The 144,179-nt window shown below is 36.6% G+C and overlaps 1 long non-coding RNA gene and 2 pseudogenes across 2 annotated transcripts; all 3 read left to right on the forward strand.

The window, feature by feature from the left end:
* Positions 1-14,343: 14,343 nt before the first annotated feature.
* Positions 14,344-96,654, forward strand: LOC140526419 (uncharacterized). 2 transcript variants are annotated; one of them, XR_011974364.1, is made up of 7 exons: positions 14,344-14,938; positions 79,552-79,640; positions 81,511-81,654; positions 82,608-82,749; positions 92,528-92,666; positions 92,782-92,940; positions 94,678-96,654. It is a non-coding gene; the product is annotated as an uncharacterized lncRNA (long non-coding RNA). The 2 variants fall into 2 exon arrangements; XR_011974365.1 differs by lacking the exon at positions 92,528-92,666.
* On the forward strand, positions 29,664-35,420 carry LOC140530403 (uncharacterized; annotated as a pseudogene).
* On the forward strand, positions 53,095-54,034 carry LOC140530404 (crooked neck-like protein 1; annotated as a pseudogene).
* Positions 96,655-144,179: the final 47,525 nt, after the last annotated feature.

Here is a 144,179-nt window from a genome sequence, read left to right on the forward strand (position 1 = left end):
CCACTCAACACTTATGTACCCTTGGAAGAGTAGGTGTTCCTGAGGGTAGCAATCCACTTTAATTGGTTAACAATTCATGAGAAAATTAATATTATGAGAAGTAGGTTTATTACAATAAAGGATTGGGGGACATGACTCTGATCACTGAGTCTTGGACAAAGAGATCTATCTCTTATCCAAGATTACTCCCACCTAAAACAATTTCACCTGGATTAAAATTCTTTGGAAAATTTTTCTAGTTGAGAGGGACAACAATTCTACCTTGATAAGATGGTCTAGGTGTGGCAAAATTTTGGGCAAGGTCAGAGATCTTTTTTAAAAAAAAAAACAACCCTGGATCTCCCCAATAATTGGTTATTTAATAATCATTTCTCTCAGGAAGTAAGACTGTGATGCTCCAATTTTGCTTAATTTCAGATTCCTGGGGAACAATTCCATTTTTTGTTCCAGTCTAAGTGGTATTCTCAATAAGGGGAAGGAAACAAAAAGAATGGTGTACAAATATGAGTCAGGTTATGAACAGGCACTTGTATTCCCAAACAGGAAAGAGAATGCTAAGCAACAAAGATTCATGGAATTATCACATTTAAGCTAATATTTAAGCCTCCTTGGGATCTCTGCAACAGATCTGCTCATTAGCTCTTTAACGTTTCACTTCTACTGAGTACAGCTCCATCAGTGCCAAGTTGGCTCTTTCTGGTGATTTCTCTCCTTGTGACTGTCTTTTTCCCTCTTAACCACTGCCTTTGCTGTGGTCATTGCTACTGCAACTGCTTTGGTAGCAGACATTTTATTGTTCCAATGCCAGGAAAGGAGAAGATGACAGCTACTTTTTTAGATTTCATAAAGACCCTGTGCCAAAAGAAAGCAAACACAAGCAGGATGTGGACTCATCTCCCATACAGGTTTACTTGGGAGTCCTTGAACTCCCAGCTTGTGATGGATCAGGGTGGGGGGAAGAGTACTAACCCCTGACCTTTCAAGCTCAAAGAAGTATCCTTAATCTTGGAGAACAGCAAAAAGAAGAGATGTGAATGTATATTTGTCTAAAAGACTATTTTATGGAGAATACACACAAGGCAAGCACTTACATGGAGGGCAAAAGAAGCCATACAAGATACTCCCAAGGTCTCTCTGAAGGACTTTGGAATTGATTGTAAAACATGAGAGACATTGGCACAAGACTGTCCAGCATGGAATTCCCATATCAAAGGAAGTGCCATGTTCTATGAACAGTACAAAATTTCAGTAGCTCTAAAGAAACATGAAGTGCACAAATTCAGAGACATCTCCATTCCAAAGATTCTTATGGAATATTTGCACCCAACTTGTGGTAGAGCCTTTCAAGCTCATGTTGGCATGATCAACCACAGCTGGACACATTGTACCTTGACCCCAAGAGAGGGATATCATTTTGATCCTCTGAATATGAAGGTCAATAACTGTAATCCCCAGATTTTTGACTTAGCCACCAATTAAGTGCAGTGACAGAGAGGAAGCAGTCAAGGCAATACTGCATCTACCGTAAAGTGGTAGGGATGAGGTAAAAGCCCCTTCATAATTATTCCCAAGGGAGTTCTACATTCAAAGATGATTAAATAACAACTCTACAGCAATACAAAAGTCAGGGCCACAGTGATTAGCATGTAAGATCAATACTAGATTTCAGAGAAGAGGAAGATAAATGTTGACTGATGTTACTTGAAGAAGCTTCATAGGGAAGACTTCAGTGTATCTTAGAAGACTGATAAGGTTCAGAGAGGCAAGGGAAAGGAATAAGCACCTGCTAAGCACCTACTGTTTGCCATTCACTCTACTAAGCCCTTTACAATTATTATCCTGTTTGATTCTCACAACAACCCTGGAAGATGGGTGATGTTATTAAACCCATTTTACAGTTGGGGAAACTGAGATCTAGAGGGATTAAGTGACTTGCCCAGAGTCACAAAGTTTATAAGGTCTGAAGTTAGATTTTTGACTCAGGCCCAGCACTCTATCTACTATGTAACCTACCCTGCTCTAGAGAGCCTTAAGGGGTAAAATAATCAAGAAATTCTAGGAGCTTGGAATGAATGAGTGTATTCAAGATATCCTGAAAATACCAGCCTAACTAGAATCAGTGGCTTCTGTTGCAGAATGCTAGTAATGATAGCAATAATAATAGCTCATCTTACATAGTACATTAAGGATTATGAAAAATAGAAATTAGTGTTGGTTGGTTGGGTGCATAGGAGTTATTTTATAAAAGAGGCATTAGTATCATGATGTATTATTGTGTTGAACACTGGATTTAAAGGCAGGAAGATTTGGTTTTGAAACTCATCTCAAATTAGTTTTGTGCACTGGACCACTCATTTAACTTTTCTGGGCCTCAGTTTTTTCATTTGTAAAACAAGGGGTCTGGACTTAATGACCTCTGAGGTCCATTCCAGTTTAAATCTATTATCCCTGATCTGAGATTCTATGATAATATCTGGGTTAAATCCCAGTTGTCTTGGCCAGAATTTAACAAATGGCAGATCAGAGCAATTCTCCAAGCTCACTATCCTTTATTATGAGGGTTGTGCAACCTCATGCATTTTAATGAGGAGGTGGGTTAATAGTTAGCAGCACTTCCCTATTCATCTTTGAGGTGAGGGAGAGGTTAGGAAAAGCCAGGACATCTGTGGTGGAGGGCCTTAGCTCAAACTGGCTTCTGTTTATACTATAAACAGAAGTAAGGGGCCCAGCCCAGCCTAGTTAATGAGTAGATGCTTTGGGGACTGGGAGTAGTTACCTTATTTTATTATACCCTTCAGAAAAACTGCCTTCAGAAATTGGGATCTGAAGTAATGGATGGTAACATAGAAATATTGGTAATAAATAAGACAATCTAACATCAATTTTCCTCAATTTTTCTACTGACTACTTCCCTAGGCCTCAGTTTCCTCATTTAAAATGAGAATAACAATTCTGGGAAGCCTTAATTTATATGATTGTTGTGAAGATGAAATAAAAGTATATGTCAAGAAATTTGTAAGTGTAGGTTGCTGTTATAACCTTGAAACTTACATTTGGATTTCATGTGATAGAGAAAAGGGAGCCAATGGAAATGTCCACTTGGGAATGATGGATGACAGGGTGAAGTTACTATTCTAAGGCCAATTTGATGATGTGTAAAATAGATTAGTGGTAGAAAGGTTGAAAAGAAATAGACTACAAATAAGACTTGAGAAGGATGGTATACAACAAGGAAGGCCTGCAGTGGACTGACGGCAATGAGAATGGATAGGAAGTGATAGATGTAAGATAAATTTTTGAGAAAGAATCACCAAGACCCAGAGATTGAATATTGAAGATGAATAAGATAAAAAAATTAAAAAAAAGTAACCATGAGGTAGAGCATGCACTAGAGCCAAGAATTCTAGGGTTAAAAAATATCAAGGGTAGGGAAGTAAAAGAGGAAGACTTTTATTTTTTGTTTGGGTCCATGATTTCATTCGTAGAGGGAGTTTTCTCAGTGGAAATTCGCTCAACTAATGAACATCAGAAATTGTTTTTCAATTTGTATTCTTTGAAAGTTTTGTGAAACAGAAAGAAAAGGATCTACTTGTCTAAAATTATACTGTCAATATATGCCGTGGATAGGACTTGAAACCAGGGCTTTTCTGACTCTGGGGCTGGATGTCTGCTTTTAAAAAATGTTTTATTTTTATAATTCATTTTTAAAATCACCATAATTTCCTGTAGTGTCCTTCTGTTTCCCCTTTCCATTCCAGAGAGCCATCCAATGTAATAAAGTAATATTTTTAAAGACAAAATTTAAAAAAAAAAAGCAAAAAAGAATAGAAAAAAATCAGCAATCAGTATAACTAATTGATATATCAAATAGAATTAAAATATGTACAATGTAACAAAATTGTAGGCCTCTTCCCCTCTGCAGAAGGGTGGAGGGGAATGTCTTCTTATCTCTTCTTTTCATGCTTGTTTTTTGTAACTGTGCAATATTAGCTTCTGCTGTGTGTGTGTGTGTTCATTTTATTGTTGCATTCCTTGTGTATATTGTTTTCTTGACTCTATTTACTTCACTCTGTATCAGATAATGTAGATCTTTCCATGTTTCTCTGTATTCACCTTGTTTATAACTCTTTATAGCATGGTTATATTCTATTACCACCATGTATCACAATTTGTTCTTTATTCCTCAATTGATGTATTTTAATCTTTTAAATATTGCCTTTTGTAAGAGCATGCACTTTTATCATGAGAAAATTATGCTTTCTGTGGGTCATTTGGAATAAGTTAAGTCTCCTGTGGTATAGTGAAGGCTCAAAGTACCTATGGATGTTGACACACAGGGTGTGCAAGTTTCACTTCTTGCACTGAATTCCTAATGCCTTATCCTGACTTTGTCCTGAAATGTGTTACCCAGGTAACTATAAAATGGTGATGCTATTGAATGAAAGAGGAATTCGAAAAAGGGAATTGTTTCGAAGGGAATGATCATGAGTTTGATTTTGAGTGGATTGAGTTTGAGGTGGTGACAGGGCATCACAGTGAAGATGACCTTTTTCTAGTTAGTAGAAAATCTTAGGTGAAAAAAATAGAGATTTTAAAAAACTACAATATAATTCATAATGGAAGCCACATAAGGCTGGATGAATTCACCAACAGAAAGGGTTGAGCCTTGGAAGATGTCCATGGTTAGGGGCAAAAAGAGGGAAAAGAAAGAGTAAAAGAGATAGAGGAGGGAAATCAAGAGATGAGAGAACCAGGAAAATACAATATATTTCAAGAAGGAAATGTCCAAAAGTATCATATGCTACAAAGAGTTAAAGGAGAAAAGGGATGGAGAAAAAACCTTTTAGAATTGGCAAGAATATCACTGGAAAGTATCAAGGATACATTTTTAGTAGCATAATAACGATGAAATGAGTGGTGAGGAAATGAAGGCAATCACCATTATTTTGACAATTTTGGCAGCTAAAAGAACAGAAACGACCTAAAGGGGCTACGCAGTTCTAACTTTATGTTTCTCTTTAATGTGAGGAGGCTAAGGGGCAATGTTGTTTAGTTAGAAGCAGAAGAATACAGTCAAAAAAAGACACCGAATTATGCTTCAGAAGATATAGGTTCCAGTCTAGATCATGTTACTAGCAATGTGACCATGGGCACCTCAGTTTCCTGTGTTTTTTCGTTGCTACCATTATACATCTCCAACTTCTCATCTATATAATGGGAGAATTTCTCTTGATGAATTCTAAAGTTCATTCCAGCTCTAACAACTTATGTTCCTTCACCAGAATTTCTGTAACATGCTTAGATAAAATTGCAGGTATAGTCTGGTTTAGCAAACTTTATTTTCATCTAGTACAGCAGTGCAAGTTATGCTCCTATATAGGTAATGACCAACATATTTGTAAAGGATTTAACTTGATGCTGTCAAGAAAGAGATTTATTTTTTTATTGGAAAATCCATCAAACAATCAAGTTACTATTATGTGCTTACTGTGTGCCAGGATAATCCACTGAGCCTACAATCTATCTTTTCTATGGTCATATGGGTTCCAAACCTTCCCCCTCCTCCTCATTTTTTATCTTCGGTAGCTAATGAAACTTATCAGCCACATCAGCTTCTACTTACTCACCAAAGAAATGTAGTATTCTAGAGATTTTGAAGCCCTGGACAGGAAAATGAAAAAGCATGGGATACAGGTGGCATTTCCATGTTGTCTTTCAGTTAAAATTTGTGATTTTGGAAGGGAAAAGAGGATATGGGAAGTAAACAATTCATTGCAAAGATAACGTTGAAGGACAGAATTGAGTTTTTGGACCACAGCTTACTTAACTGAATGAAGGACTCTTGGCAAGGCATATTGTACATCTCATTAGGAGTGCGAAGAATGTATTTGGCAGAAGCCTCACTGACCTTATCACGAAGGTTTTAAAGTGGGATTTAGAGAAGGAAAAAAAAGTCCAGATGAAACTGTGAAATGGAATGTTATGAAAGATTACTGACATGACATAGAAAGAGAAACAGCAGTGGAGAGAATGCTCCCCAAAGCAGGTCGGTGTCAAAGTGGAGAGTGTTGGAACTGAATTCAGGAAGACCACCTTCCAATCTAGTTGTGTAACCCTGGGCAAGTCACTTAGCCTCTCTCTGTGCTTCAGTATTTTCATCTGTAAAATGGGAATGATAATAATATCTACTTCCTAGGGTTGTAAGGATAAAATGAGATGATGTTTCTAAAGTGCTTTTTAGAGCATAAAGTGTTATATAAATACTAGCAGCTGCTGCTACTCCTACTCCTACTTATTGCTGCTGCTGCTAATATTGCTGCTGTTACTACTTCTTGTTGCAGTTGCTACTATTGCTACAGCCACTACTGCTACCTACTGCTACTGCTCCTTCTGCTACTAATGCAGCTGCTGCTGCTACTGCTACTACTACTACTTGTTGCTACTGCTGCTATTACTATTATGGCTAGTGCTAATAATATGGCTGCTGGTACTACTTATTGTTGCAATAAGTAGTGATGTAGTGAGTTCCCAATATCTATTTATAATAATCCCAATATTAATTTATATAGTGCCTACCATTGGTGGACATTTTATAAATATCTTATTTGATCAGCAGCACAAGAGGTTGTTTACAATTGAGGAAGCTAAGCTGAATAATCTTTCCCAAGGTTATATAGCTAGTAAATATCTGAGGTGGATTTGAATTTAGATCTTCCTGACATCAAGCCCATTCAGTCCATCTACTCAAGTAAACATTAAAAAGAAATTGGTAGTTACATGGATTATAACATATAAAAGACTGCATAAGAGTGAAAGAAATTTTAGACATCAGTGAAATAAGGTCTCAACTCAAATCAAGAAAGAAGACCTGATCTCATCTAAACAGAAATTCTCTCTCTGAAGTCTCTAGGAAAGAAAACTGAAAATATATATTGAGGAACCAGCTTCACTTATGTGTCTGCAGTTTCTAAGGTCTTTTCCTGTCTATTTCTTGGAGTATTTATCCACATGTCTCTCTCCCAAAGTGTCTCTGGAGCCACTCATATCTGTCTTACAAGAAGCTCTGGCCCCAACTTTGTCTCTTATATAAAAAGCATGCTTCAGTATTCTTTCCAACAATCCAGAGTCACATCTAATTCCACAAAGGCAGCTATATACAAAATATCCCAGGCTCAGTTGGAACTCTAGTTACACATGTAAATCTCTCAAAAGAGATAAAGAGGTAAATTGGGAGTGTAATTTTTAAAAATAACCTAAAAACTATAAGGCTACAAGTATTTGTGCACATAGATGAAATTAGACTACAAATCAGAGCTCCTTGAGAGTCCTATAGTACTATCTGTATTTCTAGGAGGTCTTGTGACTGAGTTGGGCGGGGGGAGAAGAGAGAAGGGAGAGGAAGAAAAGGAGAAGGAGAAAAATAAGGAGAAGAAGAGGAAGGAGGAGGAGGAGGAGGAGGAGGAGGATGAGGAGGAGGAGAAGAAGAAGAAGGAGAAGAAGAAGAAGAAGAAGAAGAAGAAGAATTAGGAAAAGGAGAAGAAAGAAAAGGAGAAGAGAAGAAAAAGGAGAAGAGGAGAAGTAGAAGAAGGAAAAGGAGAAAAAGGAGAAGATGGAGAAGGAGAGGAAGAAGGAGAAAAAGAAGGAGAACAAGGAGAAGAAGAAGGAGGAGGAGGAAAAGAAGAAGGAGAAGAGGGAGAAGAAGGAGGAGAAGAAGAAGGAGGAGGAAAACAAGAAGGAAAAGAGAAGAAGTAGAAGGAGTAGGAGAAGGAAGAAGAGAAGAAGGAGAAGAAGAGGAGAAGGAGAACAGGAGGAGGGGGAAGAGAAGAGAAAAGAAGAAGGGGAAAAAGAAGAGAAGGGGAAGGGGAGTAAGGAAAAATAGAAGGGCAGGAGAAAAGAAAGAGGAAGGGAAAAAGGAAAGAGGAAATAGAAGAAAAGAGAAAGAATGAGGGAAAGAGAAAAGGGTAGGGAGAAGAACTTCAATAAACTTCACTGGCAGCAAGAGCCTGAGAACATGTTATAGCCTTTGAACTGAGACACCAGAAAAAAGAAAGAACTCCAGTCTAGCTGCCCTTCCGCTCACCAATAAAGATGAGAACTCTATTCTTACAGCCTTCAGCAGACAGCAAGAGAAAAATGGAGCAATGTTGTCTTTGATCTACAAAAAAGAAGAGAAATTCTACTGTGCACCTTTTCTATATTTTCTTGGTACTGTTTTAGTCTGATAGTTCTTTGACCATACACTGCTTCTCAGCCTGATTAGATGCTTAGAAGCAACATTTTACTTTGTGTCTTTCAAATGATGCACACTTTCATGATCCTTGAGGGTTTAGGTCCATATGAATTGAGAAGGATTAATAGAAGATAACTTCTTCCTCTATTCAGTTAATTGGCCTACTGCTGTCCTGTTTTCAGAAAGCTATTGTTTTAAGTCAAACTATAAGTCAAAGATATATTATTATTTTACACTTCCAAATAACTGGAAGTTATAGCATAGTATTAATTGATAATTAAAATATAAACAGTCTCAGCACAAGAGGACCTATAAACACTATGTATAGTGAAAACTACATCCTAACCTCAACCCTAATGTAAGTTAGATTGTTTTTGTCTGTAAAAAATATTGAAATCATCCTCATAATATGACTGGTTTAGAGGATTAAAGGTTCAGTCAGTTGATAACAGCTCCTGGTTGCTTGAGTATAAAACAGCCATGAAAAGCTCTAGGCATTCTCTGATGCTTAGCTGACAGACCATAATACGCAACTCAGGCTAGAGAGCTTTGTTCCAAATCAGCATAGTAGTTTACTCAAGAGACATCAATGTTGAATATCTTTCTCCTGCTCTGGTTATCTCCATCAATTGTTAACTGACCCATGAGTATCTTTCACTGTAGTATAAAATGTAAAGTACTAGGTGACTGGTTTGAGTCAGGTTCATCTCAAAATACTGGGTGGGGGGGCATTCTACCTACCTAAGTAGAGCTCTAGAAATTACTGTGATAGACGAGGTTAGTGAAATAGTTTATAGAACACATTGCATTTGCAGCTGAACCTTGAAAAAGTTGTGATATGTGGGGCTGAGGCTTGAGGAGAACAGTGCATTCTGGGGCGGGGGGGGGAAATAGTGTGGGTAGAGGAAGTGGAAATAAATACAGAATGCTTGGGTTCTGTGAATACCTTTGTTTGACAGGAATAGAGGGTTCCTGTAGAGAAGCACTAGGAACTAAGGCAGGAAAACTAGGTTATACTCCTCTTGGAAATGGCCCAAACTCAAAGTTTAGGAATTTGAATTTTCTTCTGTAGATCTCAGAGAGACATTACACAGTTTGTGTCTCCTTAGAGAAGCACTAAGAGAAAAAGATAAAGTGGAACACTTAAAAATGATGAAAAGACCTACTCAAAGAAAGCCTTTAAGACTTTGCAGGATTAGGAAAGGATTTGTACTCCTTCAGACAAAGAAGAGAAGAAAGACATCCGTCTGAAAGGAAGCCAACAGATTAAAGAAAATTAATGGAACTGCAAAAATGATCAGTTTCATAAGAGGGAAGTTGAAGACAGAATTGTTTTGCCAGAATGCAGTAGAAACATATAGATGATGGGAAAAATTAATGCTAGCTATAAAATGGACTAGTGATGGTGAAGAAAATCACCTTCATTGCTTCCATAGATGCTGGCTGCTGATCCAAATGCTGCATCTGGTCAGATCCTTTTTGCGGCTGGCCGTTATTAATCATCAGCTCCTGGCTTGGTCCAACTTCCCCTATGGTAAGGCTCACTTTACTTAAGTTCTGGATCACTGGATGTACTGGCTGGAGGGCATGCTTGATGAATACTTGTTGCTTGTAAACTGGTGTTCCCTCCAAGGGCCTTTACCAAAGAAGTGTTGATTTTCCAAAGGTTTTTTGACCCATTTTTATGCCAGGACATTCTAAACAGGCTCCATAGAATGTCTCTGTGCTAATAAAACAGTCAGTTTTGTGTACATGTCCTCTTTTTTCAGTACTTCAAGGATTCGTGATTTCCATTTGTGAGAATACTTCCAAATAACTACCAGATAAAAGAGGTATCAGTCCCTAATTATAATAGGAGGAGTCTCATAACACTTAGGCATTATAATGCATAAGGGTAGAATTTTCATTAAATCCAGGCCTGCACTGACTCCTATTAAAATTTCTCTGTGCCTGTGTATCTACTCTTCCCGAATTGTGGTTGAAAAAAACTGATTTACTTTCCATTCAATCTTCTGTAGATGAGCTTCTCTGAATTTAGCTAGGCCAGTGCTCAGACCACAGGCTTACCGTTAATTGCCAGGCTCATCCTTAAAGTTTTCCTAGCTTTTTGGGAATGCCAAAGCTTAGTTTCTTTTAGCATAGCATCTTTTACCATAGCATAGCAAAGATACCAAGGCATCTTTATCTCCTTGCCACAAGAAGGCATCAGATTAGAATTTCAGCAGTTATTTCATTATATAGCCAGCAACCAGCAACCCAAACATCCTGTTGGTTGTTTGGCTGCATTTTTCACTTTCAATCAGCTGTATAGACACAAATTCAGGTGTGCATTCACTCTTTTGATAGCTCTCTCTCTAGGCTTTGCTGATCCTGTCAGCATCACACAGATTGGTGAAGATACCAGATAAGTCTGATCTGCAGAAGGTCAGTTCTCTGAGGTGATCTTAAATATATAATCCATAATTAAAATTTTTCACTCAAATGTTCATGTGCTCGTTTAATCTGACTGGTCCTCAAATGCACTTGAATTAACTATTCAAAATTTAATGACAAAAGACCCAACATATTAATAAGAACTAAATTCAGTTGAGCTTTTAAACATATTGGTGACAGAGAAAAATCTTAGATAATATCCTATCCAATCACATTATTTTACAGGGGAGAAATTGGAGATAGTGGTGATATGACAGCAAAAATCATGCAAGCCATAAAATGATAGATATCAAGTTTTCTGGAAGGAGTCTGAAAAACTATCTAAGACTAATCCCCTCCTTTTACAAAATGAGGAAACTGAGGCTCCAGATGGTTAAATGCCTTACATAAGGTCATACTGCCAGAAGATATCAAAATAAAAGGCGTTCAATCCTATTTCCTCTGGTACAAGAGAGAGTATTCTTTTCTTGGTATTTGGAGGCAGAACAAGTTTCAAACTGGTCTTTTCACTCCAGATCCCATATATTTTACATTATCATGCTGTCTCCTATATAACCTTGCTGTTGGTAGTCACATAGGAAATCAAGTGATTTTTTTCATGTTTCTTGTGACATTGGTTTGTAATATCACGTGGACATCCAGTGTCCAACAATGTTAGTATAAACATGTCTGGTAGTCTTGCATGTTTCCTGAAGTAGAGGATTCTTACCTGTAGTCTCAATTTTCACTTTGTACAATGTAGATTTTTAATATTAGGACTCATCTTTAACTTCCTTAGGGCAGCCAGGTGCTATAGTGGATAGAGTGTTGGGGTCTTGAGTTAAGAAGACTCATCTTCTTGAGTTCAAATCTAGCCTTCGACACTCACTAACTGTGTGACCCTGGGCAAGTCATTTAATCCTATTTGCCTCAGTTCCTCGTCTATAAAAAGAGCTGGAGAAAGAAATGGCAAATTACTACTCTAGTATTCTTGCCAAGAAAGCACAAAGGGGGTCACAGAGATGCAGCCATGACTGAAAACAACTGAACAACAACAAATTAACTCTTGCAAGAAACTAGGTAAAAGGAGACCTAGATTTTTGGAGTTAGAGGAAGTGGTTTAAATCCTGGCTCTCTGATACTTACTACCTACACGACTTTGGGCAGGTCACTTGATTTATCCGAGTGTCAGTTTCCTCATCTGAAAAATGAGAACGATGATCTAGATAACCTCTGAGGTTTCTACCAATTATAAATGTAGGATCTTCTGCAAGAGGTTTTTCTGTTCAGAACTCCAAAAAGGAGGATAAAATACTAACAATGTTGGTAGTAATCCTGAGGCCTATCTTTAGAGTTCTCTTCTGTTAGTATTTCCTGACTTCTTCCACCTGTTGCTCAGACATAGTATTCCCCCAGAAAGCACATTCCTAATTTCCTTTAATCTCAGTGGAAGTTATATTTGTATCATGGAGGGGAGAAAAAGACTGAAATTTGAAAGACCCAAAAGTACTGATTGTAAGTGAATGAAAATGTAAATTCTTAACTGTGGAAGTGGCTATGTGCCACTTTTTAGTGAGAGGTAAAATAAATTCAAGTTTAGCTGATCTTTAAAAATGGAATTGCTTCAATCCCTTTTCTAAAAAGGACTCCTATTTGATTGGTTTCTCAGTTATTTATAAACAACATTGTATTCTTTGATTATAAACAAGTAAAATAGTTCCTTTTTTTGTTTCTATCACCAGAGTTTAGCAGTGTGCCTAGAGCAAAATGGTGGTGATTTGGTTGTTCTATCGCATCAGACTCTTCATGACCCCATTTGGGGTTTTGTTGACAAGGATCCAGGAGTGGTATGTCATTACCTTCTCCAGCTCATTTTACAGATGAGGAAACTGAGGTTAGCAAGGTTTAGTGACTTGCCCAGGGTCACACAGCTATTAAGTGTCTGAGGCCAGATTTGAACTCGGGAGAATGAGTCTTCCTGACTCCAGGTCCAGCAGTCTATCCATTGGGGCACCTAGCTGCCCATAGAACAGAGGAGGTATTTAATAAATATGCATTGAATAAATGTTCAATGAATTATTAAGTATTATCTATTAGTGAATGAATTTAATCCAGAAAAAAAGTTCTATTGACATTCAGAGAAGACTGAAAAACCTAATGTGATTTCCATATCTGCAAAAGGACAGGATTTGTCTTAGATGACTTTTCAGGTCTCTTCCAGAAAAATTGGTATCTATCATTTTCCATCCTCAATGCTACTTTTGCATCATATCACCTGTGTCTCTGATTCTTCAATGCAATTGGAGTGGACGTTATCTAAGCTTCTCTGTCACCAATATGTTTAAAAACTCAACTGAGTTTGGTTCTCAATAAAGACTTAAACCAAAATGAAGGCTTCTGTTCCTGTCATGTAGTGATGCGATGGATTTCGCTGCAAACAGAGCCTTCTACAATTTTAGAACAGACAAGACTTTTGGCCAACATTTGGCAAGGTTACACTTGCCTATAAAAATAACTGATCTTCCTCTTGGTGTTGGCAATTGAAAGAGATAACGTATATATAATTTGATGGCAGTCTTCACTATGTTGCTTAATGCTTCCATTTCCCTCATTCAATAGGATTACAAACACATATGTTAAAACAGGATTGAGGGAACACTTTTACTAGCTGGTGAAAGTTGTATAAAAGATCGAAAACAACATGAATTAATGAATACAGACAAGTGGGTGGCTTTGGGACATGCTTAGACTTAGAATTAAAAAAAATAATTCTTGCAACATCTGAGTCAATTACTATTAGAATAGGAAAATGAAAAATGACTTTCCCTGAGGCTAGCCAGGTGGCCAATAAATATGGGAGTGCTACTCGAATGAGACTCATAGTAAGATCTGTTTTCATAATCAATTTGAAAATATCCATCTTGTTTTCCTTTTTAGCTCTTTGTAAGTATCTTGACATTTCGTTAATATTAAAACTTTATATTCTAAAAAAAATTATTCTTTTTCTCTTGAATACATCATTTTAAAACAATCAATTGTTATCCCTGAATGCATATTTAAAGCAATATTACTCAAGTTTTTGTATATAGTAGCTAAGGAGGAGTGAGTGAACATGTCCTTATGCAGAGAATTTATTAATGAGGAAACTTTCAAGTACATTTTTTTCTAAACACCTTGCAGATATTTTTCTACATTTTACTTGCTGTTTGAATGTTAGGATGCCCTGACACTGAAACTTTTTATGTTGTTGATGTTTTACTCTATCATATGGCTTGTTCCTTTCCTTGTATTTTTCATGGATGGATATAAAAATGTGTTCTACTCATTTCTTAAAAGTTTGCTTCACTTAGGACAGGAATTCTCAACCATTTTTGTGTAATGGACACCATTGATAATCCTTTGAAGCCTATGGATCTCTTCTCAGTACAACTTTTAAAAAAATTCATAATTAAAAAAATGTTACATTTTACTTAGACATTAGTCAAAAATAAAGATGTATTTTTTTCTTCCTTATCCAAGTTCATGTGTTCTCTAATATCTCTAGGTTAAGGACCCATAATATAGAGGATATTTTTATAATTAGAATCAATCATAACTGTATATCAATTTGGACTTGGAAAGTTAATTATCCATACAAGAATTTCTCCCCATCTCTCTGTCCCACCTTCTCAATCTGTTGACTTTCCTTAGTAAAGCTTTTCACTATAGGTACTATCAATTTTCACTTCTCCTTCATTCCTTGTCTTGCAAAAACAAAAAGGAGAAAGCAAAACAGTTAGGTTAAATGAGTTTTCCACGACCTTACACACAAAAGTGAAACAAGGAGAACTTTGGCCAGTATAATAATGTTCTGGAAAAGAATCCAACAGAAGTAGAACAGAATACAGCTACATACAGAACAGAGACCTAATTTCCTATCTTATTGTGCTGGAACAATCCCAATTACTTAGGAGAGTTAGGACAAATGAGTCTGTCTGAAGGATTAGCGCCCCGTGGGCAGTATCATGTATGACCTTCCCGTCAGCTGCTGCTGAGTTGCAATTTATTATTATTTATCCACCTTATCCTTTTGAAAATAGGAATTCCTCAAGCAGCCCTTTCATTTTGCTTGGCTCCTTTAACTGCACTTTCAGTTCCTTTAGGTGGTGGGTCCCATGAAGGCTTGAAGCAAGTCTCCTGTAGTGAAAATGAAGCTTTCAGACATTGCCTTCAGCCGTCTCATGATTGGCAGGTCAGTGTGCTGTACTAGTGGGTCTTTGTGGAAGAATTCCATCCCTTGAGCAACCGGTTGCAAAGGTAACATCTGACTTTTTAATTCTTCATTCACTCTTCATAGTGAACTAGAGTTGGAATACTAATTTAAAAGCTCATGTCAAAGCTTTCAGAAAGATCAAATGGTATCATCACAGGTTTCAGGAGTAAAATTGTCCTTCTTCAAAACAGTTGTAATATGCCCAGAGAAAAAATTTGCAAAGGGTACATATAGAGCGGATTAAGACAACATGCTGTGCATCTAGGCATCTTGTCAAACTCAAATATCTACCTTTCACCTTGCTTCATGCCAACATTTCAGATAGCTCTCTTTATATACTATAAACCTAGTAAAAGATAGTTAAAGGGAAATCATGAGTTAAAAAGGATACCTTTTCCCCCAAGATCTATGTAATAAGAAAAACTCCAGTAATCAAAAACTGGTTGATCCTTAAGAATAATGATATTTCTGCTTTTACATGTAAAATTATTATAAAACATAGTCATGCTTTTAAGAGAGCAAAATATTGAAAATAACATTTTAGGAACTCTCTTGTAACTGTGATAGAGTCTATAACTCTCTGGAAAGATATTCTAGAGAATTATTTATGATAGGAATAATGGCATATTTTTAAAATCTAAATAATTTAAATTATATTTAAATGATATACATACATATATATATATCTGGCTAAAAAATATTTGCTAATTTGAATTGTTTTTTTTCAGCAAGCATACATAACTCTGTTTTCTAATGAATTTTACACAAAAAATGGAGCTTCATATTTCCTAAATAGCACATTGTCTCATTTCTTAGGAAAGGATTTTGTAATTTGTAATTAATTTCTGGAATCATCTGTGTAACTAGTTATGTAAATCTTTTAAAAATATATATCTTTGCCACAGAATTCCATATAACCCACAGTTTGGTAGAAAACAATATTATTTCCACATCTAGCAAACTTCTTGACTCTTGGTGGGGTTTTGGATGTGTATAATTATGAAAATGAAAATGAAATTCTGCAATTATCATAAAATAGGTTCAGCAGAGGGCAGTGTAGATGACAGAACTCTCTTAACTGTTTCTTTTTCCTCATTTAATTGACCAGAATAGCTTATACAGCACAGCAGGCAATCAGCTATTTCTATATAACTCCAGCAAGGAAAAGAAATATTGTACTTCAATATGAACAGCTGAAAGATACGTGTCTAACCATAGGAAGACCACATGGTTTCATTTTGAGAACAACTAAAACATGTACTAGACAGTAGAATGTTAGCAATGTCTGGTATGACCTTGTACAGAAATAGAGATAACTACTCACAATTATAAAAATCTTTGAAAGGATTTATGGAGTTAGTTATATAATCTTTCTGTTCTCATGTGTTTAATAAGCAAGTCCATACTAGAAAAATAGAATGGTCAAAAATTGACACAGGCAGATACTTAAAATGAAAAAATCAAATTTAATGAATCATTTTTTTGCTGATATGAATATTTTAGGCACTATTTTAGATTTTTATATCAATTATCTGAACAAATATGGATCAATATTTCACTAGTTTAAATCTAGCTTGGATCATTCTTTTTTTTAAACTCATGACACACTTTCAAGTTTAATATACCTTATTAAAATTTTCTCCATCACTTTCTTAAGTCTAGAAAATCAACAAAACAATAAATCAAGTGCTTATTTGTAGCATTTGCTGATTTCTAAGGAATAAATGCTCACTCTGAAAACAGAATAGTAGCTTTTCATCTTATGTCATTCTTTTTGACAATAGTAAAATGGTACAAATCAATAATTACCATGTTTTAATATAAAACAAAAAATCAATAAGCATTGATAAAGGATTGAAGATACAAAAATAAAAATGTGTCTGCCTTCAAGGGGTTTACATTCTATTGGAAGAGATAAAAGATGCATTTATCAATGTATAAAAAATATGAAAAAATAAATGCAAAGTAACTGGGTAGATGGGATGATCAGGGAAGGTCTCATGTAGGAGGTGGCATTTTCCCTCAGATTTCAAGGATGCTAAGAGATTCTAAGAGCCAGAGGTAAGGAAGCAGCGAATCCAGGCCTGGAATATGCTTGTGGACCTGCAAAAGTAGAGAGGTGGGATTTACAATTGTAATGTTAAGAACGCAACAAAGTTCATTCTGGTGAACTTAAAAGTGTGTGCCAAAGCAAACTCAGGAACTATATGAAGGAAATTATATATACAAATATATATATATATACATATACATATACTTTTTGTACAAATAAAATAATATTTAAATAATTAGAGAAATGTTAATAGTTCATGGGGAAGCAGGACAACATAATAGAAATGAAAAGTTTACTCAAACTAATTTATATATTCAATACCATCCCAATTAAATTACCAAAATAATTACTTTACTGAATTAGAAAAAATAATAATAAAATTCATTTAGAAGTACAAAAAGCCAAAATTATCAAAGTACCTAATGAAAAAATGTAAAGTAAGGAGGGTTAGCAGTACTAGATGTGAAACTATGTTGTAAATCTAGAATTATCAAAATCATTTAGTACTGGCTAAGAAATAGAAAGGTAGATCAATGGAACAAAATAGACATACAAGTTACAGCAGCAAATATATATAACCTTGTATTTGACCTGTGTAAAGACTTAAGATTTTGGGATAAGAATTAATTATTTGGTAAAAATTTTGGGGAAAACTGGAAAGTGGCATAGTAGAAATGGCAAAGAAAAAATCTTATACCATTTAGCAAGATAAGGTTAAAATGGATACATGATCTAGATATAAAGAAAGATATTACAAGAAAATTAGAACATGGGACATATTACTTATCAGACATGGCTAGGTGAACAATTTACAAATAAACAAGAGATAGAGAACAAAGTTAGATATAAAATGGATAATTTGGATTACAATGAATTAAAAAGTTTTTATACAAATAAAACATGTAGCCAAGATTAGAAGGAAAGTAGAAAATTAGGGAAAACAATTTTTAGTTTCTCTGGTAAAGGTCTCATACCTCAAATATATAAAGAAGCATGTCAAATCTATAAGAATGCAAGTAATTCCCTATTTGATAAAAAAGTCAAAAGATATAAATAGGCAGTTTTCCAATGAAGAAATCAATGCAATTTATAGTTATATGAAAAAATGCCCTATATCATTATTGATTGAGAAATGCAAATTAAACACCTTGAGATAATATTTTACACCCAGAAGATTGGTTAAAATGATAGAAGGGGAAAGTGACAAATATTGGAGGAGATGTAGATGTAGACTAATTCATTGTTGGTGGAATTGTGAACTAATTCAACCATTTTGGAAAGCAATCTGGAATTATTCTCAAAGAAAAAAGTCTATATAAGGGAATAACATAAATAAGTTTACAAATGTATGGTCTTCTCAAACAAAGGATCTAGAATCATATTTGATTCTAGAAATAATAGGGAGTCCCTGAAGTTTTATGGAACAAGGGAGTAGCATGGCCAGACTCTTTTTTTTTTTTTTTTTTTTTTTTTAGAGCTTTCTTTCTGGCGGTTGTTTGGAGAATGACTTGAGGGGAGAGATGTGGGCCAGTGCTCTCCAATGGTTCAGGTGACAGACGATGAGAGCATGAATTAGGAATAGAGTTCATGTGAATGAAGAAAAGGGGCCAGATTTAAGGGATAAGAGAGAGGTGAAACTGATAAAGCTTGTCAGTTGGTTAGATATGGAGGCTATTGACAAGTAAGTAAGTAATAATGACTAGAGATGAGATTAGGAACCTGGATGGTTGGCAGAATGGAAGGAAACACGCATTTTATTAAGTGTCTGCTAAGTTCTAAGTACTGTGCTAAGCAAATTGGAAACATTACCTTATTTGATCCTCATGACAATCCTGAGACGGTAGATGCTATTATTATTTCTATTTTAAAGTTGAGGGAACTGAGACATATAGAGGTAAAGTGACAACCCACAATCACATAGTTAGTAAGTATCTGAGGGAGAATTTGAACTCAGGTCTTCCTGACTTCAGATTATTCACTGTGCTACCTACCTGCATCTAGTAGTGTTTCTGACAGAAATAGGAAAGTATACACATGGTATTAATTGAAATATGATTATATTACAAACTGTAACATTTCAAGTGAAGAGTTATATAGTGGAGATCCAATCCTTGAGCTACTCTACAAAAAGATCTCCCTTTAAGTTGACATCAGACCATTAATAACTGCTCTATATGTTCGGTCAGTTCTTGAATATACTTAGCTGTATTATCATCTCTCCATCTCACCCAGGAACGATAGAGTTTTTTTTTTCTCCACTGTTTTGCTGAAATCTATGTACACAATGTGTACATCCAAGAACCTTACTGAAAAGGAAAACGAAATGAAGTTGCAACAAGTTGTTCTTGATGACTCTATACTTTCATTGGATGATGGCTACTTCCCTTTTAAAGTTTCTTCATAATGTTTGTTGGGTTAAATTGAATTATTCTCATTCATTCAGTCCATTAGTCAAATTACGTACACACTCTTCCTAATTACATACAGTTTTTGGTTTTTTGCCATTGTGATTATTTCATGCTCTCTGTATATATGTGTGCAGGGCCTTGGAAACATACTGTCTGCATGCTCAAGGCAAATCATTTATTCTTTCAGTGCCCTAGGCAACTCTAAAAACTACAGAGCAGAGAAAGTGCTGCTCTAAGGAAGGGAGTGAGGATAGGGAGAGTTCATCTCAAGATTAAATCGAAGGTTTTGCCTTCACTTTCCTCAAAAAGCATAGTCAGAGATGAATTAATTTTTTTTTAAAGTACTCCTAGAAGATTTATTTACAAAATCAAAGTCCTATTGTCAGAAAACAGCAGTAGAGGAAATTATAATTCACTATATTGGTCTATGTTACTGAGACTCCCTCCACTAACTTATTTATTGGTAATCAGGAACATGGTGGAAATCTCCTTTATGAAGAACATAGAATGATTTTAACTATATTTTGGAATATATGAAACATTGAATTTCAGGCTGTAAGAGTTAGGTGGTGCAGTGAGTACTGAATTTGGAATTTGGAATTTGGAATCTGGAAAACCTGAGTTCAAATCTAACCTCAGATATTTACCAGCTCCATGACAAGACATAATCTCTGCCTACTTCAATTTTCTCAATAGTACCTATCTTCTAGGGTTGTTGTAAGGATCAAATGAGATGGTATTTGTAAAGTGTTTAGCACAGGGCCTGGTACATGCTGTTCACTTGTGTCTGACTTTTTGTGACCCCATTTGGGGTTTCCTTGACAATAATACTGGAGTAGTTTACCATTTCCTTCTCCAGCTCATTTTACAAATGAGTTAAGTGAGGAAAACAGGGCTAAGTGACTTTCCTATAGTTAGACAACTAACTACTAAGGCTAGATTTGTATGAATCTTCCTGATTCCAACCCCAGTGCTGTATCCACTGTATCACCTAGTGCCCCTACCATATAGCAAGCAATTAATAAATGCTTATTATTTTTCCCCAGGACCAGAAACTCTACATACAGTGAAGACATGATTTATTAAACATAAGAAGGAAAAAAAATGCCCTTACACTGAACCATGTGCCTCCAGGAATCTTCCAAATTCCTTCCCACTTGTCCTCCCAAATACTCAGGGAGTGGTAGGGGGAAATTCCTGAAAGCACCTATACCCACAGTTCTAGGAAAAATGAATAGGGACCCAAGCTCTAAATCACAAGAGAAAGAAAAGTAGGAGGAGTGAGAGAAATCCACCTACATCTCCCTGCTCAACTGCCCAAGGGGATTCTCACTAGCTGTTAGTCTTGTGATTCAGTTCTCATTCAGCTACAAACTGTGGCTCCCTCCTCAGAACTGGTCTTTGACTATCTCAGTCATGAGTCCCACATGGCAGCAACAGCTGTTTCTCTGATCTACCTTACCACAACAACACCAATCTATTAGTAGCTATCTATCTGCCTGTAGATGCTTATATGTCAATACAGAGTCTGACTGTAACGCTCAAGGAAGAGAGAGAAGCCAAAGGTATACATCAATACATAGCTTTCATATTCGCTTCTATGTTATATTCCCTGTAGCCTCAGTCAGTCATTCAGTCAATGAATAAGGATTTGTTGAGCACCTGGCTTGTACCAGGCTCTGTGCTAAACACTGGGGTCAACACCTTGGAAAGACCAAACACAGTTCCAGTCCTCAAGGCTCACAATCTAATGGAGAGAGATCACTATTATAATTCTAATGCAAATAGTTATGTACAAAACAAGCTATGTATAGGATACACTACAAGTAGTAAACCAAGAAAGGCATTAGATTTAAATGGAAATAGGAAAACAATGCTTCCTTTAGAAGGTAGAACTGTAGCTGAGACCTGAAAAAAGCTGGGAGTCAAAGAATGAGGAAGAGAGTTCGAGGTTTGGGACCAGCCAGTGAAAATGCCCAGGACTTGCTTGTTTGTGGAAAAGCAAGGAAACCAGTGTCATTGACTCACTGAGTTGTGGTTGGGTATGGATGGGGAGAGGGTGGTTGGTGTTGTTGGTTCCTCATTCTCAAAGAGGACTATGACATCAGGGAGAAGATGACATGACCTGCAAATGGATTGGATTTAAGTGAAGCAGGGCTGGGCAAAGTCACCAGCCTCACTTTCTCCTCCAGTCATCTGGGTCCAGTGGTGAGAAATAGATCAGGATGACTGGAGATGGCCCTGGATTCAGTGGGAGACTTGGACCTTTATACACTTAAGACTTTCCCAGGTCTCAGTTTGACAGAGGCAATGCCCATTCAGTGATTAAGCTTAGGTAAAAAAAAAAAATGGGCCAAGAAATGACCCTTTTCACCTACTAAAAAAAATCAGTCTGGCAGGGGAAGACCTCAGGGTTTCTGACCAAGACTGAAACAATTACTAATTACATTCCCTCTGAGCCAATCAGAATCCAAACAATTACCTATGGGGGCTTAGCCTGGGACCTATTGTTGGGCAATCAATGAGAGGGAGAGCAGTTTGGCTTTAAGGTTTGATCCTTACGGAAAACAAAAGGTTCAGGGATCAAAATGTTCATTCCTTTGGGCAGAGCCCAGGCAAGGGAAGGCATGATACCCAAAAGCTTAAGAAGACTGTGTGGGTGGGGTAACGGGAGGAAGCAGAAGATTATTCTGGTTGCTGAATGCTAAACAGAAGATTTTGTATAAGATCCTGAAGGTGATAGGGATCCACTAGAGTTTATTGAGAATGCTTGCATATTTTATAGGGAACTTCTTGTTTTTAAATCCATCGGTAGAATCATAGGAATGCTGAAATCTCAAGTGGAAGCCTTAGGGTAGAATCAGGAACACAGAAACTTAGAACACCTAATGAGAAGGAATAATAAACTAGACATCTCATATCTCAATGGAGCAAAGGGAATCTACTTTTCCAATTATACCAAACAATAATTTGGCACTGAGTTTTCCTAGTGAATGTGATGGAGGTTTTAAGATTACACTAGAGACAGACTTCACCCCATTCTTCCAGTTAGTCTTTGTTAAAGAAAATACTGCTTCTTCCTTCAGTTGCTTAACTATGGGTTTCATAACTACCAGCTCTTCAGAGACCTCTTAACTTACTGAAATTTCTTGCTCAAACACTTCTTAGCCAGCTGAAACAGTTCAATTAAGAAAATTTGCCTTAGCCTCAGGCCAGGAATTTGAACAAACAATAGAGGTATTATCTACAGCTCCATTTTGCCTTCCTTCATTTATTTATCAGTGGCTGATTTTGACTGTTCTTCCTAAGAACAAAAATTTATTTTCTCTTAACAAAGTGTTTTGTCTTTTCCTCCTAGGCATGCATTCTCTTATGCAACTTTCTTACCCAGCAGCTGTGAATCTTCTGATTCTCTGATTAGGAAACGAGAATAAGTTTTCTTCTGAAAGACTTTCATTTCATCCTATGTTTTTGATTTAGGATATAGAAGAGATAACCTACTTTTCATGTGTTCAATAAGAAACCTGTAAAGGAAGTCATTATCTATCTTTTGATAAAGAAAGTAGAATGTCTTCAAAAACAAGACTAACACTGAGTCTGATCCACAGTCCACTCAAACTACTTTTGACAATGGTACTTTTTTCTAATAATCATTTGTTGAATATATTTATTTTTTTAAATGAAAATGAGTTAAAGTGAATTTAATTTAGGGAATTTATGACACTCCTCAAGAGCTATCCTGAATTAGCAATTCCATGACTCCATGTTTTCTCCCCTTTGGTTCACCCATCTACACATTTTTAGTTCAATGAAAAGTGAGAAGTGTGAATAGGGATAGGCTCATATTCTTATTCTAGCCTAGGACATAGCTACCTCTCTATTCCTGAAATAAAAACTTATCAATTAGTTCAGAGAATTAGGTGGTCACAGGATCATCAAGTTCTAGTCTTGGAAAAGATCTTAAAGTTCATCTGGTCTAATCCGTGGCAGTTAGGTGGTACAGTTGTGTTAGAGACAAACTTGACTCACAAAAAGTATCAAGGAAAATTTACTAAAATAGAGTTCAAAAGAGGGAGGGTTTTCTATATTTATTCACTTGAATAAATTGGTAGCTTCCAGTAAGGCTATAGGAAGACTACAACATGTTCAGAATAATGGAAGCTTCTTATACTATTTCAAATTTTGGACTTAGTTCCCCACTGTCACCTGGACATGTGACTTCATGTTCTCCTCTCTGATAGACTTTCCCTCAAACTGCTCATCAAGCCTGCACACAAGTTTCTGACCGCCCCCTGTGCTAGGTTACAACCCTGATCACCCAAAATTGTGGAAATAGAACTTCCTTGTTTCCCACAGTTGACAAAGCATTTGACCTGGAGTAAGGAAGACCTGAGTTCAAATCTTAGCTTGGATACTCACTAGCTGTGTCATCCTAAGCAAGTCACTAAACTTTCTCTGCCTCAGTTTCCTCAACTGTAAAATAGGGATAATAATAACACCTACCTCATAGTGTTATGAGGATCAAATAAGATAATATCTGTAAGATCCTCAGCACAGCACCTGGCACATAGTAGGTATTTAGTAAATACTTGTTCCCTTCTCCCCTTTCTTCCCTAGTATTGGACAAGTTCTCAAAGGCCATCTATCCGAATCCCTGATGAAAGAATTGATAATATAAGATAACTGAAAAGTAATTGTCCAACCTTTGTGTAAACACAGCCAGGAGGAGAAACTCTGTTTCGGATGGCAATCTATAACAGAGACCACTAATCTTAAGGAACTCCTTTATACTGACAACCTTAGACTATTTCAGAATATCTATTTTTCCCCCAGGGGCAATGTGGTATAATAGATGGCAAAATGGCATTGGAGCAAGGTAAACCTGTTTTCACATTTCGATCATGGCAAATGCTGGCTATGGGACCTGGGCTACTCATGCAACCTCTCAGTGCTCTGGGTAACTCCCTAAGACTATAAGTTGTAGAAAAGGTGCTCACCTATTTTAGTAGGAAGAGTTTTGTTCTGAGTTTCTTTGCAACAATGAAATCACTGATCTAGTTCCCCAACTTTTTGTCTATCCTAAGTCTCTTCTTCTCATTCCACATTACTCATCCCAGACATGACATAGTTTCAAGGTTTCCTCATAATTCTATTTATATTCCCTGGATGTGGTCCAGCTAGTTTATATCATTCTAAAATAAGGTGCCCAACACCAAATGCAGCTCAGTTCTTGAGCTGGTGGAGTGGAGTACTCCCCATTATGGTAGTGCTGTTTCAATAACATATATACTCAACTTGGTATAGAAATCTATCTTACCCTACAGGAAAGTAGGAAAGGAGGGGATAAGAAAAAGGAGGAGGTGATAGAAGGGAAGGCAGATTAGGGGAGGGGGTGGTCAGAAGCAAAACACTTTTGAGGAGAGAGAGGGTGAAAGGAGAGAGAGAGAACAGAATAAATAGGAAGGGGGGGCAGGGAATAGGATGGAGGGAAATACAGTTAGCAATAGTAACTGTGAAAAAGAATTTTGAAGTAAGCTTTCCTGATAATGGCCTAATTTCTCAAACATAAAACAATCTCCACATGCAATAACCTTGCATTCTTATGGGGGAGACAAGCACATATGGAAAATTACAACTTTCATGGGGGTACTGTTTGTATATGCTTTAGAGAGATGAACAGAATTCAGCTGCATATACTTAGTTAAGAGGAAGGATTGGGAAACTATCAATGAGGAGGATCACTCTAGAAGGTTTTTAGTTGCTGGGCCTTTGATGTGTTGACCAATAAGATTCTGTGAACTGAGGCTAATCATCCTGAGTGGTTTTACTCTAAAGGGGGAAAACATTCCCCAAAGGATATAAGCCAGCAGTAATGGTCATAGGAAGTGGAGGCAGTAGAGGGTGGAGCTTTATCAATTTCCATATTTATCTTATTTTATCTCTTATTTTGTGAAGCTTGAGAAACCACTGCAACAGAAATACTGTCAGATAAAACAGCCTTTTAATCTGGATGCTGTTACGTATGATAATGTAAATGATGTGATAAAATAATGTGATAAAAAGTAGATATTTGGAAACTTAAATATTTAATAAGGTATATTTTGTCATAAAGCAGATGATAATAATAGTAATAATAACATTTACTATAGTAGTGAATTTATTTTTATTTGAAAATATTGACTATTATGAAAGTGTATCTGGTAGTTTAAGGATGTAGCTTCAACATATTAATGATTAGTCAACTTTTAGGTATATTCCATATATCTGAAGCCCTAGAAAATGGGCAGTTTTAATTTATAAGTAAAGGATAAATGAAAAGTGAATTGCTGGGAAATATCAGGGAAGATATTCAAGCCCTATTTTGCTATTTAAGGTAAAAATACTTTTGTTTGAGCTTTGATTACAAACATAGTTGTCTGAATTTTCATGAAGTCAATAGTAGAAAATGATATGTGCTGCAGTCTGGGAATTGCTAAATGTGGACATCTGTGCCTGGGAAAAGTTTTGGGGATGACTTTGTCATGGCATAAGGTAGGATCCTACTGACTTTATTTTTCCATTGTGCTATCTTCTTTCTTTAAAATATATATATATATATATGTAATTTGTTTGTTTTCTGTTCTTAACGTTCATTTCCACAAGAATTTGAACTCAAAATCTTCTCCCCATTTCCCCCCCACCTTAGGACAGCATGCACCTCATCCACCCCTTCCTCCAGTCTGTCCTCCCTTCTATTACCTATCCTTCTTCTACCCCCTTCCCCTCAATTTTTCTGTAGGGTAGAATAGATTTCTGTACTCCATTGCCTGTATAGCTAAATTTCCAGTTGCATGTAAAAACAATTTTTAATATTCATTCTTAAAGCTTTGAGTTCCATATTCTCTCCCTCCCTCCCTCCTCAACCCACTCACATTGAGAAAACCAGCAATTCAATATAGGTCATACATGTGTAACACTGTAAAGCACTTCCATATTAGTTATGTTGTAAAAGACTAACCACATTTCCCTCTGTCCTGTCCTGCCCTTCATTTATTCCATTCTGCCCCTTGACCTGTCCTCCCACAATAGCATTTGCTTCTTATTATCCCTTTCCTCAAATTGCTGTCCCTTCTATTGTCTTCTCTCTCTTATCCCCTTCCCCCTTGCCTTCCTGCGGGGTAAAATAGATTTCCATATCCAATTGAGTGTGTGTTACTCCTTCCTTATGCCAAATCCCATGAAAGTAAGGTTCAATTATTTCCTTTCATCTCCCCTCTCTTCCCCTTCATTGGAAAAGTTCCTCCCTCTTTTATGTGAGATGATTTGCTACATTCTACCTTGCCCTTTCTCTTACTCTTAGTACATTCCATTCAACAGTAAATTTTAATTTTTTTAGGTATTCTTCCTTCACATTCAGCTCACCCTCTGCCCTCTGTATATGTACATATAAATAAGTATATGCATATGTATATATGTGTATATCTATGTATTTTTATATGTGCATATATATATACATAATATATAATCCCTCCAACTACCCTAATACTGAAAAAGGTCTCATGAGTTACAAATAACATCTTTCCATGTAGGATTGTAAACAGTTCAACTTTAATGAGTTCCTTAAGGCTTCTCTTTCCTGTTTACCTTTTCATGTTTCTCTTGATTCTTGTATTTGAAAGTCAAATTTTCTTTTTAGCTCTTTCAACAAGAATGCTTGGAAGTCCTCTACTTCATTGAAATTCCATTTTTTTCTAAAGTATACTCAGTTTTGCTGGGTAACTGATTCTTGGTTTTAATCCTTTCTCCTTTGACCTCTGGAATATTATATTTCAAGCCCTTTGATCCCCTGGGGTAGAAGCTGCTAAATCCTGTGTTATCCTGATTGTATTTCCACAACACTTGAATTGCTTCTTTCTGGCTGCTTGCAATATTTTCTCCTTTACCTGGGAACTATGGAATTTGACTACAGTATTCTTAGGAGTTTTCCTGTTGGGATTTCTTTCAGGAGGTGATCAGTGAATTCTTTCCATTTTTATTTTACCCTCTGGTTCTAGAATATCAGGGCAGTTTTCCTTGATGATTTCCTGGAAGATGATGTCTAGGCTCTTTTTTTGATCATGGTTTTCAGGTAGACCAACAATTTCAAAATTATCTCTCCTGGATCTATTTTCCAGGTCAGTTGTTTTTCCAATGAGATATTTGACATTGTCTTCTATTTTTCATTCTTTTGATTTTGTTTTGTGATTTCTTGGTTTCTCATAAAGTCATTAGCCTCCATCTGTTACATTCTAATTTTTAAAGAATTATTTTCTTCAGTGACTTTTGATCCTCCTTTTCCATTTGGCACATTTTGTCTTTTAAACCATTCTCCTCATTGACTTTTTGATCTCCTTTGCCATTTGAGTTAGTCTATTTTTAAACGTTATTTTCTTCAGCATGTTTTTGGGTCTCCTCTCCTGTTGGCCTTCCAGGCTGTCTTGGGTTGGAAATCTCTCTCGCTGTCATTTTGTGGCTTCTGCTGCTCTAGAATTTGTTTAGAGTCATTTTTTCCAAGTATTTTTGGGCTATGGGGGTAGAGCTAGAGCAGGTCCATCCTTCTACTTTGCCATCTTGGCTCCACCCTCCATTTTCTTTCTGAAAAAGAAATTCCCTCACCCATTTAATCCTGAGCCTTGTTTTTGCCACTATGTGATGAAAGGCTTGACTTTCAAGTGTGACTCATGCCTGGAGTCAAGCAGAGCTAAGGAAGTATTTCCTTCCCTTTTGATATATGACATTGTAATAACGTTGTTCCTCCTTTTGCCTTGTGTAGCAAATTTCTATAATCAATAAGTTTTGTAAGTAAAATACTAAATCTATTGAATAATAGATACTGGAACATCTTTGAGTTACTATAGTAGAATGCAAGCATGAACATCTTATAATTTTAGGCTGTATTTGTGGTCAAATTATTTTCCTTCTCCAGTTCACTTTACAAATGAGGAAACTGAGGCAGTTAGGGTTAAGTGACTTGCATAGGGTCAAATTATAATATAGGGATGATATCCTCCTAAGGAGGAAAAGATTAGACAAAGTAATAAGACAAAGATGTGATATAAAAGTTTTCTAAATAAATTGAAAAGCAGATTTTGAGAAAGCAATATGATTGTATGAATGATTTCCAAATTTATCTATCATGGAAATTCAGGCTTTGAGTATGTTTTTAGGAATAAATTCTCAAAATTAGATGGAGATTTTACATATAAATTGTATAGATAATGTTAAAAAGAGTGAAATTATTTTCCCATTTTTAAAGTATCATCTGATCATTTTAAAAGGCAGAAGGACTCATTTTATCGTTGGACCCTCATAAATTTTTAAAAGATTCTTGTATCAGGTACAGTATTTAGGTAAGGATAGAAACAGCAAATGTTATACAAACTAAAATTCTCTGAAGTTGCAAGATTGAAGAACCAAACTTAAATGATTGCACTAAATTATATTAAGTCAGAATTGTCTAGGAACCTCTTGATTTGGAGCCAGAGAAGCAGAGCTCCCTTTAGAGATGTCCTGAGAATAAATCCCATTGTCCAAGAAAAGATATCTAGGGACCAGATAACTACATGAGACATCTGGGACTCAAAATGTACAGGTTAAATGGACATTGAGAATGAGTTGCTAGGATACAGGGAAACTTGATGTTGGTTAATATTGGTGTTAATTATTGTATTACTTTGGTCTTTTGTTTCAAGATATTTATATTTAAGTTTTCCTGGTTGCCTTGATGGCCTGTAAATCTCCCTTTCAAAACTAGTCCATTGTGTGCCTTCTAAGTAGTTTGATCTATAATGTGACATTAATGTGGCCTGACTTAATGTAATTATGATTATTAATTTATGAAAAAATGTATTGCATTTTTGGAACCTGTTTGACTAGGAAACTAAACCATCTCTATGTGCTGTTTAGAGATGCTGACCAGAAACTCAGATCCAAAGACTGATACAAGGAGTTTTCTCTAAGGCCCTCACCAGGTCCTTCTGAGTACTCCTACAGCTGCCAAACTTGTGGGTGTGTACTCTTGGATCATCCAAAGAAAGCCCCTACTTCTGAGAGGATGCCAAAACCCTCTGGGAACCTTGAGGTTTGTCTAGTACAGATCCAGAAGCAGCTGACATCCACATGAAATAGCTCTCCCAATTTCCGATGAGGGCTGAGTATATTATTCTGGCTTATTTTTTTCTTTTCTTTTTTGTTGCGTACCCAACCTCCAAGGCCCTGATTCAATCATGTATTGACATTTTCTCCCTCCACATTCCTGGCCTCCCTCTCATTTCAGTTTGCAAGCAAACAATGGCTAGCAATGATACCTGTAGACACACTTCCCCAATAGGTTCCCTCAAGGAACCTACTCCTGGGCGACATCTCATCCTGGCCCAACTGGCCGCTCTTGGCAACCTGGTTTATACTTGCCTCTGCTTTACTGACCAGAAGGGTAAGGGCTCTTTCAGACCCTCTCTCCCTTTGGTCAAAAAGGGGGAAATGTCAAGCCATTAGGAGACACCCTGTTTTCCATAGCTAAGGCCCAGCAAGCAAGTTGTGCCCTGAACTTGGCATAGCAATAATCCTTTGTGCTCTTCCTCAGGATGATCTCACCTTCAAGCAAAAAATCACATAATTAATGTATTGCTTTGAGCAGCACCAGGTGTTCTCTTAGCTCATACAAGCCCTGGACAAGCTTGGACAAGTATCCATATTCAGGTCATGAAGCCCTGCTAGGAATTCAGCTTGGCACATTAGTGCTTTAACCTTTCATTGTCAGGACTACAGCTCAGTGTGTAGCCATAGGTAGAAGTATTGAGATCTGCCTACACTGAAGTGGGTCCCCTACTAGGGGCAAGGCCTTGGCACATGTATCCTTGCTTGCAAGCTCTTTCCCCTAGCTTGAAATTAAACTTTTGTTTGATTCCTGATTCTCCTGTCTCTAGCCTTCTCTGTTCTGCTCCAGATGTCCACTGGTTAGAGGCTAGTTCAGTCCAGTTGACACTATCTACCTACCTACCCACATGTCCATCTACTTATCTATCTATCTATCTATCTATCTATCTATCTATCTATCTATCTGTCTGTCTGTCTGTCTGTCTGTCTGTCTGTCTGTCTGTCTGTCTACCTACCTATCCATCTACTTATCTATCTATCTATCTGTCTGTCTGTCTGTCTGTCTGTCTATCTATCTGTCTGTCTATCTGTCTATCTGTCTGTCTGTCTACCTACCTACCTACCTACCTACCTACCTACCTACCTACCTACCTATCTATCTATCTATCTATCTATCTATCTATCTATCTATCTATCTATCTATCTGTCTATCTATCTGCCTATCTAGCTACCTACCTACCTATCTACCTACCTATCTCTCTCTCTCTCTAAACATGTCTATAGAAGTCGACACATCACTAACATGTAATCATAGATTGATCACTTTCTGGTTTTAAGATGTAAATTTCCTATACTCATTTCCTTTATTTGTCTTGAAGTGGAAATTTTGGGGAATGAAAACTATAAGGATTTGTGGAAAGTGAATGTTTGTACTCTATGCTTAGTGCCAGAAGCCTTTCATAGAGTAGGATTGGAAGAATGATTTGAATGAGGGTGGGACAGAGCAGTTGGTAAAAAAGGGAGGACATTCTAGGTACATGGAATGTAAAATAATTTCCAAGGTCAGAGAGAAGATTCATTTGTTTGATAATAATCTCTTTCAAATTAGCCTCTCTTCAACAATGACTCCAATTACTTGGAAATCAGGAATGTCGTGTAATGATTTATAATATGGTCTGAAATAATGGCAATTCTTCTCAATGAGTAGAAATATTTCCTATTATTTTGATGTTAGAGTGCCAGAAATTGCCAAAAAATGAATACGATTGTGTAATAACTAATAAATACCATGCTACACCATAAACACTGATTCATGATATCTTCCATCCAAAACTGGGATTAATTTGATCCAAAGCAGATGAATGAGGAAAACAGCTACTGTTTTAAATAGTTCACTTGTAATTTTTCCAGAAAAAAAAAAGGCAAAATAGCTACAAATCATTATTGGGAGATTTAGCATGTTTTTGCAGTCTTGTCAGGATCAAATTAATCTTTGGAATCTTTAGAACATAACATTTTCCATGGAGTTAGTACTAAATGAACAAATAGGAAGACTGATACTGTTTTTTAAAGCAATATGATAATAGATTTATGAACTGTATTGTGAAAATGTTAGACTGTGCTAAGTGGCCCTTTGTAAAATGCCTTCCACTTCAAGAGAACTACAAGAAGACATTCTCTGTGTACCACAGTATGCCTTGAATACATAAGAAAAGCCTATTGTGTTTCTCTCAAACCATCTTCTTGCTATATATTCATTATCTATTTTAGGGGAATTTTGAGGAAGAAACCCATTATGTAGCTATCAGCTAATATGTTACTAGGGCAGCTCGTTCCAGTTTCATCTATGAGCAGATGCTTTAGATGAAAAGATTTAAATCCCTGCATTGAATTTTCTGGATTGAGAAAGAGGGAAGATGAATGAAGAGGAAGAAGTGGGGGGAGAAGAAATACACAAAAACTGCTTTGGCAAAGAGAATGAACCTGACTCTAACTGAGAACCAAGAAAGTGTCTAATTCTTCTTGGTGATGCTTATCCCAAGGATTCCTGCCTCCTTTCTTTCTCCCTCCCAGATCTAATATGAATCCAGCTCCTTTTTAGCTCCATGTACGACATCCTTTAATTTCCTTCATCCTGTCCTCCCTTTCTCTCTTAACTCTTAAAGAATATTGAAGCTCTTACAAGTGGAAACAATCAGAATTTATTTTGATCCAGCAAATGTTTATTGAGGGTCTATTCTAAGCAAGGTATAGATATAAGGATGAATGAGAGAGCTGGGGTAAAGGGGAGTAATAATGGAAGTTTATCAAATAAAAGTAGAATTTGAACATGTAGGAAGTAAAACCAAATCCTCGGAGAGATCAAAGGAGTGAGAAAAGACTGTCTTTTTAAACTGAGTAATATTCTCAGCCTGGATCATGGAAGAGGACAGTATTCAATACTTCTAAGTAGTGGAGCAGGAATTGCTGCTATAGGACCTTCAGCAGGTCACTTAATTTCTCCTTGACTCTATTTCCCTCCTTGTGTGAAAAATTAGTTTAGTACTCACAGTGCTGCTTCACTGGTTGTTCTGAAAGCATTCTGAAGTCATGTCCTACGCTTCATGACCCCATTCAGGATTTTCTTGGCAAAGATATGGGATTGGTTTGCAATTTTCCTTCTCTAGTTCACTTTACAGATGAGGAAATTGAGGCAGACAGGGTTAAGTGATTTGCATAGGGTCACACAGCTAGTAATTCTCTGAGGCCTGATTTTGAACTCATGAAGATGAGTCTTCCTGATTTCAAGTCCAGTATTCTATCCACTGTACCACTTAGCTACTATATTTCTGAAAGCATAAAACACTATAAAGACATAAGTGATTATTACTGCTACTTTAGAATTACTTTTCAAACTAGGGCTGGCAAGAGAGACTAAAGAGTTCTGGAAGGGGGCATTCATCACAAAAGAGTTGCTATAAAAGAGCAATTATCTTTGTGGTGGCAAAACACAGACACACACAAACTGGAAAACTAAGACATCCAAAAATTGGAGAATGACAGGGTAAGTTATGGCATGTGAATGTGATAGAAATCTGTTGTGCTGTAAGAAATAAAGAAAAAGATGAGTGCAAAAAGACACGAAAAAACATATTAAGAGATGCAAAGCAAAGTGGGCAGAAACAAAAGAATAATTTACAATAAAGGTTAATATCATAAAATGAACAATCTCAAAGACTTCTAACTTGATGTAGAGTGGAATAACCAAAACAAGGAGAACAATTTATAAGATAATAACACTGTTAAAAACAAGCAGCTCTTTAAAAAGTTGTAAGAATTGTAGTGCGTGATCATTCATGATTCCGGAGGATGAATGATGAAATGTGATATACATTACAAAGAGGTAGTGGATTTAGGGTATGGAGTGAGACAGGAATATTTTTGTGTATAGCAATTGGGAGGATTTTTTTTTTTGCTAGACTGCATATAATTATAAGAAATTTAATTGTTTTCTTGGTTTTTTTCCAATGGAATGGAAAGAGTAAGAGGAAATAGATTTTTTGTTATTTTTATTTTTAATAGAGAGTTGGGGGTTGCTATAGATATGAAATGTAGCATTAACTTTCAGTTGAGGTCACTGTATTTGCCTGTTTTACTTTGTTACAAGAGAACTCTCCCAAGTGAGAGTGATTTGCAAATGTTTGTTATGTAAAGACAAAACACATCAATAATACTAAAAATGTAAAAAATATTAATTTAAAAAGTACTACAAAAATGGGGGAAAAGGAGAGCCTTCAGCTGAAGAGGGTCTTTTCACTTTTCAGAACAAAGTGAGAATCTGTAGTTTTGTAGAGGATTTAAGGAGGTAATTGACCTGTCAAATTACAGACTTTTTATGGAATGATTTAAAGCATAGTTGTGGGGAAGTCTTGGCTCTGACTCTCTCCTTCTCTGATTCCTCTCCCCATTTCCCCACCCATTGTCCCAGAGGACCAGAATACAACAGAAATAGCTTCTGCTGGTTTCCTGTAATAGCCCCTAGGGTCTTACATCAATGCCTGGAGGTAATGAGTTTCAGTTTAGCCATCAAGGGCTCCAAAAAGGAGCAGCCCCCAGGGTACCGAGGGTATGGGGTGATGTGAGGGGGAAGGGGAGATGCTGTGGTGCCAGGTTCCAGGGTTGGGCAGTAGATAGTTTAGGCCAACTCAGCCTTTCAAGTGCTTCAGCACCACAAGCATAAAAAGCACAAGCACCACAGTTAGGGCTGTAGTAGCTGTGGGGCCAGGGTCAGCGAATGCAAGCACAACCCTGACTCTGGACCAAATGGGTGGGGGCAGCTGCAACAGGGCTAGCCTGAGATCCTCAACTGGATCTTTTTGAGCTTGCCAGAGACCAATCAGAGTAGTTGTGGGGGGCTCAGAGGGTATAATCTGTGAATTTGAGGCAGTTCTCAAGGGGTGACTTCCACTATAGTCAAAAAGAAGTGGATCCTCAAAATGCCTAAGGTGAAAAACTAAGCCCCTGCTGAAGCACAGATAACAGCAGTTAAAGAAAGATTGGTTGAGATTCTTCTACCATCTCAATAGAAGATCACAAATGAAGAAGAATTAAATGATTATAAACTAAGGAAAAGAAAGACTTTCGAGGATAATCTAAGGAAGAAAAGAACTGTGATTATTAACTGGAAAAAATATGCATAATGGGAAGAGAATCTAAAACAAATTTAAAGTACTTGTTCCACATATCAGTGTGTCTTAGATGTCATCTATCAAAATATCACTCTCTGGCTAAAATATGAAGAAATGGAAATGATGAACTGCCAAGTAAATAATGGCTGGAATACCTGGGATGGGACCCTCATATGTCTTCCTTAGTTCAACCAGTTCTGGTACAAATATAGTTATATGGAGATGTTGGGAAATATTGTTAGAGACTGGCAAGTATTTGAATGATGAGTAGAATAGCAACCTAAGGAGCAAGCCTGGCATTTCTCCATCAACTTTGAACTGAGATAAGGTGGATTGAGCATATTGTATTTGCAAATGGTTTGTCTTCTTGTACCCTGATGTTAAGAACTAGATCCAGGAACCAAGATGGCATAGTAAGCAGGAAACTCTCCAAACTCTACCATACTCACCTCCAAACAACCATAAAATAGCGCTCCCAAACAAATCCTGGATCAGTAGAACCAGCAAAAACGATGGGATGAAACAATTTTTTAGCCCAAAAAACTTGGAAAGTTGGCAGGAAAGGTCTGTTTCACTCAGGTAAAAGGAGAATGCATTTAAAAACAGAAAGCATCCGAAGTAGGCCGACAGGAGATCCTAAGCCACAGTGCAGTGCATCAGGCAAAAACCAACAACAGCTTCCTTCTTTAACCCCATATGTCTTAGCAAAGCCAAGGAAATGGGCAGATGCCAGTTCTGAGTAACGCTATGTGCTACAGTATAGCCTGGAGAAAAAGGCAGGGTGGGACCCATGACATGTGGTTGGTTTTTTTTTTTAATTTCATTTTAAACAAATACAAAATGAGAAAAGAAAAATAAATGCCATGTGTACAGTAGACCGTAAGAAAGGATTTAATATAAAACAATAAATTTCCATTCCATGAACACCTATATAACAAATGCTACACGTTGGTTTCAAGGTTGCTTAGCTTTTCTTTGCCTTCTTGTTGGTTTTATTTTGTTCTGTGTTGTGCATGTTTTACTTTTATTTTTTTCCCTTCCCAACCCCCCCCAAAGAAGGCTACAATTAAGCATGGATATATATGCATGCATATATATATATATATATAAGATAGGGATATATATATATATATATATGTAAAAGATAGGGAGATATATATATATATATATATGTATATATATATATATATATATATATATATATATATATATATATGCATATATAAGCCTGTATATATATGCGTATATATGGAGAGAGAGAGAGAAAGAAGAGATAGGTATAGATAGATATAGACATAGATCTATAGGTAGATACATACACACCTATACATATATATATGTATGTGTATAAATACACACACACATATATACATGGATATCTATATACATACTTATACTTACACATATATAGTTATAGACATATGTGTAAGACATCACTATATTTATTTCTTCCTATCATCTGTTTCTCTGAAGGTGGACAGCATCTTCCTTCATAAATCCAAGTCTTTTCATGTTTTTTTTAAATCAACCAACTCATCATTTCCTGCACCACAGCAATATTCCAACCCAACAGCATCCTATCTAAGAGATAATCTATGAAAGTTCTACCCCCAGCCAATTTTCTGCATTCCTTCTATTCTTGGCTACACAGGTTTCATTTATACAAGAAAATGTTATTTCAAAATAATTAAAATTATCCTTTTAACACTTCAACAATGCTCTCAGTTTATAATATAGTTTAATTTCTGATACTGCTGAATATACCTCCTTTACATCTTTAAGTAAATATTGTAAATAAGTAAATAAGAAAGTAAATAAGTATTGACTTTACCTACCCATGAGCAAAAAGTATTACTTCAATTATTTAGATCTGAGTTTATTTGTATATCACATACATTTTCAGCATAGCCCCCAGAAAACAGGTAGATGCAAATGATGGGACATCACACATAACTCAGCATAGCCAGGTGAACAGGCAGCCATGAGCTTGGGACCCTGCGTGCGCATCAGTGTAGCCCTGGATCAGCAGACAGACCCCAACACAGAAACACCCACTGGTCTCAGCATACACCAGGCACCAACACTATGCCCCTGGCTCAGCACCAAGTAAACTTCCAGAACTCTGTGGCTTCCAGCAGCACCAACCAAATATTACCCCCACCTCAAGACAGCAGCAGGCATGAGGGTGCCCCATGAAGGCCCAAGGGCTACATCAGTATAGCATCAAATAAACAGCTAGGACATGTGACCCCTTACATAAGAAACCTGAAGCAGTGCCCCTACCACCCTAGGAGTAGAGTTCAAATTTAAAAGTGAGGGAAAAGACCAAAAAAGATGAAGAAAAACAACTACTACAAAAAGAATCTGACCATAGAAAGTTATTATGGTGACATGGAAGATCAAAACACAAACTCAGAAGAGGACAACAATGTCAAAACATCTATGGGCAAAGTCCCAAAGAAAAATGAGAAGTGGTCCCAAACCAAGAAAGAACTCATCAAAGAACTCAAAAAGAAACTTAGAAATCACTAAGAGAGATAGAAGAAAAACTGGGAGAAAATGAGAATGGTGCAAGAAGATTAAGAAAAAAAATCAACAGCTTGGAAAAAGAAAACAACTACTTAAGAAGTGGAATTGTCCAACTGGAAAATGAAATACAAAAATCCACTGAAGAAAACAACTCCTTAAAAAGTACAATTGGCCAATGGAAAAGGTGGTACAAAAGCTAAATGAGGCAGACAGCTCCTTAGAAGTTAGAATTGGGCAAGTGAAAGCTAATGACTCCATGAGACATCACAAATCAATCAACTAAAATCAAAAGAATGAAAAATAGAAGAAAATATAAAATACCTCATGAAAACAATGACTAACCTGGAAAATTGATTCAGAAGAGAGAAACTGAGAATAACTGGATGATCTGAAAACCATAATCAAAAGGAGGACCTGGACAGCATCTTTCAAGAAATTATCGAAGAAATTTACCCTGACATCCTGGAACCAGGGGACAAAATAGGCATTGAAAAAAATCCACTGCTCACCTCAGGAAAGAGAATTCAAAAGAAAACCTCCAAGGAACATTATAGCCAAATTTTAAAACTATCGCATCAAGGAAAAAAATCAACTATCAGGGAGCCACAATCAGGATTACACAAGACTTAGCAGTTGCAACATTAAAGGATTAGAGTTCACAAAACAGGATGTTCTAGAAGGCAAAAGTGGTAGGACTACTGCCAAGAATCCCCTATTTAGTGAAATTAAACATAATACTACAAGGGAAAAAATAGTCATTTAAAACAGAAAGATTTCTAACTTTCATAAGAAGAAGAGAAGAATTTAACAAAACATAGATCTCTAATGTTAAGATCCAAGAGAAGCTGAAAAAGGAATAAGAAAACATAAGGGATTCAAGAGAGCTAAACTCTTTATATCCCTACAAGGAAAGATGATATTTGTAATTCCTAAAAAAATTGTACCACTAATAATATAGCTGGAAGAAATGTATGTAAACAGAGGGTATGGGTATAAGGTGAATTTGAACAAATGCAAAAAAAAAATATATTAAGGGACAAGAAAGAGGAGTACACTGGGCATAGAAGGAGGGGAGAAGTAGAATTATTTCATATGAAAAGATGTGAAAGATCAATTGTAGTGAAATATCTATTATAGTGGAGGGGAAGATGTGGGAGGGTTGGCAATGGGCATCAGTTGAACCTTACTGTCATCAGAATTGGTTCAGAGAGAATAATATACACAAACACTTGAATATAAAAATCTATCTTATCTGACAGGGAGGTAAAAGGGGAGGTAAAGGGCATGAGGAGTAGAGACTAACAGAAGAGAGAGCAGATATAGGGAGGCTGTAGACACAAGTAAAACAATGGTGAAGATGGAAAGGGTAAAAGGAGAGAGAGGACAAATAGAAGAAAAAATAAAATGGATTGAAATAGACAGGAGTTATAACTGTGAATATGAATTGGATGAGCTCTCTCATAAAATGGAAGCAAATAGCAGGGTGGATCAAAACCCTGAATTCTACAATATGTTGTTCATAAGAAACATAGTTGAAACACAGAGACACACACAGAGTAAAAGTGCTGGGGCAGTGTGGTGCCAACACAATATTCACAGCACTTACCACAGCCATGAATATCCTGGTACAATTCTGAATTGTGAAATACAACAGAGTCTCCACATGGAAGATAGAATCAAAACATTTATTCAAACACCAGAAAGTCAAATCCCAACATCAGAAAGCCAAAACTATCATAGTACAAAAGAAATCCATCATAGTCACCAAGAAATCTACACACATTATCAGGTCTTCCTACAAACAAACAAACACTAAGGAACCTAGCTGTCTGCCTTTCTCTCTTCCTCAGTTCTGACTGCTCTGACCAATTTCCTCTCAGCTGTTCTAGCTCTGCCTTTTTCCTTTTCCACCCTCTTACTTCACCTCGCCTGCTCCACCCCTTCCTGTTCCATGTGACTTAGACTCATTTGACTCAGGCTTCCATGTGATTTAAACAGGTCACATGGGCCTGTTAATAGATGGGAAAGATCTTCCCATTAAGAAGTAAAATGACATTAACAATAAACTAAATACATTATCAATACATTTTGCCCCAAGATCTTTCTTATCCATTACATAGGTCAATGGAGCGACTGGTGTCAACAGAACTTTAACAGGGACAACAGAAAATAAGCGTATAAAACAATATATTAAGCAACTGGTATCAACAGAACTTTACAACAACTTTAGATCGCACAAAATGATCACATAAAACAATATCCTAGGGTGTGACTTGAGCATAAGCACCCCATCCTTCCCTCCTCCAATAAATGGGGCCCAAAATCTTAGGGTAAGGAATGAAGGTCTTTTCTTCCATATTTACTTCCTGCTAAAATTAAATGTAAAGCTGTCCCTGTCCCAAGAGGTCCCATTCCCCAGTTCTGTAGCTGGCATCAGGATCTTGGTTGATACCAGGTTCAGGACATTACAGTTGTGGACAGAGGTGGCATCTGGCTTAAGTGATCAGGCATCTGCAGATGGAGGGTACTAAGCCTGCAGAAAACAAATTTAGCAAACAAGTTTAACAAACAGAAAGTCAAAAAGAAACAAGTAGCCAATAGCCAAAAGTAGGTAGGTACAGGGTCAGCCATGCTTCTGGAATCTATGAACCCATTATCATAGCCTTATTCACTGTTGTTTACTGTTTTCTAATTTGCAGTTTGGGGGTCATCATTCTGGCTAAAGGTATACTTTCTTTAACTTGAACTGGGGGCTGGCCAATTTCCTTTTCTCCCTGCAGGTGAGATAAACTTGGATACAATGTTTCAGGAGGTTCTGTAGGGCCAGTTCTTATTTCCCTGCTCAGTCTAATATCAAGCCACCTTTCTCAGTACATTTTGTATGGTTCATTAGTTGGAATGACATCTATTCTTCCAAAATCTACCCCTGCTCTCAATAGAGCAGTAAACAATTCTTTTCTTGTCAGTCTATTCTGACTTTAAATCCACTGGCTATTTACTCTTCTCTCTCAAGGAAATTTATCTTTTTCTCTGGTTCTCATCATCCAAGATACCAACAATTCTCCCATCCTTTGGGTGAACCGATTCAAAATATCTGTAATCTCCTGCTGAGTAAAATCTTCAATCACCTCTCCAAACTCTATGTGGCCCCTTTAACTCTCCTGTTGTGCTTCTGCCTGAGAAGTCTCCCTTGCATCCTTTCTCTTGTTACATTTTTGCTTCTTTTTGTGAGCTAAGCTAACAACATCTTTTTCTTCTACCACCTGAAACTTTCTAGCTTGATCTTCTACAGGAAATTTTGAATGCTACAGGATAAAAAGTTTCTCATGTAAACTAGCCAATTCCCTTTCCATCTGAACTTTCTCTTCCAGCAGCTTGTACCTGCTTTTTACATATAAGACGATAACTTGTTAGCAAGGCCCAGCCTCTCCTACATATGCCTGCCAATTCTTTCCCGTTCTATTGGTATTCCTGGACAGCATGTTTCTAAATCTCTAGGTCCTCCCTTCTGTAGCCTCAGTTCCCAGATTTCAGAGTCCTGTACTTTTAGCTCATTCTCTTGTTAGGGAGGAATAAGGCAAATCCTTCTGTTCTGAGATATTCATTTTTTTCCCTCTGTCTCCTCTGCCTTTCTGTCTCCAAACAGAGATCTGATACTTCATAATCCCATCCTTCTCACCACTTGTAGTGCCAATATGATATTCACAGTGCCTATGGCGGCCATGAATATCCCATCACAATTTTGAATTGTGAAATACATCAGTCTCTCCGCATGGAAGACAGAACCAAAACATTTATTTAGACACCAGAAAACCAAATCCCAGCATGAGAAAGTGAAATTCATCATAGGAACAAAAGTCTATACACCATAACAATGCAGAGGAAAACACCATTCCCAAGCCTTCTCCTTTCTAGACTTCCCACAAACCATCTCCCTTAAACAAATCACAAACAAGCTCTTACTCACACTAGCCAGCCACCTGCTTGCCTGCATCCTTCCTACCTCTGACTGCTCTTTTACTAATTTCCTCTCAGCTCTGCTCTTGCTCTGTCTCTTCCTGTTCCACCCTACCTGTTCCACCCCTTCCTTTTCCATGTGACTTGACACATGCGGCTCAGGTTTCCATGTGATCCAGGCAAGTCACATGGACCTATTAATGAATAGGAAAGCTCTTCCCATTTAAATTACTATTATATGGAGTAACTGAAGGATTGGGTTCTACTGACAGAATAAGATTGGAAGCTAGAGTATGGGTAAAATGGAAGGCCAGATGATGTTCCGAAGGCTGTGGAAATTATAGCACATGGGAAGGATAATACTGTAACTGTTGTTTATTCAGGAGAAGATGATTAGCAAATTGTAACCTTAATTCATATATTCTACCATGAATGAGGCTGTAATAGTGGGTTCATGGACTCCAGAAGCACAACTGACCCTGTATCTACCCTGCTTCTGGTTTTTGTCTCTTTGTTTCTTTTTGTCTGTTCACTTTGTTTGTCACACTTGTTTTCTGCAGGCTTAATACCCTTCACCTGCAGATGCTAGGTCACTAAAGCTGGATTTCACCCCTTACCCATAACTGTGATGTGTCACCCCTGAACCTGGTGTTGACCAAGCTCCAAATGCCAGCTAAAGAACTGACCTCTCAAATGGGACCTCTTGGAGCAGGGACAGTTCTATGCCCAATTTCAGCAGGAAGTAACTATGGAAGAAGTGACCTTCATTCCTTACCCCAAGATTCTGGGCCCCATTCATTTGATGGGAGAATGATGGGGTGCTTGTCCTCGAGCCCCACCCTGAGATATTTTTACGTGCTTTTTTTGTGTGATCCCTGTTATATTGTTGCAAAGTTCTGTTGACACTAGTTGCCTAAGATATTGTTTTATTTGCTTATTTTCTGTTATCCCCATTACAATTCTGTTGATACCAGTTGCCTCAGCAACTGGTAATGAATGTGAAAATCTTGGGGCCATGTGTTATGGTCATTTAAATGGGAAGATCTTTCCCATTCATTAATAGGCCCATGTGACCTGCCTGAGTCACATGGAAGCCTGAGTCACATAAGTCAAGTCACATGGAACAGGAAGGGGTGGAACAGGAAGGGACAGAGCTAGAACAGAGATGAGAAGAATTTAGTCAGAGAGCAGTCAGACATAGGAAGGATGCAGGCAAGCAGGCAGCTGGCTAGTGTGAGTGAGAGCTTGTTTGTGATTTGTTTAAGGGAGCCTGCTTGTGATTTGTTTAAGGTAACTGATTTGTGGGAAGCCTAGCAGGGAGAAGAACTGGGGATGGTGTTGGCCTCTGCACTGTTATTGTGTATAGATTTTTGTTATTATGATGGATTTGGCTTTGTAGTGTGGGTTTTGGCTTTTTGATGTCTGAATAAATGTTTTGGTTCTGTCTCCCATGTGGAGAATCTGTTGGATTTCATGATTCAGAATTACCCTGGGATATTCATGGCTTCTGTAGGTGCTGTGAATATTGCATTGATGCTACAGGCAGAATCTAATATGCTTCAACTGAAGTTAAAAAAGCAGAAGTTAAAAGTAGCAATCCTGATCTCAGACAAAGGAAAAGTAAAAATAGGCCTAATTAAAAGAACTAAGGAAGGAAACTATATTTTGCTGAAATTTATCAGACAATGAAGTAATATCAATAATTGAATGGAATGAAGTTAGTGAAAACTTCTCAGTGCTTAACAAAAGACTTTTAGTAGATGGTTAGGCCTAAGTTTCAGTTTCCCAGAAATCATGTGATTTTTGAGAATATGAAACTTAAACTACCCCCTGTGGGTTGCCAAATCAGCATAACTATGCCCCTTGGGTTGCCACATCAACACCCACATCAACATAATATCTCTTGGTTATTTCACTGCTGCCTTGTCCCCTATTCACAGGGTAGGCTGTCACATTTAGATTGTGAACCTGCCTCCCAGCCAATGGGAGTAAAAGACCAGCAGGGAGGTGAGATCTGCATTAGGGCTATATAATCTCTATTTTTGCCTTTTGTAATTACCTCACTCTCCTGATTACTTATCAGAGAGGACATGCCATTTCTCACAAGATTGTAATAAAATCTTGCTGCTTTGCTTCTACCTTGAGAAATCTCTGATTTTTGTTTGAGTTGGTGGTCTCTGACCCACACGATAACTAAACATATATGTACCAAGTGGTATAGCATCCATATTGTGAAAGAAGAAGTTAGGTGAGTTATAGGAAGAAATATACAGCAAAACTATATTAGTGGGGGACCTCAACAGTCCCTATCCAAATCTGATAAACTCAACCAAAAAATAAACAAGAAAGAAACTAAGGATGTAAATGGAATATTAGAAAAGCTAGATGTGACAGACCTTTGCAGAAAACTGAATAGGAACAAAAAAGAATATATCTTTTTCTCAGTGCACTTACACAAAAATTTATCATGTGTTGGGGCATAACACCCTCAAAATCAATATAGAAAGGTAGAAATATTAGATGTATTCCTTCTATGTTGTAATGTAATAGCAATTAAACTCAGCAAAGGGCAATGGAAAGATAGATTAAAATCAATTGGAAACTAAATAATCTAATCCTAAAGAATACATGGGTCAAAGAACAGATCATAGAAATGATCAACAATTTCATTAATGAGAATGACAACAATAAGATAACATGCCAAAATTTATGGGATGCATCTAAAGCAGTATTTAGGGGAAAATTTATTTCTCTAAATTCTTACATCAACAAAAGAAAGAGAGCGAAAGTAGGTCAATGAATTGGGCATGCAACTGAAAAACTAGAAAAAGAACAAATCAAAAACCCCCTATTGAGCAACAAATTAGAAATCCTGAAAACCAGAAATGAGATTAATAAATATGAAAGTTAAAAAAAACTGTTGAGCTAATAAAACATACTAGGAGCTGTTAATATGGAAATAAATAAGATGGATGTCATTGATTTATTTGATTAAGAAAAGGAAGAAGAAAACCAAATGTTCGGTATCAAAAATGAAAAGGGTGAAATCACTGCCAATGAAGCAGAAATTAATGCAATCATTAGAAAATATTTTCTCCAATTATAAGCCAATAAATTAGGCAATCTTAGTTAAATAGATACTTACAAAAATATAAATTGCCCCTATTAAGAGGAAATAAGATTCCTAGATAATCCCATCTTAGAAAAAGAAATTGAAGAAGCCATTAATGAGCTCGCTAGATAAAAGTGCCCAACACCAAGTGAGTTCACAAGTGAATTCTACCAAACATTTAAAAAACAATTAATTTTAATAGTATTTAAAGTATTTGGAAAAATAAGTGGAGTGTTACCAAATTTCTTTTATGACACAATTATGATGCTGATGCCTAAGCCAGGAAGAGCTAAAACAGAAGAAGAAAATTATAGACCAGTTTTCCTAATGAATATCAATGCAAAAAAATTAAATAAAATACTAGCAAGGTTATTACAGCAATTTTATGATAAAAAAAAATGCAAGGATTATACACTATGACCAGGTGGGATTTATATCAAGAATGCAAAGTTGGCTCAATAGTAGGAAAAATATAAATATGATTGACCATATCAATAACAAAACCAGTAGAAACTGCATGATTATCTCAATAGATACTGAGAAAGCCTTTGATAAAATATAGAAACCATTCCTATTAAAGACAGTAGAGAGCACAGGAATAAAGGGAGCATTCCTTAAAATAATAGAGAGTAGCTATCTATAACCATTGACAAGCATTATGTGTTATTGAGATAAGCTAGAAGCTTTATCAATAAGATCAGGGGTAAAAAAAGGTTGCCCCTTATCACCACTGTTATGTAGTATAGTACTGGAAATGTTGGCTATAGCAATAAGAGAAGAAAAATAAAACTAAAACAATTAGAATAGGCAATGAGGAAATAAAACTATCACTCTTTGCAGATGACATGATGGTATACTTAGAGATCCCTAGAGAATCAACTGAAAAAACTCTTTGAGATAGTTAACTTCAGCAACCTTTTAAGATATATGATAAACTCACACAAATAATCAGCATTTCTTGCCTAGCAGCAAGAGATAGAAAGAGAAATCTCATTTTAAAAACTGTAAACAATATAAAATACTTAGAAGTCTACTTATGAAGACAAACCTAGAAACTATATTAGCACAATTATATTACACTTTGTCAGATCTAAACAATTAGAAAAAATATCAATTGCTCATGAGTAGGATGAACCAATATAATCCAAATGACAACTGCTTAAGTTAATTTACTTATTTAGTACCATATTAATCAAATGGCCAAAAAATTATTTGATAGAGCCAGAAAATATAACAACAAAAATCATATGGAAGAACAAAACGTCAATAATACCAAGGAAATTAATGAAAAAAAATACAAAGGAAAGTGGTCTAGCAAACCCAAATCTCAAACTATATTATAAAGAAGTAAATAATAGGGCACAAACTAGATACAGGCCAACATCTCACACCATATACCAAGATAGGGTCAAAAGTTATATGATTTAGACACAAAGAGTGACACCATAAGCAAATTAGAAAAGCAAGGAATAGTCTATCTGTTAAATCTATGGAGAAGGGACAGAGAGCATTACAAAAATGTAAAATAGATAATTTTGATTATATTAAATTGGAAAGCTTTTGCACCAACAAAACCAATATAACCAATATTATAAGGAAAACAAAAAGCTTTCCTCAACAATCTTCACAAAAAGTATTTCTGATAAAGTCTCATTTCTCAAATACATAGAGAATTGAGTCAAATTTATAGTCAAATTTATTTTAGCCATTCCTCAATTGACAAATGGTCAAAGGATAAGAACAAGCATTTTTCAGATGAAGAAATTAAAAGTGATCTATGAAGAAGTGCTCTAAATCACTTTTGATTAGAAAAATACAAATTAAAACAACTCTGAAGTACTACCGCACACCTATCAGATTGGCTTGTATTCTTATGACTTTACAACATTTAGGATTATCTGTTCCTCTCTCCATCATATCTTCCTCTACAATTCCTCTCATGGCATCTTGGTCGATACTTGCCTCAATTTGTCTTCTTTCATAGAGATGGTGCTATTGGGTTCCTTGCCCATGTAAATCTTCAAATTTTGCAGAGGAAGACCTGATGGAGAGGGAAATAGACAGTGCTACGTGTTGTGAATTTAAAGGCCACTGCTAGGAAAGCAGAGAAGTGGCAGTTGGAAAAGAAGAATTAGAGCAGGCCCTTCTAGGGATGGGATATTAGCAGGTGGCTTTTATGAGGAAGATTGTAGCAATAGCCACAGCTGCAAAGAAAGTTTCAATGGTCGCATTATTTCTAGGAAGTTTGAAGCCCTGAGCTGCTTGCATTGAAAGGAAGAGTGTCAGCAGAAGACTTGTTCCCAAAGGCAAGGATACTAAGCATGGATTTGGCAAAAGCTGTGTGGGGAGAGGTGGGTCCAGGATGAACTGAGAGACAAGGAAGGTTCTGGAAATTGCCATGGGATTCAGTAGAAATACAGTCCAGTCATAGAAACTGGGAAGAGACTATCCAGCTGGACCAGAATGAGATGTTGAGTTGAGAGACAGTTGTGGGCTTAGGTTATTGAGCTTGGGGCTTAAGGAAGCAAATCTAACAATTTGTTAGGCCCTCTCCTTAGGGATGAGGGAGGATAGATAAAGAATGGCATTTTGATCCCAGCAACTTAATTTCTTGAGGGAACCTATTGGGGAACTGTGTATCAGGTATCATGAAATTCTCAATGTTGTCAAGAATGTAAGCAGATTGAAAAATAGGTTTTGCTTAGCTATTGTCTGTACAAACAGAAAACGAAGTGGAAGCTAAGAATACAGAGAGAAAGAATGCCAACACGTTTGAATCAAGGCTTTGGTGATTGGAGGCATAACAAAAGGGACAAGAAAGAAAAGTAGAACAATATCCTCAGCTCTCTTCACAAAAATCTTGCGTCAGCTGTCTCATCTAGATGTTGGCTGCTTCTGGGTCTGTATGAGATGAACCTTGAGCTCTCCAGAGGGTTCTTCCATTCACTCAGTAACTGGGCCTTTCTTCTGATGGGAAAAATGGATCCAGGCTTCCACATCTTGGAGCTTGGCTGCTGTACTTGTTAACGGTAGGACTTGATAGGTATTCAAAGGAATGTTTCTGAAGATGGTGTTTCCAGTACACCCAGTCTCCAGGTTTCAGTTCCAGTTCAGTGGAAGAGGACTCTGGGGAGAAAGACGGAGATACAAGCTGCTGGTTTGTTTGTTTGTTTGTTTTTCATATAACTCCAGACAGGCCTTTACAATACTGTAAAAGGGGGTCTTTAGTCTGGATCTCATAAGAGAAACAGAGAATTTTACAAATGGATGAGAGATAAGGGCTAATAGGGCAAGAGGAAGAACCCAAGAGAGGTGAAAGTCCTCCACCAATTTCACCAGCTGTATTTTTAGTAATCCATTTACCCTTTCTATAAGATTGATTTGGGGTGGTTGGGGCCATGACTTTAACAGTTAAAAGAGGACAGACCCAATAAAGTGAATGCCACAGTCACTATAGTGATCCTAAGGGACTCCCATAGTTGGGATAATTTTTTTAAGAAGTGTCTTGGCAACAGAAGCTTCCATGGCTCATCTAACAGGGAAAGTTCCACCCACTGGGAGAACATACAAACATATACTTCTAATCATTAACAGAAGGGAGTTGGGCAAAATCCATCTGTCATGCTTTGAAAGGTACCCTAGAGGGAGGAAAATGGCCAACTGGAGGCTTCAAAAGTTGGGAGGGGGTTATACGCTAGGCAGATGATACAAGTGGTTCAGGCAATCTTAGGGGCTCTTGTAAACTGCTCCCACCAGTACTTTCTTGCAAGCTATATTAATTTTTCTGGAGGAAATGGGTGAGCTTGTGCAGATGTTCCATCATAGGAAAGTCTAGAGCATCAGGGAGAATCAAATACCTATTTGGCTCATGCCAAAGTCCAGTGCAGAGTTCCTTAGTGTACTCCTCAGTTTCCAGATTGGTGACAGCAGGGTTCAGTAAGGTTTCTTGTGCTAAGGTGATCTTTTGTGGTGTAAGATCTGGTAAGGAAGGCTGTCGTATCATGGGGTTAAGAGCAAAGTTGATGGGAATTAAGGACTGTAAGGATGCCTTCTTTACATGAAAATCAGCAAAGTCATCTTCCTTCTCACATGGGCCATCTTGTCTATGCCTAGAAATCTTGACAATAACCACAGCTTTGGGAAGGGCCAAACAGTCAACAAGTCTAACAACAAATATTTGGTTTCTATTGATCATCCCAGAAGAGGTAAAAAAGGAAAAAAACCAATACTTCCACAGTATCCCAAATTCATGAATGAGCCCCGAAGCGCATCTGCTGTCAGTGAAAATATTCATTCTTTTGTCTTTAGTTAAGTCATATGCCCTAGTGACTGCTTCTACCTTGGCTTGATGGGCGGAGTAGCCTACAGTAAAGAAGAAGTTTCAATCAGCTCGAAGGCAGTTGTAGCAGCACAATCTGACATCAGCTCCCCTCTCTGATTCCTAGGGCATGACTCATTGGTGTACAGAGAAAGTTCTGCATCAGGGAGTGGGGCCTCGGTCAGCTTAGGGTGGGGGTAGTAAAGACAGCATCAGTCAAGGCAGCATAATCATGAAGGTCTACTATCTCTTCAAGGGGTTCTGGTAAAAAGGTTGCAGAATTCAGAGTATTATGTCTGTCACATTAGACATTTTTTGTCTGCTTAGTCTGTTGACTGAAAAATGCTGCATGTGGTAGGAGTTGAGGAAAGCTTCTAAGGCACAGGGAGCATGGACAATTACCCTTCTTCCCAAAACTATGTCAGCTATGGCTTTGATCAGGTCTGCTGAGGTTACAACAGCCCTGAGGCAACCTGGCAGACCCCTCACAATAGCATCCAAATTGTGATTATAGTACCTTAATGAATAGAAATTGTCTCCATGTTTTTGTCCTGTTACTCGTGTAGCATTTTCCCCTGGAAGGGGAAATCATAGCTAGGATGGCTTAGCCTGGGAAGGAGAAGCAGAGGAGGCTTCAATTCCTCATTAGTTACCAAAGCTTTGAGATCAGAGAAAGGTGATCAAGCACAGGATTCTTGAGATCATAGAGGGGGTGAGTTATGAGGGAGAAGGAGGGATCCAAAGATGGCAGTAGCCAGCCAATCCAAGAAGGTGGGGAGCTGGCACTTAATACTGGGAGTGGGGAACTTTAGTATGGTAGCAGTGCGAGAGGAATCTTAAAGGATGCCCTGGGGAGCAAGTACAAGTCCCCAAAATTCTTAGCAAATGTAATACAGAATTGTAAATTTTTCTTGGAGGCCTTATGGCCCTTAGGGGTTCAATGAGTAAGGGAATACACAGTGTCAGCCAAACAGAAATTGGTGTATGGGGAGCAAGGAGAATTGAGGAGCATGGGAACTCAAGGGTAGAGAGGTCACATTGCAAAAATCTGAGAGAAATATGTGGGACTCTTGATATAAGTAAATAAAAACTGTGAGGAAGAGTCCTCTGGGACAGAGAAAAAGGCATTACTCAGGTCAAAGCCAGAAACTGGCATAGTGATTGGGAGAGTATGGGGTTGGGGACAATGTGGGCATAGGGCATTACCCAGTTATGGGTAGTGGGGAGTAAATAAGGCAAAAGGAAAGGGAATGTGGGGAAGGGTTCAATGACAGATGCCCAAAGCACAGAATGTGACAAAAGACTCATAGCCAAGGAGGTGGGCAGGCCTGTTAGTGCAAAGGAGGAAAGGGTGATTACTGAGGAAAAAAGGAAAGGGTTCAGAAAGGACAGCATGAGGAGCACTGAAAAGTCCCAAAACAGTAATAACGTTTTCATTCCAAGGGTTGCTCTAGTACCTATTACAGCCTCAATCTTGATGCCTGCCCCAGTAAGGAAAGCACACCTGATGGGATAAAGTGACAGAAAGGATTTCTATGATAGGAGAAGACTCTTTCCTCAAGGCCTCATCATCACCCATTCTAGTTTGGGTTCTTTGGTAGTGTGGGGTGACTAAGGGAGGTGTAGGAGCATGATTGAACTTTCTTTGGAAGGCAGGTCAGTTGCTTTTCAAGTGCCCAGATTTGGGTGCCCTTTGTTCATTCCCTCTTCTAGGCATGAATGGTGAATGCCAGTCTCCTGCCTCTGCAGCTAATTAATCTGAAGGCTCAGAATTTTATCAGCCCATTCATTCATCTCAGAAGATAGGGTAGATTGGTAGTTAGCCTGACTGACTATAATGACATTAGTCTCTTTGGTCTGCCAGTTTGTTATATTCTTTTTAACTAAATTAAGTTCTTTTTGGAAGCCATCAAATAAGAGGGAGTTAAATGTGAGGTGACTATGGGGATCATGGTGTCACAGCCCCAGATGTGCATCAAAAGAGTAGAGGAAGTGATCATAAAATTTATCAATGCTTTCCCCCAGCTCTTGGATGCATATCTTGACCTTTCCCCAGTCTTCAGGGTTGGGGAAGACTTCAAGAATGGCATTAGGGAGGTTCTACACAGCCTCCTCAGCATATTTGAAAGCCTGATGATTGACAGACCCCTGAATGGTAGTCCTGACCCAGTGACCTGTGTCTAGACCCCACAAGAAATTGGACCAATTGGTACAGGTCAGAGAATCCAGGGTTGTTGGTAGAGACAATGTCCCGACTCCCACTTGTAAGACAAGGGGTCCTCTCTAGCTTGTGAAAATTCCTTAGCCTTAGCTCTGAGCTCAGCCTCACTCCAAGGATATAAAAGCGTGTGGATTCAGCAAAAAGAAAGTCCTTACCATAATTACCTGACCCGATAACCTCATCCCTTTTCACTTTAAAGGGGAACTCAGGGGCTGGTGCAGTTGGAAGGGAGGGATAGATAGGAAAAGGGGATGGACAAGTCATCTGTCTGGCTTTCAGGTCTTAGATCTCTTGCTTGAGGGCTTCTCTTAGTTGCTGGGGTTTCTTTTAATTGCTGATTGTCTATAAGCATTGATTGGACATTTGACTTCAATGAGTGGAGCTTGTCTTCAGCCTTCCATTTCTCTAACTTCATTTTGCTCAAACACTTTAATCAAAGTCAGGTTACTCTCAGCTTCCTTTTTAGTTTTTGCAAGCTGCCACTTTCTAAAGGTGTCCCACTCAGGAAACTCAGTTTTCTTTATTGCCTGATCCAATGATTTTCTTAAAAAGTTGATTTTGTCATAGTGAAATGTATCCCATCTTGGCCAACAATATTGAGGATTTTCTTTAGTCAAATTATTCCAATTGTTAAGGAATTTACAAGTTATCTGGTCCATGGACTAAATGTGCATACCCTGCAACTGTGTTCTTTGGAAGCTCATTCTTAAATTCCCAAATTTCAACTGAAGGAAACAAATACAGGGGTCCCTTTTCCAAAGAAGTAAAGACCTCACCAAGAAGAGGAGCAATTCTCTCTTTGTTGTGACACCAAGATTTCAGTCATGATGTCAAGATTTCAAACCTCCAAGAGAGCAGAGCTCAATCTCAGGAATTGGAGAAGGGAAAAATCGCTCATTAACACTTGCAAAGTCATGAATTGAGTGAGGTACAATGAGCCCCTGTAGGAACTGTACATTGGGTTGCACTGTGGAGTGTAGGAGGATCTCCTCTTTCTGATTTCAATTCTGACACCACTACTGTTGAGTTCAGAAACTGGGAAGAGGAAAAATAGTTTACCTCCACTTGTGAAGTTGTGAACTGAGTGGGGCATAACAGGCCCCTGTAAATACTATATCTTGAATTGTACTGGAGAGAGTGGGAGGATCTCCTGTTTCAGATTCCACTTCTGATACCAATACAGTTAACACAAAGAATCAAGGAAATACGGCGTAATGAGCAACATAGTAAGTTCTAGTGACAAGAAGTATATTCATAGCAGGTCCTCATGACCAGGATGTGGTTCCTTCTGGTGCTCGCCCTACACTAAGGACTGCCTGACTCAGATTTGAGCCAGTTCTCTGGTTTAACAGCAACAAAGTTCATCTGTAGGGTGTGTGCAAAGGACTACTGGATGCAGTTTGCTTGCTGGGCCTTAGCCCTGAGGAAAACAAGGCATCTCCGAATAGTAAGAAAAGAGGAGTGGTCTTGGTGTGTGGCGTCCTTCCAATGGCTACTTTGCTCATGTAAAGAAAGTATATGAAATAGCTGCGGAATTCTTTGAAGATGAGCATATGAGCAAGCATTTCTATGTGGCCTTTGAAAAGGTTTAAGAAAATGAAAAATAGTTTGAAAAAGTATGAATGATCTACAAATATAACCTGGAAAGGATTTGGAAGCAGAAAGCCCAAGAACTCTTTAAAGATTAGACATCTTTGAATTAGGTAGATGTGGCATTGAAGACGTTGTTATGAGCAGATGGAAATTCCAGCATGAAGAGGGATGGAGGCTAATCCACAGAATTATGATGCCTGTTTTGATTATTTGCAATTGACTGAAAGTAACGTGGAACCATGTAAGACGTGTATGAAAGAGGCATTGTCAAAGTGCCATCAGTCCAAGAGAAGAGACACTGGAATATCTATCTATCTATCTGTCTATCTATCTATCTATCTATCTATCTATCTATCTATCTATCTATCTGTCTGTCTGTCTGTCTGTCTGTCTGTCTGTCTGTCTGTCTGTCTGTCTGTCTATCTATCTATCTATCTATCTATCTATGTCTTTCTACCTATCTTTCTGTCTGTATGTCTGTTGTCTGTCTATCTATCTATCTATCTATCTATCTATCTATCTATCTATCTATCTATCTATCTATCTATCTATCTATCTGTCTGTCTGTCTGTCTGTCTGTCTGTCTATCTATCTATCTATCTATCTATCTATCTATCTATCTATCTATCTATCTATCTATCTATCTATCTGTCTATCTACCTGTCTATCTATCTATCTATCTATCTATCTATCTATCTATCTATCTATCTATCTATCTATAACTATCTATGTCTTTCTACCTATCTTTCTGTCTGTCTGTCTGTTGTCTGTCTGTCTGTCTGTCTATCTTATGGATTAACCATGTAGTCTATGAAGAGTTGAAGGCAAAAGAGAGGACCAGGCAGATATATCAAGCTTGTTTGGAATTAATTCTTCAAAAAAATTACATTTTTCAAAATGTAGATACTCTATGCCCACTCCGAAATAAGACATTTACTAGAAGAGATTTGGGAATTTCTATTGGCAAGTGTCCCAAAAACAAATTATTGAAAGTCTACATTGAATTGGAGCTGAGTTATAACAAATCTTTGGAGATATTTTCAGAACCTGGGTAATGTATGAATTGGCTATTAGCCAGTCATATTTGCACGTGCCAGAAGTGATTTGAAAACCCTTCACTGATTCTGAAATTGAGCAAGAAGAATCTGAAAACAAAACAAAACAGAACCAACAAAACAGTTTGCTGGAGGTTGCTGTAAGAAACACAGCATGTCAAGAAATGGATCAGTTTTGCCCAAATGGAGCTGTCTGAAGGAAATGAAGAATGTTTTTCTAAGTAGAGAGAAATTCATGAAGAAGCAAACAAAACTATGAGAAACTGAAGTGCATGAAGAAAGACTCGTGTCACTAGAACACTGGTGAAACTTTGAAGAAGAATTTGGAACAGAATCATCTCATAAAAAGAAAGTGGACAAACTGATGCCAGGGAAAGTTGAGAAGAGAAGAAAAGTGCAGGCAGAAGATGGGTCTGATGCTGGTTGGGAAGAATATGATAATTACACTGTTCCAGAAGATGCTGGAAGTCAACCCAACCTCAAAATGCTGGTGATGGTCAAACTTTGGAAGAAACAGAAACAAGAAAAGGATGTTCCAGAGCAAGACCTGGACAAAGACATGGATGAATTCAAATATTTATTTATTGTGACTCAGAGAAACTTTTTTATGTAGTATTTTTTTTAATCAATGGTGAGCCTTCTACCTTTGCTACACTGTGCCTTTAAAATAATGCTGAGTTGGCATTGAAAGGATTGTAAATAAAGAACATAAAATTTCTTTTTTTTTAAAGCCCAATTGTTTAGGAGATACTATACTTGTTCTTCCTTAATTCTTCTAGGCTTTATTTTTTTTCTTTAATTTGGAACTTAAATACAAAAAACCCAAAATTTTTCCATGTACATAGCACAACATAAAAAGAGAATTCAATATGAAGCTATGAATTCTTATTCCACAGTTTACTTAAAAAAAAATTGTTCTCAAAGTTAAGCTGCTTTTCTGTGCTTTGTTCTGAGTTTTCTTTTGTTCTCTGCTATGCACTTTTTATTTTTCTCCCTTCCTCCCTACTCTGCACTAGGGAAGGCCACCATTAGACACAGATGTGTATGGGTTTTTATACACAAATATCTACACTACATGTGTATGTATGTATATATGTGTATGTGTGTGTATGTATGTATGTGTAAAGCCATACTATACATACATCTATTTATAATTTCTTTCATTGGAGGTTGGTTGCATCTTCTCTCATGTGCCTTTTGTAGTTGATTTCAGTATTTATAATACACAAAATGATTAGTTGTTCAAAGTTGTTCTTAGAACAATGTTGCTGCTACTGTGTACAATGTTCCTGGTTCTGCTCATTTAGTTCTTCATTATTTCATGCAGGACTTTCTGTGTTTTTCTAAAATCAACCAGCTCATCATTTCTTGTGGCACAGTAACGTTCCATCATAAACATATGGCACAACTTGTTCAGCTACTCCCCAGTTAACGGACATCCGCTCAGTTTCCATTCTTTTTTGCCACAACAAAGAGAGTTGCTACCAATATTTTAGAATGTTAAAGTTATTTTCCTTTTTTCCTGATCACCTTGGGAAAGTGATAGAACTGGGTGAAAGAGTATACACAGTTTTATAACTCCTTGGGCATAATTCCAGATTGCTTTCTAAAATGGTTGGATCAGTTAAGAGTTCCACCAGCAGTGTACTAGTGTCTTACTTTTCCATACCACTTTCAAATTTTGTTATTTTCCCCTTTTATCATTTTAGCTATTCTGATAAGTTTGAGATTATATCTCAAAGTTGTTTTAATTTGTGTTTCTCTAAACAGTGATGATTTGGAGCATTTTTATATGACTCTATGTATACATAGACAGACATACATACATATATGTTACATATGTGTATGTCATTTATTATCTGTTCAATTTCTTTTTCTAAAATACATTTGGCTAGTCTATTTCCTCTTCTGTTAATATAGTCAGTTTACATTTTGATAAGTATTCTTCCATTTAGTTTAAATTGTTAAATTTATTGGCAGATAGCTGAAAATAACTCCTTATAATTATTTTAATTTCATCTTCTCTAGTGTTATATTCACACTTTTCATTTTTGATTTAAGTGATTGGTTTTCTTCTTTTTCAGATCATTTTAATCAATGGTTTATTTATTTTATTGGCTTTTCAATACAATCAGCTCATTTGATGAATTTATTTATTGATTCATTGTTTATTGATTCATTTGTTTTCATACCTTCAGTTTTATTAATTTTAAATTTTTAGAATTTCCAATTTGGTGTTTAGTTAGTGATTTTAATTTGTTTTTTTTCCTAGTTTTTTAAAATTGCATATCCAGTTCATTGGTCTGTTCTTTCTTTATTTTATTGATATAAGCATTGAGAAATACACATTTTCCTCTGATTGCTGCTTTCGCTACATCCCTCAGGTTTTGGTATGTTGTCTCATTATTGTCATACTCTTTGAAATTATTGATTATTTCTTTGACCTGTTTTTTTAACTCAGTCATTTTTAAGCATAGGTTGTTTATTTTAGGTTGTTTAATCTCCAATTAATCTTTAATTTGTATTTCCATGGTCCCTTATTAAATATAATTTTATTGAATTGCGATATGTAAAGGATGCATTGAATATTTCTGCTTTTTCTGCCCTTAACTATAAAGGCTCCTCTCCCTCCCAACATATGGTCAATGTTTGAAAATGTAACATGTACCACTGAGAAAAAAAAAACACATTTTTTTCTAACCCCATTTAATTCCCTCCAGGTATCCATCATATCTAGTTTGTCTAGTCTATTCATCTCCTTGAATTCTTTCTTACTAATTTTTGGTTTTAGATTTATCTGTTTCTGAAAGGAGGAGATTGAAGTCTTCTGCCATTGTAGTTCTGTTGTTTCTACCTGTAATGCATTTAGCTTTTCTTTGAAAAAGCTGGATGCTATAGCATTTGGTGCATATAACTTTAGTATTGATATTGTCTCATTATCTAGGGTACCTAAATAGAGTATCTAGGCTAATATTTAGGTTACTTTACATCTGGGCTTGATTCACCTTATACATATAGCCTTATTTTATATTATTACCTTCTCCATACTCTACATTACAGTCAAATTGTAGTACTAGCTATTTTCCGAAATCAACATGACATCCTCTATCTTGATGTATTTGTTTAGGTCTCCCTTTTTATCTATGGATTTTAGAATCTTTTTTCTCAATGACGACTTCTTCCATACCTTCACTGATGTCCTATCTGACAATATTTTCTCCAGATTTTCTTAGAGCATTCTGCAACCCCACCCCCATCTCCCCAGATATTTCCTTTGCTCCAGTATACTTTATTTTGTTATATCTATATTTATGCCTAATTTAACTTTTTTGAGAAATTGGACTTTGTGGTTCTTCATCTTTGTACTCTTAACCTACATTTTTGTGCCTTGCATACAAGTAGGTGCTTGATAAATGTTTGACAAACTAAATATAGTTTAATGCTCTCACTTAACTGATGATGAAAATGAAGTCCAGGATATTGAAATAATTTGTTCAATTTGCTTAGTGATTTGACTAACAGGACTTAGATTAGAACTAAGATTTTTTTATTCTTATTTATTCCCTCCAGGAGATTACACATTAAAAAGATACCAATCGTCTCTTAACATTGTCAGTTTAAAAGAGAAGTTAGATTATTTTCTAATAAAACATAACTAGTAATCAAAAATTAACTGGGTTCATGATATCTGCTGCTCTGAACTTTGGTTTCACTTTCTTGACTATTTTCTGTAAATAGGCAAGTTTCTGAGACATCTTTGTAATAAGTTTATTTTCACCTGCTTATTTAAGACTGTCTTAGAATTCACTTTTGAAACCCAAATAATACATATAATTTAATGATATGTTAGTAGCAGTTGAGTTGATATATACATACAACTTTCTAAATTTCAGCTAGATCCTTGGCCTCAGTACTTACAGAATTGTAAAATAATTGTGATATAAATTACCAGTTGTCTACTTTTTTGCCTACTCAAATATTATTTTTGGAAGAATCTTAATCTACTCTGGCAAAAATACTCTATGGCGGATATACCATGTCAAAGAAATACCTTGTGTTCTTGGGACCTCTTGTTGCTGCTGCTACCATACTGCATTAAATCCACTGACACCATTCCTTTTTCATAGATTTTGTTTTTTAGATATTTGGAATTGCTTTGATTCCTGAATGGTGCTATGGAAGCAAAACTATATTGGGAGAGAAAACATCTGATTTTTCATCCCAGTTCTGCTACTTGTTGGCTGTGTGTTTGGGGAAGTCATTTTGTCTTTGGCCCTTTATTATCTCATCCAGAGATCATGTATATAAGGGAGAGGGAGGATATCAGAGAGATGTTGGAGTGTTGATCAAAGGTACCTTATAACTTTAATAGTTTCTCTGGATATGGACAGGATGTTCCATCATGAGTCTTTTAGAATTGTTGTAGATCCTTGCATTGCTGAGAAGAGCCAAGTCTAGAAAGTTAGTCATTACACAATATGGCTGTTACTATGTACAATGTTCTTCTGGTTCTGCTCACTTCATTCAGCATCATTCAACTCTTTCCAGGTGTTTCTAAAGTCCACTTACTAAAGCACAATAGTATTCCATTACATTCATATACCACAACTTGTTCAACTATTCCCCAATTTATGGGCATTCCCTCAACTTCCAATTCTTGGCCACCACAAATGGAGCTGCTATAAATATTTTTGTACATGTGCATCCTTTTACAATTTTTATGATCTCTTTGGGAAATAGACCTAGAAAATGGATCAAAGTGTATGTACATTTTTGTAGCCCTTTAAACATAGTTCAAATTGCTCTGCAGAATGATTGGATCAGTTTTTAATGCCACCAACAATGTATAAGTGTACCAATTTCCTCACATCTTCTCCTAAATTTATCATTTTCCTGATATGTTATGTTAGCTAATCTGATAGATGTGATGTTGCTCCTCAGAATTGTTTTGATTTGCATTTCTCTAGTCAATAATGATTTAGAGCATTTTTTCATATGATTATAGATTTAATGTCTTCATCTGAAAACTGCCTGTTCATATCATTTGACCAGTTTTCAGTTGGGGAATGACTTGTATTCTTATAAATTTGACTCAGTTTTCTATATATTTTAGAAATGAAGCCTTTATCAGAGACACTAGTGATACAAATTGTTTCCTAGCTTTCTGCTTCCCTTCTAATCTTGGTTGCATTGGCTTTGTTCAAAAACTTTTCAGTTTCCTGTAATCAAAATCATCTATTTTGAATTTCTTAATGTTCCCTATCCTCGTTTGGTCATAAATTCTTCCCTTCTCTATAAATCTGACAGATAAACTATTCCTTGTTCTACTAGCTTGCTTATAGTATCAATATTTATGTCTAAATCATGTACCCATTTTGACTTTAACTTGATATATGGTGTAAGATCTATGCCTAGTTGCTGTCATACTCTTTCCCAGCTTTCCCAGAAAATTTTGTTAAATAGTGAGTTCTTATCCCAGAAATTGGGTCTTTCACTTTATCAAACAGTAGATTACTATAGCCATTGACTACTGTGTCTTGTATACTTAAACTATTTCACTGATCCACCACTCTTATTTCTTAGCCAGTACCAAGTAGTTTTGTTGTTTGTTGCTTTGTAATACAATTTAAGATCTGGTATGGCTAGACCACCTTCTCTTGTATTTCTTTTCATTAATTCCCTTGATATTCTGGACCTTTTGGTCTTCCAGATGAATTTTATTATTTTTTTCTAGCTCTACAAAATAAGTTTTTTTAGTTTGATTGATATGGGACTGAATAAGTAAATTAATTTGAGTAGAATTGTCATTTTTATTATTTTAGCTTGGCCTACCCATGAGCAACTGATATTTTCCCAAGTATTTAGATCTGATTTTGTGTGAAAAGTGTTTTGTAATTGTATTCATATGGTTTCTGGGTTTGTTTTTGGCAGGTAGACTCTCAAATATTTTATAATGTATGCATGAACTTTAAATGGAATTTCTTTTTCTATTTCTTGCTGTTGGACTTTGTTAGTAATATATAGAAATGCTGATGATTTATGTGGGTTTATTTTATATCCTGCAACTTTGCTAAATCGGTTTAATATTTCAAATAGTTTTTTACTTGATTCTCTAGGATTCTCTAAGTATGCCAACTTATCATCTACAAAGGGTGATAATTCTGATTCTTCTTTGCCTATTCTAATTCCTTCAATTCATTTTTCCTCTCTTATCACTAAAGCTAACATTTCTAATACAATATTGAATAACAGTAGTGAAAATGGACATTCTTGTTTCCCTTGATCTTATTAGAAGTGCTTCTACCTTAGCTTCATTAAATATAATGCTTGTTGATGGTTTTAGACAGATGCTATGTATCATTTTAAAGAAGGCTCCATTTATTTCTATGCTACCTAGTATTTTTAACATTTTCTCAATAATTGTGTCAAAAGTTTTTCTACATTTATTGAGATAATCATATGATTTCTGTTAGTTTTGTTGTTGATATGACCAATTATGCTGACAGTTTTCCTAATAGTGAAACAGCCCTGCATTTTTGGTATAAATCCTACCTTGTCATAGTGTGTTATCCTGGAGATAAGTTGCTGTAATCTCTTTGCTAATATTTTATTTAAATTTTTTTTATCTACATTCATTAGAGAAATTGGTCTATATTTTTTTCTCTTTTTTGACTCTTCCTCATTCAGATGTCAGAACCATATTTGTATCATAAAAACAATTTGGTAGGACTTCTTTTCCTATTTTTCTATTTACCCAATAGTGGAATTAATTGTTCTTTAAATTTTTGATAGAATTCACTTGTAAATCCATCTGACTCTGGAGGTTTTTTCTTAGGGAGTTCATTGATGGCTTGCTTGCTTTCTTTTTTCTGAAATGGGCTTATTTAAGTTTTTTATTTCCTCTTCCATTAATCTGGGCAATTTACATTTTTTATAAATATTTATCTATTTTACTAAGGCATACAGTTGGGCAAAATAGTGTCTAATGATTGTTTTAATTTCCTCTTTATTGGTGGCTAATTCACCCTTTACATTTTTGATACTGGTAATTTGGTTTTCTTCTTTCCTTTTTTTAAAAAAAAATTGAATTAACTAAAGCTTTATTTATTTTATGGATTTTTCATAAAACCAGCTCTTAAGTTTTATTTATTAGTTCAATAGTTTTCTTAATTTCAATTTGCTTAATCTCTTCTTTAATATTCAGAATTTCTAATTTGGTATTTAATTGGGGATTTTTAATTTGTTCTTTTCCTAATTTTTTAAATGGCATGCCAAATTCATTGATCTCTTTCTCTATTTTATTCATGTAAGCATTTAGAGATATAAAACTTCCTATAAGAATCACTATCACTGCATCCCATAAGTTTTGGTACATTATCTAATTGTCATTCCTTTGGATGAAGTTATTGATTGTTTCTATGATTTGTTGTTTCATTCACTCATTCTCTAGGATTAGATTTTAGTTTCCAATTAATTGTTAGTCTATCTTTCCATGCTCCTTTATTTCATTAGTTTTTTTTTTTATTACATCATGCTCTGAAAAGTTTGCATTTAATATTTCTACTTTTCTACTTTGGATTTTGAGGTTTTTTGTGCCCTAATATGGGCAGTTTTTTGTAGGTGCCACATACTTATGAGAATATGCATATTCCTTTCTATCCCCATTTAATTTTCTCCAGAGGTCTAAGATATCTAACATTTCCAAAATTCTATTCATCTTAACTACTTTCTTGTCTATTTTGTGGTTAGATTTATCTAGTTCTGAGAGGAGGAAGTTGAAGTCCCTTATTAGTATAGTTTTAGTGTCTATTTCTTCCTGTAACTCCCTTAACTTCTTCTTTAAGAATTTGGATGCTATATCAGTTGATACATACATGTTTAGTAATGATATTCCTTCATTGTCTATGATATTTTTTTATCAAGCTGTAGTTTCCTCCCTTATCTTTTTTAATTAGATCTATTTTTGCTTTTGTTTTGTCTGAGACCAGAATTGCTTCTTTTAACTTCTGCTTTTTTAGCTTCAGCTGAAGCATAATAGCTTCTGCTCCAGTCCCTTACCTTTACTCTGTGTGTGCCTCTCTGTTTCATGTGTGTTACTTATAAAAAATATATTGTAGGATTCTGGTTTTTAATTCATTTGACTATCTGCTTCAGTTTTATGGTAGAGTTCATGACATTCACAGTTATGATTACTATCTATGTCTTTCTCTTCACCCTACTTCCCTCCTTTTATGCTTTTCTGTCTCTTTTCTCCCTTTGCCTCCTCACTAGAGTTTTGCTTTTGACCTCAGTCTTCCCTCCCTTCTATTAGCCCCCTCCCTTTTCTTCCCCTTTACCCTTACTACTTTTTCCTTCTCTTCCTTTTCTTTTGACTTTCCCCTTTTACTTTCTATAGGGTAAGTTAGATTTCTTTACCTCACTGATTATAGTCTTGCTTCTTTGAGCCAAATATGATGAGAGTAGAGTCCAAACAAAACTCATGTCTCTCCCTTCTTTCCCTCTACATAACAGGTCTTTGTGCCTCTTCAAATGATGTAATTCACACTTTTCTGCCTCCTCTATTCCTCTTTTCCCAGGACAATCCCCTTTCACCACTTAATTACATTTTTTGTCATCACATCAATGTCAAGTTATACTCATGTCCTCTGTCTATGTGTACTCCTTCTAACTGTCATAATAATGATACAGTTTTCAAGAATTATCAGTATTATCTTCCCTTCTAGGGATGTAAATAGTTAGCCCTTATTGAATAATATGGTTTTTCCCCCCTTTCATATTTGCTTTTTTAATGCCTCTCTTGAGTCTTCTGTTTAAAGATCAAATTTTCTGTTGAGCCCTGGTCTTTTCAGCAGGAAAGTTTGGAAGTCCCTTATTTCATTGAATGTCCATCTCCTCCCCTGAAAGATCATGTTCAGTTTCACTGGGTAGTTGATCCTTAGTTGTATTCCAACCTCCTTTGCCTTATGGAATATCATATTCCAAGCTTTGCAGTCTTTTAATGTAGAAGCTGCAAGGTCTTGAATAATTCTGATAGTGGTTCCATGATATTCAATTTTTTTTTTCTTTTCAGCTGCTTGCAGTATTTCCTCTTTGATCTGATAATTTGTGAATTTGGCTACAATATTCCTTGGTGTTTTCAACTTGGGATCTCTTTCAGGAGGTGATCAGTTGATTCTTTCAATGACTATTTCAACTTCTGTTTCTAAAGGACCTTGGGCCATTTTCCTTGATGGTTCCTTGAAAGATGCTGTCCAGGTTCTTTTTATCATCATGGCTTTTAAGTAGACCAATAATTTTAAAATTATCTCTCCTGTATCTATTTTCCAGGTCTTTTGTTTCATCAGTGAAGTGTTTTACATTTTCTTCTATTTTTTCATTCTTTTGATTTTGTTTGATTGATTCTTGATATCTCATAGAGTCATTAGCTTCCAATTTCCCAGTTCCAACTTTTAACAAATTGTTTTCTTCAATTAGATTTTGTACCTCATTTTCCATTCAGCTCATTTTACTTTTTAAGGAGTTCTTTTCAGTGAGTTTTTGTGCCTCCTTTTCCATTTGGTCAATTGTACTTTTTAAGGAATTGCTTTCTTCAGTGTACTCATTCCCTCCTCCCCCCCCCCAATTTGGTCAATTGTATTTTTTAAGGACTTCTTTTCTACAGTCAATTTTTGCCTTTCTTTTTTTCTAAACTATTAACTCTCTTTGGCATACCTCTCATTCTTTTCCCCAATTTTTCTTCTGCCTCTTTTATTTGCAATTTTTTATTTAAAATCTTTCTTGAGCTCTTCCAAGAAGGTTTTTTTGGGCTTGAGACCAGTTCACATTTCCCTTTAAGGTTTCAGATGTAGGTATATTGACAGTGCTGTCCTCTTCTGAATTGGTGTTTTGATCTTCTCTATCACCATAGAAAGAATGTATGGTGATTGTCCATTTCTGCTTTTTCTCATGATGTTTACCTATTTCTTGACTTTTAAAGTTGAGCTCTCCTGTTGGAGTACAGTGGGCATTGACACAGCTTCTTGTGCTGGAGGCCAGGGACCTGGTCCCTGCCTTTGTGTGCTGGGGTCTCAGGTACTGGCAGTTGGAGGCTATAGGGATCTGGTACCTTACCTGGTACTAAGCTGGAGTCAGCAACACTGAAGCTCTCCACATGGGTAGGGGATCTGGCCTCTGGAGGACACCTGATCACCTGGGGTGCTTTGAAGCATTGGAAGTTTTAGCTTCTGGAGGATGCACATGGGATAGTTTTCTGAGCTGGAGTCTACTGGTCCCCCTGTCTGTGCCAAAGCACTTGGAGGGATCCTGGTGCTAGCAATCGCCTGCTCCACCACCTTGATGCTCAAGATGTTCTGCTGGTTTTCTGATGTTGAGCTTGCCACTGGTTTGCTGGGATGTGTCTCACCTATACTGCTCCCCCTCCACTAGAGTGAGAGTGGCTTTTTCTCTTAATCCCTCAAGCTTCCTGGGCTATAAATTTCCTGTACTCTACCTTTCTGCTGGCTCTACTATTCCAGGGGTTTTCCTTGGGGTGATATATTTTGGGTTTTTAGAGGCTAACAGGGAGAGTGAGAGTGATTTATGTCTTACTCCTCCATCTTGGCTTCTGGAAATGATATTTGCAGACTCACTAATTTAAAGAGAAGAGATTGGCATTTTCTTAAAGATCAGAAGGTTGAATTAAAAACTTCTTCCCATTTTTACCCTTAATCCGTTCTTCCTTTTCTCCACCAGTTGTGGAATTGTAAGATATTTGTGTCACGTACAATAATATGAATAGTTTCTGAAAATGTTTCCAACTGATTCCACACATTTCATCCTTTAGGATGCACCTTGTTATAGTATTTGAGAGGAAATAAAATATTTTAACAAACATCATGAAAATAGTTTATTTTTTTTGCTACTCACATTTTCATATGACCTAAGTTCATTGAGTTTGGATTTTTACCTAACCATTCCAACTTGCTTTGAGTTGAAAATACTTATCTTAATTGTTGAACAAATGTAGAAGATCAGAGTGGAAGTGTATAAAAAAAGTAGATCTAAATGTCAACTAAATGGTATCCTAATTTAATTTGTAAGACATCAACTTGTCAGTCAAAAACACTATACTTGTCTCCATCATCATGAATTGGTAACATTAAGGTTCTACGTTAATAAATATTGGGAGGGACAACTTTCCTGGCTACACAGTACTTCAATAGATACACAACTCTCTTTGAATATGAGACTAGAGGTACCAGCATTTAATTCTTTCTCTTCTTTCCTTGTTTATTCTTTCCTTCTCTCTCTTCTTCCCTGGTTTGACACCAGGATTTTCACCTCTTCCTGACTTCCACATGGCAACTTGTTATTACTTAATATTTTTAAAAATTATTTTATTTGTATGTAAATTATTATTAAATTTTCTAATCTGAAATAATTTTGATTCCTTATTGTTTATTATACTTGTGCCTATTACTGATATGTTTATGCTGACATATTATTGATATATTTATTACTATGCTGCCCCTTTGAAAGCCATGCAATTCTTTTTTTACGAAATCATAGGGCTCCCAAAATAACCTTTTTACTTCAGTGTGCTTTCATCACCTTTACTTCTATTACCACAGTATTTTTTTGTGGGGTAGGGCTGGGAAAGAGGCAACTGGGGTTGTGACTTGTTTAGGGTCACATAGAATTTAACTGTCTATGGCCATATTTGAACTCAGGGCTTCCTCACTCCAGACATGGTGTTTTTTACACTGTGCCACCTAGATGCCCCTACTGTAGCATTTTAAAAAAATTTTAATTGATTAATTTATTTTTAGCTTTCAACATTCACTCCCATGAGTTTTAAATTTTCTCTGCCTTCCTCCTGTCCTTCCTCTTCAATATGACATGCAATCTGATATAGGCTCTGCATATGCATTCTTACTGAACATATTTTCACATTAGTCATGTCATATAGAAGAATTAGAACAAATGGGAGGAATCAAGATAAAGACAAAAAACAAAGGAAACAAAACCAAAAAAGAGAGCAAATAGTATACTTTGATCTAGCTGCATTCAGATTCCATATTTCTTTCTCTGGATATGGATGGCATTTTTCATCATGAGTCTTTTGGAGTTATTTTAGGTCCTTGCATTGCTGAGAAGAGCTAAGTATATCAAAATTAGTCATGGCACAATGTGACTGTTACTGTGTACAATGTTCTCCTGCTTCTGCTCACTTCACGCAGCATCAGTTCATATAAGTCTTTCCAGGTTTTTCAGAAGTCTGCCTGTTCTTCATTTCTTATAGCACAATAATATTACATTGCATTCATATGCTATACGTTGTTCAGCCATTCCCCAACTGATGGGCATCCCTTCAATTTTCAGTTCTTGGCCACCACAAAAAGAGCTGCTACAAATATTTTTGTATGTGTGGGTCCTTATTCTATTTTTATGTTCTATTTGGGATACAGTCCTAGAAGTGGTACTGCTGGGTCAAAGGGTATGCCCACTTTAGTAACCCATTGGGCATAGTTCCAAATTGCTGTCTAGAATGGTTGGATCAGTTCACAACTCCACCAGCAGTGAATTAGTGTTCCAATTTTCTCACATCTCCAGCATTTATAATTTTCCTCTTTTGCCATATTAGCCAATCTGATAGGTGTTGTGTGGTACAAAAGAGTTGTTTTGATTTACATTTCTTTGATCAATAGTGATTTATAGCATCTTTTCCATGTGACTTGCTATAGTATTTTTCACACTGATAACTACCATGAAGTTACCAAGACAATAAAGATCGGAAGAAAATCAAACAATTTCACAAAGATCAGAGTTTGACTATCTGGGGATTAATGCTACTTCATGAGAATCTAGTAATATCACTCTTTGCTTTCCTTGGAGGGTCATTTTGAAATCAAGGACGAGAAATTTGTCCATACCCAAACAAACTTTGAAAGCTTCTCCCTCTTTGTCTTACTGTTCACTTGGAGTTTGTATCCTTCATTGTAGCATGTATGATTTACTTTATCCCCAACTATGTATTTATATGTCAGAGAAAGAAAAGTTTTGGAGTATCCACATATAAAAATAAATATTTAAAAAGCCATCTTTTTTGGTTCTTTCAAGGAATCTTATACAAATTTGGCAAATATATAGGAGACACCATGAAGGAGGACAGACTTGAAGACACTCTTTTGCTATGCAGAATTAAAGTCTATTCTTTTAATGAACCACAAACAGAAAACACAGTGTGATCTTGTATTCTATATACCTTCTAGTTAATTTTGTGATTCATAAATAGACATAGATGACAGAGAGAGAGAGATGATAGACAGGTAGATAGCTAGATATATAAAACATCTATTGAATACTTACAATATTCCAGGCACTCTGATAATAGCTAAGGATGCATACAGAAGCAATCAAGACAATTCCTGCCTTTGAGAAACCTATATTCTTATGGTTAGGGAATACAATACTTAAAAAGGAAAAGGAAGGGTATAATTTGGAGCTGGCCACCAGGGAGGTGGATAGAGTGGTTCTGGGCAAAATAATGGAAAAGTTCACCTATCAGAGCCCAAGACACCTTAGGGTGTGGTCCATTAAGAAAATAAATAAGGTGGCCTGAGCAGAGTCTAACTGGTTTGGAATCTGAGGTGGGTAAGTGGAAGCTTGGTTCCAGCCATAAAGATGCACACACTCTACTAGTGTATAGCTCTAATTATTGAAAAGCTTTTGCTTATCAAGCCCTACTTTGCCTTTTTGCAACCCATGACTTCTTGTTTCTGATTCCGGAGCCAAATATAACAAGGTTAATTCCTCTTCTGAATGACAGCTTTTCAAGTACTTGAATACACCTGTTGTTATGCCTGATCCCATCTGGGGCCTCTAAGATTTCGCTTCCCTATATTAAAGCATCTTTAGTTCTTTTAACTATTTTTTCATAAGCCATATACTCAAAACCATCCACTATTCTAGCTTTTCTTCTCTGGGATGCTCTCTAGCTTACTAAGTTTGTTCTAAAATGTGGTACTCAGAATTGAATACAATGCTCCAGATGTGATCTTACTCGGGCATAGTACAATGGAACGGTCAACGCTTTATTCCTGGAAGCTCTGCTCCTTTTAATTCAGGTCAACACTGCTTTTTATTTTTATTTTTATTTTTTGGCTGCTATACCACACTGTTTAATCATTCAGAGTTTGCATTCCATTCAGTGTTTGAGAATTATAATTAAGGTCACTTGGCAGCACGAAATAGGATAAAGAATGAAAGATTTCAGTAAAGAAGAACTTTTAAAGATGTCCTTTGTCCAGTATTTACTAGTTGTTTCATGAACCTTAAAGTATTAAATCAATATCAACCATTATTAGTAAGATGTACAGTTTCTGAATATGGGAGACAGGAAAGTCATGTCCATGTTAGACATCAACTTCTTAAGGAGTACAGATAGTGATCAAAGGGTGAGATTGATTTCATCCATGATGATCATTAAGAAAAGGACTTGGTGTATATCATGACCACATGTAATGTGCTTTGCATATCACAATCCTCTGCTTCTTGCTTTCTCCTCAAATAACCAGGCAAGGTAGTATTTTTTAAGTGCTAAAATGAAAGATAAGACTATAGGAAAGGAACTCAGGAAGAGAAGGACTGCAAAGTTAGGGTAAGACTCATGGAAAAGGTCTGTTTTGTATACACCTTAAAGAAAGGGTAAGATTTTGGTATGTAAAGTAGAGTTGGAAGGGTATTTCAGGAGGGGTAATAGCAAAGGCTTTGATGTGGAAATAAGCATTTGGAGTAGATGAGAAAAATTGTCTAAATTGAAGACCAAACCATATGTTAGAAAGTATGGGAGAAAAAATTGAATTAAACAGTATAGAAGCAGATTTTGGAGGATTTTAAAAGTCAGGCTAAGAAATTTGCAAACAACTGGAAGCCATTAGAAATTTTTGAGTCTGACGTGACATGAAATATGTCTCAAAGTGTGAGATGTATTAGATTAGAATGTGAAGTGACTGAATGCAGGAACAATAGGAAACCTACTATAAGGGGGCTTCTAGTCAAGATAGTTCTTGAAGGGGAAGAAGACCAGCATTTCCAGCATAATCACTCCAGTCCACCAGTCCAATCCTGAAGTGTACCCGGGACTGAATAATGACCAAGAAATATAGTGACAAATTCTAGTAAATGACTTTTTTTACTTTTGAACTACACAAAAAGTCAGAAGCTTACAGAAACAGGAAATGGTGCCCACTAACAAAGCCAATGTCTACCAATGTCTACAGAGATGTGTTCCAGGGCTGCTTAGATGAACCAAAGACACAAGTAGACTGTATCTAGAGACAGCAAGAGTGGAGAGCTCCCCTGAAGAAAGAGGAAGGATGATCAGAAAGCCCTAGGGTGGTGATCTTAAAAACCTTGGCTAGATAGCTAGGTGTCACAGTGGATAGACTGTTGGGCCTAGATCCGTCAAAATCTAGCCTCAGATACTTATTAGTTGCATAGCCTGGACAAGTTACTTAACCTCTATCTGTCTCAGTCTCCTCGACTATAAAATGGGGGTGATAATAATAGCTCCTCCCTTGTCAGGATCAAACAAGATAATATTTTCAAAGTGATTGGCACTGGCTTGGCGCATAGTGGGTACTTAATAAGTGTTTATTTCCTTCCCCTGGGGAAGAACACCATGCTGTACAGCACTCAGACTAGGACAGTCCTGGTCAAAGAACTTTAAAGACCCAAATACTATGTTGTAAGACTCCAGTCAGGGCTTTGATGACCCGACATTCTAAACCTCAAATGTTCCGGGGATCAAATCCCAGGAGTTGGAAATCAATGCAGAAACCAAGGGAATGCTAGAGTAGGCAAAGCACAGTTGACCACTCCATCCAAAAGTCCAGCAAGGTGAACGCCTGGACCTGGAACCCAGCTTTGATGTAGGAACTAAAACTGGAGAGATGAGTAAATCAAAGGAAACATCTACTGGTATATAAAAAAAAATTTTTGCATATCTACAGATCCTCCAAAAAAAGGAGTGCATAAAAAAAACGAAAACAAACTAAGTGAAGGTTTAAATGAGAACAACAGATTTTCTACAAGGACTATATGAATAAGTAGAAGAAATGAAGCAAGAGATTAAAAAATGGAATAAAATCTTTAGAAGAAAGAAATGGAAGGAATATAAATAGCTTAGAAAAGAAAGTGGTAAACCTTACCCAAGAAAGGGAGTCTCTGAAAACTAGAACAGACCAAACTGAAATGAATGAACTCATGAGACAGAAAAAAATGTTAGAATAAAATAAAAAGATTGAATAAAATAGAAAATGTAAACCATTTCAGCACTTAGCATAGTACCTAGTACATAGTAGGTGCTTAATATGTATTTATTGACTCATATGAAAAACAACTGACATAGAGATCTCTTCAAGGAAATAGAATGTAATGGTAATTGAAATGGGAAGATCTTTCCCACTCATTGATAGGCCCATGTGACCTGTCCAGGTCACATGAAAGCCTGAGTCACATGAGTCTGTACAGGGAGGGGTTCACTGAAAGAGTGAAGCAGGAAGGTTGGAAGAGGAAGAGGTGGAGCTAGAGCAGAGCTGAGAGGAAATTGGTCAAAACAGTCAGAACTGAGGGAGAGAGAGGGGGCAGACAGCTAGTCTCATGAGTGTTTGTTTGTTTGTGGGAAGGCCCTAGCAGGGGCAAGGCTTGGTGATGGTGCTGTCCTCTGCATTGTTAGTGTATATAGATTTTTGTAAGTGAAGATAGAGAGAACTCAATTGCCTCCCCCAAAAACTCCTCAAAAGAAACATCTTGGGATCGCCATTACTAATATCTAGAGTTTTCATGTCAAAGAAAAATTCTACAAGGATTACGAACGAAACAATTCAATTACTCAGATGGGAATGCATGAGATTTGGTAACTTCTACTCTAAATGAAAGGAAATTTTTTAATTTCATATATATATGTATACACATATATATTTACATATATATACATATACACACACATGTGTGTGTGTAGACATATGTACATTTGAATTCAGGTCCTGACTCCAAGGCCAGTGCTCTATCCACTGTGATATCTAGCTGCCCCTGGAATACAACATTCTAAAAAGCAAAAGAGAAAGTCTTACAAACTAAATCTAAGTTGCTCTACAAAGTTTCTAATCCTACAAGGGAAAAAAGAAATTAGATATTTGATGAAAAGTCCAGAACTGAATAGAAACTTTGCTATAGAAACATGAGTCCAGAAAAACCCAAATAGTAAATGTATTTGAGCACTGGAAGAAGTTATGTAAGGATATATAGCATAGTGCTAGCATCTAGTTGGGGAGGACAGTTGTGTCCCTTCAGAAACTTAATGTCTTCAAAGGGCATTGACAGAGTTAAATAAGAATTAAAAAGGTTGCTGGGGATAGATTGGCTCTACTCTGAGCATTTTAAGATGGGAAAGAGAAGAAAAAGTAAAAGAAATTTATTAGCTGTAGGTAGGAGGAAGAAAGGGGAGCTTCCTATTTCTCATACTGGGATCCATTAGAAGAAAAGAATACAAATTTGGAGAAAGGGGTAAGAGAATAGGCTTCAGTTTTATCTAAAAACAGACAAGGAAAAATAAACACACATGTTAACCAGTAGCTTGGTGTAGAAATATAGCAAACAAAACAGGGAAACAAGTGGCAAAGAGAGATGAGGGTTAAGCGAAGATAATGCTGGGGAGGGAGGGAAGTGCCACAAGTAAAACAAACTTCTTGATCCTCAATGGAGAATTAAAAGTGGTGGAGAAAAACAAACAAAACAAGAATCTAAAGTGGCGTTTCAGATTGACTCTAACACAACTGGGGAATTATTGAGCAAATTGTAGTCTGTGAGAATAATGAAATATTGCTACACCACAACAAATTACATTAGGGATGATTTTAGAGACTTCTGTGTGGTACGAACTTACATATAATAAAACTAGCAGAAGAACCAAGAGAACAATTTACACAATAACAACATTGTAAAGAAAAACAGATTTGAAAGATTTAGGTACTCAGATCAATGCAATGAATAACCACATCTCCAAAAACCCTAATATGAAACATGTAACTCATTTCCTGAAGGGTATGTAATGAACACAAGGTGCAGAGCAAGACATACATTTTTGTATGTGGCTTCTATGAAGATTCATTCTATGTGATTTTCCTTACTGTTTTTAATGAGAATTTTTCTTCCTTTCTTCCTCTCAGCTTTTAACAGCATCAGGAAGAAGGGGAAGAAAGGTTAAGAAGAAGAAAATTTAGAAATAGCGAAGACAAAAAAAAATCATAGTAACTTTAAAAAATAAGAGAACTGAAATAAGTTCAGAAGAAATCATAGATAAGTAGGACAGTTTTGAAAATCTCATGAATAATTTATTATAAATAAGCAGTTATGAAATGGAGAGATGATTTCATATGAAAAATTCTTTTTCGTGTTCTACTGTGTGTATAAAAAAAGCTCTTTGTTTTTGCTATTGTTATTAACAAAATTGACATTAGTTGAATATGGTACATATCAATAGATTCTTGGAATTTCTAAATTAGAATGTCTTTTGCAGAGATCATTTAGTCTAGCCTCCTCATTTTATAAATGAAGAAACTCAGGACCACAGAATTCAAATGATTTGTTCAAGGCCACACACCTATTAGGTGAAATTTGAAATGAGATCCTCTGAATATGAATCCAGCATTCTTTTAACTGTGCCATGTTGACTCTGAGTCTAAATTTCTTTCTTTCTTTCTTTCTTTCTTTCTTTCTTTCTTTCTTTCTTTCTTTCTTTCTTTCTTTTTTTTTTTTTTTACTATATCTCTAGTGTAAATCTGAGTGAAACTAACTGAAGGATTTATTGGTAAAATTGATAAAAAATACGTAATATGCAAAGCATCTTTTTTTTGTTAGATAGCTATGATTCTTGCAACAAGCTAGTCAGTGCATTTTCTTGTGGCACCTTTGCTTTTCTAATGATGTGACTAAAGGAAATCCAGCCTGTACATTCTGTTCTCAGACTAGCATCATCACTCTGTTACAAGGAAGAAAAAGTACACATAGCTTTCTTATTGAGAAATAAAAATGATTTTTTAAAAAAAGATTCTGTAAGACTTCATGACTATAAATAAATGAAAACCAGATATCATAGTCTCCCTTGCCTACATTATTGAAAACAGTTAAGAATGACATTTTTAAGTGTTAAAGGAAACCCTAGCCACAGTCAGCTATAGAACAGTTTCTTATTGCCCTCAGGAATGCAAAACCTATTTAGACGATGCAAGTGGAAAATAAGATCACTTTTAACACATGTATTTTGAGGCAAAGCAAATATATCTAGTTAGTTTAAACAAAATTATGGTTAGGTCTTTGCTGCTTTCAAGAAAGTAGGGTAAATAAAATAAATAAAAAATGCATACATAAAAATGGTATCCTGTTTTCAAGGAGGTGGAATCTTTAATTAGAAAGGAACTAGACTAAAGAACACATTGATTTATAGCTAAGATCTAAGTCACTTTCTTTGTTTCTCTCTACGCCCCTGAATCGTTTCAGCTTACTGAAAGAAAAGAGAGTAGGAATAATGGTATATTCAGGTATTTAATGGTCCAGATTAGATTCCCTGATAGTGTGGCACCTATAGCTTATCTTTTGTTTAGTTCTTTTGCTTTTAATTATTGTCTGCAATCCAATCAATGAAAATGAAAATAAAAAAAAACAAACAATAAAATAAAGCAGCAAAAGAAAGAAAATGGGAAGAAACCTCCAGTGAAGGGAAAGAGTGAATGAGGATATGAAATAGCGGATGGAGGAGAGATAAAATTAAGGAAGAAAGGAGAACAAGAGGGTCAGCTACTGCATTTCAGGCCATCACCAATTGTCTGGACTTTTGCCCTACCACTGGACTTTGATGACTTAGGAAGACAGAGTGAGGCGGACAGTTTTTTGCAGTTCTGTGTCACTTAGATCTAATTTCATGCAAAAGTCTAGACATACCCATTATGTTATAGGTCCTTTTCAAAAACAAAACCAAACTATAGTAGTCTAACATCCTAATTTAGAAGATGAACAAATTGAAGCTCATAGAAGTAAAAATATAAGCGAGCATTTATTAAGTAATTACCATATGCCCAGTACTGTATTGATCATTAGAGAAAGAATGAAAGGAAAGAAAAGTTTTCTCAAGGAGTTCAGTCTGATACAGCAAGGCAAATATATACATATATAATATATACACATATATATTATATATGTGTATATACATATAATACATATACAATAATACATAATACATATATATATATATATATACAGACAAATATATGCATATATATACATACATATATATATGATTAATTAGAGATAATCACAGCAGGAAGGTATTGTGGGGGTATCATGAAAGACTTTTTACAAAAGGTGAGATATTAGCTTAGACTTAAAGAAAGATGACTTCAGGAAGCAGAGATGGGGTGGGGGACATGGGGAATAGGCAGTGGAAATCCATAGTCAAGAGATAGTGTCTTATTGAAGAACTAGCAAGGAAGCTAGTGTCACTGCATTGTAGAGGGCACCAAGCTGCAAGAAGATTGGAAAGACAGGAATGGGCCAGGTTATGAAGTACTTTTTTTTTTTAAATAGAAGATTTCATATTTTATCTCAGAAGTAATAGGGAACCAGTGGAATTTTAAAAAAAAAATGTAGGTATGAAATGGTCATATCTGCACTTGAAGAAGATCTATTTAATGTCTGATTAGAGGCTAGATTGGATGCGAGAGATTTGAGACAAGAAAATCAATCAGCAGGTAACTATAAAAGTCCAAGTGTAAGGTGACAAGATCCTGATCCAGGATAGTGACAATATCAAAGGAGAGAAGGTATATAAGAGAGATAAAGTGAGAGTACAATTGATAGAACTTGGCAAGTGATTGGATAGGGATGATAAGAGAGAGTGAGACATTAAAGAGGACACCTCAAGTTGTGATAGTGATACTCTTAACAACAATGGGAAAGTTAGGGAGAGGAGGGGTCTTGGGTGGCAGAGATTTGTTGAGGAGAATTCTTAGATCTTAGCATATTGTGGAAAGAAAGACTCAGGTGATGGAAGTACCAAGAAAAGGTCACTTCACCCTCTAATTTGTCTGTGTAATGCTTATTTTTCCCACAGACACTATAATATAACTCGATATTTCATTTCCCAAATGTTTTCAATAAACTGAATTTTGCCACATCCACAAAAAGCCTATGGTGTTGATTCAGTTTCTCTCTCTCTCTCTCTCTCTCTCTCTCTCTCTCTCTCTCTCTCTCTCACGCACACACATCCATCCACACACATGCACACATATGCACACACACAGAGAAGAGAATCTTTGCCTAGGAGTTAAGAATTTTTTCTAACTGGGGACTCAGAGTGATTGTAACTGAGCTCAGAACTTCAAAGCAAAAGAGAAGAAAATTATTGGACCTTGGGAGCCATTATATTGTGTCTAAGCTTAAAATGAGTAAATTATTATAACAGAGTGTTGTTGTTGTTTGTCCTTTGTTCTTGAAGAGAACCATGACATTGGGAAGGTTTCATGACTTGGAAGTGAGCTGGATTTAAGTGAGGCAGGGCTGTACAAATCACCAGCCTTTCTCTCTCCTCCTGAACCATTTGGGTCCAGGGACAAGATATAGAACAGGATGACTGGCAATGGCCCCAGATGCAGTGGAGGACCTTGGTCTTTTTAAGCTAAACTCTTTCCCAGGTCTTGTTCTGAGGCAATACCCATTCAGTGACATGGTCCTTCAAAAAGAAATCTAGCCCATAAACCTCAAGATGTCTTGTGAGGTTTCAGTGATCAAAATTTATATTCCTTTGGTCACAGCAACCAAATGTAAGGGTATGATTCCCTATGTGGAAGGGGGTAGGATAGGAAGAGGAGGTAGGAGAAGGAGAAAAGGAAGGAAAGAAGGAGGGAAGGAGGAAAGAGGGAATTACTTCATCTAGTGTATTGACTTATCAATGCACAACTTGCAGCCTTCCCCTCCCCCCCAAAAATATAAACAACTTCAAGATGTTATGAACATTTTTGTTATTTCTTCTGTCCTTAGCCCTACTGAATACCTTGTACATAATAGATTTTCAATAGATTTCTGTTGAATTTAGTTGAATTCCTAGTTTTAGTGATCTTTCTATTAAACCAACCTGCACTCTCTCTAGTTCTCTAAAATGGATGTGATGTCTGTATTCTTTATAACCCTTTGATAGCTGTTGTCGTATTCTGTCCTACAATAAGGTTACTTTTATACTTGTCTTATCCCTCCCACCAGACTGAAAGCAGTTAGAAATAAGTGCCTATATCTTTCAATTTTCCTAAATGCTCTACAGTATGGAGTAACTCGATAACTTTTGCGTATTAGGGATTCAGCAAATGTCTCTTGAATGATGTAAAAAGCTAGTTGCAAAGGTTATTTCAAAAGCAATTTTTTTTTTATTAGAGGAAGCTTGACTTCTCTGTGTGATTGTATTAGGAGCTGACATTTATAGAGTTGGCCTGGAGATAATACATCTGGTATAAAGACCTTCCTTCCTCCCCCTACCACTCCCCACCATAACATATTGATGTGCAATCTCATCCTGGAACATTGTTGCTTTCTCCTTTTTTCAAGGACATTCTAAGGCTGAAAGTCTTTAGCTCATCTTTCCGTGATGTAAGCCAGGTAACTTTGGGAAGGGCACATCATGGATTTTTAGGAGGTTTGTGTGATAAACCAGAATCTTTAGTTATCATGTTCTGTCATGTTCTAACTATTTCCTGTGAGGACAATTTAAGGAAAGAATCCACTCTAACAATTCCAGAGACTAGGAACATTTGTGGAAAACACTTTGTGGACTGTGGTTGGAGTTATTTATGTAGCCTTGATTTACATTTCTGCAACCATAGATTTTTAGATTTTGACAGGTAACTAGCAAGCATTTGTTAACAGAAGCTGTTATTTGAAAATTATTGTTGGATGACTTAACAAAAATTCCAGCAAACTCAGGGACTTACAGGCAGCACATGTTAATTTATGGGAAAAGGTTACATCTTTTGGGAAAATTCTAGGAACCCAGATCTGATTCTGCACCATTGAACTGACCTTGAACTCTGCCTCTCCTCAGATCCATACTCTGGTGTTTTCAGTTGCCTCTGGAATGAGCACTGGTTGATGAGTGTGTGTGTGTGTGTGTGTGTGTGTGTGTGTGTGTGTGTGTGTGTGTTGACACACTTCCCCTTTTCTTTAATAATATATAAAACTTCCATTTCAACACCCTCATTTTGTCTTGATAGACTTTATCCTTGTGGTCATTGCAGCATTAATCCTTCAGCTAGTTCCTCCCTGAACTAAATATGAAGCAGGGAATTTTTAAAATCAAGATTGATTAAAATTAGTGATTTCCTTGGTTTCTCTTATGAGATGAGATTTTGTATATAACTTTGCACAGCAACTAGTATTACCTTTCATCATCCTCTACTGATCAGATAAATAACTATAGATAATTTAATATACCAAGCTTTCTTGGTAAATTTCACTTTTATTTTAAAAATAAATTAAAATTTTAATTATTTTAATTTCCCACATTTTACTTTCCGATTAGATAAATGGGAAGCCTTAGTTCAAATGTTAAAATGCTAGATGGAGGCAAGTTGTGGTAGATCTACTCTTTTACAAATGAAGAAGCTAAGGTCCAGGGACATGAAGTGACAGCAAGTTTGTTATAGATGTAGGAGCAGAACCCAGACTCACATCCCTTCAATTTACTTTTGTTTTAACTAAGTATGAGCCAGGCATTAGGCAACTAGGTGGTCCAAGTGGTCCCCTTAGATCAGGACCTGGAGTCAGGAAGACCTAAATTAAAATCTAGCTTTAGTTACTTACTAGCTATGTATGTCACTTAATATCAATCTATCTGAGTTTCCTTATCTGTAAAATGATCATCATCATAATAAATACCTCCCATGGTTGTTAAGAGGATAAAATGAGAATGTATCTATCTATCTATCCATCCATCCATCCATCCATCTATTCATCTCTTCTCTGTCTCTCTCTACCTACCTATCTCTCTATCATCTGTATGTATATATATACACAAATAAAAAACTTTGTAAACCTTAAATGTTAATACTAGCTATTATAATTATATCCAAAATTCATAGGACTAGGGCTAAAGGTATGCTAGAAATCATCTCATTCAAACCTCTCATTTTACTAATGATGAAACTTAACTCAAATTCAGACTGTCTAGTCAATCATTTTTATATGGATTCTGATTTTGTTATTCATAATTTGACAATCTTCTTGATGATAATGGCAGTGGCAGGATCCCTACAAATGGTGACATGGGCAACAGAGTGTGACCCTCACCAACACAGATGTGACAGATTTCTTAGACATAGAAGCAGATCACAGTTTACTATTCCCAAAGTCATCTAGGTCCTAACAGTTCTGCAGTCTGGAAAACTCAGCATTGTTTTCTTCTGGCCATGGCCATTCTTTAGTACCAATGTAAAATGAGGACTTCAGAAGATAAGAAATAGTTTGCCCTATGTTCTTTATCTTACTTCAATAACATGGAGATGTTGGAGTTGGGGAGTATGGGAAAGCAGTAGTAGATACTGTGTGAAGCTTAGGGGAGATTTTTGTTAAACTAGTAGTTAACAGCAGAGCCAATTTTGTTCATTGAATTCATTTAAAAATGTATCCTGTGGGGAAAATAAAAAAGAAATAATACTGTTTTTTAAAGTTTCATTTACAAAGATGTCAATAATTTTAATAAAGAGGTCCTTAGATACATTTAAACTGGCATGAATCTATATTAGGAAGCTACTCATCCATTTTGCATATCTATAATCTTCAAGGATGACCTATATTTTTGTTTTCTGAAAATTGGAGATATTGAGAATCTTGATAAGATTGCAGAGGAAGAAGTTTTAAGACTGTCAAGTTCTATAATCTCTCACAGAAAAGAACAGAGGAAAACTACCACTAAAGAAAAAGATGGGAAGAGAATAGAGGTAACTGAAGAAAAAATGAGAATAGCTCGTAGAAACGACACATACATAAATGGTCAAGAAAAAGCTGAAAATATAATGAATCAATTACATAATTGACATTTCATATGAATTAGGAGAATTCAAAGAAAAGAAACTGGGTGGAAAACAATAATAATGAATTGATAACAACAGTGCCCTCAGAAACTAGATTAGTACTATAGTAAGTAATGTTGTCCAGATGTTTTCAGTTATGTCTGACACTTCATGACATTGTTTGGGATTTTCTTGGCAAAAGTAATGGAGTAGTTTGCCATTGACTTCTCTAGCTTATTTTACAGGTGGAACACTGAGGCAAACAAGGTTAAATGACTTGCTCAGGGTCACACCTCTACTAAGAGTCTGAGGCCAGATTTGATCTCTGAAAAAGGTGTCATTCTAACTTCAGGCCAGATACTTTATCCTCTGTGCCACCTAATTATCCCATCATAAGTGATAAGAGACATCAAACTGAATAATAAGCAGTTTAAAGAAAATTTTAAAAAAGACATAATTTGTAATGAAATATTTGGCAACAACGTTTGTCATTGAGAGAGAGAGACAGACAGACAGGCAGGCAGGCAGGCAGGCAGACAGAGACAGAAAGAGGAGAAAGAAAAAATAGAAAAAGAAAAAAGTCAAGGAAATTCAATAGCATGTAGAAATGTGTAGAAAATTTGAATACGAATATTGTTTCAATGATAAATAGAACTCTTTTGCTGGAAAAACAAAACAGCAGATACAGCCCAACAAGCAATGAAAGCCAAATCAAAGAACCTCAGCTAGAAGAAGGCTTGAAAATTTTAAAAGCAAAGATGACTGACTGAACTGGACAGACGTCAGATAAATAGTTTTAGTGAATAGACTCCCTCTAAAATATGAGTAAGAGTCTGATTATCATATTTCCAGAAATAGCACAAGCAAATTTTCTAGAATTATTGAGATCAGAGAACAAACCTAATTCCAAGAGGAATAAAAGATAGATTCAATTCACTCAGATATATTATCATCAGACTAGAGCAACACCAACAAAGAGATGATTTTATGAGAGAAGAAAAGCATCATTAATCACGGAACACCAATTTGAATCATACAGGATCACTTACTCCAGATGAGAAAAGACAGGAAAGTCTGGAAAAAATTACAAGGAATATTGAGATTTTTTTCTCAACGTCTACTTCCCAGGTAAGCTTAGTATGGTATTCAATTCTATTTTTAAAAAAATGTGTTTGATATTCTACAATGCATAATATGAGTTTTGTGAAACAAACAATTCTTTATAGAAATATGTACTTATTCAATTTAAATTAAGGTAAATTGATGCAACAAAGTTCTGAGCATTTTCAATATTTGGTAAGGCTAACAGTTACCAATAAAAGGGGTCTTTAGCTCCTCAGCAAACCACAAGACTCTAAATGAGAGCTGACAGATTATTTTATGGGCAAATGGAGGAACATCCAAAAGCTTGATTTATGAAATTGGAAGCATCATAAATGTGGGAGACAATATGATTGATTGGAAATTTGGAATGCAGGACTGAAATAATTCTTCCTTCTATCTTGGCACTAAGAAAAACTCATTGGTGGTGTCTACTTGCATGGTTAATACTTCACAGTGATAACAGACCAGACTTTCTAGAAGGACAGTCAATGTTGCAGAGATAATAGACTAGACTTTCTGCCCTTCACCTGCATCTAGCAGATCTTGATACAAGAATAGAACAATGATTAATAGGAAAACTAAACTTCTAAACTTAACTCAGAGACAAAAAGTGATTTACAGGAAAGTTGAACTTCCAAACTTAACTCAGAAACTTAGGTAGTTTCACAATATGCTGGTCATGATACAAAATGAAATAGACTACAAAATAGAATCGATTTGATTTTCTCAGTTTTCAGTAAAGACCATAGAAGAAATTTCGAAGGATTGTTCATAGTTGTAGATGTAGTTCTTTTTATGTTTAAAGAAGAGTTTTTGGTTATAGAGTTTTAATTATAATTTAAAAAGAGTTTTAATTATAATGAATTAAGGTAGATTGTATTTGTTTTGGTGATCGGTCACTTCACTCATGTCCAACTCTTTGTGAACCTTATTTGGGGTTTCTTTGGCAAAGATTTTGGAGTGGTTTCCATTTCCTTCTCCAGCCCATTTTCCAAATGAGAAAACTGAGACAAACAGGGTTAATTGACTTGTTCAAGGTCATACAGCTAGTAAATGTCTGAAGCTAGATTTGAACTCAAAATGCTAAGTGTTCCGAACTAGAGAAAGATTGACTTCAGACCTGGCACTCTATTCTCTGTGCCATCTAGCTGCCCCAGGTAGATTATGTATCCTATTCCAAAGATTCTTATTGTAATATTTCATTTTGGAATCCAATGATATTGGACCAAGGTATGGGATCTGCCATTCATGCTAGAAAGATTTTGATTACAATTCTTAACACAGATTGTATCTGCTTTCTGAAGACCAGATTAACTAAGTGCAGAGATATCCATTACCAGTGGTCTGACCATTTGGTGAATAACTATGGTGACCCATGGAACAAGTAAAGATTAAATATTGTCTCCCCATGTTAGTGCTCTATGAAAGAAAGGCAGAAAGAGATCAGAAGATACCAGGAATCTTTATATCATCTCTTAATATTCACTTAGTTCTTGGTACTTAATTTTTTTCCCCAATGATCATTAAGTGGGAAACTAAATCATATCTATCTTGATATTCCTGCTGTAAATGAAACCAAAAGATGATGGGATATTGCAGATACATTATAAGATAACTCACAGCTTCTCTTTGGAGAAGCAATTCTAGAATTTGGAGGAAATAGTTTTATCATCCTTGTAAAGGAAACAAAAAACATCATTTCATGAACCAATTGGTCGTCTCATATTATAGGGCTTGTAATAAATAGTTTTGAAAAAGACTATCATAAAAATAATTATAGCTTATGTGCAAAAAGCAAAAGGGTAAGCAAATTCAGCAAATAATTTGATAAAATCCTCCAACAGATATTGCTGAACTTTGATATTCATTAATTTTAATTCAAAAATGGGAATAGGAGTGGATCATGAAGATATGTTGGAAAATCTGAATGAGGAATAGGAAAAGAGAGAGGCCAAAAATTTGTAGACCATTTAGAAGTCTCACATCTACACAGCATGAACACTTTCTTTGAAGAAAGCATCAGAGAATTCTGGATTTGGTGAGTACTGAATAATATCACAAAAAGTGAACTTGATCATTATTTTGATGTCAACTCAGTTGAGAATATCAGTCTCATTCAGGGAAGGAGGCAGTTTTTCTTATATGTTATTTATGTTGCCAGCAGGAAAAGATTGCGGGGTATGTGGCTTGGAGAAGGGCTCCAAATCCCAGCCCTACTACTGGGGAAGAAAAGGAGACCTTATCTTTAGAATGCATGACTCTCAGTTTAGACTTTGCTTTGGGTATTCCTTAAGTCAAAAATCAATTCCCACATTCTTCAGAGAGACCTTGAGAGTGTCCTTGCAACACTTCTTCTGACCACCATGAGTTCTCTGTAAAATAGTCTTTTAGGCAAATAGATAAAAGATGGAAATGATCTGCAAATAATTTTATAACAACCATTTTTCATCAATATCTGCAGAGAGACCACATTTAGACTCAAGTATTAAAATGTCAGATGTGTTTAGAAATGGAATAGAAGATTAAAAAACTGAGAAAGTAGCTGCACGGGACCAAACATATATAATAAAAGATCAAGAGAACATATGCAAGTACTGACTAATACACTCGCTTTTCCATCTTATAGGTATATTTTTGGAGAACAATCAAATGCATCAAATTCATCCTTGATGCTGATATCAACAGAGAACAAGTAGGCTTTCACTAGTGATGTTTCAAAATAAACAACACGCTTACACCATTGACTAAAAGATGTAGACCTTCAGTTTGGTAGTCAGTCTAATATCCAAATTTACTTTCCTTTGGAGAGGAGAAGGAAGGGGTGGGGGAGACAGATAGGAGAGGAGGAGCTGAGTTTACTCACAGGGTTGTGTTCATCCTTCATTGCTGAAGAAGACCATGTCATCAGAGAAATGATGACATGACTTGCACTTGACTTTGTATTGAGTGAGGGAGGGCTGTGCAAGGTCACCAGTCTCACTTCTCCTCCAGAGCCATCTGAACGCAGTGACCTGATATTCCTCAGGATGACTACTCTGTAGCCTCCCAAACACTGAGCTAGTTCTGGCAATGTATACCTCAACCCATCAACCTCACCATCTATGTGGACATCCTTGGGAAGTATACTGCCAAGGTAAGTGAACTTAACCATAGTATTCAAAATCTCTTCAATTTTTGTAACCGATGGTTCCAGGTATGAATAGTACATTGATGGTTGGTGAAAAACTTCTGTTTTCTTGGTGTTGTTAGGCCAAAATTAGCAAAAGCAGCAGAGAATCAATCCATACTTTGTTGTATCTCAACATCAGGATTGTGTTTGTCCTTTGTTGCCGATAGAAGACCATTCCATGAGAGAAATGATAACATGACTTGCACTTGCCTTTGTTTTGAGTGAGGGAGGGCTGTGCAGGTCACCAGCCTCACTTCTCCTCCAGAGCCATCTGAATCCAGTGACCAGATATTCATCAGGATGACTGGAGATGACCCCATCTCAACATCAGAGGCTGCATTGAACACACAATCATATGCAAACAAAAAAAAATCATGTACAAACTCTCCTTCCACTTGAGTTTTAGTCTTTTCAAGTTGAAGAATTCATCATCAGTGTGATCGTTGACCTTGATGTCATTTTCGTCCTCATCAAAGGTATCTGACAACATTGCTGAAAACATCATGCTAAAAAGCATAGGAGCAAGCAGCCTTGTTTCACTCCAGCACGCGAGCATTATCCATTTTGCAGAACCTGGACAAGCATATTCTCATGAAATTGACCTACAATACTGATTAACTTCTGGGCAACCAAATTTTGACATAATTTTCCATTAGCCCTCATGACTGACAGTATTAAAGGCCTTGGTCATATGGGAGCATGTTTTGTACAGTCCTATGTTCTGCTCCTGACATTTCTCCTGGAGTTATAGTGCAGCAAACATTATATTGACCACTCTGTGGCCCCTTCTGAAGTCATACTGGCTCTCAGGTAGATGACCAATGTTCCAGGTGAAGGATCTGCCTACTAAGGAGGACTCTGGCAAGATTCTTGCCGACAATGACAAGGAGAGATTCTCCCTGACCTTGCTTTCCCCAAGACAATCTTTTCATTTAAAGAGATTATCTTTTTTTTTTATAGAAATGAACAATAGAGGCATTTTTCAACTCCTTGGGAATAACCTCCTCTTGTCATATAACCCGGAAAATTTCAGTTAGTTTTTGTATGAACAGTGGGCCTCCTGCCTTGTAAATATCAGCTGAAATAGAATCAGCAGCCCTCATTTTGCCACGTAAGAGGAACCAAATGATATTCAAAACCTCTTCCTCATTTGGAAATTTGACTAGAGAGGGATTGACTTCAATTTGGTAAGCAGGGCAGGGTTGGAAGAAGTGAATAAAAATTTGGGAACACCTTTTCTAGCTCCCTCCTCACACCAGGAGGTAAACAATGTAATTCTTTAAAAAGGCTGATCAAACATTCATGTGGCTGCCAAATCCCACTGCTGCTTCCAGTAAAAAGATGACATTATGGTCTTGGCTGCCTGTGTGCAACGCTGTGACTACAGCTTCCAGTGTATCCATTATGCAGAACCTGGACGTGTAGCTGCTTTATCACTTACCTGCTGCCGCAGGACTTTGAGATAGTTAAAAATGGTAAAATGGTATGGATGATGTCTTTTGATTCACACATAAATTGTACTTAAGTGAGGCAGAGTTGTGAGAAGTCATCCGCCACACTGTCTTTTCCAGAGTCATTGAAATCCAGTGGCAAGACCAAGTCAAGACAACTGGTGATGACTCACGATACAGTGGACAATCTTCATGTCTTTGGTGTCTAACTTAGCTCTGAGTACTCCATAATACCTTCTTCAGTCATCTTCATGGCCATTGGAACAAATTGTTCTCATCCACACATTTCACAAGGGGAAGTCTTCACACGCTTGGGGTAGACACCCTGTTAATTCGTCAATAGGTCTGAAAGCTCTGAGTTATCCTCAACCTGATTTAGCCTATATGCCAAAATGGTTTACCAGAGTATGGCTGCTAGGAGTGCAACAGCTTCTTGGAGTCAAAGGTGAGAATTGGGTGAGTCAGTAGATACCAAAGGTGGGAAGCAGCCCTGAATAGGACTAGGCAGCCTTCACATACCATAGGTATTAGTCTTCCCTGAACATACCTTACACCCCTATGAGTTGTGAAATAACATCATTCCTGAATCTGTACTCCTTGGATTTGACTACACAATCATCATTTTATCCAGAAAAACCTCTTCTCTCCTCCCTCTAAACTGCTTAACATGGGGATTTCATCATTTCAAATGGATATAATTACCATTTCTAGGTTGCCTGTTCTCAAATCTACTTATCCTACCTCAACCTCTCTGCTGACCTCCAATCTCATATCTCCAGTATTAACACATAACATTGAAAAATGTATTGTAAAAGATGTGTAAAGGATGATTAGAAAAGAAACAAGACCTATCACCTGAAAGTAGTTATAGGAAGATCAACACATTCATGAAAGAAGAGTAAAAGGGTTGAGCGATATTCTTGGAGCATAAGACAACTATGATGAAAGCCTACAAAAGAGTTTTGAAATAAACAAAGACAATTTAACTAATAAATAGCAAAAGATAATAATAGATAAATACATTTGGATTTGTTAAATGTAATTCAAACTGGTATTACCAGATGGAACCTGTAAAGTAACTAAAATCCAAGAAGACAATCCAAAGGCCCACCATGAGCAACATCTGCCTGAACTCAGGCATCAATGTTTCAACAGAGAAACCGGGAACAAGTGGCTGAGTCACAAAGATTTGTTTGTGGAGACAGAGGGCCATTCAGAACCAGGTCACTGACACAAGAAAGAACAGAAGACTGATCCTTAAAGAGCCCAATTTTAATGATCAAGTGCATTATTCAAAGAAATGGTGAAGACTACCTAAAAATCACTGCTGACTGTAAAAATCTAGCACCCAGTAAATACCTAGGAAGATCTGACATTCTGGGTAACATTATACATCAGATACTCCCTCTCTTTTATGGACTAACGTCAAATTCCCAGGCTACAAATACAAACTCAAAATATGCTGGAAAACTCAACTAATAAAATATAGTAGAATAAGACTTATCACAGGCTAAAATCTTGTCTGCAATTTCCAGGACACAACATTAATTCATAAAAAATTAAGAACCACATTTTAGATTGATAGTGCCATCCCAAATATGCATCATCTCAAAGTTACATGGAACAGAGAAACTCTCAGACTATAGAGATTTGACTCCAGACACCAAAACCATGTGTGGAATGAATGAGGGGCACAATCTGTGGTCTTATCTGCTCTTGGAGTTGTGCAGAAGACGATCTTTTATCCTAATACTTTTATTCAACTGCAAAAAAAAAAATCCAGTGCAATAACCCACAGACTATAAATAGCTAATAGCTAGTACTTACACAGTGCTTTAAGGCTTTGCACATTGCTTTTTATATGTTATATCAATTGATTTTCACAATAACCCCATGTCTATAGGTCTACAGGTGTCTATATTATTATGCAGAATTAAAAAGAATACAAATTAGCAACTTATCCCTGCATCCCATTGAAAAAGATAAGAATGAAATCATCACAAGAGCAATGTCCAACAATTCAATTATATCATGAGGGTTAGGGGGACAAAGAAAGTAAGGAAGTTATAATTAGGGTGATCCATGAGAAAAAGCTTCATGAACACTGAATCTGTTATAGTATCTGCAAATTTCCTAGGAGAATCCCTGAAACACCAGTCAGTGTAACTCTGATGATAGTACAAATTAGGTGAACAATCCACCAAAGATATATGCTAGATAAATTCACTCTCCTATGAATTTAAGAAATAGGCAGGGCAGCAGAGGGTTACAGGCTGGCTCTTAGGTCAAAGCATCATGTAGATCAGCTTTACACTTAGAATAGCAGAGCAAATTGCATTCCTTCACCTTTTGGTACCTGTAGAATGCAAGATACATTGGGCCAAATCAACAATACAATAATAGCCTCACCAGCTAGAAATGCTTTGGTGCATATGGTGCTGTCCACTGAGCCATGAAATGGATTGAAGATCTGAATGCTTTCATTATATGCCAAGCTACATCATAATAAAATTGGAAGCAGATCTCACCAGTTATAGGTAAAGACTTTCCAGTGCTTTTTATCAACTATATACTCAATTCTGAATTATACAATGGATCAATGCAGGACAATCATCAGAAATAATCTCATTCCTAAGCGAAGATTAAAGGAAGTAGAAATAATCGAGGAGTTGCTTGAGTCTGAAATAGTAAGAGGCAAAATGAAGAACTTGAAAGCATTAAAAATAGAAAGAATTCAGGGAAGATGGCAGAGTAGGCGAGAAAACTTTCAGGTCTTCAAATTTCCTCCATAGAAAAAGACAGAACGTTGCCACAGGGGCAATGTTGAGCAGCAGAAATAAAAAAAGTTAGGGTAAAGCAGTTGTTCTCCTAAGACAACCTAAGAAGACTTCAGGAAAGACCTGACCTCCAAGAGCAGAGGTTTGCCCCAAGTGAAGTGTAAACACCTCCAGGCCAAGTCTGTGGAATCAACAAACAAGCCCTGGGGGCAGCTGGGGAGGGGAGGCAACCTTAGCCTTAAAAACTTTCACCTCCTTGACAGTGTAGTGATCTGAGAGTTGAGGAGCAGCTGTGCTGATCAAACATTCAAGCTGTGGTGGTGGAGAGAAGGAGTTAGCACATACTTGGTGAGTGCAGTAGCAAAGGGGTGGGGACTCTGCTGGCTGTGGGCAATTGCAGGAGAGTGAAATCCTTGGTTTGAGTTCCAGGGAAGAGAGGACAACTGTAGTTTGCAGCCGCAAGAGGGACCACAGGGAGTAGGATTGTTTGCTGAACCTAAGGCCTCTAGGAATGGAGAGGAGAGCCCAAGATTGAGCCCTGGAACAGACCTCAGAAAATGAGGCTTGGACCTGTACTCCCCATATCTCAGGACTATAACTTGATTACACTTATAGCTGCTAAAAACAAAAGAAATAAAAGTAAACAAGCAAAGGAGAAAGAACCCAAAAATAGATAGTTACTATGGGTGTAGAGAAGATCTGAATTCATATTCGGAGGAAGATAATGGAACTAAATCACTTCTTTTCAATTAGAAATATCAAATGGTCCCAAGCACAAAAATATTTCTTAGAAGAACTTAAAAAAGGAATTTAAAAATAAAATGAGAGATCAAGGAAATATTAGAAAAAAATAAAAGCAATTGATGAAAATCAAGAAGATTATGAAAAGTCAACCAACTGAAGTAAAGAACCAAAAACTAAAGGAAGAAAATAATTCTTCAAAGCTAGAATTGCTAAAAGAGAAGCTAATGACATCCTAAAACACAAAGAAATAATAAAGCTATCAAAAGAATGAAAAATAGAAGAGAATATGAAACACTTCCTCAGAAAAACAACTGATTTGGAGAACAAGTTGGGGAGAAATCATTTAAGAATAGTCAGATTGCCTGAAAATTATGATAAAAAAAGAATCGATATAATATTACAAGAAATTATCAAGGAAAATTGCTGTGAAGTTCTAGAACAAGAAGGCAAATCATAAGTAAAAAAAATCTACTGATCACCATGTGAAAGAGATCCCAGGAGGAAAACCTAAAGTAATATCATAGCCAAGTTTCAAAGTTCCCAGGTTAAGGAGAAAACATTGGAAGCAATAAGAAAAAAAAATTAAATATCATGCAGCTACAAAAAAGATTGCACAAGACCTACTAGTTACTGTTTTAAAGGACTGTAGATCTTGGAATATTGTATTTTGTACAACAGAAATATTGGGGTTACAAGCAAGGGTATCTTACCGAGCAAAGTTAAGTATTAACCTGAATGGAAAAAAATAATATTTAATGAATTGAAAGACTTAAGGGAAAATGGTTTTAGACCATTTAAAACTATTGGACAGTATAAAATGTCTGAGAGTATACCTCTCAAAACAGATGTAGGAACTACAGGAATATAAACATAAAATGCTTTTATGTAAATAAAGACAAAGATGAATAACTGAAGTAATATTTATTGTTCATGGGTAGGTAAAGCCAATACAATAAAAAAATGACAATTAACTAATCTACTTATATAATGCCAACCTAATTAAATTGCTAAAAATTATCTTACTGAGTTAGAAAAAATAACAAAATTCCTTTAGAAGAGCAAAAAGTCAGAAACTTCAAAGAAACCAGGGGAAGAAAAAGATGAAAAGGAAGCAGATTCAGTAGTATCAGACCTTAAACCATATTATAAAGTAAGAGCATTGTTGTAAAATGGATAATTTTGATTATTTTGGATTAAAATTTCCTTGTACAAATAAAAACTATGAACCTAAGAATAGAAGGAATGCCAAAAATTGGGGAAAAAACTTCCATAGACCATCTCTCAGATAGAATGGGATTGGGTTGGAGTATTGTTGTGGTATAGGAAGTGATGAGCTGGCTGATTTATAAAAACATGAAAAGACTTGGACTAATGAAAATGACACTATGCACCTTCAGAGAAAATGATGGCAAGCAGAAATAAGCATAGTAGTCATATATGTATAAATGTATATATGTGTATGCTTATATTTATGTATATGTATAATGTATATATATATCCATATATATGTATAATATATGTGTGTATACACACACAAACACAGTGACACACACACACGTGTCTATATACTTCCATGCTTAATTGTAGCCTTTGGGGAGGTGGGGAAGGAGGGGAAAAGTAAAGGAAAAAGTATACACCAAATAACAAAAGAAAACCTACAAGGAAGAAAAGAAAAGCTGTACAGCTTTGAAAACAATGTGTAGCATTTATTATATAGATTTTCTTGAAATGGAAATTTATTACTTTAAATTGAATCTTCTCTTATGTTCTGCTATGCACATGGTAACATTTTCTTCTTTTTCTTATTTTTTACTTAAATTTAAAATAAATGTAAAAACAAAAAAAAAAAGAAAGCATTCAAAAATTAAACCTAACACAAACTCCAGAAGTGCTACCTAATAGTGCATTCAATGGCAAAAATAATGCTGATGTTGGGAATAATTTTGATGGGGAGATGGGTGTTCTTAGAATGGTATTTCAAAAAGCACATTTTGTATTATCATACATTCAAGCAATAGATCAATTATACATTATACCAAGCACAGTAATTAAAAAAAACCAACATAGTTCATTCCATTGGTTCTAAATCTTCTCTGCAACATGACTAATGTGAAAATACATCTAATGTGAATGTATATGTAGAGACTATATTGTACTGCATACCCTCTTGGAGAGGGAAAGGGAGAAGAGAAGGGAAGAGGAGACAAGTTGGAACTCAAAAGCTTGTAAAACTTAATCTTGTAAACTAAAAATAAGTGAATAAATAACCAGTATATTCTTTCACTATTCTGATAAATACATTTTTCCAAAATATTTGAAACATAATGAAAGCATTTCAAGACTTGCACACAGTGTGTGTGCTATGGTCAGTGCCACAGTATGAACCAGAGGAGAAAAGGTGAAGCTAGAAGGGAATATCCTTTAGGACAGACTTCAAATACCACTACTGCAGAAGTGGCTTGATAAAACTAATGAAGACTTATGGAAATCATGGGATGATTACATCAGCATCTAGCCATTTTGTGGATTACAATGTCCCATTGCCTGATTAAAGAAAATCATAAAGAAGTATGAAAATGGAATCCAGAAAATAAAAGTATATCAGAAATTCTTTATTCAATTATTCAAAATTTGAAAAGTGAAAAACCAATGGGCTGACATGATACAAGTATAACACTGACATCATCTGAAAGCCACGTGTGTTACATTCTAATCCCCCATTCCGATGCTGCAAGCTTCTACAATACCCTTAAGAGTGTTGGTACTGCTTAGAATGGCTTCAATTGGTGTTCCCTCAATTTTAAGGGTCATCCCCGGCACCCCAGTTCCATTTAGCCACTAAAAGATTAGCTTTTACATAACAGTACTTACATCAAAAGGTATAATAACAAATACACAAACTTATTCATCTAACATGTTGGGTCTTTACCTTTTGGATTTAGCAGAAAGAAAGAAACCATCTACATTTCACTAGTTTTAAAGATAAAGCCTGCTTTAGTTGTGTAGCTAATCAAAGGAGGCTATACTTACTCACATGGCAGGGGACAGAGAAATCATCCATCTTAGGAGATATGGCCATGCCTAGGCAAAGCTCTCAGGGCACCTCTGTATTAGTTGATCTGTGACCTGATCATACATCAAAGGCCCTATTTCTCGAAGAATCAAGAGCTATACAAAGAACCACGTCAACAATTTAATATCAATCAAGGGCTGTATTATAAAGATTTGAGAATCAAAGAAATTAAAGGAGAGAGAGAAGAAAGACAACCACTGAAAAATGTTGTCAATATATTTGAAAGGACTCTAATGCAAATAGGATCAGATATGAAAAAGAAACTTGTGTACCATCAACATAATGAAATTGTTGTGTCCAGCTTTCATGACCCCATCTGGCGTTTTCTTGACAAAGATACTAGGGTAGTTTGTCATTTCTTTCTCCAGCTCTTTTTTATAGATGAGAAATTGAGATAAACAATGTTAAGTGACTTTCCCAGGGTCACACATCTAGTAAGTGTCTGAGGCCAGATTTGAACTCAGAAAGACAGGTCTTCCTGACTTCAGGTCCATCACTCTATCTACTGCACCACCTCACTACCCCAGTGGAGTTGCACCAAAGATATTTTGGTGGATCTAAAGATGAACTTAGTGTTTCAATATTTTTATTTAGTTACAAAATTGTTTTATTTACCTCAACAGAAGTGTAAAGAATGTTAAATATAGTAGAATGATAGCAGAATAGTAACTTTTCTCAGGTTATTTTTTATCTGAGCATCATCAAAAAGATAAGAATGATTATAGTACTAATAGTAAAAATATCAACAGTTGACATTTATACAGTGTTCTAAATTTTGCTGAGCACTTTATATATGTCATCTCATTTACAAAGGGATCTCATTTGATCCTTGGACTTCCTTGTGAGGTAGATCATTAGTCTCATTTTTATTATCCCTTATTATTCTTCCCATTTTACAATGAGGAAAACAAAACTTATGGAACTGAAATGACAACTAGGGTCACACATCTAGTAAATTTGTGTGACAAGATTTTATTCTGACTTCAAGTCTAACACTATCCACTATGTCTCCATATACAGTGACTATTTAAGATTTTTTAATTGCATTGAAATAATGCAAGTTACAGTTGAGTTGAATATTCCAATCCAAATGTTTTGTAAAATAATGAAATCATAGCCAGACTTTAAAAAGGCTAACAAAAAGTCCTCAGTGTAATCTTTTCTCTCTCTATTCCCCAAATTCCAATACTTTATTTTTATTTTTTAAGAAATGATTTTTCTATATTGAAAATTAATACTTTTATTTTAAAGATATATTTTCAGAAGGAAGAACATTAAAAAATATCTCTCTTTGGGTGTATAATTTTATATCTACCCAACATTTTGAGTCCATATTTTTGGTGGGCTATTCTGGTTTTTGCATTCATTTAGAGCAAAGAAAACAAGATCAAATTCAACATTGGTTGAAGAAGAAGAGAAAGGACAGAGAAATATATCTATGCCATGAAAATGTGACAGGACCATTTCTGAGACCTTGATATTCAGTTTAGCATGATTAGACTTAATAAATTAGGAAAAGTATGCCCATAATTCAACTCACTGATCTCCACAGGCCCATCTTTTATTTTGGAAATAGTTAGAGATATCTAATCATTTTATAGGAGAGAAGGGACATGGTACTGGGGAGACCATGTTTATATGTAAGTCAATTATCTTCAATCTTTTTCGCTACAACTCAATCATTTGTGTGTTTCAAGAACACGTTATTGCTTCCAAGGGGAATGAAGAAGGGAAGAAAGGATTTTGACTGGAGCACTGTAAACCCATAATTATTGAGAAAAGAAACAAGTCACAATACTGATGGGAGATCAGTATTACAATAGTTCATAAATGAAGGTAAGGTGGCTTAATAATGAGACATTACAACAATGGCATGGGGTTGTTTTTTAAATGATGACAAAACATACATACATTTCAATTTAAGCATATTTCTATTTATTTCTTTCATCAGACTTACATCTTCATGAGAATTGAGTACCAATCAACAATTACTTGGTTAAAACCGAAAGGAAGAAACAAAGGAAATAATAATTCTCAGAATTTATATCCTAGATTTGGAGCTGGAAGGGACTTCAGAAGCCATCTAGAACAGCCTCCTAATTATAAAAAGGTAACTGAAATCCACTGAAGTTAAGTAACTTGGCAAGGCATTAAGCCTCAGAGGTGAGTTTGACCGACTTATTATTATTTTTCTAAATATAATTAAAGAGATTAAAGAACTATGTTTTAAAAATTCCTTTACTTAATAGGCACATAACAATGTTCCATATTTTTGACATAAGGAGAACTTCTACAAATTGTGCTCTCTTTACATTGAAATAACAAAATCAGAACTAAATTACCTTGGGGAGATAAGGGAAGGGAACCTACTAATGGCTAAAAAATTTTGAAAGAAAAAGGCTTTACATAGAGTACATGTAATTTATTTTAAAATTGGACAACTTTATAGTTTTTACCTCATACTTTCACATTGTTTAAAGTAAACAAAAAGTATAATAATCTTGATGTTCATCTTTTAAATGAAAAGTCTTATATTTGTAGGTTTTCAGAATTAAAAGTACTATTTCTCTAATATGCTCCACAATATTTTTACAAAATACAAGAATACAAGCAATATTCTTTCTGCTCATTAGACAGCTGTTAGTCATTAAGATAATGCATTTTGAGCTTCTTCAACCTTGAAACATGTGCAAGTGTTTATACATTTCAGCTTGAGGAAAGATGTTTTTCTAACCTTCTGACCAAAAAACACTTTAATCTTGATTTTGTTTTTTTGCATTATTACAACATTTCAGGTTCTTCTCAAGAGATTATTGAAGTTGCCAGCTAGCAAAAATGCTAATTGTAGCCAGTTACATTCTGAAAGTTCTTATGAGTTTAGTAGCTTACTGCTTCTGAAGCATTTGGGTCTAAAGTGACCTTAGAAGAGCTCAGAATTTAGAGTCAAAAGGCCTAGGTTGGAATCCTAGCTCTAATATCGCAGAGCTATGTGACCCTGGTCAGAAAAGAACAAATGATCAAGATGCCCCCCTCTAGACTATACCAATAAATCCAATAAATGATCTTGCAGCTTATACCAATTTAATTTTTAGATAGCAATGATCAACTGACCACAGTACTGTGAATGCATTATATTCAGTGTAGAATATGGTAGGACTATTTTTCTTATTCGGGTTCTTAGGCTTCTGTTCATGCTGCCCAAGATTGAATTAATTCAATTTGCATCATATTCTTCTCAAGAGAATGGAATTCCCTGATAGTAGGAACATGTGTTTTCTTTGTACCTCTAACTCTTAGCCCAGTGCTTTGCACACACTAGGTATTTATAATTATTTCTTAGATTGGTTACAGTAACTTTTTTGGGTGCCATGTCATGCTGTTTACTCATTGATCCATCCAACAAATATTTCTAAAGTGCTTACTGTGTGAATAACACTGAGGACTCATGCTGAACCTAAAGTTCCCTAAAACTTTGACTCCTTCCCCACCCCTGCCCCAAGCTTCCTCTGTTCCATAGAGGAATAACACAAACATTCCACAAGAATTCTACCATCATCTGGTAGAGTTGCTTTTTCAGCCCAGCTTAGAACTTTGCATTTGTCCCCACTGTGCTAGTTTAGTAAGATTTTTTATGAGCCTAATTCTGTTGTTCAGTATGTTACCTATTCCTCTCAGCTTTGTGCCGTCTACAAATTTTATAAGCTTATCATCTATATGGTATATGTTGTTTGTCCTTTGTTTTTGAAGAGGACTGATGAAATCACAGGGTGATGTCTTGACTTGTGGGTAAACTGAATTTAAGTGAGGCAAAGTCACACAAAGCCATTAATCTCACTCTCTCTTCCAGAAGCATCAAAATCCAATGACAAGACAAAAGTCAGAATAACTGGTGATGGCCTGGGATGCAGTGGATGACCTTGGTGTCCTCCATGTCAGACCAAGCTCTAAGTACTCCATAGCAACTGCTTCAGTCATCTTCATGGCCACTGGAACAAATTGTTTTTGTTGACCTGTTTTGCTGGGGGAATTCTTCACATGCTTGGGGTAGATCTCCCTCACCCCTCACCTAAATCACCAATGAGTTTGAAGCCTGTGGGTTACCCTCAACCTGTTTTAGTTTGTCTGCTAAAATGGCTTACCAGGGTATGGCCACCATGTGTGCTACAACTTCTTGGAACCAACTTGGTGAGTGTTGGGTTGATCAAGTGGACACCAAAGGTGGAAAGCAGTCCTGAAAATATGGCTACGGGGCATGCTACAACTTCTTGGAGCCACAAATGATAGATGAATGCCAGGTAGACACCACACAACGATGAGCAGCCCTGAAAAGGACTCAGTCTACCCTTACACCAGAGGTGCTAGTCCTCCTTGAACATCTCACACACCCCAATATGGTAGATAATATAGGGTCAAAGACATAATTCTAGGTTCAAAAGAGACATATAAGTGACTTTCCTTTAGGTCTGATCATGAAGCTAGTCTTTAAAAAACAAAACAAAACATTACATTTTTGTGGAATTTTTCTCAGCATTTGTGTATGGGATCCTGGATCCCTCCTCTGAACTCCCATAACATTATCATGCTACTTGCATTGTATTTTTATATTCTAGTTATACCTACATGCATTTTATCTCTTATACTAGACAGGACTTACTCTATTTTATAAGATTTTTTACGATCTGAGGACAAATATCACGTCTTACGAATCTTTGGGTAGCTGGCATGTAATATTTATTGAATGAAAGAAAGAATGACAAAACACTGAACTGAACATGGATAATAGAATTATGCTTTTGTTTAGATATTAATATTCCATCTCTAGTCACTACCCACTCTTACTTATCCTACACAGTACTGTTGAATCTTTTTGAAATCAACAAAGACAAGAAAAACAACAATAACAACTTTGCTTTAAACTTGTCACTCAAGTTGGATGATACTACATGAAAAATAAGATCACTCTTCTTGGAATTTAAGGTCCTCTACTCTCTAACCCCATATTACCCAAGCAACCTGATTTCTTATTATTTCCTTATGTGGAAGGGAACTACTTGACTCCCCTCTTTCCCTTCTCTTCCCCTCTTTTCACTTCTCTTCCCTATCCCTTTACCAGATTATGGTAACAACCCACCTAAAAGAAAGAAGTCTCTGATGTATTCAGTTAATGGAAATATGTTTTACTTTACCTTTGAGCAGTTCTAAAGGAGGATGCTAGAGGGAATGGTTAAGGAGGGATTGAACAGTTTTAGGAAAATGATTCTCGAAGAGTATGTATGTGCCAAAAGTTAAGAGACTACTATTCTGCTTGATGAAGCTGACTGTTACCTGAAACTTCCTCTGAATTGTGTAACTATGTATTAACATGCTGTAAAATTTTCCTTGTACAAGAATCCTATAAAATGGGACTTCAAAATGTCTTGTGGAAAGAGATGTTCAAGGACATGAAGGAAATTCAAGCCAATTTGGACATTTTTCTCCTAAGCAGAACAAAGCTGGGATCTAGATGAATCATACATTGAGAAAATTGTTTCTGGCAGACTTGTACCTTACAACATAGAGTACAGAATTTTCTTCTGCACTAGGATGTAAACTCCACTCCAATCAGGCAATTTCTGTTTATGTGTATTGGCTTGTAGCGACCCCACCTAAAATCCTACCCCATCACTACCAGCACAAATCGTAGCTGTATTCAAAGTCCACACCTTCCATCACAGCCTTTCCCAACTACTCCAGCCTACACATCTTGACCTTCTCAGAATACTTACTGGTCCTTACTTTCTGTACCACAAATTTTGGCACTGAATTAAATTGTATTTTCTTTTAATCTCTCACTTTTTATATGTAAATCTCTCTAAGAAGATACATCTCCTCAAAGGTGTCTTCCATAATGCCTAGAATCATGGCTAGCACACATCAACTACTCTAATTCCAGTTGGTTGGATTGAATTGAACAATTCTCAGGGCTGTGGAATGATGCTACAGGTGGAGCAGCTTGTAATTATAGACAAATATTTCTTGTTGAACACTAAATTGGAAGGGCTTTTTATGAATAATCTTTGAAGTATTTCTCTGCACCCAAAGGTCACCATTAACATATTTAAAAGCAAAATATGCCTGGTTCTAAAACATAATGTTCTGAAGAGTCCAATCCCCCAGCTTTCCTTTTTATTATGTCATATTTTACTGGAGAAATATCTAATTATTAAATGTTAACTAAACCATTACTAACATACTCTAGAGGTATGACTAAGTTTGTTTTCTCTTGGATAAAAGATGTGAACTTGAAGAACAGAGTAGAAAATGTTCAAAATATTTCAACTTAAAAAAAACTGATTCATAAGTGATCGCTCTCTTGGGGACTGTAGATTATTAAAAACAATACAGCTCTTCCATTAAAGGACATTTAGCCACAAATATCATTTGAGTAAGCCCTTGAGTTAAACTGTAGTTTGCAACACACATACACACATATACGTACACATACGCATGCACACACAAACACATGCACACACACACATACACACACACATGCACACATAGTGTCCTTTAAACCGCTATTATGATAGGGAGAGGAACTGAACTTGTAGTAACTGAGATAAGGAACACCTGGGTGAAGAAACTCCCTCTACCAATGCAACTCAGATCTTCCACCACTTAAAGTCGTAGAGAGTTGTGTAAAGCATAGAAAGGCTAAATGATTTGCCCAGGGTCACATAAGATGTGCCAGAGATGGAATCTGAACCCAGATCTTCCTGGATTTACACTACTTCTCGATTCATTATGTCACCACTACTTTCAATGGTAATTAACATTTATATAATATAATTACGATTTGCCAAGTGTTTTGAATGCACTAATATAATTTTATCTTCATGTAACTGTATACAGATATAAAATGATGCACATTGTTTTGCAACTCATATATATTACTTATATATATGTATATATATACATATGTATATATATACATATATATATACATATGTGAATACATATTATCTCATCATCCTAAAACCCTGTGAGGTGTTGTTCAGTCATTTTCAGTCACATCTGACTCTTCATCATCCCATTTGGGGTTTTCTTGGCAGAAATACTAGAGTAATTTGTCATTTTCTTCTCCAGATCATTTTAAAGATGAGGAACTAAGACCAAACAAGTTAAGTGACTTGCCCAGGGTCACACAGCTAGGAGGTATCAGAGACCAGATTTAAATTCAGGAAGATGAGTCTCCCTGATTTTAGGCCTTGTACTCTATCCACTTTGCTACCTAGCTGCTCTCCCTGTGACATAGGTGCCATGAATATTATTATCTGTAGAGAGGAGGAAATGACTTGGAGAATTTATGTAGCTTGCCCAAGGTCACACAATTAGTGTCTGAACCCAGGTTTTCTAGATGTCAAGTCCACTCTCCTAGCTACTACACTGTGTTGCCTCTTTCTATTTTGAAGCTATGGATTCAATTGTGCTATGAGACTAACCATGGTCCCTTTGGATGTCCACCATGCTACATAGCATATCTCTTTCATTATAATGTGTAAAGCTTTGAAAATGTGCTTAATGCTTATCCACAGACACAAGATTTCAACCAAAAAGAGGACCTTTTAACAATATCTTGTTTGGAATAGTTGTTTCTTCTCATGAGTTTTTGTTGCTATTTTGTTTTTAATTTGAACATAGGTTGTAAAATTTTTGCATGTTCTTGCTTAAAAGACAGTGTTACCATAGGCTGCCTCATGTAACAGAAAGAACAGAAAGATATAGGTCTGAATCCTTCCTCTGACCCTTGTTAGAAGCATGATAGTCATCAAGTCATATAATTAATATATCTGATTCGATCCTCAATTTTCTCATCAGCAAAATGTTGATTAAAAAAAAAATAGGACCTATCTAATGGGATTATTTTGAGGATCAAATGAGATAATGGATATAAAGTGCTTTGTCACCCTTATGGTTGCTGCTGCAGCAGTTGCTGTTTTGTCCTTCATTCTCAAAGAGGACCATGATATCAGGGAAGTGATGCCATGTCATGCAAGTGAATTGGATTTAAGTGAAGCAGGGATATGCAAAGTCTCCAGCCTCACTTTGCACTCCAGAGTCATCTGGGTCCATCGTCTAGATATAGATCAGGACAACTGGAGATGGCCAGAATGCACACCATATAGTACTTATGTAAATGTCAGCCATTATTATTTTCTGGAAACCTTGTGGCAACTCACCAGGAGTGTAAAGAGTGATAAATTAGGGTTGACCAAGTCACAGGGGAAACAGTTCAGACTTTAGCATGCAAAGGCAACCGCAAGCTCCCATGACAAATTAAACTTTATTTTAATATTTTAAGTATTTACTTATCTGTGCTCAGGTTGTATCCCTACAGCAAGCTCCTTGAACATAGGTCCAATATACTTTTTCTCTGGATCCTCAGGGGTTATAACAGTACTTGGCGCATAATCAGTGCTTAATGAATACTGACTGATTGATCGATTTTTATTAGGCACTTAATACAGGTTAATAGTTGAACTGAGTAGAGGTCATTTTAATACATTAGTATTCACATTCACATTAAGACTCAACCTCAGTATTAAAATCTGTTGGGAGGCAGGGTGGCTTTATGCATACCGATGAGAACCAACTTGAACAAAGGAAGGTGCAAATTGAATAGGATAGTAATCCTAGTTTCCTAGATTCCCTAACTCCTTGAGTATGCTATTCAGTAAACCTCGCTAATTCTGTTGAAACTTTGTGGTTGTTGAGCTGTTTCAGTCACGTCTGACTCTTTGTGACCCCGTTTGGGGTTTTCTTGGCAAAGATAATGGAACGGTTTGCTATTTCCTTCTCCAGCTCATTTTACAGATGAGGAAGCTAAAACAAATATGAATAAGTGACTTGTCCAGGGTCATACAGCTAGCAACTGTCTGAGGCCAGATTGAAACTCAGAAAGAGGAGACTCCCTGACTCCAGGCCCAGCATTTTATCCATAGTGTCACCTACCTGCCTCTCTATTGAAGCAGCATAATGCAATGGAAAGAGGGTCAGAAGACCAGGATTTAGATCTTTGATGGCAAACTTTGATAATCACTTAACTACATGTGGGGACTTAGACAAGAAGGCCATTTCTGGCCTTCAGAATCCTCAACTAGAAAGTGGACTAGATGATTTTCAAGTTCTCTTCCAATTTTGACATCCTATGATAGTGTTACATCACTGTGCTTTGACTTGTTAGATAAGGTTATCCAACCTCATTTTTTTTTTTTTAGTTTTACATAAAATATTGATTTTGGTGGATTTATTTTGTATTTTACTACTTTTCTAATATTATTTGTCATCTCAGTTTCTTTTGGGTGTAACTTTTTAAATAGCTCACATTTAGAGAGTATCATAATATCTGCAAAAGTGATTAAATTAATTGAATTATATCATGATTATTATGTTGTGTGTAGACAGAGATGCTTCGTGCACTCATAGCCAATATTTGTATTATCATTGCCCCTCTTCTGACCTGCCATAACTAGCAACTTTAGAACTATGTCACAAGTAGAGGGGGAAGAAAAGAAGGTTTGCTTTGCCCTTTCTCCATTTTAGGAAAGGGTTCCATTTCTTTTTATAGGATTAAGTTATTTAATATTTCTATTTTTTGTTTTGTTATTTGGGGTACTTTATAGATTTGCACATATGTATCTATTCTCTTTGCTGACATATAATTATATTTAGTGGTTTCTGATAATTAACAGACCATCTATACTCATTGTGAATAACTCTTACTCAGGTTTTATTTGTTAATGCTATTTTCCTCTCACTTTATTTTGATCAGTCTAATGTTATATTGATTTTATCATTCCTTTCAAAAAGTCAGTTCTTTTTTGCCCATCAGTTTTATAATCATTTACTCAAATCTGTTTATTCCCTAATTTTCAATATTTCTTAGTGCTTGATTTAGGATTGTTTATTTTCTAGTTTTTTATTAAAGTCTCAGTTCTACTTTGTTAATGTGCATTTCCCTTTAAACTATTCTGTCATGCTGTCTAGTTAGTATTCTTTTTGTTTTATCTTATGATTGCTCTTTTCTTCATTTATTATTCAGGATTTCTTCAGTCTCCATTTAAAAGGTTTGTATCTTTTTATCACATTTACTGTATCAATTGTTATTTCATTGCATTATAGACTGTTACAGACGAGTTAGTCATTTTGGTGTTCTTTCCCCTTCACGTTTGTTGTAAATTACTTTATGCCGTACCACATGGTCAGTTTTTGTAAAGCTATGGTGGGATTCTGAGGGAAAAAATACGGTGGGATACTGAGGGAAAAAAATTATAAATATTTCTACTCAGAAATTGGCAGAGGTCATTCAACTTTATTTTTTTTTCTAACAGGGTTTTACTCTTTTTGTTTATCCTTCTGTAAGATTTGTATAGCTGTGAGAAAGAAATATTAAAGTTATTTAATTATCTACTATTTTGTCTTACTGAAATCTTCTGACTTTTAAGAACTTAGACACTAGGTCATTTAGTGCATATATATTTAATAATTTATTTTAATTCTCTGTGGTGGCTTTAAGATTACTTTGGTTTCTGTTTTTCTCTTGACATGCTCATTTTTAATATTGCTGTATGTGAGTTTGCTATGGACGACCTTGGTTTTTTGTTTTGGTTGCTATCTGATGTGTAATAAATGTTATTTCTTGTATTTTCACTAAATATGTGTCTATATGTTTTGAAACTGCTATTTTTTTAGCCCACCTTTTTTTACCTCTCTTTGCCTCTCTCATCAGCAGTGGTGCCTTAAAGCAGAATAGCATGACCAGTAGGAGATCTTGCATCTAGCAAGGAATGTCCTGGTTGATGTGAGATGAGGAGATGAGGAAATTGAGACATAGAGGTCATGTTTTACCTGGACACCTTTTTGATATATCTCCAAGTTAGCTTTGCATTGTGGGGATGGGTTTAGGATGCCTGCAGTGAAATGGATGCTGACCTGTCAGTTATTGCCAGTTTCATTCAACAAACATTTATTAAGAATCTACTAGATATGGAATTTGTGCTCAGAACAATGGAGGCTATAGTAATGAATAAGACATCTTCCCTGGTCTTGAGGAACTTACACTCTGGTAGAGAAGATATGAGATAGATAAATGCAATTCACATTAGAACATATTTCCACATGAGGAGTAAAACATGTTAAGAGACAAGATTATGTGTCCTTAAGCTGTGGATATGACCCTGGACCATTTGTAGTCTTATTCCCTAAACTTCTTTCTTCTCCCCAATATATTACCTTATTCTACTCCCCCCCGATATATAATATAGTAGCTACTTAATTTGTAATTGATTTTAAAAATTTGGGGATGGGGAAGGATACTGTGAAGCTACTGTGAAGATGGTTGTACATGATGAAGACATAACCCTGTTAATATCTAATAACTTGAGCTTGTCATGAGATGAAGCAATCAAAAAAAGTAAATGCCATTTGGGCTACATTAAGGGAAACATGCTGTAACTTCCAGGAATAAGGGGATGACAGTCATTTTAGCCTCTTCCCTGGTCAGACAATAATTGCATGATTGTGTTCAGATCTAGGCACCACAGTTTAAGACAGACGCTGATAAGCTGGCAAATATTTTGAGAAGGGAGAGATAGAGTAATACGGTGGAAAGATCACCAGATTTAAAATCTGAGGACCTTAACTTGAATCTCAGCTCCGACCCTTGCAATCTGTGTGATCTTTTTTTATTTTAAATTTTATTTTGTCAAATATTTCTCATGTTAAATGTTAAAAATTTTAACATTCATTCAAAAAATGAGCTCCAATTTCTTCCCCTCCCATCATTTCTCTACCCTTGAAAAAGTAAGAAATATATTGATTATGCATGTGAAATCATGCAAAACAATTCCATATTAGCCATGTTGTAAAAGAAAGTGCACACACACATAGATACAATAAGAAAAATAAAGTTAAAAAAACATAATTCAATCTGCACTCAGACTTCATCAGTTCTTTCTCTGGAGGTGGATAGCATTTTTCATTATGGGTTCTTTGGAATTGTCTTGGATCATTTTTGTTTTTATCAGAGTAGCTAAATCTTTCACAGTTGCTCATTGTACAATATTCCTGTCACTGTGTTGCAATGTTCTCCTGATTCTGCTTACTTCACTTTGCATCAGTTCAAATTCATCTTCCCAAATTTTTCTGAAACCATCCTGCTCATCATTTCTTATAAGACAGTGGTATTCCATCACAATATATACAATATAGTACACAACAATTCCATCACAATATACTAAAATTTGTTGATATAGGATGTGTTCAGAGAAGACTAGTATCTCTGATGTGAGGGCCGCAGATACCCTTTTCAGCACAACTTTCTATCTTTGGTGTCCACTTGATCCATCTAATTCTTACCTGTAGCTCCAAGAAGCTGTATCATGTGCAGTGTCCATACCCCAATAAAGCATTTTGACAGACAGGCTAAAGCAGGTTAAGGGCAACCAAGGGCTCTCCAATCTATGGTGATCTAGGGGAGTGTCTACCCTAAGCACGTGAAGATTGCCCCTAGTAAAATGTGTGGATGAGAACAAATTGTTCCACCGGCCATGAAGGCAGCTGAAGCAGGTGCTGTCGAACACTTAGAGCTTGGTAAGATATTGAAAACACCAAGGTCATTGATTCCATCTCAAGCCATGACCAATTGTCTTGGCTCCGTCCTGCCACTGGACTATGATGACTCTGGAAGAGAGAGTGAGGCTGACGAATTCACAAAACTCTGTCTCACTTAAATCCAGTTTAAATGTGAACCAAAAGACATCACCCATTTTACCATTTTTACCTATCTCAAAGTTCCATGGCAACAGGAAAGTGATGACAGCAGAAGTGGATAGACTGGGACTATAGTTGCAAATCTGTACATAGGTGTCTCAGATCAGAGGGTTGTCTTCTCACTGGAAGAAGCAGTGGGATTTAGTAATCCCCTGGGCTGGCTGAGCAGCCCTTTAAAGATCATGTTGCTCACCTCCTGGTGTGAGGAAGGGGCTAGAAAGAGTGCCCTAAAAAATGTCTGCCTACCAACTCTGTCTTGATTACCCCTGCAGGTGGGGAATCCACCCTGTGGTTGAAACACAAAATATGTACAATAACTTCTGCAAAGATGATTCCATTCACCACTGTTACATGCAACATGCGCATATTTGTAGACTGCAAAATCCAGAAGACCTGAAAGACAGACAACTTTTGTCATGAGAGCACACAGTAAATATTGCATCCAAATAGCAACCCTGAGTGAAACAAGGCTGGCAAATGAAGGAGTCAGAGCCAGATACACATTCTTTCTGGAGAGGCTGCACGGTGAAAAGGAGTTCTGTGAAGCTGGTATAAGCTTTGCAATGAAATCTTATTTAGTCAAAAGCTTGTATGCCTACCAAAAGGAGTGAATGACAAGAGTGAATCATCAGTGCCCATGCTCCCACTGTGACGAACACTGATAAAGTCAAAGAAAAGTTTATAAAGACCTGGAGACTTTTATCATCAATGTGACAGAAGGGGATAGCTTATAATTCTGGGTGACTTTAATGCTAGAGTAGGCTCAGACTACCAGACATGGCAGGGTGTCCTTGCGAGGAATGGAGCTGGAAACAGTAACACCAATGGGCATTTACTACTGAAGACTTGTGAATCTCATGGCCTTCTCATCACCAACACTGTCTTCTGTTTACTTAAATGCAATAAAATTTTGTGAATGTACCCTTGCAGCAAATATTAGTATTTAATAGACTACATCATGGCAAGGAGAAGAGACAGACAGATGCGAGAGTGATGAAGGCAACATGCAGCATCGGGTACTGGACTCATCAAAGGCTTATCCTTTCCAAGTTAAATATTTTCATTCAACATAACGCCAGTCTTACAGCAAAATGACTACCAGAAGATTCAATGTCAAGAGATTAGAATGCTTCTCTGAGTTGGAACAGTTTTTTGATAACTTGAAGGGAAAGGTGAGACAACATATAGTTGGTAATAGTGGAACAGAAAAGGAGTTGGTAGTTTTCACAGATCTGGTGTATAGCACTGCATTTGCTCATCATGGTCAGAAAACTTGTAAATCAGAAGCTGCTACATGAAAAATAAGAACTCCTCAGGGTTTACCAGCAAGATAGTTCACCATCTCTAAGAAGGCAGCATTTAATTCCATCAAAAGTAAAGTACAAGGGAAACTCAGAGAAATGCAGGACTCTTGGCTCGGTAAGAAGGCAGATGAAATTTTTTTATGAAGATAGTGACAATCCAAAGTGCTTTTATGATGCCCTGAAGGCTATTTATGGGGATCTCAACAACTCAGTGCTCATGGAGTCACTTTGATTAGTGACAAGGACATGATCCTAGAGAGATGGGCTGAACACTTCCACAGTATTCTTTTTTTTTTTTTAATTTTTTTTTATTAATTTGTTTAACTTTTAACATTCATTTTCACAAAATTTTTGGGTTCCAAATTTTCTCCGCATTTGTGCCCTCCCCCCACCCCAAAACACTGAGCATTCTAATTGCCCCTATCACCAATCTGCCCTCTATTTAGTCATCCCTCCCTTCCCTTGTCCCCATCTTCTCTTTTGTCCTGTAGGGCCAGAAAATTTTCTACACCCCTTTACCTCTATTTCTTATTTCCTACTAGCAAGAACAGTACTCGACAGTTGTTCCTAATACTTTGAGTTCCAACTTCTCTTCATCCCTCCCTCCCCACCCATTCCCTTTGGAAGACAAGCAATGCAATATAGGCCATATCTGTGTAGTTTTGCAAATGACTTCCATAATAGTTGTGTTGTGTAAGACTAACTATATTTCCCTCCATCCTATCCTGCCCCCCATTGCTTCTATTCTCTCTTTTGATCCTGTCCCTCCCCAAGAGTGTTGACTTCAAGTTGCTCCCTCCTCCCATTGCCTTCCCTTCCATCATCCCCCTCACCCTGCTTATCCCCTTATCCCCCACTTTCCTGTATTGTAAGATAGGTTTTCATACCAAAATGAGTGTGCACTTTATTCCTTCCTTTAGTGGAATGTGATGAGAGTAAACTTCATGTTTTTCTCTCACTTCCCTTCTTTTTCCCTCCACTAAAAAGTCTTTTGCTTGCCTCTTTTATGAGAGATAATTTGCCCCATTCCATTTCTCCCTTTCTCCTCCCAATATATTTCTCTCTCACTGCTTGATTTCATTTTTTTAAGATATGATCCCATCCTCTTCAATTCACTCTGTGCACTCTGTCTCTATGTGTGTGTGCATGTGTGTGTGCATGTATGTGTGTGTAATCCCACCCAGTACCCAGATAATGAAAAGTTTCAAGAGTTACAAATATTGTCTTTCCATGTAGGAATGTAAACAGTTCAACTTTAGTAACTCCCTTATGACTTCTCTTTGCTATTTACTTTTTCATGCTTCTCTTCATTCTTGTGTTTGAAAGTCAAATTTTCTTTTCAGTTCTGGTCTTTTCATCAAGTAAGCTTGAAAGTCCTCTATTTCATTGAACGACCATTTTTTCCCCTCAAGTATTATATTCACTTTTGCTGCATAGGTGATTCTTGGTTTTAGTCCTAGTTCCTTTGACTTCTGGAATATCCTATTCCATGCCCTTCGATCCCTTAAAGTAGAAGCTTCTAGATCTTGTGTTATCCTGATTGTATTTCCACAATACTTGAATTGTTTCTTTCTAGCTGCTTGCAATATTTTCACCTTGACCAGGGAACTCTGGAATTTGGCCACAATGTTCCTAGGAGTTTCTCTTTTTGGATCTCTTTCAGGCGGTGATCAGTGGATTCCTTGAATACTTATTTTGCCCTCTGGTTCTAGAATCTCAGGGCAGTTTTCCTTGATCATTTCATGAAAGATGATGTCTAGGCTCTTTTTTTGATCATGGCTTTCAGGTAGTTCCATAATTTTTAAATTGTCTCTCCTGGATCTATTTTCCAGGTCAGTTGTTTTTCCAATGAGATATTTCACATTCTCTTCCATTTTTTCATTCTTTTGGTTTTGTTTTGTGATTTCTTGGTTTCTCATAAAATCATTAGCCTCCATCTGTTCCATTCTGATTTTGAAAGAACTATTTTCTTCAGTGAGCTTTTGAACCTCCTTTTCCATTTGGTTAATTCTGCTTTTTAAAGCATTCTTCTCCTCATTGGCTTTTTGAACCTCTTTTGCCAGTTGAGTTAGCCTATTTTTCAAGGTGTTATTTTCTTCAGCATTTTTTTGGGTCTCCTTTAGCAAGGTGTGGACCTGCTTTTCATGCTTTTCTTTCATCTCTCTCATTTCTCTTCCCAGTTTTTCCTCCCCATCTCTAACTTGATTTTCGAAATCCTTTTTGAGCTCTTCCATGGCCTGAGCCCATGGTATATTTATTTTGGATGTGTGGGATACAGAAGTCTTAACTTCTGTGTCTTTCCCTGATGGTAAGCATTGTTTTTCCTCATCAGAAAGGAAGGGAGGTAATATCTGTTCACCAAGAAAGTAACCTTCTATAGTCTTATTTTTTTCCCTTTTCTGGGCATTTTCCCAGCCAGTGACTTGACTTCTGAGTTTTCTTTCCACCCCCACCATGCCTCCAGATCTTCCCAGCCAGCAATTGGGGTCTGAGATTCAAATACTGCTTCCCAGCCTCAGGGCTTTGGGCGGGGGTGGGGCTGCTATTCAGTATGAGATTAAGTTCAGGTGCTCAGGTGGGGGCAGGGCTGCCACACGGGACTCAGTTCCCTCAGGGGGTTTATGCAGAGACCTTCAACAATGGATCCAAGCTCCTGCCTGCTTGGGGAGCCCCTCTCTGCCTCTGCCCCCTCTTCTGCCTCCCGAGGGGGCCCGAGCCACGGGGACACCCCACTCTCCTGTCGGCCACCCAAAAAGACTCTCTCACCAACCCCTGCCACCTGTGGGTGGAGGGACCCATGCAACCGCCAGAGATCCCGTCCCTGAAGCCTGCTCGGATCTGCTCCCCTCAGCGCTGGGCAACCAAGGCAGGGCTGGGTTCTGCTCCAGGTCCAGTGTGCTATGGACCTTTCGTGTCAGTTTTTCAGGTCTCTCTGGAACAGAAATCTCATCCACTCCGTTGTTCTGTGGCTTCTGCTGCTCCAGAATTTGTTGGGAGTTCTTCTTTCCAGATATTTTATGGGCTGTGGGTTTGGAGCTAGCATATGTATATCTTTCTACTCCACCATCTTGGCTCCTCCTTCCACAGTATTCTTAACAGACCATCGTTAAACACTGCTGAAACCTCTGACTGTTTTCTTCAGGTTAAAGTCAATCCATCTCTAGCTGGTTCAGTTCCAACTGAAGAAGGGGTTTTTCAATGGCAGTAGGCTCCTTTTGTGTGGCAGAGCACCATGTGCTGATACTATTCCAGGTGAGATTTACCAAGTGGGGAGGGTCCATTGCTCATATAAAAGGTGGCTGATATATTATGGGTTATATGGTATGAGATGATTATCCCCTAGGAGTTGAAGGAGGCTTCTATTGTCCATTTTTTCAAAGTAAAGGAAATAGATTATCCTGTGACAGTCGTAGGGATAGGCAGAATGTCCTTCCTCTTAGTAATTGGTGGCAAGATTCTAGCCAGAGTCTTCCTTAAAAAGCTGATCCTTCACCTGGAATAGGGTCATCTATCTGAGAGCAAGTGTGGCTTCAAAAGAGGCCAAGGAATAGTCAATATGGTGTTTGATGCCTGACAACTCAAGGAGAAATGCCAGGAGCAGAACAGAGGTCTATATACAATGTTTGTAGATCTGACCAAGGCCTCTGATACTATCAGTCATGAAGGCTTATGGAAAATTATGTCCAAACTTGGTTGCCAGACGTGGGAGAGTTGGAACACTAATTCATTGTTGAGGGAGCTGTGAGCTGATCTAACCATTCTGGAGAGCAATTTAGAACTATGCCCAAAGGGCTATAAAAATGTGCATACCCTTTGACCCAGCAATACAGCTTCTAGGGTTGTATCCCAAAGAGATCATAAAAATGGGGAAAGGACCTACATGTACAAAAATATTTATAGCAACTCTTTTTGTGGTGGCCAAGAACTGGGAATTGAGAGAATGCCCATCAGTTGGGGAATGGCTGAGCAAGTTGTGGTGTGTGAATGTAATGGAATACTACTGTGCTATAAGAAATAACAAACAGTAGGAATTCAGAAATACCTGGATTTACTTATGTGAACTGATGCTGAGTTACGTGAGCAGAACCAGGAGAACATTATACACAGTAACAGCCACAGTGTGAGAGGACTGTTTTTGATAGACTTAGTCCTCCACTGTAAAGCAAAGACCTAAAACATTTCCAAAGGATTCTTGATGCAAAATTCCATCCATATTCAGAGAAAGAACTATGGAGTTGGAACACAGAATGAAGCAGACTATTTTCTCTTTTGTTATGTTTGATTTTGTTTATTTTTACTCATGCTTTCTCCCATTCATTTCAATTCTTCTATGCAACATGACTAATGTGAAAATGTGTCTAATAAAAATGTATGTGTAGAGCCCATATAAAATTGCATGCTGTTTTGGAGATAGAGAGGGGAGAAAATTTAAAACTTATGGAAGTGATTGTTGAAAATTGAAAACAAATAAATAAATTTCAAAAACAAAACCCAACAACTTGGTTGCCTGGAGAAGTTCGTTAGTATTGTATGTCAGTTTCATGACAGCATGCTTGCCTACGTTCTGGATAATAGACATTGCCCTCGTGCTTTTCCAGTCACCGCTGGAGTGAAACAAGGCTGTGTGCTTGCTCCCATGCTTTATAGCCATGTTGTCAAACATCTTCCAAAAGGAAGAACATGGCATCAAGGTCAGCTATTGCGTGGATGGCAAATTCTTCAACTTGAAAAGGCTACAAGCCAAGTCTAAAGTGGAGGGAGTATTAGTGCAAGTATTTTTGTTTGCAGATGATCGTGCACTCAATGCAGTCTCTGAAACTGAGAGGCAATAAAGTATGGATTGATTCTCTGCTGCTTGTGCTAATTTTGGCTTAACTATTAACACCAAGAAAACACAGGTGTTCCATCAGCCAGCACCACACCACTCGTATATGGAACCATCAATTACAGAAAATGGAGAAATTTTTAACATAATGGATAAGTTTACTTCCCTTGGCAATATATTTTCCAGGGATGTACGTATTGATAATGAGATTGATACGTGCATTGCCAATGCTAACTCAGTGTCTGGGAGATTCTGAAGGAAAGTGTGAGAGATAAGAGGTATTTGGCTGACTGAATGGTCTGAAGAGCCATTATGCTGACCTCGTTGCTGTCTGCCCATGAAACCTGGACAATATACCAGTACCAAGCCAGGAAACTGATTAGCTTCCATTTGAACTTTCTTAGGAAGATTCTGAAGATCACCTGGCAGGATAGGATGATAGATCAATGGTAGGGAACCTGTGACATTGAGGCCACATATGGGCCTCTAGATACTCAAGTGTGGCCCTTCAACTTAATCTAAACTTCATAGAACAAATCCCCTTAATAAAGGATTTGTGCTGTAAAACTTGGACTCAGTCAAAAGGCTGTACACAAGGTCCAGAAGGCCACATGTGACCTTGAGATTGCAAGCTCCCCACCCCCGTACAAGACACTGAAGTCCTTTTTGAACTAAACTGCCAAGCATTCAAACTCTGCTGCAGAGATCACAACTCTGATGGTCTGGCCATGTTGTTTGAATGCCAAATGTACGCTTGCCAAAAAGATGATTTTATGGAGAACTCACACAGGGCAAATGCTCACGTGTTGGTCAGAAGAAGTGCTACATGGACACTTTCAAGGTCTCTCTGAAGAATTTTGGAATTGATTGCGTGATGGGAAACACTGGCACAGGATTTCCCAGCATGGCATGCCCTCATCAGAAAAAGTGCTGTGCTCTATGAGCAAAGCAGAATTGTAGTAGCTCAAAAAGAAACGAGTGGTGCATAGATTTAGAGAATCCACCCCAAATATTCACCCCAAATATTTGGTAGAGCGTTTGAAACTCATATGGATCTGATTAGCTATAGTCAGAGACTCTGTACCTTGCCTCTAACAAAGTGATGTCATTTTAATTTTCCTTGAGAACAAAGGACAACAACCCACCAACCAACCACACTACACCATATTCAGCCATTCCCCAATTGATGGTCATCCCCTTAATTTCCAATTCTTTGCCACCACAAAAAAAGATGCTCTAATATTTTTGTAGAAATAGGTCCTTTTCTCTTTTCTTTATCTGTTTGGGATGAGGACCCAGAAGTAATCTGCTTGATGTTGGACAAAGTTATGTAACTTTTCTAGGCCTCAGTTTCCTCACCTGTAAACTGAGGAAGCTGGATTAAGTGGATTGCAAAGTTCCATCTAGAGTTATATATGGGATCCTTTGAAAAAAGGTGGTAAAAAAAATCAAACAAACCCAAAACCAAAAAAATGAGTCCATGTTGTATGAGGATTGATTGCAGGAATTTGGGATGTTTGTGAAAAGAATCCTATTGTTCTATTGAGCATTAGAGAACTGAATGTGGAGGATGGCAACTGAAGGCCCTTTCAACTCTGAAATTCTGTGCTTCAGTCACAATAAGACTTTTTTTCTTCAATCTGTTCTTTCTCAATTTGAGAAGTCTATTTTGTCCAGAATAGGTGGCTTTAAAATATAAATAATTTTGGCCCAAAGTCAGTGGCCCTGAGTTCAAATGTCTCCTCTATCAATACCTGTGACCTTAAATAAGTCACATCACCTTCTCTCTTTACTCATCTGTAAAATTTGGGGGTTGGCCTTGATTGGCCTCTGTGGTCCCTTCCAGATCTAAATCCATGATTTCTGATTTATTACTTCTTTGTTCTGACCTCTTACTATGAAGTTGTACAAATAACATCAACAGGCATTTATTTGCATGAGTTTTGCCACCTAGTCAACCAACTAGGAAAATATGCTAGGCCAGATGGGTTATTCTTACGACAGATTTGTCCTGGCTTTTGACTGCCAATTTTATAACAAGTTCAGTCTCTTCCCAACATTTTAATTTCCAACAGAAATTTAGAAATTTTGGACGTAAAACTTTTACAAGTGAGGTTAAAGACATTTGGTTTTCAGAAAACCTAGTCTACCAACATTCAGCTGCAGTTGGATGGACACACTTGGACATATTAGAAGACATTAGTTAAGGACTATTGTGACCCAGCATAGAAATGACTTTGCTTTGAGAATCATGCTTGAGTAATTCTCGAGTTATTTAAAGGCTTATTAAAAGTGAGATTCATCTTTGGGATTTCTCTTTTAGTGCCAAAGAATGCACATGAGAAACAATCATAAAATTGATTTGAAAGATTTCACTCGATGCTTCATACAAGTGAAATGTGAACCATTCTGCCGTGCATAGCTGGATTGACATATTCTAGCTTGCTGTAATATGTGTACATGTACATACATATAACATAATAAGCTAAAAGGTAGAGACATTGGTGTTAGTGGATGAAACAGTACACTTATATTAAGTATAGTATAATATAATGCTTTCTGCTTCTTCTAACAATTAAGTTTTTTTTTTTTTCTAGGTAGCTAAGTTATTCAATGGATAGATGGCTGGAATTTATCAGCTGTGTGACCTTGGGTAAGTCACTTGGTCTTACACCCTGTATATTGAGGATAATAATATCATTTACCTCCCATGGTGGTAGTGAGTATAAAATGAGATAATATATGAAGGGCTTTGAAAACCTTAAAGTTTATAAAAATAATAGCTTTTATTAGTATTTATTTTTTTCTTAAATATACATAGCTACTAGTATACACTTAATTTTTCTGTTAAAAGTATAACGCATTTTTTTCTCCCTTTGTAACATTTGTAAGCTTCTACACTGGGAAGCCTTTGCTTCTTATTCTAAGATAATAGCACTCAGTTAATCAACAAGTCTGTAGAAAGCATTTATTACTTTCCAGGGACAGTGCCAAGCGCTGAGGGTACAAATAAAGGCAAAAACAGGAACTCACACTGTGACGGGGGAGACAGCATGAAAACAACAATGGGCATACGAGACAACACCAATTTATTAATCTCTGAGGGATTAAGGTTTAGTGGGAACTAGCTGAGGGTGAAAAGTGAGTTCAAATACTGTCAGGCATTTACATGGTTGTGTGTCTACGTACATTACACAATCTCTCCCAACCTCTCTGTTTCTTCTTCTTTAAAAGTGAGGATAAAAATAACAATTACTTCACAGAATCATTGTGAGGATCAAATAAGAAACACACACACACACACACACACACACACACACACACACACACAGAAAACCTCTTTTTAAACCTTAAAGTGCTATATAAACTCTACCCATTATTTTGGTCAGTAACTAAGCTTAAAAAAATCCTGGACTCCAATATGTCACAGACAGTAAACTGATTTTACCTATATAGCTTTTATTTTTTAAAATGTTAAAGTATCTAGCACTTATCTATGTTTTTATTGAATTTTATTCTGATGGCAAGTCTGAAAATGAATCAATATAAAATTCAAACCACGAATGAAGTTCAAAACAGGATTCTTACATTCCTAATTAATTTTGTTCTTTTTTGTTAGAACAAAAAATTGAGTATGAAGACTTGCTATTCCCAATATGTGCAATAACCCTATATTTAAAGCCAAACATTTATTCAACCTATTGTTAAATTTAAAATACACAACTGTAGAAACTAACGGTTCCATTAAACAATGGCTCCTTGACTTGACATTTCTCTTTTTAGCTATTTGACCAAGTTCTTTCAAATGAGAATGTTTTCTCCTTTCTTCAGTGACTGGAATCGACAATCTACTGAGAAGTCTGTCATTAGAAAGATATCAGAATTCTCCTAGCTTCCTAACCCACATTTCCCCTCCAAGGACCATCTTGTTACTTTCCAAACATTTTGGTATGATGTCTCATTATTTTTATTTCCATAGTTTTTGTTGTTTCTCCAATTTGTTTTCTGCTGCATTCATTATTTAGTCACCGTTTAGGTCTCTATCTATTGTTTGTATTCCTGGATTCATTACTGCGTTTGCTGCATTTTGGTCTCTAAATAATAAACTTAATAATTCTGCTTTTTTCTAGATTTACTTATGATTTGTTCTTTGATTTTTTTCTGCCAGTGTCTTTGTAAATGTAGCACAGGATGTTGAGCCATATGTGTATTCTTCAATGTTCTTCTTCAGAAGATGTTGTTTTTCAAATCTAATTTTTATATTTGTAATTTCAGCTCTATGTTTTCCTTTTTGTTTCTGAGAAATAGGAATATTAAAGTCTCCTACAATCATTACGTTACTGTGTATGTCTTTCAATTTTGTTTACTTCTTCAGTGAATTTTGATGATTCACCATTGGTGCATATATATAACAATGCTATTTTGTTATCCATAGTGTCTTTAAGCATAATGTAAATTTCCTCTTTGTTTAGGTTTCTTGGCATTGTGAATTCCCATTTCCCTTTCTTGAGGTGAATTTTTATTGCCTCTTTTTTATTGTCTGAAATCACAACTGGAGTTCCTGCTTTTCTTTTTTATTTTAAAGAATTTCCAACACAGTAATTCTCATTTTAGCCTTTCTCCTTATGTATGTCTCTTCCTTTTTTTCTTATATATTAAAAAGAAAATGTGTGGTTACATTCTGACAATATCTTTGGTTTTTTAGGGGGGGGTAGTTTAATCTATTCATAGTTAAGATTTCATTTGTTAGGTTTCTGTTTTATTCCATTAAACTATTTTGTATTGATCCTACCTCAAAGTCCCCTTTAAAATTATCATTTGGTTTTCATGATTATTTGATTAAAGACTGCTCATATAATCTCTCCCTTTGTACCACAGACTGATTCCAAGTTCCATGAATTTTATTTCATCTCTCTCTCTTCCTCCCTCCCTCCCTCCATCTCTTCCTTCCTTCTTTTCTCTTTCTATTTATCTACTACCATTCACCTATCTAATTTTCACCTTTATGTTTTCTTCTCCCAGTAAGAATTCAATTCAGAATTCTCCTACCTTCCTAACCCACATTATGCATCATATTAATATAGGCTACTGCCATTTGTGGTACCATTTTCCAAGAAGCATTATTTTATTTTGTCTTCCTCTTTATTGCTTCCCTCTTCAAAGATACACTGAAATCTAACTCCCAGTTCAAGGACGACATTTTTATATACTTTATTTTTATTCCCTTGCTATCCCTCCTACAAGAATGAACTTTGGGAAACTAAAAGTTTTGTTCTTTCCTGTATTTGATTGATTTATTAGTATATTTACAATTCTCACCTATTTTTCGCTTTTTCACATTTATTTAGTTGTATGTATGTGTGTGTGTGTGTGTGTGTGTGTGTGCAAGAGAGAGAGAGAGAGAGAGAGAGAGAGAGAGAGAGAGAGAGAGAGAGAGAGAGAGAGAGAGAGAGAGACTATCTTCTGATGAACCTTACTTCTAGAAATAACAGTTCCTAAAGGAAAAGTGGTGTGATATCCCAGGTTACACGATTCAGTATTTCTTACCTCTGGATTCATGTCACCTCAGCCCCTCTGGCTGCCCGTACTTCACCTCTTGATCATCTTCAGGCTTGTATTTCATAAGTCTGGATCCATGCCCTCTCTCCTAATATGAATGTTAGATGTCCATTGACATCCAATACCTCCTTGGCCTAAAAAGGATTTGGTGGCTCAATGGATAGAGCACTGGGGCCTGGAGTTAGGAAGATATGAATTCAAATTTTGCCTCTGATACTATCTGTGTGTGACTCTGGGTAGATCACTTAACCTTTTTTTTGCCTCAGTTTCCTCAACTGTAAAATGGGGATAATAATAGAACCTAGCTCATAGGGTTGTTGAATCAAATGAGATAATTGTAAGGGTATTTTACTTAGTGCCTGGCACATTGCAGATACCATAAAAATGCTTATTCTCTTTAGTCTTCCCCTTATCTCTCCATGCAATGTGGGGAAGCAAGACTCTACACAACAAAAGGAGCCTTCTGAGCTGCCCACTGTCTTTGAATGAAACCTCTTATGAGGCACTTGTTACTCCTCCAATGAGAGGAATACGTTTGTAACCACCATAACTTAAGGGGATACTACTCTCTTACTTCACCACTAGGACCCTCCCTTCCACTGCTCTCTACCTACTCTCCCATGGGTCCCCAGGCAGACTGAGACAAAAAAGAAACCACTGTCTTTTCTCTCAAGCCTAGGCTGGGTCCACCTCAGAGTCTTCCCTAATTCTTTCCTCCCTTTTCTCCACTCCAGTTATTTCCTATAAGTTTAATACTTATCTCTCACAAAATCACTTAAAAGGGAATTTGAATTTTATTTTCATAGACTTCTAATTCAATTCTTTTTCCTTCCCTTCTTTTGCTTCTTTTAAATCTCTTGAATCTTTGCCACGTAAATACTGTTGCTTCTAGATACTTGTTCTATATTACTTGTTTATTAAAGGTTTTTTGTTTTGTTTTCCTTTATATTTTTTTATTGCCCAGGAAGAATGAGGGAACTCAGTCCATTGCTTGGTATTTCCTTCGCAATTATTATTTGTTTTTCTTGGGTTTCTTTTGTTTGAAGTGTTTACATGTAGATCTGCAACTCACCTGGAGAAATGTCCCAAATGCTTCCCTTTTATAGAATCCATCTTTTTACTGATAATTAGGATCTGCTCCTTCTAGGCATGTTATTTTGGAATTTATTGTGATCTTGGCTATTTAGAATATTACATTCTATTCTCTTTGTTTTCTCATACATTTGAAGTAGTTCTGTTTGAATTTTATTTTACTTAAATCTCCCATGCCCCTTTTCTCCTACTGTAGTATTTGTTTGAGCAGCTGGATGGCACAGAGGCTGGAGCACTGAGTCTGAAATCAGGAAGACTCGTCTTCCTGAGTTCAAATTTGGCTTCAGACGCTTATTAGCTGTGTGACCTTACGAAAATCCCTTAACTTTGTTTGCCTTAGTTTCTTCATCTGTAAGAGCTGGAGAATGGAATGGTAAACCACTACAGTCTCTTTGCCAAGAAAACCCCACATTGGGGTCATGAAGAGTTGGACAAGACTAAAAACAATCAAACAACAATGAAATTGCTTTTCATTGAGTGTAAGCACTGCTTTCCTTGAGATTTTAGACTGAAATTTCTGTTAGCAATTGAAAGTTTCTGGAAGAACTCTCTTCTCTTTTAAAGACAATATTCCCTACACATGTGCCTTATTAGTATTTACAATAATTTTGGGCTTTCTCTACTGAGGTGCTTATAGGTACAAAGAGAAAGTATGCCCCCTATTTGAGGAATGCTTTGAACTATGTATATTTGAACTAACTGTTCTTATTATGGCTGCTTGTTAAATGCCCTTTGCCCAAAGCTAATTGAGGCTACTGTCTGATTATTAATGGGAAGCCCATCAGTGGGGATTTTAATCCCTTCAAGGTTACCCTGAGTACCTTGAGGGGAGAAGTTCACCTCTCTAGAGACTCACTCAACTAATACAAATGGAAGTTGAGGAAGTAAACCCAGATAAGGCACTAAACTGAGGTCCATTTTTAACAGATTGTTTTGCTATCTTTTGGGACTGTGTTGGGATTAGAGAGGGGCACAGTAAGTCTGATAAGATGAGTTTTTTCTTGATAACAAGGAGGCCAGCCAGGCTCATGGTACTGATTTATTTTGATGTGCAGATAAACAGGAGTGGGTGTAGGGGAGAGGATTAAGATGAATGCTAGCTACTTCACAGTTTTACCTAGGACCACCCAAAAGCTATTTAAAGAATTTCCTAAGCAAAAGCAAAAACTGAGACTCTGAGTCAGTAGCCTTTGGCTCCCTCCTTTAGGGTAAACAGTATTCTTAACCTGATCAGCAGCAGCTGGATGTTCCCAGGAGCTGTGGCTTTGCAAGGAGTTCACTGGGGAGATCTTCTGTTTCAAACTGCAAACTGGAAACTAAAGCATTTAAGTGGTGAATTCAGGATTCAGGTCCCAGAATCTGTGGCCCCACCCTGTTCTGCTGGCACAGCAGAGGCAAAGTGCTGTAATGAATGGAATATTGCACTTGGAGTCATGAACATTTACCTTCTCATCTAAGTTCTGTCATTTACTAGCTATGTGACTGTGGTCAAGTCACCTAAATTCTTTGGGCCTCAGTTTTCTCATCTATGGAGGACTGTCTTAATGTAGATATAACAATGACCACCCTGCTCCTTCATTGCCTGGAGATCAGGACTATTACATTTCACCAACCTCTTCCAAAGGGTTATTTGGTACTCTTAAAGGTTTTTTTTGGCAGGGGGAGTGCCTCGAATCTCTTCCATTGACTTAAGCCTCCTTTCATTATGTTCCCTCAGTTTTAGGGGATCATGTATTCCAGTTACATTGAAACACATAATAACCAGGTTCATTTTTACAAAGAAATATTTGTTTCTAAGATATAGCATGAACAACTATTCAAACATTTCCTATAACACTTAGGGGAATAATGGTCCTATAACCCTTGTTTTCTGGGGAGGGGAAGGAGATTAGATTCATGGCTTAATGTAGCTCTTTCCTTTTTTTTAAAAAACTTAGTTCTCAAGTATCATAAGCCTCATCAAATTCCAAATTAAGAGCACTTTCCCCCAACCCTCTTTGCATCCAGATACCCTCAATGTTGGACTTAGAATCCTGGCTCCAAGGTTGTCATGGCTTGGGCTCCCAGCTCTGAGATTCCACTCCCTGGACTTGGAATTGAAGAAGACAAATGCGACCACAGGCTCCATGTGGTAGACCTATTAATGGATGGGGAAGATCTTCCTATTCTATTAGCATTACATACCCTTATAAAATGAGAAACACATCTGCCAATGTGAAATCATAACAGAAAAGAAGCTAGAGAAAGCTACAAAAGAACAGTGAGAAAGATTATAGGGTTATAGATTTAGAGCTAGAAGGGATCTCGGAGGTTATTTAGACCACCTTCTTCACTTTACAGCTGAGGAAATTGAGGGCTAGAGAGGTAAAGGTTTTGCTTAGCATCACATAAGTATAGGAGTAAGTGGTAAAATGGAGATTAGAACCCTTGTTTTGTAACTCTAAATCTAGTGTTCTTTCTACAACGACGCTGCCTTAGAAGAAGAAAAGGGCAAGAAGAATGAAAATGATGTCGAGTAGAAGAAGCTTTCTTGACAAGGGTGAGAATCGAGGTTGGGATGTGTACGTGGTGGTAAGAGTAGTAGAGGGGTTCTGGGGATAGTAGGGAAATTATTGGCTCTATGAGTCTGGAAAGTCATTTCCTATGGGAAATATTTTTGGTTTTAACTAGTCTCTTGAATCCTTACTCCATAGGCTTCTCTGCCCCAATCTTCCTTCCTGTAAGGATAAGGGATATTAGAGGAACTCAGCCAAAGCATAGGAAGATGAAGAAAGAGGAACTCACTCTGAATGAATGTTTAGCATCCCTCCCTCTTGCCCATCTTCTAGCTCAAGTACTACCTTCTGAAGGAAGCCTTTTCTTGGTTTTCCTCTCCTCAAAGTACTCTTGCTTATCTTAGAACATATATTATATCCCTGCTCCTCCCTCCAGAAGAAGGGAAGTTCCTTAAGGGAAGAGGTTTTTTTTTTTTGGTGTTTTCTTTATTTCACCTACCCTTAGCACATTGTCTGCCACCTTGTAGGCACTTGATAAACTCTGAGTTAATTTCCCTGAAGAATTAGTGAAAATGTAGCCGTATATGCTACCTTGATTTTAAAGTGATAAATGGGATTGAATTTAGGAAAAAATGGATAAAGTTTACATGTGATGCCTTTCCTTATTACCCACTTTCATGATCTCTTGATCATTCTTAGTATCTCCTCCCCTCTTTTCCGCTGAATAGATACCCAGTGACCTCCTTCTCTCTTTCTGTCTGCTTTTAGGTCACTAATGCGGTATCCCCACTCAATCTTGTCTCTCTCAACAGTGTGTCCATTAATTAGGATAATTAGACATGAACTGAATGATCAGGAATTAGGAATGGCTGAGTCAATTGTATACATATATATGAAATGGCTGCAAAAATGTAAATAAAAAGCAGAAAGTTATCACAATTTAAATTCAATGTAATGACTAATCTTATTTCTAGAAGAACAATGATGAAACACTTCAATTCTCTTAATAGTGGAGTGGTGAGTATCAAGACATTGCAGAAGCTGTCATATGCTATGTTTCAATTATTTGTTTTTCTTAATTTTTTTTGTAAGTATTCTGTGAGTAGAATATTATAGGGAAGCAAGAGTCATACAAAAAATAAAAAAAAAGATAAACCATTAAAACAAACCTACTCTAAGTGGATAAAAAAATCTATTGTCAACACTCTGATGTTCGGTTGGAAGTATGCCCAATTTAACTGATCTATCTTAGAGGGAGATGCTGAAGATCGACAATAAATTGATGCAGAATTGAATAGGAAGAAGACAAAAAGCTGGATTATGTTGGACAATTTCATAGCATTTGAAGTTACTCAAGATTGTTCCCTGGCTAAAAACATATCTTTGGAATACAAATCTTTTCTAGGTAATATTGTAAGTTTATGGGTATTGGAAAAGCCATGATCTCCCAAGAATCAAAGGTTGCCAAAGGAAAATTGAAATACCCATGGTAGGCACAAGTAGGCTGCAATATATTTCCAAGAACAGATCTCATTCACCAAATACTTGATCAGAAAAGGAAGTGAGGAAGTAATATAGTAAGAACAAAGAATAACTTATGAACTATTCATGTGTTTCACTAGGAGCCATGAAATGTAAGAAGAATGGGGAAAGTTCTATATAGTACACTGGAAAGAAATGACTTTAAAACTAGATATTGACACTATTTTTTCCTCTTAAAATATTTGGGCAATCTTCTCCTTGCCTGGTTATGTGTACCAGTAAGTATATGCTAAGGAGAGCAACTTATCTTAATAGGAACTACTACTGAAGGGCTCCTTGAATCATCACCCAATTCATTTAGACTTATTATACTATCATCTAGTTTGCACTTCCTCATTCATTCCATTCAACAAGTATTTATGAAGCACTCACTATGTGCCAGACCTAAGTCACTGAGAGGCGAAGTGACCTACCCAGGCTTATGTAGCTAGTGTGTGTCCTTGGCGGTATTCCTTACATCAGAATCCTCTCAACGCTGATGAAATCACAGTACCCCCAAGTACCAGGCAATCTACTAGGTTCTAAGGATGTTAAGGCAGAAATGAACAGTCTTGGCTTTCAATGTATAACGTGTACATAATAAATAAAAAATATAGTTCCTGGTGCCCTTTTTATTTGCTCTGTATGAATTTCACATGTACTTATCTGTATACCTGTTATTCCCACCAGTAGAATGTGAGCTTCCCTGATGGCAGAGACTGTGGGGCAGAGTTCATAAGAGACTTGAATAGGAGGAGACCCATGAGCTAAGGTTTGAAGGAAGCTAGAGATTCTGAAAGGCAGGGGTTAGATGGGAGTGCATTACAGGCATGTAGAATAGGTTATTCAAAAGCATTGAGAACAGAGATGGAATGCTGCGTATGAGTAATGGTGAGTAGGTCAGGTTGGCTGAAATGGAAAATACCAAGAAGAGGAGAGTAATGTGTAATAAATCTTGCAAAGTGTAAGAAATCTGGAGCCAGATTATGAAAGATTTTAAATGCCAAGTAGAGAATCTTTTGCTCTATCCTAGCTGCAGTAGGAAACTATTGGATCTTTTAAGCAGGGAAGTGAAATGGTCAGATTTGATTAGTTTGGCAACTGCACTGAGGAAGAGAGAGGCCTGAATGAGGGAGAGAAATTAGGGGGCTATGTGGCAGTCCAGATGAGAGGAGATGAAGGCCTGAACAAGGGTGGTGGTCATGGAAGTAGCATAAATGGGATAGATGTCAGAGATGTAGTGGAGATAGAATCAGGACTTCGCAATTATTTGGAGGATAAGGATGATTGTAGAGCCAAGGATGACTCTGAGGTTGTAAACTTGGGTGACTTAAAGGTCATGACTGCAACTGAAATAAAGAAAATGGAAAGAAGAGTTTCAGGGGAAATACGAGTTCTATTTTGAGCATATTGAGCTTGAGATGCCTACAGGACAGTTAGAGATGACTGATAAGTAGTTTTGATTTAGGACTACAATTTAGCAGAACCCAGAGCTTGATATATACATCTGGTAGTCAGGTAACTAACATAGAGTTAATCATAAGACTCATGATAGTGGATGGGAACACTAAGAGCTAGGATGCAGAGAAAGGAAAGAAGAGAATCCTGGACAATTCTTTCAGGTACAGACACGTTTAGGGAAAGGGACATGAAAGAAGATCCTGGTGCCTAGCACAGTGTCTGGTATGTGGGAGAAATTTAATAACTGCTTATGGAATGACTGATGAAGCAAATAAAACTGAGAAGTGGCCAGAAAGGGCCAAGGGAGAGCAGTGTTGGGAAAACAGAATCTTCATAGAACTGGTAGACAATCCCTTGATGATGCCAGGTCACAAGGGGAATACTCAAGTACTTGTATGTGGCTCTGTCATAGAACAAACCAGGTCTTTGGTTTTACTCCAATTTGGTCTTGTGGTCCTGAGGGTCCAGAACCAGATAATTCTTTAAAAGCTTTAATCATGAGGCTGAATCGAACACATTTCACTTTATCTTCAAAGTGTTATCTATTCTCGTCCTCTATCATTTTGACATACTATCTGATCATGAAGTAGTTACAGAAAGACTTTTTAAAATGTACAAATCAAAGTTGCTACACTTATTGCAATATGCCAACGTTAACCTAGCTAGGTCAATGAGTTTGCTTATTTTTTAGTTCTTGCATTAGGAAACAGCACAGATTAAGTGTGTCATAAAATTTCATTAGAAAATGCCAAACCAAACTGAAGCAGTTATTGGATTTGGAAGAGTTACAAATATTCTCCAATTTTATTGCAATTTGCATTTGTTGTGGTTTAGTGTTCAGGATGCCAGCAAAGAGTAATTTCTGAATGTGGCAAATACAGCAGGTGAAGGTCGTTTGCCAACAGACATTCCTCACAGAAATTCTCTGTTCCTTTTCACTGAAAGTGGTTCCTAAAAAATATATTTCTTCACATACCAAAGGAATTTGATGGGGCTTGTAGCTGAAGACTGGAGGTACTGAGTGACAACCAATCCACATTCATAAAAGAGGGCCACATATTGAAAGAACAGTCACTAATTAAGTGTGGGAGGGTAACGTTTTCCTCACTTTCTCTAATGAGACAATTTTCAAATAATCCAAATAACTAGGAATCTGTTTTCTAAATCAATTCTATTTTATAAAGTCCCAGGATCCTCCATTTAACTCCTAATTTAGTCAGCTTCTAATGTAGGGAAAACTGCAATATTTAACAGTAAATAATGTATTCATTTCCCATTATAATATATTCAATAGAATACCTTCAGTAGCACATGTAAGTCAGTACCTTAATAAGTCATTTCCTGAACTCCTGAGAGGAAGAATTTTCATATTCCCAGGTTCCTGTGATGGCAAGTAAAATAAGATCTTTTGCTGTTTTTTGTTTTAGTTTAATTAAGTGCCTCTGAATGAATCTTGCCTTTATCAATCAAGAGTCTTTACTTGAATTTCTTTAACTAGAAACAATAAATGTATTTTATTGTTAATGATTTTAATATGATTAAAGATTTTCCTCATCCATTAATGGACCTTCCCATTAAGGGGAGTTTGGTTAGGGAAAATTTGTGGGAAGGCGCGTGCATTTTGTTAATGAAGCCCTGGTTCTCAAAGGTTGTGATGCCCTCTGGCTCTAAAAAAGGTATAAATATTCTGAGTTGAGGTTTTACTTTGGAGCTTATTGGATGTGTTGTTTGGCCAGACTAGGACTCTGGGAAGCCACTAAGGAGACCCCTGGCTTGGAAAATTCAGATGTCAGTGCTTCCCTCTCTGGTAACTGTGGTCAGACAGTGGGACCTGTCTGTTGATTTTCAGGTAAAGGAAGTCATGTCTGTTGATCTTTCATTTCTCTATATTTTCTTTGAAGTTCAGGGTACTGACTTCCCTAAACTAGGTGAATAATGTATGTGCTTAGTTAAAGGAATGATACATGTACTTGTTGTTACCTGATTATTAACCCCTTGAAAGTTGCTTTCCTTTAATGAATGCACATCTAAGAACCTGTGATAGCAGGTCCCCCCGTGTATGTTGGGGTGTTTACTGATACAGTTTCTCAAAATTCCTGTTTCTGTTACCTTCTTATGTATTCAGATGTATTGCTTATGTATTGCTAGATCAATATTAATTGATGATGGTCATGATAATAATTTTGTTATTGTTTAGCCATTTCAATCATGTCTTTGTGATCCCATTTGGAGTTTTCTTGGTAAACATACTGGAGTGGTTTGCCATTTCCTTCTCCAACAGAATGGAAAACTGAGGCAGACAGGGTTAAGTGACTTTCTCAGGATTACAAAGCTAGTAAATCTCTGAGGCCAGATTCAAACTCATGAGCATGTCTTCCTAATTCCAAGCCTAGTGCTCTATCCATTATAGCACTTAGCTACTCCATGATAATAATAGCTTTATATATATATAAAAATATATATAATAGTAATATATTACTTAAAGGCTTACAAAGGACTTCACAAGTGTTAACTCATTTTATCCTCATAACAACCCTGGAAAGTAGGTGTTATTATTATTCCCATTTTAAAGTTGTGGAAACTGAGAGATTAAGTGACTTGCCCAGGGTCACATGGGAAGTGAATTTCTGAAATAGGATTTGAACTCAGGTCTTTTAAATTCCAAGTCCTATGAGCTATCCACTATACCACCTAGCTTCCTAGGTGATAATTTAGTTATAGTACCCTAAATGCTTCCAAGCTTATGATGAGGGATAGTAGAAAGGATATTACCTCTGGAGTCCAAAGGCCTTAATTTCTGTGCCAGCTCAACTACTTCTTCTGCCCTAGTGACCTTGGGCAAATCATTCGACATTCATAAAACTCTGCTGGGAGGACTTCTATGGTCCCTTCCATATGTAAATCCCTTAGTTCAGATGCATTTTTGTTTAACAGTTTAATCCTGAAAATGATAGGTTTAGTACATAAATAATACCATTTTTTTTTCCAGGTAAAAACATCTGGAGAATATCTGTTCCTTTCTAGAAAAGGCCTATAATTATAAAACAATTTTGATGCCATTGATTTCAAGGAACTCAGAATTTTCATGATTTTTACTTAGGAAATATCTAATCTGAGCATGAAAAAAAGTCCCTTAATTAATAAATGAGTGCCTTTGATCACCAAAGCTTTCTCTTCACTGTCATCAAAAACCCTTAGATAATAGCCTATTTCCTCTTATAAATGCTTTTCCTATTTGGGAGGCAGGTGTTTAAGGGACATTGTCAATGATATTCTACAAAATGAAGTGTCAGAAAATGCAAACATTCTACAAAGCAAATGATCTTTCTGTCTTCCAGTTGTAAGTGGTTGTTGGGCAAAAGCTCAAGTCAGGAAAATGGGTGGCATAAAGACTGAACATGAACCAGGATTTGGTTCTGTATGAATGGCTGCAAAATTTAACCCAACCAAAAATATTTGGTAGTTTAGAGTGTTTAGAACTTTTCTGCACAGTGATGATACCTATAAGTTTGGCTCAAATCACATTTCTACAGAAATCTATTCCAAGTTAATGGAAAGAAACTAGGTCAGACCACCAACAGTGACGTGTAGCCCCTGTTGATCTTTATAGTACCCTGGATCTGGGCAGAGGAGAAAATTCGCAGCTCATGGGAACTCTTCACAACTGGGTGATTCTCACTGTTCCCCTTTCTCCAGATTCTAGCATACGAGTGATTTCTTTCTTCCATGTTTTGACTGCTGCCTCCTTAGTGTATCTTTGTTTAGACTAGATGAACTATGACTTTTATGAGCTGTTGAAATACCCAGGAACCTTCACGGGACATTCAAGGAGTCAGAAAATTGACTGTTGACATGGATGATATGAGACAGAAGCCCTAATAACTAGAGGAATCAGAGATTCACACAAAAGGTGTCACATGAGTTTAGCTTTGAAGACATTAGGGACTCTGCCCCACTAGGTGCAGCTAGATAGAATAATGGGTGTGGAGTCAGGAAAACCTGAGTTCACCTCTGGGCTCAGACATTTACTAGCTATGTGACCCTGGTAAGTCACTTCCATTTACCTCAGTTTCTTCACCTGTGAAATGAAGCAAAACAACAAAAATATTCATGAACCCCAGGTTACAAATTGGAACCAGATTGGGTAGGACTTTAAATGTCAAAAAATTTCATGTTTTGATTAAAGGGCAAAGGGAGCCATGGAATCTTCTTGAGCAGAGGAGTGCCATGATCAGACAGATATTTTAGAGATATTATTTTAGTAGTGATGTGGAGGATAACACTAAGAGGTGAGAGACTGAAGGCAGGGAGTTCACTTAAGAAGTGTGGCAAGGGAATTTGTGGCTCTGGCTTCTTGCTACCACTGCAATGAGAGAAAAACTGTGATAGGAAAGAAACTCTGACTCAGACTTCTTGCCACCTAAGTTATGATAAGAGGAGGATATTGCCTTGGTCTCTATTCTGAGTTTCCAGACATTGTTCCTGGAGGCTAGAAGGTCATGACACCTGCAGGATCAAGCTTGGGAAATAAACCACAGCTGTCAGGTGTCCTTATTTTCTTCCTGTTACTTGTTTACAGATGGTGTTCAGTTGCTTCCAGTCATGTCTGAATCTTTATCACCTCATTTGGCACAGTGGGTAGGGAGCTGGGCTTAGATACAGGAAGATTCAAATCTGGCCTCAGATGCTTATTACCTGTGTGACCCTGGGCAAGTCACTTAATCCCATTTGCCTCAGTTTCCTCATCTGTAAAATGAGTTGGAAAAAGAAATGGCAAACCACTCCAGTATCTTTGCCAAGAAAATCTCAAATGGGGTCATGACTGAACCACACTGATATATTTTATTAGAATTATATGCTTCTGAGAATTTTTTTTTGCATTGGGGTAAATTTTTTTTGAGGGAAAAAAATCATATTTTATTCACCTCTGTATTTCTTAGAGTGCCTAATACAATCCTTCATTGTTCATTGCTCTCTATTTTTCTCCCTCTATATTACTTCACTTGGAGTTCTCATCAATTCCTATGGATTTAATTACCATCTCTATGCTGATGATTTTCCCTATTTTATCCTAACTTCTCTGTTGACTTTCAGCCTCACACCTCTAACTGCGTTTCAGATATCTGGAAGTGGATGTCCAGTAGACATCTTAAACTCAACCTATCCAAAATAGAGCTAATTATTTTTTCCCTTAAATCTTTTACCACATTTTCTATTCCCCTTGCCTCCACCACCCACCCCTGCCCGTTTCCAAGCTATTGCCAAGGCTTGTTGATTCTTCACCTTAGCAATATCTCATATCCTTTTATTAAGGGAATTTGCTCTTTGAAGTTTGGATTCAGTCACAGGGCTGCACTTGAGGACCTAGAAGTCCACAGGTTCCCCACTCTTGTATTAGACAGTGAGTTTCTTGAGATCAGGAATTGTTTGTTTTTTTCCTTTCACTGTATCCTCACCACAGCACAGTGCTTAGCACACAGTGGGTATTTAATAAATGCTTGTGAACAACTTCTAGCGCAGGCTAGAGCCTATTTCACCATATTGTGTTGGAGGATAAAGAAAAGAAAATCAATAAAATAAAAAAAATCCCTGAACTTTACCCCACCCCCCAAACACCACCCCATACACATCATAATTTTCAATATCATAAAAAAACACCCACTAGTCTGAAAACAATTTGAGTGGAACTATATCCTGCCATATTTCTGTTATGCATTTTTGGTATTACTCAAAGCAGAATGTAAGTGATCACCTTTCTGGAACTGGCGATCTTTTTATAGTTTATTGTTCCTTGGTGGGGCTTGTGATTATGATTTATTCATTTTCTTCTCCCTGCTTCTTTGGAAGGCTTGTTGAGTATTTCACAGGATGCCATGCTTCAGCCTATTGTTACATTATTTGCTTTGAACAAATCATAAGTTGTTTTCAACCATGCGCAACTTGATTTGCATTTCTGGTACATTCTTCAATCAAAGGCACATCCTTCCTACACTGGTTATAGAAAAAGATATACTGCTCTCTCCTGACAACAACAAAAGCTAAGCATCCTCCCTTTCAGTATTCTTGGCTCTGTTCTCTTCCTTGTCTATCATCAGCTAAGCCTATAAATTTCCTAAACACCTGCCTTTTCCCTTTGGGCACCAACTTAGGGTGTTTCCCTTGGTCAATCCTCAAACTGTTTTCTAAACTGAATGGCTTGGAATGGGTCAGGAAGCACTTTTAACTGCTTTGTCTGGGCAGAAGTAAAAGGCTATGTTTATAACTTCGAAAATTACAAATGAGAGGCTTTCTTTTATGAAGTTTGCAGGACATGGTAACCTTGTTCCTATTAATAAAGCAACTTGAAAGTTGAGTGAAAGAGTTGAATGTAAATAATCATTTAAAAAAAGTTAAAATGATCATTTTCCTTTTAAATTTTATTGATTTTTTTATTTGTACGCTAGTAACTATTCCCATTAAATGCTTTCTTTTAGTGTAGAAAAGATTTAAGCGAAAACAACCTGAATAGAGAATGCAACATTCTGCATTCACACCCCATTCCTCCCAGCAAAAAAGAAATTCATTTTATATTCTCTTCTCTGGGGCCAGCCATTTTTCTTTACTGCAGATACTGGTTTAATTGGAAGTGTTACTTTTAGAGCTGCTTCATAGGACCATAGATTTAAAGCTGGTATTGTAATATTAAATGCTAAGAGCCTTACAAAAATACAAAACTAGATAAGTAAATTGTCTTTTTTGGCAGCAATAGAAAGGTGCATATAAAAAATCAGTGTGTGTGCAAATAGAAGATTTAACAATGTATTTACGGGGGTGGGAGGGCAAGTGGTGAATTAGGATGATATTTTTTTCTCAAAAAACTCTTGGTTCATAGTATGTGAAAGGAGTAGTGACTAAATCATGGGTAGGTAGAACACATTCACTGGCAATAGTTCTGGCTTTGTTAGTAACCAGCTATGTGACCTTAGTTAGTCATTTAACTTCTCTGAGACTCTTCACATCTAAAATATGGTTGGATGACAGCCATTTATAAATCGAAAATCCTAAGTTTCAAACAGAGGCAGCTGTTGTTATTGTTCTTGGTCCTTTATTTTCAAAGAAGACCAATGACATCATGGGGCAATGTCTTGACTTGTGGGTGAATTGGATTTAAGTGAGGCAGAGTTGTACAAAGTCATCAGCCACACTCTCTCTTCCAAACTCATTGACGTTCAGTGGCAATACAAAAGTCAGGATGACTGATGATGGTTCTGGATGTGGTGGATGACCTTGACATCTTTGATGCCTGACCAAGATCTAAGTGCTCCATAGCTTCTACTTCAGCTATCTTCATGGACATCAGAACAAATTGTTCTCATCCACTCATTCCACTAGGGAAAGTTTTCACAAGCTTGAAATGAAAGTAACAATAGCTTTAGAATCAGAGGCTTTGAGATCAAATCCCAGATCTGACAATTACTACTTTTGTGAACTTGGGCAAGTCATTCTCTTATTGTCAGTTTTCTCATCTGTGAAATGAGGGTGTTGATCTTGATGACCTCTAAGGTGTCTTAGAGCTATAGATCTATGATTCTATGACCATTATTCTTTAGATTTCAGACTTTATCTACACTAAGTCATTATATTAAATAAGATCTAGAAGTACTTCATCATGGTCAGATGTTCCGGGAGTCTAGAGTCACAGAGGTAAAATCAGAACCTTTTCCAACAGTGGAGAAAAAACAAAATGTCTCAACTTTTTCATTTTTCCTCAAGAGTCCTTTGGGAATATTTTAGGTCCTTGCATTGCTGTGAAGGGTTCAGTCTACCAGAAAAATGCCTCACACACTGTGGTTGTTACTGTGAACAATGATCTCCTGGTTCTGCTCCTTTCACTCAGCATCAGTTCATATAAGTACTTCCAGGTCTCTCTGAAGTCTTCCTGTTCATCTTTTCTTATAGCACCATAGTATTCCATTACATTCATATAACATAACTGGTTCAGCTTTTCCTCAATTGATGGGCATCCCCTCAATTTCCAGTTCTTAGCCACCACAAAGAGAGAGGCTATAAATATTTTTGTACACGAGGGACCATTTCCCATTTTTATGATTTCTTTGGGATACAGTCCTACCCTTTGAATGAACCCAGGATTTCTTGACTACATGTCTGTCACCCTATTCGCCATACCTTGCTTTGGATTTTTTGTCTGTGTACATTGGTTTTTTAAAAACCATTTGCCTTTGTAGATCAAAATTTAACTCTACAGAAGCTCTCTAGTCCTTTGATGTGTTTCTTTCACACATATATCAATTTTTAATGCCCTATAATAGCTAAAACTACAAAGATTGTTTGATAAACAGGTGACGACAGATTCACTGTGGCTGATAGAATAAAAAAATACATATTTACTTAACGTATTTATCAGGATCATGGAGAATATTATGTTCTGAGTCTGAACAAAAGAATTCCATTTTGGATGGATTATTTTTAACCAAATGCTTTTATTCAAAGATAATATACTATATAACAAAATTTAATAAATTTCAGAATGTTATAAGGCCTCCTCAGTAAATTCTTAAAAATTTGAAATTGGCTTAACTATTTATACTTTTAAGAGAAGATGGATAAAAAACATGTGACACACTATGATATACAATTTGATGGGAAGTCATTTAGCACATTTACACATACACACACACACATATATATGCATATGTACAACTGTATCTATAGACCTATATTTATCTATATTGCTCATGTAAATATTTATCTATCTATCTATCATTTATCTATCTATTCAGCAGTACTTCAGATATATAATGAGCTGGGCCCAGAATTGAGGAATAGGAGGTTTATAATTTTCAATTTGGGAAACTGTATAATATTTTTAATGATTGTAAACCCATTTTTAAAATGCCAATATTCTTCTGGTGATACAAATCATACAATGCCACAGATTCATAAGAATTACAGATGACCCAAAGGGTAATGGGAAGGCCTGAGATAGGTATATAAGCAACTTGTAATATGTTGTGTAGGAGAAATGTTCTAAAAGACATTATCGAAGATAAGTCTTGTAGACATTTTGACTCAGAACATACAAAACAGAACTCATCTTTTTCTAAAACCTTTCTCCTTTCCAAACTTTTCCACCATCCTTCCATTTCCCAAACCTATCCAATCTGGTGCCAAGTCCTATCAGCTATAGCTTTGTAATTTCTCTCACATGAACCCATTTTCCTCTTCTGATATAGCCTCTACCCTGGTCGTCATCTTCTCATGCCTGGACTAATGAGGTAGTCTGCTAGTTTGTTGGCTCGCTACAAGTATCACTCCACTACAATCCATCTTCTACTTAGCTGTCAAATTGATTTCTCACAAGTATAGGTCTGACCATGTCACACCCCATGCCCCCTTCAATAAATTCCAGTTTGATTCCTTATCATTGACAAGATCAAAGATAAAAACCTCTGTTTGGTTTTCAAAACCCTTCCTAACCTGAACCCTTCCTGTCTTCCCAGTTTTTTTATGCCTTACTTGTCTCCACATACTATAAATCTAGTCATCTGCTACTCCCTGGTTGTGACTTGGAAAAGACAATCCATCTTTCCAATCTGGGCATTTCCACTGGGAGTCCTTCATTCATGTAATGCTCTTACATATTTATAACGTAATGTTTACAAGAGTTCTTTAAGGTTAACAAGCCTCCTTCTCCTTTCTGAGAGCATTACTGCATAAAATCATCTCTCTACTATGCAGAGCTATTTTAGTTACATTCTTCTAGTTCTAAACATTTAGAAAATGCATTCCACTAATTGTTATTCTATCAATCTATCCACTTTTCTGTTGGGTTTTCCTCCTAATACTTTGTTTTGCTGCTCACAGGATCCAAGACTTAGGAAAGGCAGCTTTGGGTGGTATGGGGAAGCTTGATCTGGTCCATCCTTTATAAAAGCCTTGATTAGGATTAATTCACTTAGAGATGAGTTTTTCTGTTCTATTTTTATTATTGTCTTTTCTCAATATTTTTGTATAATACAAATTTGCATATTTGAAGTTGCAGCATCCTCTTTGCATCTAAAAATCACTCAAGAGGCTGGTGAGCAAAGAAATGTGCAAATAAAATTTCCTAACCTGCTCTCTCATGACAACAGTACAGCTGTGACATCAGAACCTGGAATGAAGCAGCTGCCTAATAGGGAAAAGCAGCCTGACCTTTCCTGTTTTTGTGTTGGGCTTGTCCCAAAGGCATCGTTTTTCAATTTCAAAGGTCTAGGTCTTAGCTTCTTAGTTTCAAAATTCAAATCAAACTTTTTGTTTGTTTTAAAATCAGAAAGAGTTCAAAGGACAATTGTAGCATCCCATGAATTTGAAATAGGTTTTCTTTCAACAATAAACAACGTTGTACTATATTGAATATTATGTACTTAGTATATTAAAAATGAATAATCACATAAACACAGGATGCTAGTGACAATAAGGCAATGAATGGCTACAGAGAAATGTAAGAAAACAAAAGATTTTGTAAAACTAGAAGAAATAAACTTAGGACCATATATCAATTTTACAGTATTGATTCCAAAATTTTAAAGGTATCACTCATATATAGACTTGTAATTAGGGATTAAACTAAGGTTTTTATCTTCCCAAATCTCAGGGATTGACAGCAGAGAGAAAGGTAAATATCAGTGAAAGCTGAATACAATTTTCACCCAGTAGAGAGCAGTCAAACCACATTACACGGACAGGAATGCACACTCCTGCAACTCTTTCCTCAACAGGGTTAGACATTTGCACTAAATCAAAATATTTATAGCATCTTTGCCCGTGGAAGTTTATCTAGAATCATAGATTATTGGGAGGGGGAAATTAAAGAAATACACAGCTTTTAAAAAATTAATTTATGGAATAAAACAAATGTTTCCATAAAATAGTATATTACAAAAGATGATTATTCATGAAACTACAAATCTGCTATGCACAATTTGCTGTTCCTTTCAACTACACAACAAAATTATCATGTAAATTCCTTTTTTTCCCTCCCCCTCCCCACCCTAGGAATGATTACCATTAGATACAAGAATACACACACACAGATGTGTGTGTGTGCGTGTAAAATTATTATATACACACTTCTATTTATCAATTATTTCTCTGCATGCAGAGAGTGTCTTTTTTCATATGTCCTTTATAATTAATTGGGGGTATTTATAATGTGATTTTTAGAAAAACACACTTTACTTTGTTAATTTCTACATTACTAATTTCAATGGCAATTGAAAATATTTAGAGTTTCATTAAGGTCTATCTCATTAGACTTGGGCTACAAGTGACCTTGAAGGTCATAGGATCATGATTTAGGGTTGGAAAGGAACATAGGAGTCATTTAGTATGCATGCACACACATATAAACACACATAGACACAGATGCATATATGTATACATATATACATATTCATATACATGTGTATATATACACATAATCATATGTATGTGTGTGTACATATTATATATATATATATATACACAATCACCTACCATGTGCTAGGCACATTTTGCAGATATAATATATGCACATGTGTGTTGCATTAATATTAAAATTGGTATTAATAATGATATTGAACTTTCTTGTGAAAATTTCCTGATAGTCTTCTTTATTGAAACCATATTGAAACCAAAGGTCATAGGATCATGGATTTAGGGTTGGAAGGGAACTTATAGACCATTTAGTCCATATATACACACGTGCATGGATATATGTATACATACATATAGCCACATAAATTCTTAAGCAGTTTCCTTTCATAGAAGACAATGAGCACAATCCCACTGTATTACTAATAAGCATACTATCTCTTTTTCTCCTTTGTAGCTTGGAAATTCAACTGTATTTAAATGATATCCTCTTTTGTAAAAGGTGCGATGATCTAGGAAAAACCTTAGATAAAGAACCTTTATGAGTCTGAAAGATTAAATATTTGAGACAATACTGTTCTTAAATCTTGGAATTACAGAATCATAGAAATGCTACCGCTTGAGATGCTATACAGATCATGTTGTCCCTCTTGAACTAGATCTCAAAATAGACATCTTAAACTCAACATGGCAAAATCTTTCCCCTCCATCTTCCCCATTTCCTAACTTGTCCATTACTGTTAAAGGATCATCCTCTCAGGTATCCTGGCTTACAACCCAGGTAGCATCTTTGACTCTTCACTATCTCTTACACACTTCCCCTCACTTTATTCAATTAGTGGTCAAATCCTATGAATTCTACTCCCATAATGTCACTTGCTTATGCCTTCACTACCACCACTTTGGTGAATGTACTCATCATTTCATGCCTTGGCTACAGGTTGGTCTCTCTGCCTCATATCTCTCCCCATTTAAGTCCATTCAACACTCAACTATCAAAATAATCTTCTGAAAGAGCAAGTATGACCAAATCAATACCATCTCTCCACCTACTCAATAAATTTCAATGGTTTCTTATTCTTTCTAGAATCAAATATAAAAGCCTCTGCTTGCCTTTCAAAGCCTTTCATAACCTTGACGCTTCCTATCTTTCTAATATTTTTATACCTTATTTGTCTCCAGGTACTCTCCAGTTCAGTGACACTAAAATTCTTGTTGTTCCATGTACATGATATTACATATCTTGCCTCTAAGTCTTTGAACTGGCTGTCCCCCATTTCTAGGATTTTTTCCTTCTTCACCTCCACCTCCTGGCTTTCCCATCTTCCTTCAAGCACCAGCTGAAATTCTAATTTCTACGAGAACTTCTTGTAGAAATTAGAATTTCATCTGGTAATACTGGTGCCTTCCCTCTGAATTTATCTGGTTTATCCTGTATGTATCTTGTTTGTAGGGCAATTAAGTGGTACAGTGGATAAAGGTCCAGAGACTAGAATCAGGAAAACTCATCTTCCTGAGTTCATATCTGGCCTCAGACACTTACTAGTTGTGTGACTTTGGGCAAGTCACTTAATCCCATTTGCCTCAGTTTCCTTATCAGTAAAATGAGCTGGAGAAGGAAATGGCAAATAGTTTCAGTATCGTTGCTAAGAAAATCTCAAATGGGGCCATGAAGACCAAGATCAGAATGAAATAACTGAACAACATCTTGTTTGCAAATAGTATTTTGCATGTTGTCTTCCCCATTAGACTGTAAACATCTTGAGGGCAAAGACTATTTTGCCTTTTTCCTATTTCCAGGGCTTAGCACACAGTTGGTGTTTAATAAATGCTTGTTGGTTTGATTTGAATTTACCCAAGGTCATAGCTGTTTGATTCTCAGTCCAGATATATTTCTACTAAGTCTAGCAATAAAACTATCTCTTAGGGTCTGACCTCTCAATTTGCCTTGAAAGAGAGGATCTTTATATCAACAAAAGTACAGATCCTTGAGATATTATTGACTGAACTGCTGAGTGTAAGACATATTTCCAAGCACCAAAGGCCATCTCATTAGATTTAGGGCTGCAAGTGACCTTGAAGGTCATAGGATCACGGATTTAGGGTTGGAAGGGAACTTATGGACCATTTAGTCCATACACACACACACGTGTATGTATATATATACATACATATAGCCACACAAATACACTTATGTACACATACGTATACACACACAACACACATGTATGCACATGCATATACATGCATATACATAAGTGTATATATGCATATACACACACCTTTATATACATATGCACACATACACAATGTATATACACACACATATATACACATACATGTACACACATATGTGTATATATACACAATACATATGTATTTGTATATACATGCACACCTATGCTTATGCACACATACACATGTATTGTGTCCATATATACATATACAAATATACATACATATATACACACAGTGCACTCATATTAGTGTGTGTGTTTTACAGTTGAGGAAACTGAGGCAAACAGAATACAAGTGACTTGCCTTTATTTTATAGATCAGGAAAATGAGTCTGAGGTCCTCTATTCCCATCTTTCATTTTAAAGATAAGAGAATCAAGTAACTTATAATTAAGTGACAAACCTAGTAAGTGATAGAGATCAGACCTTTAAATCCAGGTCTTCTGATTCCTGATCTGGTCTCCTTCTCACTATGCTCTCACTGCACTTTAGGCTACCTGGACCACATATTCCAGTCCAAAGGCATGAGTCAAGAAGTCTCTCTGGGTCTATTCTGGAACCACAGACTCTGAGTGAGAACAGGGATAAGGTTTGCTTAGACATGTTAGGATGGAAATAGACTTGGAAGAGCAGGCAGCACTGAGAAATTTTAGATTCTTTTTTGATACTATTCAGATGATTGGTCTATATTAAATGTTCATTCTAACCCCTTGTGGCCTGTTCTGACAATATATGCCCATAATCATATCCCAGGAGGTTTCATAGAAGCACTGACTAGGAATGTTATGAGTCAAGCATACCAGAGTGAGCTGCAGCACTCCCTAGCACTCTGGGATGTTGTGTATATACATTCCTGGCACTCTGACTTTCTGCTCCAGGTGAATTTTAACAGGCACACAGCTGGGGCAGAGGGGAAATGAGTCTAGGAATTGGGGCCTATACACCTGGAACAGAAAACAGGTGAGCCAAGAACGTACAACTGCCATGCCACAGGGCTGGGAGATGTCTCTGTAGTTTGTTCCAGTGTGCTGATTTCGTGGTATTACTAGGAGACCTGCATGAATGGTTATGGGATCTTGCCAGCAAGATCAGCTGTGGTACAGAAAGGACTAGGATGGTCATAGGATAATCAAATTAAAGTTAGGAGAAAATTTAGAGGCCATTTAATCCACCTTGCTCTCCTCCCATTTTATAGATGAGGAACTGAGGCAGATGAGGAAGAATTGGATGCAGGTCATACAGGTATTAAATGGCAAAGCTGTGATATGAACCCATGTCTTCTGACTCCAAATCTGAATCCTTCTTCTACCACACTTCTAATTTGGGCAGGGCCAGAAGCTAATGGGGCAGCTAGATGATACAGTAGATAGAGCCTAGGCCTAGAGTCAGGAAGACTCATCTACCTGAGTTCAAATCCAGCCTCAAACACTTACTAGCTATGTGACCCTGATTAAATAACTTAACCCTGCTTGCTCAGTGTCCTTATCTGTAAAATGAAATGGGAAAGGAAATGGCAAACCACTCTAATATCTTTGCCAAGAAATCCTCAAATGGGGTCACTAAGTCAGATGCAACTGAAATGATTAAAATGATGAGAAGCTAACGAGTACTCTAATGACTGTGAATGGATATAGGGCTAGTAGTTGGGGGCTATCTCTCAAAGTAAGAGAATGTCCTGCTAGTATGAACAATCATAGGAGACAGGTTGACCCTCAGAAGGACTTTTAGTACTGTAACAATGGATTGAGCAAGGCAATCTGGGAGTCATGCGGTCCTGTAATAGGGTAGTGCCAATGAAAATGGAGAGTAAGAGACAAGTTTAAGAAAAGTGATGAAGGAAAACACAATATCTGGATTTGGTGACTTAATTTCTTTTTTTGTTGCTTGGGAATTTGGGGAAAAGATAAATAACAAACTTGGGCTACTCTGTAAAGAAATGGAGCAGGTGGGAAGGGGAATCAGTTTATAGAACAAAAGGATGAATGCAGTTTGGAACATTTGAGTTTAAGGTGACTATGGGGACACCAAGTGAAGATATAATGCAAATATTTTAGAGTAAAGGACTGGATAGTTTCAGGATGAGAGAGATAGACTTATACACACACAGTAATTTCAAGTACTGTGTCTGGCATGGGTGCTTCAGTGGCAAAACTCTTGCCTAGCATGTGGCATGTTTAGGTTCATTTTCTGGTCCATGCACCCTTATTTGGGGAGAGGGAGGGGGTACCAAGGCAGATAGGTGGCAGACTGGACAGAGTGCTAGGGTCTGGAGTTCGGAAAAACCTGAGTTCAATTCTGGTCTCAGACACTTAATAGCTGTGTGACCCTGGGCAAGTCACTTAACCCTGTTGACTGCAGTTTCCTCATGTGTAAAATGAGCTGGAGAAGGACATGACAAACTACTCTTGTATCATTGCCAATAAAACTTGTAGCCCCAAGCACCCTGACACATCCAGGATGGCCTGCTAGCACAGATACTTAGATCTAATTTTCTAAAAGGAAAGCAACTTTTGAGGGTTCAACAATCTTCTTTAATCACATATACCAACAGAGGAAATACAAACAGGGAAATAAAGACCAATAGACAGGGCTTCTAACTGTCTGACCATAAGCAATACATACATCACAGATCCAACCGTCTGACCATTACATACATACATAGTTACCAGAAAGAGAATCACCAACATCTGAGTTTTCAAAAGGGGAGAGGGGTGGCTCCTTAACAGCTACCTAGAGTCTCATCTGTCACATGAACCTTCTTCCAAAGAATGAGCCCCTAAAGCAAAACCTCATCTCAGAGTATACATACACACACACAAACACACACACACACACACACACACACACACACACACACACACACACACACACACACACATATACCCTTTTCAGAGCCAGAGGGCACTGACCTCATTAGAAATTAACAAAAGTTGTGGACCTTCTTACACAACAAGTTTCCCCTAATCAAGCTTCCCTTAATGGGCTCCACCTAAGGTCTATCAATGGGTGGGGAAGATCTTTTTTTTTTTTTTAAATTAATTTATTTATTTGACATTCATTTTAACAAAATTTTGGGTTCCAAATTTTCTCCCCTTTTATCCCCTCCCTCCCCCAAACACCAAGCATTCTAATTGCCCCTATGACCAATCTGCTCTCTCTTCTATCATCCCTCTCTGCCCTTGTCTCCATCTTCTCTTTTGTCCTGTAGGGCCAGATAACTTTCTATACCCCTTTACCTGTATTTCTTATTTCCTAGTGGCAAGAACATTACTTGACAGTTGATCCTAACACTTTGAGTTCCAACTTCTTTACCTCCCTCCCTCCCCATGGAAAGATAGACCAAAAATTAATTGGAAACTAAATAATCTAATCCTAAAGAATGAGTGAGCTAAACAACAGATCATAAAAACAATCAACAATTTCATTCAAGGGAACGACAATAATGAGAACCTACAAAATCTTATGGGATACTGCAAAAGCAGTTCTTAGGGGAAGCTTTATATCTTTGAATACCTTCATGAATAAAATAGAGGAAGAGGAGATCAGTGAATTGGGCATGCAGCTGAAAAAGCTTGAAAAAGGACAAATTGAAAATCCCCGAGTAAATACTAAATTAGAAATACTGAAAATAGAAGCAAAGATTAATAAAATTGAAGTTAAGAAAACTATTCAACTAATAAATAAAACTAAGAGTTGGTTTTATGAAAAAACCAATAAAATTGATAAACCTTTGGTCAATTTGATAAAAAAAAGAAAGAAGAAAACCAAATTACCAATATCAAAAATGAAAAGGATGAACTCACCTCCAATGAGGAGGAAATTAAAACAATAATTAGAAATTACTTTGCCCAACTGTATGCCCATAAATTCGACAATCTAAATGAGATGGATGATTATTTTTAAAAATATATATTGCCCAGATTATAGAAGAGGAAGTTGAATACTTAGATAATCCCATCTCGGAAAAAGAAATTGAACAAGCCATCAATGAACTCCCTAGGAAAAAAATCTCCAGGGTAGGATGGATTTACAAGTGAATTCTATCAAACATTTAAAGAACAGTTAATTCCAATACTATATAGACTATTTTTGAAAATTGGGGAAGAAGGAGTCCTCCCAAATTCTTTTTATGATACAAATATGGTTTTGATACCTAAACCAGGAAGACACAGAACAGAAAAAGAAAATTATAGATCGATTTCTCTAATGAATATAGATGCAAAAATTTTAAATAAGATTTTAGCAAAAAGAATACAGAGACCTATCATGAGAATAATCCATTATGATAAGGTAGGAGGACTGTAGGACTGATTCAATATTAGGACAACTATTAGCATGGTTGATAATATCAACAACAAAATAACAGAAGCCACATGATTATCTCAATAGATGCAGAAAAAGCTTTTAACAAAATACAACACACATTCTTTTTGAAAATACTGGAGAACATAGGAATAAATGGAACTTTCCATAAAATAATAAGCAGTGTCTACCTAAAAGCTTCAGCAAGTATTATACGCAATGGAGATAAGCTAGACGCATTTTCAATAAGTCAGGGGTGAAACAAGTATGTCCATTATCACCACTGTTATTCAATATAGTACTAGAAATGTTAGCTGTAGCAATAAGAGAAGGAAAAGAAATTGAAGGAATTAGAACAGGCAAAGAAGAAACTATGATATCACCCTTTGCAGATGATATGATGATATACTTAGAGAATTTCAGAGATTCAAGTAAAAAACTACTTGAAGTAATAAACAACTTTGGCAAAGTTGCAGGTTACAAAATAAACCCACACAAATCTGCATTTCTGTATATTACTAACAAAGCCCAGCAGCAAGAGATAGAAAGAGAAATCCCATTTAAAGCTATGGTAGACACTATAAAGTGTCTTCTGGGAGTCATCCTGCCAAAACAAATCCAGGGACTATATGAACACAATTACAAAATGCTTTTCCACAAATAAAATCAAATCCAAGTAAGTGGAAAAACATCAGTTGCTCATGGGTTGGCTGAGTCAATATAATAAAAATGACAATTCTATGTAAATTAATTTACTTATTAAGTGCCATACCAATTAAACTATCAGATAATTATTTTCTAGAGCAAGAAAAAATAATATCAAAATTCATCTGGAAGAACAAAAGGTCCAGAATACCAAGGGAACTAATGAAAAGAAATGCTAGAGAAGGTGGCCTAGCTCTACCAGATCTCAAATTGTATTATAAAGCAGCAATTATCAAAACCACTTGGTACTGGCTAAGAAACAGAAAGATAGACTAGTGGAATAGGTTAGGTACTCCAGACATAGTAGTCAATGAATACAGAATCTACTGTTTGATAAACCCAAGAACCCCAGCTTCTGGGATAATAACTCATTGTTTGCCAAAAATTGCTGGGGAAACTGGATAACAGTGTGACAGAAACTAGGCGTAGACCAATGCCTGACATCATACACAAGAATAAGGTCCGAACAGGTACATGATCTAGGTATAAATATTGATACTATAAACAAATTAATGGAGCAAGCAATAGTACATTTCTCAGATTTATGGAGAAGGGAAGAATTTTTGACTAAACAAGAGACAGGAAACATTACGAAGTGCAAAATGGATAATTTTGATTACATTAAACTGAAAAGTTTGTGCACCAACAAACCCAATGCAACCAAGATTAGGAAGGAAGGAGAAAACTGGGAAAGAATTTTTGCAAATAGTATCTGTGATAAAGGCCTCATTTCTAAAATATACAGAGAATTGAGTCAAATATACAAGAATACAAGTCATTCCCCCAATTGAGAAAAGGTCAAAAGATATGAATAGGCAGTTTTCAGAGGAAGAAATTAAAGATATCTATAGTCATATGAAAAAATGCTCTAAATCACTATTGATTAGAAAGATGCAAATCAAAACAACTCTGAGATACTGTATCACACCTATCCAACTGACTATCATGACAGATCAGGAAGATGATGAATATGAGAGAGTTGGAACACTAATTCATTGTTGGCGGAGCTGTGAATTGATCCAACTGTTCTGGAGAGCAATTTAGAACTATGCCCAAAGGGTTACAAAAATGTGCCTACCCTTTGACCCAGCATTACCATTTGTGGGACTGTATCTCCAAGAGATCATGAAAATGGGAAAAGGTCCCACATGTAAAAAAATATTTATAACAGCCCTTTTTGTGGTGGCCAAAAACTGGAAATCAAGGGGATGCCCATCAATTGGGGAATGGCTGAATAAATTGTGGTATATGAATGTAATGGAATACTACTGTGCTATAAGAAAAGATGAACAGGAAGACTTCAGAGAGGCCTGGAAAGACTTTTATGAACTGATGTTGAGTGAAAGGAACAGAACCAGGAGAACTTTGTACACATCAACAACCACAGTATGTGAGGAATTTTTCTGGTAGACTTTGTACTTCATTGCAATGCAAGGACTTAAATAATTTCCAATGGTCTCTTAAGGCAAAATGCCTTCCACATCCAGGGAAAGAACTATGAAATTCAATAGCAGAATGAAGCAGATCATTTTCTTTTGCATTATGTTTTAGTTTGTTTTATGATTATTCCCATTCATTTTAATTCTTTTATACAACATGATTAAGGTGAAAATGTATTTAATAGGAATGTATGTGTAGAACCTATATACAAAACTGTATGCCATCTCAGGGTGGGGAGAGGGGAAGGGAGGAAGGGAGGGGAAAAATCTAAGATATATGGCAGCAATTATAGAACACTGAAAACAAATAAAATAAAAATAAATAAATAGTAATGTATGCCATGACACAACACCCAAAGACAAGAGAGGGTGGCCATGCAGCCAAAGAAAGATCCTGTGTCCATTGTGATGGGATTCATTATTCATATTGACTTGACCAAGGAGGTAGAGCTTGGGTTTGGCCAAAAAAGTCACAGACTCTTGGCTATTCTAATCAATACAGTAATCAAAGACAATTCCAAAGGACTCAGGATGAAAAAATGCTATCCACCTTCAGGGAGAGAACTGTTGAACTTTGAATGAAACTTATTTTTTTTTGCAATATGGCTAATATGGAATTATGTCTTTCATGATTTCACAGGTATACTTGATATCATTTTGTTTGCCTTCTAAGTGCATGGGAAAGGTTTGGAGAGGGAGGGAGAGAATTTGGAACCCAATTTGAAAAAGAAAATGTTGTAATTAAATAAATACTTAGAAAAAATTTAAATAAAAGAGTTGTTCCTGTTTGGAAGCCTGGGAGGCTTTGAAAACTTCAGAATCAAATTAGGAGGGTTCTATTTTTATGGATCTGAGCCAGCGGTTTTTAAACTTTCTTGATTCATGGTACTCTTTGTGTTTCTGTGATTTTTTTTTTCACAGTACCAAAGACTAAAAGAAATACTAACATTTATTAAGTAGTTAGGTCCAAACAACTTAATAAGTATTTATGCCCTAACAACTCAGTAGCTGTTTGAAAAGCCAAAACATATAAATTGAAAGAAAAATAATGTTTTTATTTCATTTAATAATAATCACAATTGCTAATGGAAGGTTTGTGCCTATTGGACACTGCTTGACTCCTTAAACTGTCCCCCAAACTTCCTTTTCCATACTGATTTTCATTTGGTAGTTGCTTTTTATCACAGCCACTCCAAATCCATCTTTGCAAAGATATAGCCAATGAAGAAATCTGAGAAGTAAATAGCATCATCAGAATGATAAGCAAGCTAAAAATGTATCTTAAATTTTCATGAATGTCCATGAAAGGAATGTAACATGATTCAATGTTGAAACTATGAACTGCCTCAAGCTTGTTATTTGTGGGGTATCTGACCAATATTGGGGATTACTGTTTTCCCTTGAAAATTTAAAATAGCCAGATGTCCTCCACCCACTCCAGTTTACTGGAGCACCTCGGGGCAATGCAATGCACATTTTGGCAACTATTTTTCTAACGTGAAGAATTCCCAGAGAAAGACTAAGTGCAATGTGAGTGCAGGGACAGGACTGTAGGGAAAAAAGTAACTGATCTGGGCTCTTTATTTTCTCACCCATAGTAGAGGATTGGTGAAACAGATTCTTGGAATCAGGAAAAGCTGAGTTCAAAACAGGCCTCAGATACTTATTAACTGTGTAACATTGGACAAATCATTTAACCCTGTTTGCCTCTGTTTCCTCATCTGTAAAATAAGCTGGAGAAGGAAATGGAAATATCTTTGCCAAGAAAACCCTAAATGGGATCATGGAGGGTCAGATCTGACTGAAAAAAATGACTAAAAACCAAAAATGGCTTGTCTGTAATGAGGTACTTCCTGTACACATATTAAAACCATATAAAATGTATTTAAAGCTGAAACAACAGAGATAACTTTATCCAATAATGCTCAGTTTATTAACTTCAAAATAGGCAGAATCACATAAAAGGGCTTACAAGACATATTGATCAGGTAGGTAGCTAGAACTGAGCTAACAGGAAGGATAGTCCATGGCTGATGGAAGACAAGGTAGCTGAGAAAAACTGAGGACTGATTTCCTTTAGTCTGTGTGTACGGTCAAGATAAAAGCGTTTGATTCTTTGCCAGTAGTGAACATTTTTATCCCTTTTGTTTTTTAATCATCTCTCTGTTTTATACTCTTATTTTACAATATTTCTCATATATGTCCTCT

The sequence above is a fragment of the Notamacropus eugenii genome, chromosome 2 (genome assembly GCF_028372415.1).
Source record: "Notamacropus eugenii isolate mMacEug1 chromosome 2, mMacEug1.pri_v2, whole genome shotgun sequence".
In the NCBI taxonomy this organism is placed as follows: Eukaryota; Metazoa; Chordata; class Mammalia; order Diprotodontia; family Macropodidae; genus Notamacropus; species Notamacropus eugenii.